Consider the following 144,179-nt stretch of genomic DNA (forward strand, 5'->3'; position numbering starts at 1 on the left):
ATCTGTTCTTAATTCGTGCTTCCTGCTTACGAAGTGCAGTAGTATTTGGATGCATTCACTTACGCTAACTTCTAGCACCCCCTTTTGGCCATAGGAGATATGTCATACATGTTATATTTCCCTGCATCGGAGCCCCAGTAAGTGATGTCTGTTAACAGCAGACTCAGCGTGATGAATGAAAGTGCCCTGGAATGCAAGGCAGGAAACTTGTTTTTCCAATTGTATTCCTAATATGCTTGGTGTTTTTAAGCAAGCGACTCCTCCTTGCAAGGCCCCCATTTCCCCAGCCTCAAAATGAGAGGAGAGGGTGATGTTTTTGGTCTCTTCCAATTCCAATAATTTGTGATTCTGAACTGAATTGACACTCCAGTTGTTGAAATAACAGGTGTGGCAGGATGCAAAAGATGAAATCTTATCATTTTGGTTTTGATGTAATAATAATGCATGTTGCTTGCTTCCTCTTGACAATAACTGCTCTAGAAAACTTTTATTCTGAGTAGGTTCCTTTGCAAAACCCCATTAATTCCTAAGTGTATTGTGAGGGTATATATAGCCACTGGCTTTGTTACCCAGCCTGACCACTACAGAAAGTACTTCCTCCAGCAAACTTGTCCCAAGCCGGCGCAAAGGAAATGCTCAAATATCGCACCTGGAAAAGATGCAAACGTTGAGGCACGGAGAGAGCCCAACGCGCTCACGCGCACGCACACACACACGTGCACACACAGGTATATGTACATGACACACGGGTATATGTACATGACTACAGTACATACCCAAAGCTGAATTATGCTGATTATCCTAGGTAATTGTTTCTGGCTCTGTTGAGGAACTAAGAGAGAAGACCTTCAGTAAACCTAAATATGCCTACAAAATAGAATTCTCTTGGGGATATTTAGAATTTGCCATCTGTCTGCACCACCCCCATGCTTCAAGTTTATTTATAATTTTAAAGTGTTGTAATGTTTCATGGTTTTTAAAAACCAAAAGGATTATCAACAACACACTCAGTATGCCTGTCTCTGAGGGACTTGGTAGTTGACTATGATTTGGAAAACATCTTGGCTAAAAACTAGATTCTCACACCTTCTCTCATTTTCATTTCACGGAGACCCCCAAAGGCTTGTGTCAGTACCTGACTCCAGTTTTTAAATGCAGAAGCATCCCCATTCTGGGTTTGCTTTAATTGTCTTGGAGGAGAACATTGCCTTGAAGGTGAGGTCAACTCCATGACTAGCGCACCATGGCCAGGTCCAGCCAGACATCCGTTGGTAGCCAGTGTACCTGAATTTTCCCTGAAGAAGGAAAAAGTTGGGTTGTCCACAACCACTGAAGAAAATGAACCAATTCCCCTTGGGTTAACCTGATCTTAATTTACCAGTTGAAACCATTCTTGAGATTGAGGGGAGATAGGTTGTCGACAATTAAGTCTCAAAGCTCAAATACGAGGTTTTGATGGCTTGTCCTGGAATTAGCATTCTCTGAGTTTCTCCATGGTATATATTTTCTGATTGCTTTTTGGGTTTTGGGTATTTTTTAACCTTCATTTTCATTTTTGTGTGTGTCATATTCTCAGTGTAGAGCACACTATCACCATTAATCTGTACCAGTCATGTTACATAGTTTTACGTATTTGTTATTTATTTTATTCTTTTTTCCCCTTCTTTCCCTATTCCAGTTCCTCCATAGATGCTCGATCTGTTATGTCCTTCAAGCTTATGTATCTGGGAAAACTAGAGTATCATTTGTGAAGAATGTGTTTTTGCGTTGATATAAATGGCACAGCAACCTTACCTGCCTGTGTCTGTACATCTGTCTGCTCACCTGGTTTACTGCTCTTCACAGCTCGCTGCATCCATCCCCCAGGGACCAGCACCTCACCTGCTGCCCGCTCCTGGACATCCCCAGGTATGCAGTGACTGACACCTCAGAGGATCTGTTCATGCCCAGAGTAAGCAATTCCCTGGGAAGGTAACCACAGGGTTGTAGGTCACAGGGACTACACATACACATGTTCACTAAATACCGTCAGTGCTATGTTAGCTGACACTTTAATTTTCACCAACCTGCTGGCTACCAAGCAGTATCTCACTAGTCTATGAGATTATTGGCACTGGTCTGATCATGAGGAAGCTGAAGGTCTCCTTTTATGCCTGGTATCCACTCAAGTGTCTCCTCCAGAGCCTTGCCTATTCAAGTTCTTAATACAGAGCAAAAAGAAGGGTGGATAGCAGAGGGGCAAACATATGTTAGAGCCAGGATGCCTAGGCTATAGCCTGGCCCTGCTGTTTATTGGCTGTGTGACCTGGAGGAAGTTCCTTCATGTCACTCACTGTACCTTAGCCTCATTTACAAAAGGGAAAAACAGCAACTACCTCACAGATTAATGAAGATTAATACTTGCAGAACACTTAGGTGAGTGTCTGGTAAATAATAGACATGTTAGTCTATAATAATGTTAGTTATTATATACTATATATTATATAATAATATACTATAATATATAATACTGTATATTATTACATAATATGTATATTATACTTACTATTACAAGTAATTTATTAATATTATAAATACAAAGATAAATAACAAACATAAGTGAATTATTAAAATTGTATTAAGATAATACTAATTTAGTTTTTTGTTGACTTGAATAAGTTTAAGATACTTATCTTAAAGATATAAGTATCTTAAACTTATAAGATACTTATCTTTTGTGACTTTCGGCTGTCATGAATATTCTCAGCAAATCTATCATCTCTCTACTGATTTTGTCTCAAGCATCATTCATTAGATAGAAATTCTCAATTTTGTAGTCAAACCATTTTTTGGCCATATACTTTGGGTACTTTCTTATAGTGAATTTCAGATTGGGGATTGGAGTTTCTGGGCTTGCCTGAATTAATCCATCACTCAGTACCTTGTTCCTTTGCTTGGTGCACTTGTGTATAAGGTCCTGGAGCAGACTCGGAATACTGAGAAGGTTGGTAGAGAGTTTTCAGTTAGTGGGGGAAACAAAGGGCTATCTGATATCCTTTTTACACTAAATTCAATGAGCCGAACAGGTGTGGACAGAGGAGTGAACTGGTGAGAAAGCTTTGTCCAGGAGATGGGACTTAATCTGTGCCTGGAGGGAGGGAGCATTGCAGAGGCAGACACGAGGGGCGGGCATTTCAGGAGGAGGTTGCAGTGCAGTGAGCAAAGGGTAGAGGTGCAGCGGGAGGGCAGGATGCACCAGTGAGGAAGGTCCTCTGACGGAAGCAGAAGACAAGCATCGGTAAAGACGTGCAGGGCTTTGAAAGCCAAGCAGAGGCATGGGGATTCCGCGTGTCATACAACAGTGTTCCTCATTAGTGTGTGTGTGTGTGTGTGTGTGTGAGAGAGAGAGAGAGAGAGCGGGAGGGAGGGAGACCAAGAGGGGAGTGCTAACCCTTTGACATCAGTGTAGGTAAATGGTCTGGGGAGTGGAGGATAAACTAGGAAGAAGGGAAGCAGGGAGATAGTGGGACGACAAGCACCAAGTCTTCCTTGGCAGGGATAAGGACCACTCCCAGATGCGGTAGCAGGGATTAAAGCACAAGATTGCCTGACATTTTGAGAAAAGAAACAAAGGCAGGTGATTGGAATCTGGAAAAGGAATGGCAGAGGCGAGACCTCACATTTCCAGGCCCAGAGCTCTGAAGAGGGGGACCCCTCAGTGGTGGGCTGCAGCGGGGTTTTGAGAGCAGTTCCTTGAGCGCAAGGTCTCAGTCCATGTGGTCCAGTGCACAGTAACTGACACTTAGCATGAGCCTTACAGATGTTTAATGAATGACCATGCAGACTTGGAAGCAGTAATGGGACCCTCCAGGGAAACATGCTCTGGACAGCGGGTGTACAGACCTAGAGAGAGGGAGACTGATGCTGCCCTGCCCCGCCACCCCACTCCAGCAGCCATTGGAAGAAGCAAGAAAACAAGGAAAATGAGTCTCTTGGAACCTTACAGAGAGTTTGGAGAAGTCTGGCGGCATCATCAGATGTCACAGAAATCACTTGGTGGTCACTGGCCGGTTTTTGGAGAGCAGAGCGTTAAGGACACTGAGTCTGATGCTATTTATTAACAGGGAGAGGGTGTAACGGTGTCAGCCGTGTGGCAATGTGCCGTAGACCAGGCGCTCCTGCACTGGCTTTCATGGCACTAAAAGGCATCAGGAGGTGTTTTCCCAGAGCAAATGAGGCAACCTCAGTGCTGGACCTGAGACCACAGGGGACTGGGAATTAACTGGATTTTAAGAAAGTGAGTTTAGATAGCCTTTGAAAGAGTTTCAAGGTACCTAGCCTGCCTCTCAATCTGCATAGAATTAAGGGGTGTGTCTCAATTACCCCTTCAATGGAAAAAGTCAGTATGTGTTCCCAGTAAGCAATCATAACAAAGGATAGCCAATGAGGCACTAACTCTTGGGTTGGCTGAAAAGCTCACTCGGGTTTTCCGTAAAACGAACTTTTTGACCCACCCAATATTTGGATGGACTATTAAGCTTATTTTAGCATATTTTATTGGTTATTATGAAAAAGTATCAAACCCACGCTCTATACCTCGAGGAAGGCTGCCCTGAACAGCTAAGGTTTGTCTAGTCGTGGTCCTGCTGTGGAGTCGAGGATGAGTAGAGAAGCACACGGCTCTCAGATCTCTAAGTTTGCGAAGAGAATACTGGTCAGCATCTCCTCCATGCAGCTACCAATGTCTGATGCCATTAATCCAAGTCCTAGGACTTGGATGCTATCATATATCATGCTGGGAAGACAGTAGCTACACCACCACCCAAGAAAACTGTGTGACCAGCACATGTCCGAGGTCTGGTACACAGCGTTCATAAAGTCTTTAGTTGGGTTCCAAGTAAAAACCCGAAGGCAGCTTGGGCTCCTTTGAAAAAAGCAGGAGAGTCCTAGCAAGGCAAATGAGTTATTTCTCAGGCTTTGAGGTGTTCATGCATTTTGTGTGAAATAAAGCACTGAGTCTCAGGCATCTTTAAACTCATTGATTTCTTAAAACTCCTGCAGTTTCCCAAAGGTTTTTTCTTGAATGCGCCATCAGAATGGACCATGGGGCCATGCTGGGTTTTTCTAGTAGATTGAGTTCGGGCTTTTTTAGGTAATGAGAGGGCTCAGAATTCTGAACCTGCATACTCTTTCCATGGAAGCCCATGGATGTGGTGTTCTGGCTCTCTCAAAAGCTGTCCTGGCTTGGTCAGAAAGAGCTGGCCCAGGTGGAAGCAGTGTGACAGCATGGTACATGGAACTTTTCCATCCCAGGTGGCACTGAGATATTAAAAATCCAAATTGTCTGAGGACTTTGCCCTGCAACTGTATACGTCACTCAGTCTATATGTGGAATTGGCAGGAATGCCAAGTAGGTGTATGTTTATAAGAACCATAAGCTTCCGTATCTGACTTTGTGAAGGTCCTCTGATCTATCTGAAGGTCTGAGTCCTACTAGATTTGTAAGAGAAATCTTAAAAGATGAAGAGGAGGCTAGGATAGGGCTTCCTGGGTCAAGGCCTTTCATGAGGATCCAGTTTCCCTGGAAATCAGCCACTGGAAAAATCTTGGGTCGATAATAGCTGTTTCTCTATCAACACTTAACCACCCACTAAGCGTCCAAGTGAGTAATCCACCAGGAGAAATGAAATCATGACTCACGAATACATACCAAATTTAAAATTCTAATAACACCCATTCTAGATCAGCTTATATCGAGTACAATTATACTAGCAGAAAAGAGTCTAAATCAACTGAAAGGGTTTTAAGAATTCTCTTCTATAAACAATGGTCCAGTGAATTGACTCTTCTATGTCATCTAATCTATTTTTTTGTATGTACCTCCAAACATAAACATGTCAGAAAGAAAAGTAACCCAAAAAAATGAGGCTGGTGTGAGAAGAAACTGCTGATTACGGACGTCGTCAGATTTCTGTGATACACAGACTAGGGCAGCGACAGTCGGCACCTCGGAGGGGCCTCCACTGAAAGCTGTTATTTGTGCTGTAGTGATTGCCAGGCAGCAGGGACCACCGAGTGACCAGCAATGACTGGGATGCAGGGGTTTGCGGAAGGGAGGCGGGCTGTGAAGCACAACCCGGAGGAACAAGCATATTTCTGCACAAATAACAACTCCAACATGGACTGTTTCAAGCAGTGTACCCGAATGAAACAAGCTTTCCATAACAAATGACTCATCGGAAGGAGTCAAGGTCATTGCTGGAGATTACCCAAGGTTTATTTGGAATGACACAGCACTGAAGACAGACTCGTTACAGATGACTTGTGGATACAGCATACATCATCTATATCTTATTTTCGGACGATCTGTGAAGATGAGTTGCATCAATAAAAAGAGGTGGAAATATATAGGAGCTTTTGGAAATAGTGTTCTTTGGGGGTGGATTGAAATGCCCCGATCATCAGCCAGCCAGTCTCAGAAAGGCAGAAATTAAGACAATTTAGCTGCTAATCCCTACTCGCCCACCTCCAGTCCTAGTGGCTGGACATCCAGATCATCAGACTCTGCTTTCTCCAAAGGGGCAGCAGCTCCGACGTGCCGTTAGTCATCGCATCCTGAAGAATGCACATTCCGAACACAGACACTGTCCACCGTTTTGGCAATGGGATGGCTGGTTTTGCCCAGAGGCAAAACTGCAACTGTGATTCCAGACGGAATGAGAGCAACGCATGTATCAATGACACATAAGAGGCTAAAAGCTACAATGGGAAGGAGAGAGCGCAACTATGTATATGTAGCCTTGTGCATACACATAGATCCAGGAGTGATGAGAAATAGCTCGTGTGACTCTGTGTCCATATATCTATAGAGAGAGAGGTGCTGGTAAAGAACAGTGACAACTTTTGCAGCAGTTTCGTTTTAAACACAGTAAATGTGAAAGGGAGAGAGAGAACACGTGCTCACACCTGCACAGGGGAATAGATAATCTCGTATTACAGGACAATTCATCACGTCTTCTGCAGGGAAGCCACTCAATACCATACACTTGGTGCAGAGAAATTAAGGTTCTGGTCTGCAGAAAGCTACTTTAGAACTGGTGGGAGGGGGTCGAGTATACAAGTCTCCACAGCTTGGACAAAGCACAGACAAACCTGTTAGCAAGAACGTGGGAACCAGTGAAGACTTTTTCCTTAATTTACTTGGTTTTTTTTCCTCTAAACATTTGTTTGCACACATGCTTCATTGACATAGCCTCCCAAACTTCGTCTGGCATTGGTCTGCAAATCACTGAGTATCATAGCAAAAGTGAACTCTTCAGGTTTTCACAAAGGTTTAAAAACCCAGTAATCAGGCTCTTTCTACAATACTTTTGGCCCTAATCCAGGCGCCGGGTGAAGTTCTCTGGAAAGAGGCCTTTGTACGTGGCGAGATCTCTGTACTGAAGCCAGTCTGATTCCTTCACGCCTACCAGCCAGCCTGCATCCTGCAAGACAAAGACAGGGCTTTCAGAGTCCAACAAACTACTGGAAAAATCTGCATTGCCAAAGATTAATAAAATGATGGGTTTAATGAGCATTGCGGTCCTGCACGAGGATGACGCATTACATGTAAACAGGTGTGCTGAGCTCAGGGGGAAGGCTTGTCCCAAGTAAGTTGTTAGTTAAAAAAAAAAAAAAGGAGTAAACATTTGAAATTATTTTATGTATATTGTTAATTGAAGGTTAATATTAATATTATAATTTTGTATAAAGTATAGTTAATTGATGCTAACTGGACTATGACGTAAGTCCTTAAGGAAGAGGAAAGAATTAGAATTATAGCCAGTGCAGGGAATTCCCTGGCAGTCCAGTGGTTAGGACTGCGTGCTCTCACTGCCAAGGGCCGGGGTTCAAACCCTGGTCAGGGAACTAAGATCCCACAAGCCGAGCAGTGTGGGAGGGAGGGAGGAAGGAAGGAAGGAAGGGTTATAGCCAGTGCAAAGAGAGGAACACCGGGTGAAAACATCATACACAGGACCATTTCCCGTCCTGTGGATCACAGTGAAAAAAAGGCTTGAGGACCAGTGGGCTGGAATATAGTGCTGACAAGGCCATGGAAGGTCTTTTATTTCATCCTCAACCACTTGCTTATAAGAAGGAACTCTGTCTGCCAGCTCGTATCATGTAACTGAAATAAAGCACCATATACAAGGCTTACCAAATACTAACAGCTCGATATGTGTTGCCTGATATCACTATCGTGTTTGTTGTTTTTCAAGTTTATATAAACTACAAAGCTGTTTGATGTCATGACATTCTTGCTGGCAACATTTGTAGAGTCTTTGTAAATTACTCCTCAAAAACATTTCTCTATCATATAGGCGTGCCCTCACAAAAATGAAGATAGTTAACCACGGAAAGTTTAAAGAACCCATCCGTGCATGGTCATACAGCACGGGAGACCAAACGTAAAACTGAGAAACAGAGGCTGCCATCTGCCCTTGGCCTTCTGGAGATAAGCAGAGTCTAGCTGGGAAAAGCAGAGTTGAAGGATCTATTTTAAACACACAGACCATATGAAGTGAAACGAGAGGGAAATGACTACCTTTATTATGTTAACCCATGCAGGAAAGAGATCTCACTTAAAATGAGGGAGAGCCGGATTTAATCTGAACCAATCCCCAGTATGGTTCAAGTACATCAGATAAAACAAGGTCTCAAAAATTAAATAAAGAAGCTGAATACATTCCCTTTGATATAATCTGAGACCATAAACTGATGCTGCTATATAGACAAGAAATATAAGCATTTAGATAGGCCAATATTTGAAGGCAGAAAAAAATAACACTGAGAAAAAAATGATTCAATAAAATAACTGATAAAATCTAGCTGACGAGGAAAAGTGTCCTCTATAAAATTATGATGTTATGTATGTGAAGGACAAAGTTATACTTAGAGTAAAAGATGATAACTAAATATTTTCTAAACCTCTAGTAGACATATAAAAGGTCACATTTTCCCCTCAAGTGTCTATATTTGACTTTATTTACAGCAGGTGAAAAATCTAATGCAGCCAAGTGGAGTCACGCATTTTAAAATAGTTTCAATAAAAATAAAAATAAAGGGCTGGCACAAACCCATAATCAACATATATTCCAACACATACATTCTGAAATGCAACTTATAAAGTGAAGAATCATAGTTAATATCAATTTTAGTGAGGAAAATATAGAAAATTAAACTTTAACTGCTTAAAACATGTGGTAGACTAAAGATTTCCAGTTTTGGTAGTGGCAAAATAGCTGGTATCAGACAAATGCTTTTGCATAGAACAGTTATAAACACTAGAACAACTATATATTTATATGTAGTTATATATACATATGCATACAGAAATGCAACTATTTATATTTAGAAATGACAGCTATAAAATATAAGTTTATATATTAGAATTTGACAAATAACGGAGTTGTGCATGTATAACAACTATTTGAAAGCACTGAGAATGACCCAAAGCAGGTAGAAACTGGGGGATATTTGACCCTTGAAACTGCATTGGGTGAGATCTGTTAATAGAGCTTTCTCCCTGAGGATCAGCCTCAGTCTGGGTGACGCAGGGCATTCAGAGAAGCACTTTTATGGAGAATATCTTGAAAGAGAGAACTACTATCTTCGGTACGCGGGCCTCTCACTGCTGTGGCCTCTCCTGTTGCAGAGCACAGGCTCCGGACGCGCAGGCTCAGCGGCCATGACTCACGGGCCCAGCCGCTCCGCGGCATGTGGAATCTTCCCGGACCGGGACACGAACCCGCGTCCCCTGCATCGGCAGGCAGACTCTCAACCACTGCGCCACCAGGGAAGCCCAGAACTACTATCTTGAAAGAGAGAAATACTAAGAAATTTAAAGCAGCTATTGTAACTCAGTTCAAGTACTTAAACTGAAAGATGGTAATAATGAGAACAGATGGGGAAACCTCAGCAAAAAACAGAAACTATATGAAAGAAAACATAGAAATTATAGGCCTGTGTAAGTAATATCTGAAGTTAAAAATTCCCAAGATCAGATTAACAACAAATTCAACACAGTGGAAGGATCAGTGTACTCAGAGAAGATCAATGGAAATTATCCAATGTGAGTTCAAAGAGGAGTAAATACTGAACAAAAAACCCAGAGTCTTAGACATCAAGAAGTCCAACATATATATAGTTGGAGACAGAGGAAAAAGAAGTGAAAGAGAGCGAAAAATTAGGAAATAATAGCCAAAAATCTTCCGAATGTAATAAAAAAAAATCAAGATACAAGTCTAAGGAGCTCATGAACCCCAAGCATGAAACCTATAAAAAAAATAACACCTAAGCACATTAGAGCTGAATTGATGAAAACCAAAGATACAGAGAAATTCTAAAAAGTACTCAGGAGTAAACTGAGTACACAGTGTATCCTGAGAAACAAGGTTAAACAAATTACAGCTGACTTCTAATATAAATAGGAGAGAACAGAAAACAATGGAGCAACATCTTTAACGAGTTGAAAGACAAAAAATCCAACTCAGAATTCTTCCTCTGGTGAAAAATCTTTAAAAATGAACATGAATAAAGGCAACAAATACACGTCATGTAAACAAATGCTGAGAGGATTTACTGCTAGATCAGCACTCTAGGACTCAGATCTATAGGAAGAAATCAGAGCACTGGAAATGGCAAACATGTTGTTAAATATAAAAGACTAGCTTTTTTCCTCTTTATTTCTTTAAAAGATATCTTATGGTTAATGCAAATATATATATAAATTTATATTTTATAATATATTTTATAAGTATAAAATATATTTGATATATATTTTACATATTTTCCTAAGTTTATAATGAGGTGTTTAATGATTTTCAGATACCTAGACACTTTTGCCTGATATTGGTAATTTATGCTTTGTCATCTATTTGTATTAAAAAAAAAAATATATATATATATATATAATAACATCCCAATGGCATCCCAAAAGAAGTGTCCTAAAAATCTAGTTAGTGATGCTGTGACCTTAAGCCCTTTTCAGAGCTGTCACACAGCATCTCAGAAGGTAGAGACGTCTTCAGGAAGTCACTGTGCCCAATTGACTCTCAGGAAAAACCAATACAGCCTGCAGTACTTTCCACTCTCATCCTTTACCTGGTCAGCTTCCGAATCTGAGGGCACCACTAACACCACGTCACCCCTTTGTAAGGTAAGCTCATCAGAATTTGCTGCCTCGAAGTCATGCAGTGTTTCCACCTGCAAAAGATTGTAAGAGAACCGATTCATTTTAGAAAGAAAAGGAGATGTAAAATTAAAGTGTCTCAGCCAGATTATCAGCAGGCTCTCTAAGAAGCATCTCCAAGCTGGATAAAATAGTATGAAGATGAGTCACACCCCAAGGAAGAAGGCTGCTGAAGACAGAAAAGAAATCCTAATCTCTGTTTACTTAAAATATCCGAGTCTTACAGACTGATACTGAGGCCACTTGAACGTATATTTAGTAAAGCAATGCCTTCTGCAAGAACTAAAATGTAGTGTATTAATGAAATTTTAATTCATCATATTTTTGTTAGAGATTTGTATTGTATTATCATCAATGTTTTGTTACTGTTTGTTTTTTAACCTGAAGTAAAGATACCTAGTGAAAAGTTCCTCTAACCCCAGCTTCTGTAAAATAATAATTGAGAGCTTGCATGTTATATAGGAATTACTAATTAAGCCTGTGATCAATTTCTTTATAAGCAAACTTCCTTCCCTATCTTACCCTTTAAACCATGACAATCTGTTTCTTTTCCTTCTCTCTTTCTCTGGTTTTTAATTGAAATATATTTGACATGTGACACTGTATAATTTAAGGTATACACCGTGTTAATTTGATACATTTATATATGGTAATATGATTGCCACTGTAGCCATAGCTAGCTCCCGATCAGGTTACATAATTATCATTTCTTTTTAGTGGTTGGGTTAATTAAGTTCTAGTCTTTTAGCAGGTTTGATGACTATAATACAACAGTGTCATCTATATTCACCATGGATTAGATCTCTAGGTCTACTTTACTACTTGCTGCAAGTTTGCATCTTTTAACAACATCTGTCTTAACCCACCACCCTTCTTTCCCTTTTTTTTTTTTTTGAAAGATTTCTTTAAAATTTGATTATAGAAAAATTTTAAAAGCAAAAGGAGAAAGAGTACTATAATGAATCCCCACGGACTCATCACCCAGCTTGGATAATGATTTAGTCATGGCCAGTTTTCTCTCTCCCATATCCCTCGGCTCAACCCCACTGCCAAGATTAAACACCTGGCTTTTAAGTTGTGTATTCTGCATACAGAATCATAACATGTCAGAGCTGGAAATGACTATCAAATTCATTTTTCTGATGAGAAAACTGAAGCCCAGAGAGAGGGTAAGTGCAATTCCCCAGCTCACACTGCGGCTAGTGGGCAAAGCCAGGGAGGGACCCAGCCAGGCCTGGCTTTGCATGGCACCTGCCCCCTTGATTTCATGTCCTCTTCTTAAAACAGAACCCAGTGGGACACATGTCGTCACTGGCCACAAGTCTAGCTTTTTTCTCCACATTAATTCATTCATCAATCCCACCTGGACCCACTGGAGGTGACAAGGTAGCAGTTACTTTCTAATGAGCAGAGAGAGAAGAAGAGGATTCTACTCAATCCCACCCCGACAAACACAGACGGAGTTAACACTTTTTAAAAGACAAAGAGCTGAATTAGGAAATGCAAAATCAAACATGCAAATTAACATTCCAACTATATTCTGTTAGGTAGGATTATCTGCTTTTAACCCCTGGCTTAAACTAGGGTATTAGGCTTAAGTATTATGTATTTACTGGGTTTTTGGTATGCACCCTTCCATTTATGAAGACTTTAGTAGCCATTTGATGGCCTCTCTGAGCAAAACCTTCTTGCCATTATTATTATCATTTATTTATTTTTTGCGGTATGCGGGCCTCTCACTGTTGTGGGCTCTCCCGTTGCGGAGCACAGGCTCCGGACGCGCAGGCTCAGCGGCCATGGCTCACGGGCCCAGCCGCTCAGTGGCACGTGGGATCTTCCCGGACCGGGGCACGAACCCGTGTCCCCTGCATCGGCAGGCGGACTCTCAACCACTGTGCCACCAGGGAAGCCCCTTTGCCATTATTTTTTATCCTTATCGTGGAAGCCCATTAAGATAGTTATTAACTTTCAAAATAGTTATTGACTCCCTACTCCGTGCCATGCACTACAAGGCGCCAGAGCTGACTGAACGATTCATGTATCCTGCCCTCCATGGGGGACCAGATGAGCACACGGGTGATTTCAAGCCCTGGGCTCTAGGGGGCGCTCGGGAGGGCACACCCATTCACTACCAAGAAGAAATCCACCCATTCACTACCAAGGGGCATATCATTTATCCAATGAACCTCAGTTAACTGCAAATCAAATGCAACACGGTTCTCAAGTAGGGCTAAATTTAATTACACTCTGTTCTCCATCCAAAGTGACAGATTTTTCTATTACATTTTCCTGACATTGAATAAAATAAGAAAAAGAAAGCAAAATAAAAAGAAGAAATGTTAAGACCTTGTAGAGGAAACCGGGAGGCCCTTCCTGGAGGGCCTCGCTTGCGGAGGGGGCGGCCGGCTGGGAGGCCTTGCCCTCCTTCTGCTCCTCCGAGGCCAGCGCTGGTGTCTCGCCAGTGGAGCCCGGGAGAGCCACGTCAACAGTTGCCTCCTTGGACTCTGCACCCATGGTGTCTTCGTGTTCTCCCTCCCCTTCATTGTTGGAGGCAGGCTCTATGACCACCGAAGGGATGACCTTCTCCTAAAGGAAGAAAAATGTAGTTGGCAGCGACTGGGAAAGAAGACTTCTATACCCTCCAAGAGTGGCCACTACCCCACCCCACGCTGCCCGGCTCCACTGTCCCCACCTCCCCCATCCAGCTAAATGCCTGCTGTTCCCTTATTCTGGCCTTTGGCCCTTCCACCTTGCGGCACCTTCCTCCCGACATGGCTTCCTTTCTATCTCTCCTGAGACAGAAGCCCTTAGTAGGACTAATTTCTGGATCCTTGAACAACCAGGCAGTTTGGTAAGAGTGAGGTTACTAGAGAAACTGGGAAGTGGGATAGGAGGTTTCGGGGAGAGAGGGCGAGTCACCACGGGAGTGGGGGGACGATCCTGAAAGGGAATGTAGTAGGACTCTAGGGATGCTGTCATTTTCGCAGTGGTCCGTTCTTGTCCCACTGAATAGTAACCCTCGCTTGAAACTGACATTTCACCTCCTGTGACCGCTTTTCTCCTTGAAATCCCATTGTCGATAAAGATCTGGTGACCTGTGTTTGGAGATAATCTGCCTGTCCTTTGCTTGTTGATTATCATCAGAGCCCACACTGCAGTGACAACTTGAGGGATGACAAGTCCCACCAAGCACTCTAAGTACTGTGTTGTCTGGGGGAAAAGCAGAACCAAAGGATCAGCATCTCTCTTTCATTTTTGAACAAAGATAAGCACTGAGGGGAATTCCGCTAGCATAATGGAAGCCTGGACATCAAGTTCGCTACATCCTCAGGTATCAGCGGACACAGGCACCTCCGTTCTTCAATTTGGAGAAAACAATACACTCTTTCAACAAGCACAGCAACACGTACAGGAATATGCCTGGCATTGTGACAAAGAAAATCGACGGAAAAAACGGCATATACGTTTGAGTTGTTTCTCTAAGTAGTACTGCTACCTGCTGTTTGAAGGGCTCATTCAATTTCAAGCTTTAAGTAACGCTGGAGAGGTTACTGGAAATTTATTATGAGTAAAATAATCAGGAAAAAGCAAAGCCTCACATTAAACCAACTCTTCTCTGTTTCTACTTAGAAGAGCAAAGAACTCGGGCTTGAGAAGAGCCGTCCTGCTTTGGCTCCTGGGTTTGAGGCTCCACATTAGGAATGTCTGCATTTGTTGCCTTTGAATGTTTCTCAAAAGAAAGGAAGAGCTTGGGTAACTCCAACCTCATGTACGTATCAATGACCCATTTTCTTTTGAAAGTGCAACACAGGGGTGGGCTTTTGGTGAAAGGAGCCTAATGGTGAGTTTGGGGCACTCTAATAAAAATAATGACCACAAAACAGTAATTACGGTAATATGACTCCTAATACGGGCTTCTCACCATGTGCCTGGTACCTGGCTAAGCACTTTCTGGCTCTTTTCTCACTGCATCCAACAACCCTGTAGTTGTTCTACCATATTCTCTTCCTCCTTCCCCCATTCTCATCCTTTTCACCGTGCTTCACTCCTTTTCTCCATCACGTTATTCCACGGTTTCCTTTGCCCCTACCTGTGCTTCAGTCCAGTCCGCCAGAGCAACAGGGGCCCATGTGGAGCCTCAAAATGCTGATACAGACAGAATGCTGAGGCCACTTTTCCTGAGAATTGAGTATTTCGTTTTGGTGGAGTGCGATGCCACAGAATGGCTACCAACTGTCCACAACTCCACATTCAAGAGAGGTACCACCATTAACCAACAGACAAAGGATTTCAATGGGCGTTATCTCCCTAGAACCTCCATTTACTAGGACATGTACCTGAGTTGCTGCTGCTTCTGTTTCTACCGGTTGAGGTCTGTCACCATCTACAGCCTCTGTGGCTTCGGTGTCAATCTTGGCCTCCTCTGAACTCGCTCCTTCTCCAGCAGGAAGAGTCACCTTCTCTGTCTCTGCTTCTCCCACGGGGGCCCCCTCGGCTGCCGGCACCAAGGTCCCAGCCGTCACATCAGCATCCGTTGCAGGGATGAGCTGTAAACCAGAAACCAAACAGGCTGTGTCTGTCTCCAGGGGCCTCAGGAAGAGTCAGACTCAGCCCTTTCACGTCTCTCCCCTCCTCTGAGGCCATCAGACTTCCAGGCTTTTTTTGTCATGTCCTGAAGCCCCGGATGCAGGTACACCAGAGTCTGCCATTTGCTCCACAAAACCCTGACTCCTCTCCCTCCTGGCCCCCAACAATGCTGCATTCCTCAGCTTTCCTTGCAGTTGGGTGTAGCACATGGAATTTGAATGGAAGTGACACATGCCACTCCTGAGACATGGCTTTTGAGGTGTGCGTGGTCCCCTCCTCAAGCTCTTTCTAGCTCTGTTGGCTGAAAGCAGAGGGCAGCAAGGCTGTAGAGGCTATCTGAGTGATGAAATGGAAGGGGTCTGGGCCCGATACTACCTGGGTCATGGAAGAAAGCCACTTAAAATTACCCTCATCACACAAAGTCAGAATTTAGAAAAACTGTATTTTAGTATGAACTTTCAAATCTTCATGGGGAAAGGTCCCAGAAGCTAAATCCCAGTCATGAAGAAAAAAAAAAAAAAAAGTAGGCACTTTCTCAATGAGACCTCTTGAGAATGAAGGGAAAATCATTTTTGTCATCAAATATGCAATATAATCCAAAAATCAAATCAGACTTTGGGTCCTTTACTGAGAAAAGCAAGACAGAAAAAAAGAGAATTTTGTTTCTAAGGTTGGAACGCAGTCAGAAGAGCTTTGAATAGTATTTAAAACTTGTAATAATGAAATAAAGTGCAATCAGAAGTTTTAGTTTTGCACAGATTGGCTATGGAGTCCAAGTCTTGAACCAGACTCTCACATCAGTTTGGCAGACGTGATTTGAGAGCTTCAAATCGGAAAGACTGAGACAGAAGGAGAATTGTAGCTTGATCTTATATAATACGCTCAGGACGCATCTTTCAAAAACTGATCTTGATAGCTGATGTGATTAGCATTAGCCATTCCTTTTCTTTATTGAATAAATTCTACCCAGTCTGTCCTACTAAGTTAGGAAAGCTCTGATGTTGCAGATATTAACTGTCAAACCCAGAATACTGAAAAGGGTGATGGAGAGTGCCTGCCAATCGGGCCTCAGAAATGGGACATGGAGATTCTGAGCTACACACCTACAGTCACAGCCGGGCATTTTTTAAAATAACAACTTTCTTCTGACTCAAATTTACTTTTATTTATAAAAATAACCCGTTGCAGTATACACATTACTAAATAGAAATTAGATAACCAACAAGGACCTACTGTATAGCACAGGGAACTATACTCAGTATCTTGTAATAATCTATAAAGGAGAAGAATCTGAAAAAGAATACACACATAAATATATGTATAACTGAATCACTTTGCTGTACACTGGAAACTAACACAACATTGTAAACTATACTTCAATTAAAAAAAAGAAAAACAAATAACCTGTTGCAGAATACATTTTTCTGCCACATTTTACTTTAGAAATGAAAAATAATGCTAACAGTGGAGTATTTGTTATAAGTATTACTCATATTCTTAGAAATTTACTTCCCTCTCTTGGGAGAATTTCCTATTATGAGAATTTGGCTCTCCACACGGTATGCAATGATCCAAAATGCAGCCACTGGCCATGACATGGCATTTATTTATTTTTTCTACTCTGGCATTAAAGCACATGACTTCAGAAAAGTAATCCTTCTACCTGAATTGTAATATACTTATTTATGATGAATTATAAACGTTGATAACTACTGAAGTGGGGTAACAGGTACAGGGGGATTTATATTTAGGTGAATAACTGAAAATTCCTATAATAAAAAGTTAATTTAAAAATTTAAGAGAATTGCATCTCTTGTTTTACATAAACGGGTCTTTTTATGTATATGTTTGTTACCATTGTTAAAAGAGTAATACTCAGAATATATATTAGGAGGGCATCTTAATTCTAAGAAGAGTAATGAACAACTGCTCTTAGCTTTACTGTTGGAGAAACCAACAAGCTCTCTCCAGGATCCTAAGGACCTAATGAATTTTCTTCCTCATCGGAAACTATACATAAAGACCATGTGCATGCAATGAACTTATGAGCTCAAATGTAGAAAACAAGTTGTATTGTCATCATTCTAAGTTATGTATGCTTTCTATCTGTCTGGAAAAATCACACCTATGGAGTGAAAATCCCCCTGGTTTCAACAGCTTCGAACCAGACGGGCTCTATACTATGCAGACAGCATGGGCAAGCGGTGAATACCATTACATACACACATACACGCAGACACAGTGTTACAGATCGAAAAGCAGCCATTATCGTATTGACAGGCTACTCTTCCAAGTTATCATACATAAACCTTTCCTTACATACATGTTCCAAGCACATACTATTAGTAATTGGATTTTACTCTCAACTGGATTGATGTATCTCCCGAAGAGAATATATTTTTGTGAAGTATCGATGGGGTTACCAAAAGTAATTTTTTAATTCGATACAAATAGAATGTTAATAATGAGTCCCCGATTTATCTCTATGGCTCTCTATAACCATCAGTTTGGTTGTATCCGATTTTACTAGTGCAAGATATACATGTTATCACCTCTCCTTTGTTAAATAATTTTAATAGGCATCCTCATCGGCTGGATCTGATTTACACCTGACAGGGTGGTTGCAGCGATGCCGGCCACCAGCAGGTGGAGACCAAGGGCTCTTGTCTGTCTGCTCTGAGGTTCGCTGACCTCAAAGGAACAAATAGCCCAGCTTTAGCATATCAGCAATTTACCTGATCCCTGTCACACACAAAAAAAGGGATGGAGCAGGTGGAATATTGTTGATAAGAATGACGGCAGATATAAATCACCAAAATATTGAAAGTAACAATGCTAATAAAGACAAGGTGCTAAGGAAATGGCACTGACTACAGACAGGAAAAGCCAAACACTTTGAATGACCTGCTTGGGAAAGGGAAGAAATGATCACTCCTCCATCCTTCTCTGAGTCCATTAGAAATGAATTCCTATTTCTCTAGCTGAAATTAACACTGTGATTTTACAGACCTTAAGAACATTATAGAAACAGAGAAGGACGTCGCCACTTGTACTCCCTTGTATCTTTCGGCCTCTGTCCGACACTCCTCTGAAAAATCAAGGATGCCCTGATCCTTGCCTTATGTCTGGAATCTGTGCCATATTTTCTTCTCTTACCAAAATATTTCCAGTGCATATTTACTGACTGTAATAATAGAACAACATAAAAATACAATGGAAAATAGAATCCATTTGCTCAGATTAGGTGTTAGCTCTAGATAAATCAAGAACAGATTAAAAAGGTTTTCAGTGACAGAGTTATCCCTCTATGATTATTTTTATGCATTCCAATCTGTTAGCTAATGTAGACTTCAACTTTAAATCTAGTCTTTCCTAGACTCTAGACACCTGCAACCACAATGACTAATGACTGTATTTTGTGTGTGTTTTTTTTTAAAGGGAGACCAGAGTATTGAAACTACTGAAAGTATTTCAAGCCTTTGATATTCAACGTTACTAAATTTTTCTCTTCAGTACACATTTTAAGAGAAACACTATTATCTTATCTTCTGCCAAAGCGGTACTGTCTGTTCGCCAAATAGATTTATGGTGGGAAATCATCTGATGCAAAAAGAGACTAAAAACAGTTCTCCCTACCCTCAGGTTGTTTACCGTATCCACAAGGTCCTGAATCACATGCACCCTATTGCCAATTTGCACATTAATCACACAGAAATCACAGGGATCTGCAGGGGACCTTCTTTGAGAAGGTGAGCGGTTCTCACTTTATCACAGTGTATAGATCTTACTGCCTTTTAATATTCTGCCTCAACAATCCCCTTGGTGGAAAGCAATATGATCATGGCGTGCATGGCAGAGTCTTTTCAAACACCTACGTGCCTTAGCGAGATTTCCTGCAAGCGGAATGAAATGAATGCAATGCAACAATGGCCCCCATATCCTGCACAGCAGGGGAACACAGTGGGTGACGGAAACTAACCGGTCCCTCTGGGCGGTGGTGCCCTAGAAGCAGGTCAACAAGGGCTGAGACCCCAGATAACAGCTGTGATTGGCTGCAGGAGAATTTGTAATCTGCAGGCTTTGTGTAATTTATTGATTTACTTTATTCATTCATGGTTTGTTTTCTTGGCAATATTAGCTCTGAGCAATGCCTGAAAAGCAGCTTGCCAACTGTGTAACTGATCTGGATGAGGAAAAGTGAAGAGATGCCCTAGTATGAAATTCCTATAGGGTAGGCCATCTGAAAATAGGTATTTTTCTGCATAAAAAAATAATAGATACCATTGTTTTCAAAATAATAAAGTAAATAACTTATGGTACCATTTTGATATATTTATTTTTATTCATTTTCTGTGCATATAGGGACTTTGTTTATTTTAGAACACATGGATTGTGTTTCTTGGAAAAATTGTATTAGTGGATATATAACACTTTGTTTTCTCTATTTAACAATTTATTTAACAGTTGTCCTATAATTGAACACTAGCTGGTTTCTAGTTTGTGTGTTAATACAATATAGTTTCTTTTTAAAAATTTAGTATTTTTATTAAATGGTGGTCATTAGAGAAAATTTGGAAAACATGGGAGCGTAAAAAAGAAAACAAAGTACCCATCATTTTATGACCAATGTTAACATTTTGATGTGTTTTCTCCCACACAGCTTTTTGCTATGGACACACGTGCTTGGACTTAACTGGGATTATCTAGCTACGGTTTCACCCTTGGTCCCAGCTAGTAGCAGAGGCATCACCTAGGAGCTTGTTAGAAATGCAGGGTCTCAGGCCCCACCCCAAACCTACTGAATTGGAATCTGCGTCTTAATGAAGTCCAGGGAATTCATGTATGTATAAAGGTAGCACTGCCTTTTGCACTCTGCATTACATTGTAAGCATTTCACAACCATCTGTCTTAAATCCCCCAAATGCATGCATCAAAGGATGTGTTGGTGTGAGAGCGACAGTAGGTCCCAGGTGACCTGGATGCTTCAGAGAGATGTGCCCGCACTCATGGTGGGCTGGGTACCAGTGTCTTCTATCTGGGGTGGGATGGATGACACATATTTTTCTATGCCAGGCTCAGTTACTGTGCTTTTAGGATTTGTTCATGCCTTGGTTTGTGGAAAATTCTCCAGAGCTTGGCTAATACTTTGAGTACTATTCATGCTTTGACTCACTTTGTATATTTAAGCGTAAAGAGCGTTAACATGAAAAAATACACTGGTAACAGTGAATCTAGTAAAATTTTGTGATTTTTTTTTTTTTCTGTTTCAGTCTTACAATCTTCAGTTATGTGCTCACCGGCTGCATTTGATTTTCATTAAAATATTCCTGGGGTAAATGACACAAATGATAAGTAAAGGATGTAAGAAATATATTTTTTTAATTTGGTTACCCTTGCGTCAGAGAGTAGCCATCTTCCTGACATTTGCTCTTGGCAGGAGGCACTTGGCTAAAAGATCACTGAATTCTAGGCTTTCCAATTTATCCCAAACATGGAGAGTAATAATTCTGATCCCCAGACAGGTTTCTGCTTCATAGTTTCAATATAGGCGCATTCTGTAGCCTGTCGGGGAAACTGACCATTACTGTGGCCCTACAATTTTCCAGGTGCTATCCCAGGTGTTTTACACTTACTGCATATTATTCACCCAACAGCCCTATTAGATATAGTCCCGCTTTCTACACAAGTCAACTCATACTTAGTGACTTGCCCAGTCCGTAAACCAGGATCGCAGCCGTCTAACTCTAAATTCTGTGTTTTTTCACACCAAACAGCAACCAAGAAAGCAACGCGCCTCTAAATCAGAGTTCCACAGTGATCCTGAGACCCGGAACCTCCACAGACCTGCCACGTCCTACTGACAACTCCCAAGCGAGCAGTGTTTGCTGAAGAATTCAAGCATGTTCTTATAGCCAATGCATTCACTTACACTCTTGGATTTGTAGATTATAAATAAAAATTTTTTTGAGATTTGTAGATTATAAATAAAATTTTTAAGCTGAGATTTTTTTTAAGTTGAGAATAGTAGATTATAAATAAAATTTTTATTTGTAGACATGATGTATCTGGGCACCTAAGCAAACATGTCGTAAAATCCCTCTTACTTGATACAAATTATATAATCGAAAGCTATCAAGAAGAGATTGGTTGAATAGAATTTCTCCCCATTATTTTTGTCAGTAGTCCTGTAAATTCCATTGTTTAGAAAGATATGTACAGAATGGGAAAGTGGAAAAGAAGATGAATCCATCTCCTGGTGTTATCCAGTGCACTGCAGAGTTACAACTGAAAACACTTAGAAACTGGGCACTTGGGCAGTCCTAGCTATGTTCCCAAGTTAGAGATTGATATGATTCCACATCTGGAAGGACCGGAGGCCTCATCTAACCCAGAGTTCTCATTTTACAAGGGAGGAAATAAGGTGGAGTGGCAGTAATCCTAGAGATGGAGCTGGCGACCTGGGTTTTGGTTCTGACTCTCCCACTAACAAGCATTGGAGCTGGAGTGACCCCTGAGTCCCTCTGGGAAGTAATGAAGGGAGATGAATCTCACAGTGTGAATCCTGGCTCCAGGCCATCCTGGCCTTTTCCTGCCCAGCCCTTGTTCTGGATCCAACATGAGCTCTTGACTTGTCCAAAGATCCAAGCATTTATATGAAAACACAGGATTCTCTTCAGGATCCATTTTAAAGAAAATCTTAAGAGGCAGCTAGAGAAGAGAAGGTTCCTATACTAAGACACAGTCTGGTGGACGGTACTCCTTCTCTCATAAACTACACTTAAAACATGGCGGGTCATAATTCCCCTTCAGCAAGACTGTACTGTGAGCTCTCCCATGGAACACCATGCCTCCAATGCTGTTCCCTTCAATGGTTGCTCCTGGTATTACAAACTTCATTTGATAATCTATACGTTTCCTTTCTAATAAAGGAATTCAGTGGGTTTTTCACCCCCTGACCTTCAGCTCAATCATCTTTTTCAATCTACTCTCCTAGTATCGCCTGCAGTCCCATCGTAAGCCTTAAGCAGCGTGGTCCCAGGGCAACTCAGCTGCTGGCAGCAGGGTTGCCATGGCAACATCTGTCCAATTTAGCTCCATACTTTCCTTAAAAATTAAGATCTCCTGCTGAAATGCCAAAGTTAAGGAATTTGGGGGTTAATCTGGCCTTTAAGGTCATAGCAGAATATCTAATAACCATACACATTAAATTCTTAAAGTTTTAATTAGAGATTCATTTGCAAAGTGTATGGGAGAAATGCACAGGAAAGGTGGATTTATCTTTATAAGCAAAGGTAAATATTGTGCGTTGTACACTCTCAGAGATTGGGACGTGAGCAAGTATTAGTTTCAGAAGTAGCCACAAAACACAGCTTCAATGGGGGTTGCAAAGAACTTGTTAGAGAGGCTCTTTAGAAAATGCCTTTACCCCACAAGAAACATTTCACCCTGCCTGGCTATGGTATCTTTGAGCATTTGCTGCCACTACTCAAACTGCCTTCTAGTGAGCAGGCTCAGGCTGGGGTTAGCAGACGGCAGAGGCAGGGCTGCCAGACACACCCAGAGACTAAACCAAAAAACGGAGATCTGCAAATCACCTAAATGTCATCATGCTCTGTTGGCAAAACTCCCAACCCTGACCCTGCCAAGAACCACAGGCATGTCCTTGGGCAACCTGTGACTCAGCCAGATGGCAGTCGGGGGCCTGAATCTTGAGGAAAGGTAAGCAGCTGACTGTCACATGTGGAAGACCCAACTGCCTACCCTCTGATATGACAGCCTTTGACTAGTCCTTGGACTTGGTAAGTAAAACACTCCATGCTGATCTGTCGCCCCATTTGCCTAGCAAATAGAAGCTGGAAAATAAGACATGATTCGAGGGCGCTCTCATTACAAAGGATTTGGAAATCCTTAACTGTTTAACGTAGTAAGTTGTAGACTGTTGAGAGTAGGAAGAGAACATATTGTGTATCAAACACAACTTGTAAAGGAGAGATGAGAAAACTGGTGGAGAACGGGAAAATGATTTCCCAAGGCCGCCTCGCGGTGAGCCATGGAGCTAAGAGTCTCTAGACTCTTGATTCAGGGGTCTTTCCAATACATCCCCTTAGACCCTCGCTTTGCAGCCGAAGTGGAGGATTAGGATACCCATTGTCTCTGCGAAGCTCAAGGTTGGGCCCTACAAGCATTTCTATTTCTTTTTGACCCGTCAGCTCCACATCAGGAATACGCAGCAAGTCGAAGCATTGGTTGGAGAAAGTCTTGGTCTCAGCGTGGAGGGATTTGAGCCCAGTTGTGACCCTGTTGGCTTTAGATTGGTCTGTAAATGTACTTTTATAAAAACCTGCTCTTTTGAAAAATATAGCATCTGGAGTAGTTATGAGATGAATACCTATGGATTAAAAATGTCAGGATTTGCATTTCATGTCATCACTTTCTGGGTGTGTGATCTTGGTTTAAACCACATAAACTCTCTGTGTCTCAGTTTCCTTAATCTGCAAAATGCGGTAATGATACCTAAAGAATGCTCCCTTCACGGGGCTTCCCCGGTGGCGCAGTGGTTGAGAGTCCACCTGCCAATGCAGGGGACACGGGTTCGTGCCCCGGTCCGGGAAGATTCCCACGTGCCGTGGAGCGGCTGGGCCCATGAGCCACGGCCACTGAGCCTGTGTGTCCAGAGCCTGTGCTCCGTAACGGGAGAGGCCACAACAGTGAGAGGCCCATGTACCGCAAAAAAAAAAAAATGCTTCCTTCACAGGACTGCTGTGAGATAATGTGTATGTCAAATATTAGCATACAATATGGTCCTGTTGCCTGTGCTTTAACTCTCTTGGTGTTTCAGTCATACTGCCTTTCACTGCAGGCCAAACACAGTAATTCTCAAAGGCAGCCCTTGGGTTGGTTGAGATTCAATATTGGCAACACTGACACTCAATTTGCCAGAGAAAAGGAAGGGATCTCTGATCCAAAATCAAGCACTTTTTCCTGATCACACTTACGGTTTCAGCTCATGTCCACTAATGAGGAGAGGTCCATGGAAAGGACCTTCTACCCTGGAGGTGCTGAGAGGATGAACAGAACAAGAAAGGGTAAGAACAGGTGCAGAACTATAAGACACACTGGTCTGAATGTTCAGTTCCACGTTATCCATGGACCAAATAAACCTTGATACTGGGACCCACAGAGTGAGAGACCTGAGCCCGTAGACACATCTGCAAGGCTCAGCCAAGTCGAAATCCTGTTTGGGGTAAGACTAGGATTGATGGAGGGTGGGGGTGGGTTTTATAATGAGCTGTCTTTTTAGCATTCCTGGCCATCAGCCCAATTGGGTCTGGTCTTACCCAACCGGGCTGATGGCCAGGAAATGTATCAACGTGGGCTTATGCACTGAGCTCAGTAAATACTGAGAGAGAATAAGGGAGTTTTTATCCCGAAGTTAATTACAACCAAAGCCATGTTGAAAACAGCAAGTTCAAACACGAGATTTAGTATGTGCCAAAAAGTATACACCAAGCCGGACACAAAAGGTCACATATTGTATGATTCTATGTATATGAAATCTCCAAGGTAGATAAATCCATAGAGACAGAAAGCAGATTGGCAGTTCCCAGGGGCTGGAGGGGGGGGACCCTGGGTATGGGGTTTTAACCTGGGGAGATGAAAATGTTTCGGAAGGAGATAGAGGTGGTGGTTGTACATTAGGAATGTACAAAAGCCACCGAATTTTTCACTTTAAATCGATTAATTTCACGTTATGTGAATTGCACCTCAATAAGAAAAAAAAGCACATGCCAAAAGTAGCACTTAAAAAATCACTAGGCACCCATCATCGACAAATGGCTGCTCGAAACTGGAAGAATAATCTGAGACCTCACGATCATGTTCACGTGTAATGAGAACACTGAAGAAATAATAACATTCCACAATCATCGCACGGGTCTGTGCAAGAAGGGGCTTTGGAATATGAGACCCCAGAAAGCAGGGAAGGTGGTTTGTGTATGCTGCCTAACAGCTGGCAGGTGGTTAATGAATACTTAATATCAGCCACACAGGGAAACACCCACGGCCCCATTCTCCAGAGACAGAAACTGACAACCCCAGGTCAACCTGCTCTGTGAGGTGTGAGGCGTGGGGAGTTTCCACCAGCTACCTTCACCTTAGCCCTGGCCAACTCCATCTCTTCCCCGTGATGTGCTGCAGGGGTAGAGAGAAAGAAAGGTCTCGGCCCGGCCACTTGGGTCAACTTTGAATACATCTCTGGAGCTCATCTGCCTGTGTGCTCCTTCTATCACCCCCCCTGAAGGAGGCTGCATGCCTCTGAATGCCCACATCTTCCTGGCAGTGAAGGTTGGAACATTCCCTATCAATGGACCCAATATGAAGGTCCCTAGGAGAGAAAAAGTCTTCTCAGAAAAGGCAAAGAATTTTGATGGGATGCAGCTTCTTTAGGAACCAGGAGGAAATTTGCGCCGATGGGGACCTAAATAAGATCAAGTCCCTTAATATCAACGTGCAACAAAAGGGAAAGGGGTGCTGTTATCTTCCACATCTGTGGACAGCTCCTTCCCAGAGTACAGCTTTCACCTACATCTGCTTATCTTGGAGGAAACCACTTATCAAGAAGATGATGACAATAATGATATTATCCAACTCTCACTGTCGGAGGAACATCTACGTGTCAGATGCTAAACTAGTGACCTGGATTATTTCCAAGCCCTTGCCAGACACTTTGAAGGTAATTATCATCAATCCCATTTTACATTTGTGGCAACTGGGGCTCAGCTGTCACAGGGCCACTGTGCAGCATGATGAGGAAGGTGGCCCTGCTTTTGATCACAATAAGCAGCTTCCTTTTCCTAAGTATAAAAATTCAATTATCTGAATGCAAACTGAAAGAAAGAAAATGACCATGTAACATCGGTATTTTAACAGCTTTGGCTCAGTAGATTACAGTGTCAATCAGTCAACAAATCAATGACTCAGAATGTACTGGGCATGTATTAGTCACCCAGTTCTGTGCTGGGTGCCATGGAACACAAAAGAAACAGCTATTTGTCCGGCCTGCAGGGCACTGAGAATGTAATTAGCTGCTAACAGGAATACAGTCAAACTCAGAGAAAATAACCATTCCTGTGATTTTTTTCTGAGAAAGGTAAAAAAGGTACATCTATCTCCAAGACATGCATATCTGTCTGTCTGTCTATCTATCTATCGCCATATATATCCATATCCATATATAATTATATACATTATAATTTGAAGCATGCTTCAGAGTGAGCACTTTGCGTGTGGACATGATTCTGTGATAATGAAGGGCAGGCAAGAAATTGCTGGCTTCCTCTGTTCCTCAGGTCTTCCTCTGACAGATCCGAGCTCACATCTAGAGGCACAGTGGAAGCCTGAGCTCCCATGTTCACTCTGCACAAGGAGAAAACTCAATGCTGTTGCCCACACACATGCCCATCACAGAAGGATGCCTGGACTACTGTGTAATGTACGCCTCACCCAGCACCAGTGTGTGTGAACCAGGACGGCAGGAGCCATATCTACTGCCTGCATCAGACCCAGAACAGAGCCAGACATCTAGAGAGGACTCAGCTATATCTACCAGCTGAATGAAGGAGGAAACTAGTACATGCATTCTACACACACAGATAGAAATATTCCTGGAAAGATGAAGTTCACAGACCATAGTGTATACCTCTATCTATGTATCTATCTATCATGTATCTGTTTACCTATCTATCTATCTATCTATCATCTATAAATCATCTATCTGTTTACCTATTATCTATCATCTATCTATATCTGTTTACCTATCAGTTATCTATCACCTGTCTACCTATCTATCATCTATCTGTTTATCTATCATCTATCTATCTAATCTATCTATATCTGTTTACCTATCAGTTAACTATCTACCATTTGTCTACCTATCTATCTATCATCATCTACCATCTATCTGTTTACCTATCAGCTATCATCTATGTATCTATCTATCTATCATCAATATATCTATAGTTGTCGGTTTAAATTGGTCCTGACAAGTCAACTTAACGAAACACAAAAGTAGTTCCTCAAATAATGGGTCAGTGTTTCACCTTCCAGGATTCTAAAATTATTCTAAAAATTCTAAAATAATCTACCTCGATCTTTTCCCCATTTATTTGTTTTGGAAACAATGTAACCCTAAATTTAATTACACTGCATTATTTCTTTAAAAATAATAGGGAAAAAAGACATTGGCCCACTTCACATCACTGGAGCAAAATACAGGAGCAGACAGAAATTTAGAGAAAGTTAGAAGGGATTCTCTGCAAGAAAATAAAATAAATGTAGGTAAAAATCATCTTTATCTGGTTTTGACCTAATTCTCTGATATATTTCTAAACAAATACTGATTTTTTTTTCTAAAGAAAAATTTCAGTACTTATATAACATGGAAACGTCTGGAGAAGAGGTAGCAAGTGTTGGTTTTTAAAATGTATCCTGCAGATATACTGGTAAAATTTGGTGCTGTAGGGAAAAACTAAAAACAATATAAGCTAGGTGGGGAATGAGACAACAAACAAAAATGTAATAATTAAACTTTTCTTGGGAGCCCGAGGTTTCTTTGTGAACCGCTGCTCAAATTTCCTGTTTTCGAAGTTACATTTGCCTCTTTTTTTTTTTTTAAAACAAAACACCACAAATTTCACCTCATACGAAATGCATTCTGTCAAGACTGGAAATAATAACCGTGTGGTGACATTTCGGCAGCAAAAATGATGACCTCAAAAGGTCACATCAACCCCATCGTGACCGATGACAGCCACAGCCAGCCTTCTAATTGATGCTCGGGACACGGTGTGGATTTCCATCTCAACTAAATATCACACATCTAGCAACAGAAGAGAGATTTCTTTAGGAAAAATAACCCTAATATTATCTCAATTATGAACAGAAAAAAGAAGCTATAAACCTACATTAAGAGAACAAAAACATTTTATCTGAGATTATTTTCTTAAGTAGAAGGGTGGACTTGGGGGAAGAACTGACTTTATCCAAGTGTGTCCATTTTAAAACATGAAAAGTAGCCACTTCTGATGAGTATTAGGCAAATCAAACTGCTGGAAACTGCCTTCTCTTACTATTATTTTTTAGTCCATTTGAGGGTGGAGACATCAACTGCTTGAACTTTTTCTTCTCAGAGAGGATGACTCACATAGTCAGCTCAGGACCTGCCGTTCTTAATCATCTCTGCATCTCAGCAGGTGCCTGAATCCTTCATAAGATTCTCCAAACTGCCTTGTATTTCACAAGGAATCTAAATTTTCTATTCTCTAAAGTTCACATAAGCTTTAGGAGACAAGCATTTTCAGAATGAAGAATTCTTCCAGGGACTTCCCTGGTGGTCCAGTGGTTAAGAATCTGCCTTCCAATGCAGGGGAAGCGGGTTTGATCCCTGGTCAGTGACCTAAGATCCCACATGTGGCGGGGCAACTACTGAGCCCGTGTGCTCTGGAGCCCATGCACCACAGCTAGAGAAAAGCCCGTGTGCCACAACAAAGATCCCACGTGCCACAACTAAGACCCGACGCAGCCAAATGAATAAATATTTTTTTTAAAAAAAGAATTCTTCCAAACATCTCCTTACCCAACATGAGGGAAGCCCGTTCTAGTAATGGTTGATGCTTATACCATACAGTTTGCTAAATATTTTTAACATCACCCTTGATTTAAAAGATTATAATTCTTTTATAAATCTTTATACATGTAGTAGGTACGACACAATAGGTACTTGATAATCGGTAGCTACTCAGATTGTTCATTGGAAAACCAATGAACTTAGACTTTGAGTAAACAAAACCTACTTATATAAGTTTGTTAAAGTAAGGATGGGTATGAGAGGTTATGTGGTCACGGCCATTAGAGGATCAATATTCGAGCCTGTATTTAACACATGAGCTTGTCTATTTCACATCTCCACCCTACTGTCAAACCCAGAATACCCTTGCTCACAACCATGGGCGTTGATGTCATTAAGCCTTACACTGAATAGTCTGGGGCACTGAATCAACTGGGTTTAAAAACACTGGTATACACTACTATATATAAAATAGAGTTTGCTATATAGCATAGGTAACTCTACTCAATACTCTGTAATGACCTATATGGGAACAGAATCTAAAAAAGAGTGGATACATGTGTATGTATAACTGATTCACTTTGCTGTACAGCAGAAAGTAACACAACATTGTAAATCAACTCTACTCCAATAAAAATTAATTTTAAAAAAAGCACTGGTAAAGATGGAGTCTGTGCTGCTCTTCAAAATAGAAATTTGATGACAACTTTTCAGAACTGAAGCCATTTCTAAAGCAATATCTGAACCTAATCAATATCTTTCTAACTCCCTGGCATGGTCCATATTCTTTTTAAAATCAATTTTCTTCTTAATTGTAACAGCATTCGAAGATTCAATTGTCTCTTTCCCTTCCTTTGTTATTTAAATCACCCTAAGCTGGGTGGAGAGATCTGACACCAAATGAAAATGCTCCATCTGCATTGAGTTACTAAGATCACCTGCCAATCTGGGAATGAGAGTTAAGAAGAAAAATCCCGGACACTGGAGCACAGCACCTCAGCACTTCCCAGTCTACAATCTGTGCAAACAGCCTTTTTAGGAGGGACTCAGTCTAGCAGAACACAGTCTTGTTTTCCTTACAAAACTTGGTCCAACTGTGTACCTTTACATGGAAAATACGATCATTTTTCTTGAGTAATTCTTAATTTGTATTTTGCGTCACTATCTTGCCCTATTATTTATTTTTTCTACTCTGTTAATAAATAATAAATTTGACAGATGACCTACCCTTCTCCCAGTAAAACAACCTAGGGCACTGACAGCAAAAATATAGCTTTTATTTCTCTAGTTATCTCACCTAGGCAATGTTATTTTGGGAATAGGGAGATTGGTCTACCTCTTCTTTTTTTTTTTGCGTTACGTGGGCCTCTCACTGTTGTGGCTTCTCCCGCTGCGGAGCACAGGCTCCGGACGCACAGGCTCAGCGGCCATGGCTCACGGGCCCAGCCGCTCCGCAGCATGTGGGATCTTCCTGGACAGGGGCACGAACCTGCGTCCCCTGCATCGGCAGGCGGACTCTCAACCACTGCGCCACCAGGGAAGCCTGGTCTCTCTCTTTGTACAGATTCTGGGAAGGCTGTAGGGTACCCTGATTGAAATTCTTGAGAGATATTTTAACTGCATTTCATAAGTAAACTATTGTTCACTCTCCCTGGGAAACTTTGGTACACTTCCCTGGTAAATTTTCCTTGGTATCATTCTACACTTTCACGTGTGTTAACTTATCCAATTCAATAGGGTGCATATAGAGCCCATCCCAGTTTTCAATGTGGTGTGGTGTGTGGCTGAAAGGAGCAGGTTAGAGAAGGGTTCCAGGCAGACAAATGAGTCTCCACTCTTGCACAAAATACATCCTCAAGCTCTCTTGTGCTATAACAGCCAGCACCAGACTTGATTTTGAGCAAATGGTTGTTCCCATAGAAGTCTTTATAGATTCAAGGATTTCTAATATAGGATTTCAGTCCCTCCTGGGGCCTTCACCAACCTACAAAACTAATATTGTAAGAAATCAACGTGTAGACACAACCAACAAGGTGATTACCCTTCTGTCTATCATCTGCAGGTTAGTCCCTAATGGAAGGCCCATCTCCAGCCATCACAGGTGGGGCGGAGCATTAACAAGTCTGGTTATCTGTGAGTTATTACAACCTATTGACCATGAATGGGAGAGTTATCAGAAAGAATCAAGGCACCCTTTTTTGAGAACCAAGCCTGTGGCTACATGAGAGCGTAAGAGCAGGTCTCTAGATATCTTCCTTAAAAAAAAAAAAACAATATGCAGTTTCCCTGTCAAAGGAGTAAAGGCCATTTGAACCTGGGGAGCCATGACAGATATGCAGGTGATTTGGTCCAAGTGAAGCATGAATGAGAAGGGAGAAATGGGATGATGAGATGAGCACAGCTAATGGCAGGGGAGGCGGGGGGAGGGTGGAAGGGAGGTGGCGCTCACCTCTGCCCCCTCCACTAGCTCCTCAGCCTGGGTGTCAAGTCCAAGGTCCAGCCCGGCAGCAGGTGGTACAGCAGCGGGCGGCTCCTCTGCTTTCGGCTCTGTGGGCGGAGCCTGTTCAGGTTCAGCCTTTGATGGTTTGAGGATTAGAGGAAAAAGATTCAACAAGTGAATAGATAACATGACGGAATACTGGACAATTACGATTTTCTTCGTCATCCTACAGGCAATTAGCTTCATTAAATCTGTGCTGGAAAAAACCCGCACATTAGGCATGATGGGTCTTTACACAACTGAAAAGTCTAGGAATAAACTCTTATTAAGCTTCACATTACCATCACCAAGCACTGTTATATCCCTTGAAGTTGGGCAGAAAGACTTACCATTTTGGCTACTCATTTTACTTACTTTCAACATTATGAGTATTCACTTCCTTAGGTCACCTATAAGAGATCCTGAAACGGTACTTTCCACTACTGAGCAGAGAGAGGAGAGATCCTAGGAGCTCCCACCTTTGGAAATGGGAAGGAGTAGGGAAGAGCTCACGGAAACACAATTCTGGAACCTCCCCCCTCTGTTGATATGCAATGCAACCAAAAAAATGAGGGGCCATCCCAATATTCAGATCAAAACGCATTAAGGTGCATGAAAAGGTCACTATGAAGTTACCTCGCAACTGCCCCGGCTGGGAGGAGTAGATCCAACCACCTGGCAAGGAGCCACCACAGTCGTAGAGACTTTGCTGCCTTACATTTTGTTCGTTCCCTTATTCCACTTTTCCCTCCAACAAAATCCTTAGCCATCAGTTTTTTGTGTTTTTTTTTCATATAATAAACTGATTCTTTAGGGAACCACAGGCAGTATTCTCTGTGGTACCAATTAGACTATTCTACTTGTGTGGATAAGAGTGAGGTCTTTTCTTCCCACTGTGACCCCTACACACAGACACCCTCCTGATTCCAATTATATGCTGAATCAAGCCTCTGGCCTCTCTTACCTCCAGATTTTTTGAGTTTTAAAATTAGCATGATTAAATAACAACAGGCTATGAAAAACAGCACAGCCAATGCAAGTTACCACGGCTACTGAAATTGTTTCCTCTCTTTTGATTTATAGATTAATGTAAACACACTATTTAGCATGACTATTTCACTAAATGGATGGCCACTGTAGGGCACTTTAAGATCATTTTCTATTAGGGCATTTAAACCATAAGAAAGTTTAAAAGCGTTTTCCTAGAGGAGTCCGGAGTCTCCAATAAATACTTCCTTTGGAGGAATCAGTAACTTCCGTCAGACATTCCGTCGCCATAAGACATCAAAAGCCATCTCTAGCTCTCCCATATGTCCAGCGAAGCTGGTGCACATGGCAAGACTGCATGGGGAAGTTATGCTGAGATTATAGAAAATAATGATAGCCTGTTGTTGGATAAATACGCAAAATATTTGTCTTGTGCCTCCACCAAAACCTCCACTGTGATGCATACCAAGGTCATACCACCCTTCTCTTGAAAGGGCTTCATAAAATGAAAGGACACTTAGGGAGATAAATGTACAGAGGTTTGATATTTTTATGGGCTTTTATAAACTTTAAGGGGTGATCAGACACAGTTTTTAAGAAAGAATGAGATAAAATTCACTCTCATCTACTCTCAGGAGTCCTTTACGGGGAAAGATTTCACTTGTATTGTTCAAAAGGAATTATCTTCATAATGCACTGAGTTTTCCTTGCAGCAAAGAGCTACTGTAAGCTCTCAGGGTATGATCTAACCATTTTGGAAGTCGAGGTGATTTGCTATGAGAGAATGGTATCAGATGACCTACACAACAAGGATAGGAAGGGTAATTTGACGAAGAGCAAGAAACCCATAGGCTGATGGCTGTCCCCCTGCGAGCTGAGTTTGCAATGGAGGATGAGGGGTCAAGAGAAGTTTCAAAACGTGTATCAAATAAATATATCTGTGCACATTAAGAAAAAACCCAGAAAACCAAACACAGAGATAACTTAAAATGAAAACATATTTGCATCAGAGGCTGGATTTCTTGGAAGTGCGAGGAAATTCTGAAGTTTTACATACGGCGAGAATAACTAGGGTGATTTCATGAATAAGTCCAATGGCGTCTCCTTGCTGAGGTCAGACAATGACTCAATGGAAGCAAACTATGAAGGGGAGGAGAGACGGGTTATGTCCCATGAGTCACAACATTTTTCTCTATTTATAATATCACACTGAATATTATAATATAGCATTACACACTTAACAACTTAAATTCTAGGGGGACAAATAGAACTCACTGAATGATGAGTAAGGCTGAAGCGTGACAGCATGTTTGCACATAAAATCAGCTACTCAACTCTGGAAACAGAAACCACTTTCCTAATTCTTCTAAGATAATGTAAAATTGAAAATGTTTTGTCAAGATAGAAAGAAAAACAAAGGTAACTTGTGAACAACATCTTGTAGAAAGATCTCAGAGTAGTCCTGTAGGAATTGTGCCCTGTTTCAACCACTTTTTTTTCTATAAGAAGCCTCCCTTGACAAGCATTGCAAGTGGGTTGATACCATGCCATATCCATCTGGGAGCGCTGGTAAGGACTTGCTATTGTTTGCTGGAGTAGAGACCATTACACATTCAGAGGAGAGGTATACTCTATATTTATTACTGACAGCAGGACGCCACAATGGTTTAACTCTGAGACTCAGAAATGGAATTCTTGTTTTAGAACAAAACGAGTACTGTAACTTTGGTGCACATTTTCCGGCATCCTCTGTGATAAGCTAGAAAGACGGTCAATGCAGAGGAAGAAGAGATGGGTTGGGAGAGTGGAGTTAAGGGTCTAGTCACATTCCAATATGGCGACTACCTTATGATCCTGCTTCTCCAAACTGGGGAGAGCTAATTTAGTGAGAACTTCAAAGGGTCATGAAGGCAACCCTGAGCCCAGGGCAGGGTCTGCAGATTCAAAAAGGTTTAAACTTGTACACAAGGGATGTCCCGTGGGGCCATAAGATGCAGACTGTGGAGATGTGCAGTTGACTACCAACTGCAGCCTCCACCTTGCTCAGATCAGTCAATGAACCCACGTTGGGACACCGCCCTGCTCCCGGGAAGATCCCATATAATCACAGCTCAGTGGGAGAGGGTCACTGTGACTCCTAGTTCCCCACAGGGCAACCCTAGCAGCATCTACAATGCTGGGAATGACGAAGCTAAGCTCCCCAATGGAAAGAAGGTGCAAGAAGTCTGCTTCAGAGAACACATATAAAGAGAAGGGGAGGGCAGGCAATGGAAGCTCCTAGAACCAGCTGTAGGTGGTAGAGAGATGTTCAGAGAAACTTAAAAACCACTGGATTCTGTGCCAGGAATTTGCAACAGTAATAGATGTGAATTTAATGATGACGCATTGCCTTTTCGTTTATACCAGGGTCCCTCCGTTTTTCTTAACCCATTCTCAACTGATAATTAAAAATCTCATCCTCCAGCACCAATATAACCTTTACTCCATCAGCACCCCAGACTGAAAACCACCAATGACCATGAAATGGAGGTCTCTCTGGCTCCGTTATTAACATCAATATAATCTGAATTTTAAACATTTAAATCTTTATTTGCAGGCCTCACAGGCTCCACCTTTTTATCTGGTTACCCAAAAGGCAAAAATACAACCACCTCTGGACAAGGTGCTAGAGAAACACTTGCCTTTGAAAAATATCAAATTAGTTTGGAAGCTCCAAACTTCCCGGAGCAGAAATCCTTACTTAGAAGTGAAATCATCTGGAGGGAAAAATTCCTTCTCCTTAAACCCAATTCTAAGTTTCCCAAATGAAAGCCAGAAGCTGGGATAATCCTGTTCCACTCCCATGGGAAAAGCAGTGTGCTACACATAACCATGAACTAATCCTCAAAGGGCCCAAATCCTCTGTAGTGTAGCACTGGGAAGCTCTCAGTGGTGTCACTCAAGGTCTCTTCATTCAACTTTACGAGTAAGCTGCTGCTAAAAACGTTTCCCATGATAACTGAGTTTGTAAGAATCTCCTCTAACCCCCAGAGTTACCCTTCTGCCTCCTCACTCCCCAGCTAAGCTATTCTCTCATCTCATTTGACAGCAAAGTAGGAATCCTACCTCTACTGTGCATTACTTCCTTTTACAACTCACAAAATGAAGGGAGGACATGAGAAATGAGGTAGCTTCAGGTTCAAGGAAAAGCAAGGATCTACTTTCAAGCATGAATTCTCGAGGCAATTTCATCGTCAGTCCCGAAGCATAAGGTACAGTCACTCAGAAACACCCATGTACAGGTTCGTTCCCTGGTCTGGGAAGATCCCACATGCTGGGAAGCAACTAAGCCTGTGCGCCACAACTACTGAGCCTGCGCTCTTTACCCGCGAGCCACAACTACTGAGCCCGCGTGCCTAGAGCCCGTGCTCCGCAACAAGAGAAGCCACCGCAATGAGAAGCCCGCATACCGCAACGAAGAGTAGCACCTGCTCACCGCAACTAGAGAAAGCCCGCACGCAGCAACGAAGACCCAACACAGCCAGATAAATAAATTTACTTTTATAATTAAAAAAAAAAAAAAGAAACACCCATGTCCTTGATGGATAGACTGTGTTCCACTGAAGCCCGTAATTAAGAGACTGATTTTTGCTGGGATCACTGTGCCTTTATAAATAGAAGTAACCACATTCAAAGTCACACTGAGATTTTTCAGAAGCTCTCCTTCTCATTTTCTAGAAAAGAGGGGGCTACAGAAACCACACTCTGGATTTCAAGCTCTAAATAACCTACAAAGATCAACCTTGGATCATTTGGTGGTAACTAACAACATCCCCAAAACACAAACCAAAATCAGCTTACCAAGTTACAGATCATATTCTGGTCTGTCTGCATTGTGAATAATGTAGTGTCCTGTGGCTGAAAATTGGGAATAAAGTAGAATATTCAAAATTATTAGGGTTTCAGGTAATTTGCCAAAAAAAAAACAACAAAGGTATCATATAAATTAGCTCGCATGAATTGTGTCAACAAATACATTATAAAGTTTTTTTAGTCTCTTTTTATTTTAAATCAGAAAAGCAAAACATGCAGAGATAATTTTTTGCCAGCAGTTATTCTAAATAGAAACCTGAGCTAGCAGAATTCAACGATCTGATGAGAGACATTATGTAAAGGGCAGTGTCTTCAGAGGCATCTTTGGTCTGCAGCTTCTCCTCTGGACATCAACATCAAGTTAGAATTTAATGGATCTAAGCTACAAATTTAAACGTTTTAAAATGTTGGAACCTTAATCTTACTATTTCACTGAAGTGTGACTTCTATGAGTTAATTATGAGCCATAACTTAAAAACTGTATACAGTATATTCATTCAAGATACGAATCCTAAAAAAATCAAGGTGGAGGAAATCTCAGGGAACAGTGATCTCTAGGAGAATCTTCATCAGGTAGCCAGACTTATACCCTCCAAACAGGAGACTGAAAGAATCTTTCCTGGGTAATCTGACCAAAGAAATCCCGAAAGAATTAAACATCAATGGTTCCCCAACAGAAAAGATGAGCCAGTGACATTAGGTTAAAGATGGTGGATTGAACACAGGCAATTACCTCCAGAATCCAAACTAAATAACAATAAGAAAATTAATTTTTAAAGGCATAAACCCATAAGGGTAAAAAGAATGGGAACAAAAACAACATCAACAAAATTCTGAAACTGAAAAGCAAATGAATGAACAGTAGGTAACTTGGGGAACCAAAAACATCTGTACCTTAAGTTGATGTAAGAAATGCCAAAAAGCAAGCCAATTTATTACTCATAAATCCCAATGGATCAAGAATTAGAAAGATGGGGACCACAGGAAATGGAAGTTAGGATGCTGCTAAAGACAGAGGAACTGGTTGGAAGTCTATTAAAAAGTACTTGGACCTGGAGACACTCTCATCTACCTGAAAACCAAGCAATACCCTTTCCACCCCCGACTTGAGATTTTCAGAGGCTGAAACAGAGGGTCTCTGGACTGGGGGACACACAGGCATGTTAGGAAAGCAGCAGAATTAAATGAAAATTTACATAATAAATATTTAGACATGGGCTCCTCCTCTCCCAACTTCTTCCCCATTCAACTCCCATTACACTGGCAGCCAGGCTTGTACCCCTGCACCCCTGCACATACCCAGACAGGAGACCAGAAGAGTCTTCCCAGGGAAATATGACCAGCTCAAGAAAAAAAAAAAAAGCCTAAAGAATCTGACACTAGGAATTCCTCAACAGGAAAGATAATCCTACAACAGAATCCTACAACAATACCCATAGTCAATGAGCTCTACCTACTTGTACAAGTCTCTCAGCTTTTCAGTGTCCCCCTCTTATTAAATATGAGAAGACAGCCAAGATTAACAAACATTTAAGAAAAGTTTCAAATATTAAAGGGAGACCGAATAGGTTTTAAAAAGTGGGAGAAACAAAGACTTTACAGGGGGGAAAAGACCTTTGACAATTATTATTATTAATACAGTTGGAAGTATAATGGAAGATGCTGTATTCATGACACAAGAAGAGGATGTTGTTATTAAAAACCAAATATTCAGTAAACAAAAAGAGCTCTTGGAAATTAAAAATATATATAGAAGTGAAAAATCTGTTGGAAGAGTCGGAAAGCAGAGAGAGAGAAAAGGGAAAAGCAAAGAAAAAGAATTAATTAGAAGACAAGCTCAAGAAGCCAGCATATGAAAAAGAGAAGGGTTACAGAATGAGAAAACAAAAGAAAGCAAAAGAAATCATCAGTAAGAAAAATTTCCCCAAACTGAAAGACACACAGTCGTTAGATTACAAGGGCCCAGTACAATGTATGAAAATAGACTCAGAACACAGTACATCATTGTAAAATCCTAGAATCACTGGGGTATAAAGATTACACAGACTTCCACAGAGAAAGAGAAAAAGAAGGTGGGAGGGGTACATAAGGGGGCAGAGAGAGAGAGAGAGAGAAAGAGAGAGGGTTTCTTACAAAAGATCAAGAATCAAAATGACAATTTCTCAGTGGCAAGGCTAGGAGGTAGAATCGGGTGGAGCAATGGCTCCAAAATTCTAAAGGATAACAGTTTACAACTTGTAATATAATATCCAAACTTACAGTCCATTATGTACATGGGAACAAAATTATTTTCAAACAGAGAAGGTCACAAATACATGCTGCTTGTGCACACCTTTCTCAGCAAGCTACTGGAGGATGTGCTCTACCCAAATGAGGAATTTAGCCCCAAATGAGGACAATTTGTGTCCTGAAAAGAGTGGATGGACAGAAGACAGGTAAGGCAATCCCCACAGTAGACGTGATGGGAGACCCTGTGATAATAGCCGTAGCAGCAAGTCGTAGCCATGGAATCCCCAGGTCAGACTGGAGCCATCCAGAAGGAGAGCTTCAACCTTCAGGAGGATGAAACTTAAAGAATGTTTAATGTTTTAAACAAAACGAGAGGAGATTTCTGTAACTACAGAGTATGGGGTTGAATCAGTAATAAGTACCTAGAAAACTAAGCAAACAAACCAACATGCTAACAAACAAGAGCCTACAATTATTTCCTCAAAGGAAAACAAAACGTTGGCATAAACGGAAATGTAAACTTCATGACTTGAGCACTAAGAGCGTCTATAGCATCGTGATAATACCACCACTGATTGGCTGGCTGGCTATGACATCAGTGGAAGGACGGGAAGCAGAGACAGATGTGAACTGTGGCCACAGCAGGTTGAAAGCGCTTTAAGTCCTCATCTTCCAGAGAGATCAGTCCATAGCTAATGCTTCGGAAATCAAGAAGGAGCATTAGAAGAAAGTCATGCACACATATGGGGGTGAAATCAGAGAATCTGCTACAAGGTGTGAAAGTATTTTCCTCTAAGAAGCAGGAAATCAGGGGATGTAAGATGGTCTGAAGTTTTTAAATTAAAAAAAAAAACCTTATAAAATGTTGTTACTCTTTAAACTATGTGCATTTATAAGTGATAAATACAAACTTAAAAAATAAGAAATGAATTCTCATGACCCGATCTTTCAAAGGAGTTCTTTTCTATCGAAGAGACATGTTACCATCTCTCTGTGCGTTTGTGTGTTATCTGTATTTGGGTGTAGGTGTGCGAGTCAGTGGGTTTTCTCTTTTTATAGGTAACATGGGGGAAAGCAGTCAAACTTTTAAATGGAGAAATTCTGAATGTTAAAATTCAAAATTGTTCATGTCTAATATTCTGAGACAAAGCACTCATCACAGACAAGCAGATATCTGAAGTCTCCCTTGAAGAGGTTTTCAGAACTTATTCCATGAACTTGACAGCCACGTGGCCTGCCTTTCACATGGGTTACACCGTCCATCTGTTGGGACATATACAGTGAATGGGACAGTCCACTGTGTGGCACGTCTTATTGGCCAGAGCCAACCTACAGTTTCTGATCTTCCAGTGGCTCCTTCCTGAAGAACCATTGAAGAAATAAGGTTCCGCGTAGTACGACTCTTAGATAAATATTTAGAAGGAGGCTCCTAAAAATCTCTTATATTGTCTAAAGATCCATCTCATTAGTTCAAAACAATCCTATCTCCTCTTTTCCAACAGCTGAACCTAGGAGATCTCTCAGATAAAGACAACTTCTAATTTCTAGTGGAGGCATCATCAGAATTCCGTGGTAGAGCTAATCATATTAACAATAGCTAACTAGAGTCAAGGAGCACTTAGTATGTGCTAGGCTGCTGGGCTAAAACTCTACGTTCACATTTCATTTAATCCTCACAACAGCCCTGCAACATTGCTCCTATTACTGTCTCCATTACTGAATTCACAAGAAGTGGGCTCAAATTTTATGCTGACGTACTTAAACATTATGCTATCCCAGCAAGCAGAGGTCTACATTTTCAGACCCGCATCATTCTCAACAGATGGATTTTGCCAGCAAATTGATTTCTTACCTGGGTGAATCCATTAAATGGACCTCCGGAAGCCTAAACAGAAATGGGAATCAGAGTACGTTATTTTTTTCATTACTTTTGTAGGATTGGTAAATGTCTATTAGACAAGTGGGAAAGTAAGGACCACTGCAAATTTTAAAATAATACAAAAGGCTTCTGTGCATGCAAAGGCTTAGGAAATGGAAAAGGCCACATTGTATTATTTTAAATAGGCTGACAAAAAAAAGAACAACATTATTTTTACAATTATTGCTGGTATATGGCTCAGGGTTAACCAAAGCCCACTTTCTCAATAATGAGAACATGATTCCAGACAAGAGCCATGAGTGGTTAAATAGCTCGTTTTTTTAGCCATCTATAGAATCTGGAAGCATTTCCAGTATTTCTCTAAATACATCATTTTGATGAACAGCTATTAGGAGATTTTATAGCTTCCATGGGCCTGGGTAGAAACATTTCATGTGTTTTTACGGGGGTGGTACCACTTTGGGAACAGTAAACCTGTCTGTTTTATATATTTTAGTGCTTGAACAATAAAAATGAAAGTAGAAAGAATAAATACAGTAAATAGGATGGTAAAGTAGACACTCATTAGTTTCCAACACCACCATTCTGCTTTTTGTGTTGTTGTTCCGGGGGATTTTTGTTTGTTTTGTCAACCTATTTTGTGTTTGGTTTGCACAGATTTCAGGAGGTACATGACAATCTGTCAAGGAGATGAGCAGATCTTGGAGAAGATAGTGATGGATGATGAAGTCGGTGAGAAACATTAGGAAAAACAGAACCTACAGAAGTCTTTGGCTAGTCTATACTACATACTGGGGTAAGTACCTCTTCTTTATCAGCCTCTATTTCTTGGTACAACAATCCATATCTCTGGTTAGCAATTTCATCTTCAGATAAATCTGAGTTGTTGGTGTCATTGTCTTGGGGACTAGTGGAACTCTCGGTGCTAACATTCTGGCAGGTTCCCACAACCAATGGTCTAGCTATCTCTTGAGTCTGTTCCCCACATACCTCTGCTAGTAAGTCCATCTCCAGCCCTTTCTTGCTCCCAACTGTGTCTAAATGTTCCCAGCAATTATCTAAGCCTCCCATATCTCTGATAGACCAGTGGTTAATAGAATCAAGGTAACTGGCAAATCCACTTGCTTGGCCAACTGGTATACCAGAGAATTCCAATATATCCGTATTATTCACTGCTGAATCCAAGTTTGGCTGCCAGATTTGACCTGGATCTGTCCCCCAAGAGTCTGGTTTTGCAATTTTTGGCAAGTTAATGGTATGGCTACAGTTCCCAGTCACTGTACTTTCAGGTTCCTCTATTAATGAATCTTCAGCCTTACACAAACACCAATCTCTTCTGTTTGCATTAGTTCCCAGAGCATAATTAAGATCTGTCCTAGACTGAGCTGCTGCTTCACGTTTTATCGATAAAACAACAGACTGATTTCCATCTCTGTTACTTCCAGGCGCATGTAACACAGCCTCACACTGCATCTCTTCAGCATATGCACTGCCCTGTGCTGAGTGATACATTTTATCATGGTTAAGAGGGTCGATTAAATTTCTCTTTATGTTTTTTCCAGCTAAGAACCATTCCTCTGTGCTGGCATCTTCAGGATTAGACACAGAGTCAGTATGGAGAGGCAGATTCAAAATATCTGTGTGATTGGCAGGGTTAGCTCCAGATCCCTCTATAATTTCACAATTATTTATTACTACTTGAATCCCTTCATCTAGCCCTTGGTCTCTGTCACTCAACTCATCTGCTCTGTCTACACTTTCCACGTCTTTTTCTAATATGTCAGTTTTCTCAAGATACTTTTCATTGGTCTTTACACTTTCCTTATACCCAGCACTTAGATCTTTCCTAGTTCCCTCTTCATTGCTTTTTAAGGTCTCCTGGTCTTGCTTTCCTACTGTCTTAAAAAGATCTACTACTCTGTTTCCCGTACATCCTCTCTCTTCAAATTCCTCCGTCCCTTCTAGGGCCTTGACACCAGTAGCTCCAGCCTCTACCTTTGCATATGTCTCCACACCTGCCCAGACAGAATCTTCTATCTTCTGTTTTCCTTCTTCTTCTTCTGACTTTTTAACATCTTCTTGACTTTCTTTGACCAGGCCACCAGTTTCCATGGCTGGTATCTCTGAGTCAGGTAGATCGCAAGGATGCTCCATCTCCAAACAAGCAGCACCAGGCATGGGATTTGGGGGCATTTGTTCTTCTTCACATGGAGCGGCTGGCCCCAGAACATGCTCACCCTGTCCAGCTACAGTGTGCCAGCCAGCAGCAGGAAGTATTCCGGTGGAAAATCTCAGTTCCTGCTCTGCTTTGGAGAGACATGCAGAGTCTTCCTGCGACCCACCCTGGGTAATTTCCTGGCTGACACTGTCTGTACTAGCATCAGGGCCCCAAATAATTGCACCTAAATCAATCTGAGATCTTTGAATTTCTTCGGTCAACCCACTGTCTGGGGGTTCCTCCATGATCAGGTTACACAGCGAAAGACTTTTTGAAGAATCAGTCTTTAGAGTGTGCAGAAAAGCAAAGGAAAAAAAAAAACATAAGATGAAATAGATCATGGTAAGATCTGATGAAAAACACAAAGCTCTTCAGTAGGGTAGCACCAGTTACACAAAGCTAGAAAGTATTTAAATTAAATGGTTTAAGGCTAAATCTGTGACTAACAATGCCATGAGAAAAAAAAAAAGCTCATTCTAGATAATATACCACATATACAATGCATACTAAATACCAAAATAATCCAGAATTTTCTGGATATTTACCTACCGGTTGTACCAGATCAGTGCTTGTCTATATGAGTAAAAAAAAAAAAGAAGAAGAAATAAGCATAATCATAAGGCAAGAGACGAAAATTCCGTAGCACATTAAAATCCCAGGCTGTCCAGAGTCAACATACTGCTGAAGACTTGGGCTTTTATTGGTTTGATATTAAGTTTTGCAACTTGTTTTATAATAGGAATGAGTTTTATTCCACTATTGCTAAGACTACACAACTGAAACATGAAAAATGCCTCTGTCATTTACAAGGACGTTTTATGGCTATTACATGACTTTTGCTTTAGCAGACTCTGAAATGAAAAGTTTCAAATGAAGAAGCAAGCCTGAGGACACCAGAGCAAGATCAAGGATGAGCAGCCACAGAATCACACAGCATCGTGTGCTCTGATACGGTGTCAGAATAAAATCTTTCCCAAACTCATCCTGCCCTTGGTTCTGCCTTTGAGGTGGTGTTTGCATGGAAGATGATCCGACAGACTAACCACTCTGCCTGCCTGGAGGATTTTCCTCTTGTTCTCCCCGCAACCTAGAAGACTTGTCTGCACACAAAGAAATAACACTGAGGAGATAAGATCAAGAAATGTCAGCTATTATGCCCAGGGAGCTTCCGTCTTACAATCTTGTCATCATTACCATTCCTAGCAGGTCTGTCCTCTGAATTAGTCAGTGTTCCTTCTAGATGGTACTTTTATCCTCTCTATACCCTTCCCAGCTAGGGAAGGTAAGGTGTGTAATAGCTCCAACTAAACATATGAAATATTGGAATAACCAAAATTAGCGATGTCCTCTTAATCTTTAAAAAAAATTAACACAAAGTTGAGGCTAGAATTTTCCAGTGTTCTGAATGTCAATCCATGTATCCCTTTTTGCGAATATCCAAGTAAAACCAGCTCCCTAGAAAAGATGTTTTCGTTCAACATTTTTTAGCTCTTCTCTTGAGAACTTTCCACGATGCTTTAAGCTCCTGTGGAAGGGAAGGGGACAGTCATCTTTCTCTTTTAAGGGAAGAAAGTAGCAATGTCACCTCAAAAGACCAGGCTCATGAATAGTTAAATCTACCCAACTTTCCTGTTGCTGTCCCACTAAAAAAGAAGAAAATGTGAACTCAAGTTGATTTCTTAAGACCATGTGACCAAGGGCTTCTCTAAGAAAGGGGCAGACCATGGCCCTACCCCAAGGGATGTGAGGCTCTATGTGGGTGCAGTCATTTTCTTAATTTCACAGATGTCACCACCACAACAGCCTGTTTGTGTTTTATTCTGAAGTCTAAATTCTGGAAGTATTCATCCTTGTACATCAGAGTAGCTGAATACATAACATGAGCAGTAATATCTACCTTGTATTGACACATGCTAGACATTGGGCTAAATATTCTACAAATACTATCTCTAATCCTCACACAACCCTCTGAGGTCAGTGTCATTACCCTTATTTTACAGATGAGAATAACTGAGGCTTAAAGAGTTTTAGTAGAAGTTGCTCAAAGTCATATTGTTGGAAGAACTAGAGTCTAGACTCAAATCCAGGACTGTGTGACTCTGAGGTTCAAATCCTCATTGACTAATAAGCTTCATTGAAAATAATAATGAAAAAATGGTTCCCTGTGTAGAGTAGCTCATCCTTCACATTTTCTCGTCCATACTTTTTGTGTATCCTATAAGCAATAACAAATAAGCACGCCTTCACTACAAACTTTCCTCTGGCCACCGATAATCACAGGAGGATGCATAAAAGGCAAAACACTGAATTACTGCTCACCCAGGAGTCTGGCACTGACATTCTTTTCCTCACCTTTGTTTCCATGTGCAGGTAAATGCTTAGAAATCATGAGGGAGCTGATGATTGTTCTAGGGGACTACATTGTCATCAAAAAACATCTGGGTCTTCTCTCCATCACAGATGAAATAAAATATAACAAGGTTCCCAAATGTCTAGCGATCCAGATACACCAAAATACAGAGTTCTTAGTTCTCTTACCGTCCATAGGTCCCAGGGCAATGTCTGAAAGCAAACAGAGAAACAAAAATACCATTAACAGACAAATCCCCAGCATGTAAAAAACACGGAGGTGACAAAAGTTCTTGAAATAAAATCATAAACATTTCAGAAACACTTAGTAAGGCACTGTCCAACAGAACTTTCTTTGGTGATGAAAATGTTCCATATCTGTGCTGTCCAATACAGCAGCCACTAGTCACATGTGCTACTGAACACTTGAAATGTGCAAGTGGAACAGAACCAAACTTTAAATTTTACATTCTTATATTTAATTTAGATTTAAAATGTCCACATGTGGCTAGTGGCTACCATATTGGATAGCATAGGTCTAGTCAATCTGCTTTTTGTTCTGTGAGTGAAAACTATATCTGAACTGTGATGAATGGGTTTACATTAACACACACACACACACACACACACACACACACACACACACACATTAAAATGAAGTAAACAAGATGTCCAGAAATTAGAGTTTATCACATCTTTGAGGAAATGCAGGTCCTAACCATCGCTAATGCTCTTTCCTCTCCCCACCCCGCCTTACCAAATTCAAGACGATGACCTGTTAATGGTAAATGAATTCCAGAAAAATAGTTCTTCAGTATGTTGAATTAGACGATAACACACAGCTCGATTAATTGGCAATCGTGCCAATTAGCAGGGTGCCCCCTAAGACATGGGTGAATTACACTTACTACTGGCATTTTAATTATGAAGCTTATTGATCCTGGGGAATGAATCCACATGGTTTAAATAACTTCCACTGTGTGGGGAAAGTGGGGAACACTTTCTTATTTCTTTTGTGACTCAGAATTACAGCTAAGACTACCTCCTTTTCTGCTCATGTCTTTGTGACTAGAATAGATCCATGTTTGAGCACTTATTTTGAATCTCTAAATGTGAACAGAAAATTAAGAGAGCCTGGTACTCACATCTGAAGAATAGGACACTTTCCAGACGGGATTATGGATGTCTGGTTTGGGTTCTGTACTACACAGAAGATGGGCCCTGTGGTTGCAGCTGAAACCCCCCCCCACCGCAGTTGGTCCAGACCTCCTCTAATGGTCCCACCCTGCAGCTCTGGGCAGCCTGGTCGGTCTCTGGGTTAGCACCCACTTGTAGAATGACTAAGTGTAGAACAGCTCCACTGAAAGCCAGTTATTGGTACTTGGACTCCTTCTGCACCTTATATGCATTTTCTGATTCTCCAAATGGTTGATGCTTTCTTGCTTCACAGCCCCTTAAGAATCACAGCTCCTAGAAGCTCCTACACATCCCCGCATAACGCAGACAGAACAGGTATTTTCTCCAAAGGAAGGCAGCAACGGGAAACGTGTTTATCACTCCTTCCGATCATGAAAGGATGTGTTAGCTCGTGTGGACACTGCAGAGATCACAAGGTGAGGTGTTCTGTGAGCAGCAAGAACACAAATTAAAACATGGGGTCAGATGGCTAAGATGAGTCCGGATTACAGAGCCTGCCCTACCCCTAGAATGCTATTTAGATCAAGTTTAGCTGTTAGAGTCCAGGTCTGGTTAACTGCATGCACCTATATAAATAGGAGTCAGAATGCATTATTAGTTGAAGATCGAATCACACATTGTAGAGATGAAGTAGCTGTGATTAAGCTGCATATTTATGCTGGGAAATGGCTGAAGTGGATGACTAGTATGAAAGCTGTTGGCCATAAACATCACATGTCTCATCTGCTTGGAATATGGAAATAGATTCTAAAATAACAGCCACTGGGGTCTTGTTCACTATAAATTCGAACTTCACAGAACTTGGCAGCAATTCACAATTTGACTGTATCTGCAAACTGTCTTCACAGATGTCTAATAAAGCAAAACTCTGGATCTCAAAATAAAATAAAATAAAATAAAAAACACGGGGTCAGGCGATGGGGAAGGGAGAGCATTTTGAGTGAAGGGGAGAGAAGGTAGCAGATTCTAACAGCTCTGTGCTTTTTGTTATCTCAGCCTAGACGTTTCTTCTCAGCCAAAGAGGAGAGATGTGGTTAGCGCTGGATCACAGGACAACTCTGCGGTGAGGTGACTCAATTACAGTCACTGGGAAGTCAGAGCAGTTAATCACCTGGCCCGAGGGAAGGATAGAGGGGCACACACAGCTTGCCCTGATGGCAGTAATACATTTCCTCCAGAAACTGAGACCTTTGAAGATATCACCAAGGTTATTTTTTGTTTGTTTGTTGAATTCTGAAAGAATCTCTTAGCCTTAATTTCCATGATTCATGGTTTCTTTTAATCATAAACTGATAGAGAAGAGGTTTCTCTCCTGAGTCAGACTTGCAGAGATCATCACAGCAGCCACTGTGGAAACTTTCTTCCTGCCACTGAAGTAATAAATGTTGGAGGGGAAGGCAGAAGAAGTCCCTTGAATTCTGCTGGCTTTCTATACAATGGGAAAGCTCTGGAAAGGAGCTGTTCTGAATGATACGTACATTCATTTTCCGCTTTGCTTGGCCACCAGGATAGAATCGTCAAACTTGCTGACAATGACTACATCAGCATTTTCCAAAGTGAGTTTTAGAGGCCATTCCCATGAATGTTAAGACCGTTTCATTAAAACAGATTTCTGGGGTCAAACAAAGTTGGGAAACCCTAAGTTAAACAAATCTAAGCAGTTTTTTTAAATTGTAGGACTTCTTGGAGCCCTTAATATTCTAAGGCACATCACGAATATCTTAAAAGGGAATTAATAGAACTTTCTGAAACATTCATCTAAGAGACCCTTTTTTTTTTTTTTTTTTGGCAAAGTACCTTTCCGACTAGTGTCTAATCTACTTAATTGCCTGCTTTATGGATGTCTCAGATTTTTATTTTATTCCAATAGCACAACCTGGAGGCCTGCAGAAATCCAATCACATTCTGGAACAAAATATGGATTAAAGAGGAGTTTTATTTATTGAGGGTCACAGTGAGCTGTCTGTGCCCCAGTGGTTTACTGTATCAGGAAGGCTTCATGACCAGGAAGTTGAGCTGGGTCTCACTTCCTAAGCTGAGTGTTGCAATACACCGTGATTCATTCATTTGAAGCACATTGTAGCATCCTTGGATTTTTCCCAAACTCAAATGTGAGGCCCCGACCACATCGAAACTACTGACATAAACAATTCCCGGGTAGCAAAAATTCTGAGTTAACTTCCTTCCATGAGCAGAGACAACTGTGAAGTAGCTATATTCCAGTGGAATCACCCACAGGTCATGACAGCATCCACCACCAGTATCCCCCTGATAGACAATGAGATCATAGTAACTACTGAAATGGGGAAAATGTTGAGGGGGAGGAAGTCATGAGCAGGGGTAAGCTTGGATAAGCAAGGCCAACTCTGCATCAAGCCATGATCAAGAACACATAGGCCATCATCACCATCATCAAGTTCAGAACTATCAATACTGAAAACGAATTCCTTTTGGGGCAAAATCTCATGGTGATTTGAAACATGCCTTAATTTGCAAAGTATGAGGAAGGAAAGTAGAGAAAACAGTAAGAAGATTAAACCCCAAGCCCAAAGAAACAGTCTTATCTTGGGAAGCCATAAAATGTATCATCCAACCCTGGACACTTCCGAGTACAAATGTGGTTCTGTGGATTACCATTCTGAGATGGATGATTCCTGGCAAACTGGAATGTATGTTATCCCAGCTCTGCGGGTAGAGAAAGCTAATGGTAGGGGAGGTTGAGAATAATTGACAGTGATCAAGTCCTCTTTCTACCCTTCCTTCCCATTAGGAAATATTCATCAACTGAAAAGAAAAGTCAATAGTCACGTGAAAGGGAGAGGGGTCAGCAGAATGCCTTACTGAGCTTGTTAAAGTTTATGAAATATCAGCCCCAAGCATCCAAAAATCCACTTGGTACCTGCGACATCGGTGAGTGGGTTACTCCAGCAGAACCCGCAGAGGGCATGTCGGGCTTGAAAGGATCAAAGTCCAGATCCAACAATGTCTCCTCTTTCTTCACCTCAGGGACTTCATTCTGTTAAAACAAAACAAAACATGCACGAGCTTAAATCTGATCAGACTTCATGATCTATTCCATGTATAACCCTCCAATTTCAGCTGATACCCCAAAGCACGCTTTGATAGTTTACCACTTAGCTGGCTCATCCATGGGCTCCCAGAGTCACTACTTATGTATGATGAGAGGTGAAATAACCACCTCCAGCCAAGTATCACCTAAGATGCTCAGGTACATGGCCCAGGCTCCAGTTCTTATCCTTTGTTCAGCTCCAAGTCCAGGCAACAAAGAGAATATCTGAGAAATGTATCCTAAAGCCACCAAGATCCAAGGAATCTCCTTCTCTGCCAGCTCAGAAAACTCAGGTCAAGATTTACAGAGGAACAAGTAGATAAGATGGGCTAAGGCTTGGACCCGTTACAGTTACCCACTGCTGTGATGCTCCCTAGGAAGCTAAGATTTAAAAAGTAAGGGGGACTTCCCTGGTGGCGCAATGGTTTAGAATCCGCCTGCCAACGCAAGGGACACAGGTTCGAGCCCTGGTCCGGGACGATGCCACATGCCGCAGAGCAACTAAGCCTGTGAGTCACAACTACTGAGCCTGTGCTCTAGAGCCTGTGAGCCACAACGACTGAAGCCCGTGTGCCTAGAGCCCGTGCTCCGCAACAAGAGAAGCCACCACAATGAGAAGCCCGTGCACCGCAACGAAGAGTAGCCCCCGCTGGCCGCAGCTAGAGAAAGCCCACGCGCAGCAACGAAGACCCAACGCAGCCAATAAATAAATAAATTTATTTAAAAAAAAAAAAAAAAGGCAGGGATTGTTGTCTACTGTGATCTCACCCCACCTGCCTCTTCCCCTCAGAGGTGCCCCACCCCTGGTTTCAGTTATCATGTGATCCACTCTTCATCCATAATGCTGTTTGTCCCAACTGTGTTTATGAGGGAGCGAAAGAGAGAAAAACACATCCCCCAGTTTTCAATGCAGAATGAGCTCCTACCCCAAGAACATTTTTAGATTAGAAAGAAAACCAAACAGAGAATGAAAGTACTGTTATAACAATAGCAAAAATAATTATAGGGCTTCCCTGGTGGTGCAGTGGTTGGGAGTCCGCCTGCCGATGCAGGGGACGCAGGTTCGTGTCCCGGTCCGGGAGGATCCCGCGTGCCGCGGAGCGGCTGGGCCCGTGAGCCATGGCCGCTGAGCCTGCGCGTCCGGAGCCTGTGCTCCGTGGCGGAAGAGGCCACAACAGTGAGAGGCCCGTGTACCGCAAAAAAAAAAAATTATAATACTGAGCACTAACATTAGTTCATTTACTGTGGAAGGCAGCTATGCTTACCACTGTACCAGCAATGCACATTTACTGTGAGATCATGACATAGCGTGGCCTTGAAGTTGGTCTAACCCAGACTCAGGTTACACAGTAAAGGTCAAAGCTGAAATAAGCCCTCAGAAACTGTACCACAGTGGAGAGAATTGGGGTCAGTTTTCAAGCAATTCAAGTTACATACGTTTGGTATTTGATATAAGCTTCAATTCTGACCATCTATTGCCTAGAACTTGAAAGGGCACAATGGATAAAGTATTATATAAAAATAGAGGTGTTTAGAGACAAAATTTAAACAGGAGTTATTTTAATTAATGTTGATCATAGACATAAAACTTAAAAATCTGGAAATGTATGAAAAGTCTGGGGGCAGAACAGATAATACATTTTTTTAGCATATCCACACTCCTTGTAGGAGGAAATCTGCTTATATATCCTGCTGTTGGTCTTGAATTATCTATTTTGCAGCACAGTTATTCCTCACATATACTTTTAAATTTGACAAGGATAATGATCTTCTGAGATCTCTCTTTCTTTAATAATGACGATCACAAAACTGTCAACAGGTTCCCTCAGCCCCTACTCAAAATCTGCATGAGTTGTTTTGCATCAATTGTACACTGGTACAAGTTATATTTTTAAGATTTTGCAAACACTTAAATTACATTTAGGATGCATACTGCTCTAACAACTTGACACATATGAACATTAACTCACAGGAACGCACTTTGTTGTCTTTAAAGAATTACTTTACTGTATTCCCCAAACTGCATTTAACCTGTGCTGCGAATCCTTAAAAAAAAAATCAAGAGGTAGATCATTTTCAAGAGGCATCATTTTCCCATTTGGAGATGAAGAGAATGGGCTGAACCAGGTTATCTACCGTCCTGTGACTCCAATGCTATTCCAGGCTGCTGCAGAGACCCCGTCCCACATCTTAGGGAACCCTGAGATGTGCAAAGGAATGCTTGACATTCTTCTTGTTCTCCAGAAAAATGGAGGCCACACAAACATGGCCATTGGTCCCTTAGGAGCCAAAGAGATCCCCTTAAGGAAGCTCAAATGGGAATTTAGAGATAAAGGATTTAAAAAATTAGTCAATTATGCTTTGACTTTCATTGAAATAAATCCGGGTTTGCACCCCAATTTTGCCACTTGCTTGCTGTCTCTCACTGGGCAGTTAATTCAGCTTCTTTGAGCCTCCATTTCTTCACACATAAAATGAGAATAATAATACCTAGTAAGACTACCATGAGTAATAAAGACAAGAAATGCACTGAATATAATATATTAGTGATACTCAAAATGGAAATGGAAGCCATATTGTTACTACTCTTAGTAATGATGTCTGTGTAAAATTACTGTCATCAAATATTCATCATACCAGTTTGCCTGCCTTCAAAATGTGTAACTGGCTTCTTCAGGCTCAATCTCTATTTGGTTTTTCTCCCTTAAACTTGACAGTTATCCCTTCAGGCACTCATAATCAAAGAGTAATTTAATAGAGCTACAAAAAGAGCAAAAAAGGGTTGCCTGTTTATGCAGTATTCCTTTATAAAAGGGCACGGAAGTACTCACAATGCTGTCATTCCATGTCTAAACATAGTGACATGTAACCTCCCTTAACATAACAAAAGAAAACCAGTCTTTTCTCATTCCTCACACCTGCATCACCACTGGAGTAGATCTGATGCGGTCCCAACATTCTTGAGCTTTTTGGGAGCTTGATCCCAACTACTGTTTTACCATCCAAAGTCTAGAAGAGATGACCTGGGATGTGTACCTAAGAAAGGAGACTAGATGTGAAACCACACTGAGGAGAAATATCCAATGGGAAATAACTACCAATTATAATAACCTTCTATGCTGTATTTCATGAAGTGTCTTCTGCTAAGGACATCTTAAGTTTACAATTAAGGTACTGGACTTCCTCCAATATAGTGTACAACTGAGCATAATCCTTATGCCTAGCCCTGCCCTGGCCTCATGACAGATGGAGTTCACTTCCTTATGCCTTGACTTGGGGGTGACCATGCGTCATGCTTTGGCCAAGGGATGTTAGTGAACATAATGCAAGCAAAGGCTTGAAATGTGCTTGCATGGTTGACTTGTTTTCTTTGGATTCCTGCCATTCACCATGAAAAGTACAAGCTTTGTGCAGCCACTGGCCAAAGAGGATGGGAGACACATGGAGCACACCTGGGCCCATCATAACTAATTTCTCAACACTAGCATTAAAAAGAAATTCTTAAAAGTGGCCAGGCAAAAAAAGACATGTCACTGGGGCTTCCCTGGTGGCGCAGTGGTTGAGAGTCCGCCTGCTGATGCAGGGGACACGGGTTCGTGCCCCTGTCTGGGAAGATCCCACATGCCGCGGAGCAGCTGGGCCCGTGAGCCATGGCCGCTGAGCCTGCGCGTCCGGAGCCTCTGCTCCGCAATGGGAGAGGCCACAACAGTGAGAGGCCCGCGTACCGCAAAAAAAAAAAAAAAAAAAAAAAAAAAAAAAAAGACATGTCACTTACAAGGAATGACATAAGAATAACAGAAGATTTACCACCAGAAATAATGCAAGCAAGAAGACAGAGAATCAATATCTTTGAAGTACCGAGAGGAAGAAACTGCCAACCTAGAATTCTGTGCCTCTTGAAACTATTTTTAAAACACAAAAATGAGATGGAGTTTTTTCAGACATACAAAAACAGAGAGAATTTATCACCATCAGATCTGCCCTAGAACTAATGTGAAAGAACATTTTTCAGGTGGAAGAAATGCTATCACATGGAAAGATGGATCCACATAAAGGAGTGAAGAGCATCAGAAATTGTAACTACATAGGTAAGAACATATGACTTTAGTCATTATTAAATCTCCTTAAAAGATAATTGATTGTTTAAAAAATAATAAAGTAATGTGAGGTTACTTCACATTAAAAAGTAAACTCCATGAAAAAAGAGCACAAAAACCAGAAGGGAAGAAATGTAAGTATAATATTGTGAGGTTTTTACACTATACCTGAAATGGTATACTACTGTTTGGAGGTAGACTGTGATAAGTTATTTAAGCCCTAAAGCAACCACTAAAGTAACAAAATAATAAGTTAAAGCTAATAAACAAAAGAAATAAAGGAGAGTAATAAAAATGATGGATTAATCCAAAAGAAAAATGAGGTGGAAGGGTTAAAACAGATGAGATAATAGAAGAAAAAAATCAAGGTGCTAGATTTAGACTTCACCATATGATAATCACCTTGAATGAAATTGGTCTATATAATATAATGAAAGGCAGAGATTGTCAGGTTGAATTTAAAAAGAGCAAGACTCAACTAGATACTGCCTACAAGAAACTAACGTTAAATATAGAGACACAAACAGTTAAAAGTAAAAGGATGGAAAAAGATATAGGATGCCAACTTAACAAAAAGAAAGCTAGAATAGTTATATTAACGTCAAACAAAGTATATTTCATATCAAAAAGTATTATCAGGGATAAAGAAGGTAATTTCCCGATATAAAAAGGAGTCAATTCCCAAACATTTGTACATTCAATTACAGAGCTTCAAAATACAGGAAGCAAGAACCAAGAAAGCAGCAAAACGAAAGAGAAAAATGCATAATTTTGTAGAAGAAATTTCAATAGTTAATTTTTAATAGTAGAACAAGTAGAGAGAAAATAAACAAGGTTACAGAAGACATAGGTAACACTATGACCCAATATGACCTAATTCACACTTAGCATTCCACACAATAACAGAGTACATCTTCTTTCTGTGTACACATGAAACATGGAACATGGTAGACGATATTCCAGAGGCATAAAACAGGTCTCAATATACTTAAAAATATTCAAGTCATATAAAGTATGTTCTCTGAGTTCATTGGAATTAAGTTAGAAATCAGTAACATAATTATCTCTGGAAAATCCTCCAATATGTGGACAAAATTAACACTTTATTAATAACCTGATGAGTTGAAGAAATCATAGTGGAAATTAGAAAATACTCTGAACTGAACAAAAATAAAAACAGCACAACAAAATTTGTGAGATGCTACTAAAGCAGTACTTGGGGGGAAATTTATAGCACTAAAGCCCTATTTAAGAAAAGAAGAAAGGTCTCAAATTAGTAAACCTCAGCCTCTACTCAGGTGAAAAAAATACACACAGCAAATAAAACCCTAAATAAAAATGGGGAAAATTATACAGATCAAAGTGGAAATTAATGAAATAGAAGACAAGAAAGAGAGAGAAAATATGAATATCAATAAAGTCAAAAAGATAGTTTTAATCTTTGAGAAGGCTAATAAAATTCTCTAGCCAGACTGATCAAGGGTAAAAAGAAGACAGAGAAAGTGCACAAATTATCGATATCAGAAATGACGGGGCTTCCCTGGTGGCACAGTGGTTAAGAATCCGCCTGCCAATGCACAGGACATGGGCTGGAGCCCTGGTCCAGGAAGATCCCACATGCCGTGGAGCAACTAAGCCTGTGCGCCACAACTACTGAGCCTACACACTAGAGCCTGCGAGCCACAATCACTGAAGCCTGTGCGCCTACAGCACAGGCTCCACAACAAGCGAAGCCACCGCAATGAGAAGCCCACGCACTGCAACGAAGAGTAGCCCCCGCTCACCACAACTAGAGAAAGCCCGCATGCAGCAACGAAGACCCAAGGAAGCCAAAAATAAATAAATAAATTTTTAAAAAAGAAAAAGAAATGAGAGTGGGGGCAGAGTCACAGACATTAGGAAGAATATTAAGGAAATATTATGAACCACTTTATTCCAATACATTTGACAACTAAGAAGAAACAGACAAATTTCTTAAGAAACACAAACTCCCAAGGCTTACTCAAAAAGAAATGACTTGAATTGCTCTATATCGATTAAAGGAATTACATTTGTAGTTTAAGACATTTGTCCATTAATAATAATAATAATAGTAATCACAACCCTTCAGGCCCAGATGGCTTCTCTGGTGAATTCAACCACATATTTACAGAAGAAAAAATACCAGTCCCATGTAATCTTTCCTGGAAAATCGAAGATGAGGGAATACTTCGCAAGTCATTCTATGAGGCAAGCATTACCCTGGTACTAAAATCAGACAAAGATGTTGTTTTAAAAAAACACCCTGCGAACTAATAAACCTCATGAATATAGACAGAAAAACTCTAGAAAAAGTTTTGGCAAATTGAATAGAACTATGTATACAAGTATAATGCATCATGACCAAATGGAATTTACCTGAGGAATGCATGATTGATTTACCATGTGAAAACCAATGAATATAATTCATCATATTAACAAATTAAAAAAGAAAACTCATATGATCATCTTCATAGTGTAGAGAAAGTATTTGAAAAAATCCACCTCCAGTCCTGTCCAAAACTCTGAACAAGGTAGGTAAAAAAGTCAACTTCCTCAACCTGATAAAGAGTATCTACAAAAACCTACAGCTATCATCATGCTTAATAACAAAAGACTGGATGCTTTTCCCCTAAGATCAAGGCAAGGACAACTTCTTCACCACTTCTTTTCGGCATTATACTAGCAGTACTAGACAGTGAAATAAGGCAGGAAAAAGAAATAAAGGGCATCCAATTTAGAAAGGAAGAAATAATACTATCTTTATTCACAGAAGATACAATCACCTATATAGAAAATCCAGTGAAATCTGCAAAAAAGCTAAGGAACTAATATTGAGTTTAACAAGGCTGCAGGATACAGCAGCAATATACAAAAATCAGTTATATTTACATATAACAGTATAAAAACCCAGAAACTGAAATTTTTAAAATATGATTTACAGTCACACTAAAAATACGAAATACTTAGGGGTAAACCACCCAACAAAAGATGTGAAATGCTTGTATACTGAATACTACAAAACAAAGCAAAGATAAATTAAAGATCTTAATAAAGGGAGAGATATACTGTGTTTATGGGTCAGACAACTCAATATTATTAAGATGTTAATGCTCCCCAAATTGATCTACAGAATCAATGCAATTCCAATCATCTGTATTGGGTTGAATACTGTGCCCACCCAGTCCCCTGTAAAATTCAGAAACCTTTGAATGTGACCTTATTTGGCAACAGGTTCTTTGCAGATGTAATAAAAATAACATGAGATCGTACTGGATTAGGATGGGCCTTAATGCAATAGCTGGTGTCCTTATAAGAAAAGGGAATTCTGGATATAAAGACACAAAGACAATGCCATGTGAAGATACAGAGCACACAGACACACAGGGAAAATGCAGTGTGATGACAGAGGCAGAGAGTGGAATGATGGGTCTACACACCAATGAACACCATGGATTGCCAGCAACCAAGAGAAATTAGAGGTGCAAGAAAGAATCCTCCCCCAGAGCCTTTCAGAGGGAACACGGCCCTGCTGACACCTTGATCTTGGACTTCTAGCCGCAGAACTGTGAGAGAATAAACGCCTGTTACTTTAAGCCACGCTATTTGTGGTGCTTTATTACGACAGCCCTAGAAATCTAATACAATGTCCCAAAAGTTTGTAGAAACTTACAAATTGATTCTAAAATTCATATGGAAACTCAAAGAACCTAGACTAGCGGAAACAACTCTGAAAAAGAATAACAAAGTTGAAGGACTAACCCTATCTAGTTTCAAGACAGTATAAAGGGACAGTCATCAAGATGGTGTGGTACTTGGCATAAACCTAAGCAAAAAGATCAATGGAAAACCAGTCCAGAAACAGAACTATACACATATGGACAACTAATTTTCCACAAAGGTACAAAGGCAATTAAGGAGAATAATGCTAGACTTTTCAACTATTGTATATCCATATGTAAAGAAATAAATTTCAACCCATACTGACTGACTCTGGGCTTGAAAAGCACTATTTTTTCCTCTTTCCGATTTTCATCTTATTAATTCTTTCTGTCTTCAAAGAATGTTAACATGTTTACTTTGAAAAAAAATATCAACTGAAAGTAGAAGCAGCTGGTCCAGAAATATGCTACATTGAAAAGAAAAGCCAGGGCGGTATTTAAAAGCAGGTTACAGACACCCAGGAAGCCAGTGACGCACATGTAAATAATCGCAGTCTGGCCCCATCAGGATTGAGGAGATGAAAAAGGGCTGTCTCGTGAACGTATTTTGCAAGTTGAAAAATCTATTTAAGTTTGATTGGCTAGGAAAAAGAGGTTTATTTCACGAACTTAAAAAGTAAGATGCAGCTTTAGGCTGGAGAACGGAGATCTAAGAGTAGCAAAGTAAATAGTGCTGACGTGATCCCGACGGTCACACGATTTAAAGGCTGTGCTGATGTCTTGCCTTCCCGCACATCAGGGTGACAGGAGGGCTTCGAGAAACAAGCTGGGCTGTTCAGAAGATAATCCCTTTGGATTCGTAAACAAGAAAGCTATATCAAAGAGAGAAAATATGTGACGTCATTGTTGGGAAAAGATTTAGACCAAATAGTTGGGGTATCTGCTATGAAAAAAAAAATCCAAAAACAAGCCATCTTTTCTTCCTCACTGCTATTTGACAGGAAGATAGGCAAGAAGGGACCCTGCCCCTAGCCCTGCCTCTCAAGGGGTCCTCACGCTTTTGAGCACCTTTCTTGGAATTTTTTAGATCACCCTCTGGTTGTGGGAATCAGCTACCACTAGCAGTGCCATCCAAGCAGGACACCCCTGGAACAGGAGCTGCATGGGCCCGGCCCCCATCTTTCCACTTTGGAGCATTCTCCCACCCTAACTCCACAGGGAGGGTCCATCTCATACCCCAGGAGTCTGGGGCTCATAAATCACCAGGTTGCCCTGGAACTTGGTGGCCAGGCCTGCTGCAAAGAGGCTGGCTGACAAGCAGACCTGTCCCACTGGCCGGCATTTCACTTACGGGGTCCCGTGAGACTGGCCACCAGGATGCTGCTGGCACGTTCACATCAAGTGACTCAGACTGCTTATACAGAGAGCTCCTGCACCAAAAAAAGTATTTGCCCAGGACCACAATCCCTAAGGAAAGGCCTGGTGGGAGGGGACGGTGAATATCTGAATTAAAGTTAAGTAACCAAGTCAGCATAGAAAACACTCCAGGACATTTTCTGAAGAAAAAAGGAGACAACCTTGCATGTACACATATATCTATGTGTATTTATACACATGATTTTTTTTTGGTCTTGATCTCTGGTAAAAATCTTATTTATTCCCCATATATTTGGCTTCCAGGGATGTAATACCTTTTTAAAATGTTTACCAAAAATCCATTTCCTAAGAATAGAGTATTTTGAGGGGAATGGGAGATTATTTGAGAAGCTCTTATTTAAAGAAAGTACACAGAGATTTTGTTGCAGAACTCCTCAGGGCCCCATACATGCTGAAAGGGACTATGAAAAATGCAAAAGGAGATGTAGCCCCCACCCTTCTATGATCAAAGATGCCCTTTTCACAGCATCTCATGGGACTAGATGGAAAATGCTGTTTTGAAAGAATAATGCAGGTGCGTGCATGCACACACACACACACACACACACACACACACACATAGGGTTTCTTCCTATTTAAGTTCCTGGGAGTTAAATACATGGAGGGATGGATTTGTCCTTTATCGGGTCCATATTTGTAAACACAGAACCAGAAAAGCAAAGTCAGCCCTGTGGTCTTGATAAGCAGGCATCTCCCTATAAGCAGATAAGGATATTTCCAGAGAAGATTCTGGGAAATATATATTTCCCAAATACACATGCTACATTTAAGGTTTGGGCCATTAGAGGGCTCTGTAGACCTGATGGATTTCTGTTTCCAATCCCAGGACATTCTCAAGGGAGAATTATCGCTGTGACGAAGCCTGGTGTATGAAACATACAAATCCATCAGAGATGAGGAATATTTCATTCATCACGTCTTGAGCTTCCAGGTGGGATTAATACAAATGCTTTTCTTCCCCATTATGCAAATGATAAAAATAGCAAACTGGGGGCATAAATCTATTTGTTAAATGTAAAATGACCCATTAAACATTTTGAAAACAGTAAAATAAAATTTATATATAAATATATATATGAATCACTTTGCTGTACGCCAGAAGCTAACACAACATTGTAAATCAACTATACTTCAATAAAGAAAAAATAAGTGAAATTAAATAAAGCTAGATTATATCACTCAATAAGGGAGAAAGCAGACTGAACTATAAATCCCTGATTCACTCCTGCTCTTATTGCGACATGAGACTCACAGCCATTGAATCGATGGAAATGCTTTGAGTTACATACTGGGGTCCACCTGCTAGAACCATGTTGCCACTTATATCCAGAAGAAACTGACAGAAAATCCTTTCTGCCTCCTTCCCAGAGTAAAAGAAAACAATCTATATGAAGTTGAACCCTCCCCAAATGCACCCCCGTAATGTCTCTGGGGGTTACTTCTTTCAGAGTCACCTGGCACACTGATGGACGTGACCCAGCCAGTAAGTTATAAGTGGCAGACAGACAGAGCTTGATGATTTCAGAGCAGATACAGGCCAGGAAACCATGGCATTGAGTGTGCTGAGCCCAGATATTTACACACACATCCAAATTGGAAGAGAAATTGTATTTCTTTAGGTTTCAGACACTGTAATAGATATAAAGCAAAATAAAAACGTGTTGCAAAGTTCTAAAAAGAAGAAATGATAAAAGGCGCAAACGTGTATTAATATATATTGCAAAATGGGAGATGCTTTTCCTTCCCTTTCCAACAGCCTTGGAGTCATGCATACAGACTATCGAAGCTGGGGCAAGGGGGCTCCATCAGCTATCTGTGTCACTGCAGTAGCCACACTGCTACAGCCACAGCTGGAGACGTTTCTGCTTTGAAAGGTGCTTCCTCTCCCTCTCCTCTCCCTAACTCTTGACTTTGCCCATCACTCTCAGTCAACAACACCAGCACACGTTAAGACTCTTAGGAGGACTTAGGCACCTCTTCTGGCGTCTGTAATTTTTAGAAGTGCTTTGATTCTTTTTTTTCCCCCACTGTAAAGGACCCTTATATGAGCCAGCAAACTGCAAGTAAAAAAAACATTTTCGAAGAAAGAACTCTTTTAAACCCCATCTTTACTTCAGAACCAGTCTATGTGTCACGTTTTCTCCACTCCAGTGGCCTCAGCTGCTACATGTCCTCAGCTAAATACACACGGCTTCTAGGTGGCTACACTCTCTATTGATGATGGAATTGAGAGGATGCTCTCGCGGGGTCCAGGTGAAAGCAACTTGAGTAAGGGTATTATCACCCTAAAACACTGTTGCTTTTAAAGTGATGTAGCTAAAAACAGAATGAGCTGTTAGAAATACAAAGGGACAGCACAACTTGGAAGTGAAAACTGCTCCAGTTTGGTGCCATGGCCATGGCGGATGCTGGGTAAGATCATTTGGCTCTAAGACCGCTATCCCTGGTGGCATCTGTGCATCCACAGATATAATTGGTCCACGCACTGATAAAAGTGCAGTTCCCCCTCCTCAAAGGAGCTACTAAATCACATTTCAAGTTCTAATTAGCTTACCAAATTCAGCACCTCATACAAACAACAGGAGAAGGAAAACAACAGCTAAAAGCATCGTGCTGATCCATAAATGCCCTCGAGAGAGATGAGAAATTAGGATGTGCCACTGCACTGCTTCTGAGTTTTCATTTTCTGAGCTCCCTGTTTTTAGCACATTATTTCCATTATTATCGACAGGATGCAATTGTAATTGGGATACAATATGCAGTGTTGTTATGGATGTACTCAGTAATTACAATGCTGTGTTTGCACCCCTTGCAAAATGTTAAAATGATTTCTGACCCTGAGAACACCAGGAGGAAATGATATTGGCATGACTTCTCTGGGGACATTCACTCTCAACAAAGAGATGGCTTTGAGGGCATTAGGAGCAACTGAGTCCTTGAGGCAATGGGACAACCAAACTGGGACAGGTGTAGGTATAACATTGAGAGTAGCTGTAGGTGGAGCACACACACAATCAGGCATCTTGAAAAGCAGGGGCAACGCTGGTGCCAAGTCATGGAAATGAATACATTTACTCCTGCTAAAGGTCAAAAGACTTAATATTCACCTCTTTGAATTTCATTTTCCTATTCTCTGCTAGGGAGCAATATGGAAGAAATGATAAAAGGCACAAACGTGTATTAATATATATTGATATCACCAAGGTGCTGGTGACGTAACAGAAAAAGTGGAAGTAACCTGTGACCACCATCAACGGTTGGTTCCATCCATCTGATAGAATACCCCGGTCAAACTCTTTTTGGAAAAGACAATATTATGACATGAAAAAATGCTCAGTAAGATGACGCAGAAAATTCAGGAATACCTAACAATACAATCCGAATTCTGTGCTGCAAAACTGATAAAACAAAAAAACTAAAAGAAAAAATAACTAAAAGAAAGTAAACCAAAATGCGTCAGCGGTTACGTTAGTGTTATGATTTAAGGGATTATTAAAATTCTTCACTTTACACTTAGTATTTTTCCCAACTTTCTATAGGAAGGATGTACAACTCTTAACAGTGGGAAAAATGAGTCTTTTCAAATACCGCACATCTCCCATTTGGGAACCCTTTAGACACACCAAGTATTGATAAAGCAAACCTAAATGACAACTGAAATTACATTGTTGGCTTGAACATCTGCCACCTTCTTTAGAGATGAGCTCTGAGAGTCCCTCTGCTGTGGTGCTTTAGTGAACATCCCAGCTCTGTATCAGGCACTCACCTGAGAAGGCGTCGTCACACTGATTTCCGGAACAAAGTTGTCCTCGAAGAAACTGATGATGTTCTCCTGCTGCAGCTCCTTTGTTGGGGTGACTTTAGGGAGAGGTGGGACAGGAGGCCCTTTCCTTGTCTAAGAAGCATCACACAAACCAACAGGGGTTAATTCAGGCAAAGATGGCATGGGAGACATGCAGAAATGTCACGTGAACAGAGCTAGGGGAACAGATGGATTGCTGATTGAAATGTAGGTCTGCTTAGAGAAATAAGCCCACCTGATTCGGGCAAAGAACGCCTTCCTGGGTAGCCCTCAGAGCTCTGACAACCAGTGGCCCAATGAGAAAAATTCAGGCTATGAGGCTCCATCCATCTCAACCCAAGCGCCATACACAGGGCTGCGGTGCCACGTGTACCTGTGCCTCTCAAGGTAAATTAAGGCAGTACCTTCTCTGAAGTCAACTGAAAATGATTTCTCACTTCAGCAGTGCATTAGCATTCTAGAACTAACATCCAGCAAGCTTTTCACTGGAGTTAGTGAGACCACCATAAGCACATCTCACTCGGCACTCCAGTATTTTGGAAAATAAGCGTTTTAGAGATCTATCCGTTATTCATACCTTCGTACAACGTTCCTTAGTTTCAACCATACACAAGAAAGCTTGAACTGGATTGGACACTTCAAGTTTCCCCACAGGAATTTCATTTTTGCCAAAAGCAGGGAAGCAAATTCCCTGTATTTATCTTTGCTTGGCCCTTTCTGCTTCCTTCAAACACTTGTTCCATCATTTTTGTTGAGCGCACGCACAATATACCGCGGGTGACGCAAAAAACGTGAAATGACATACACGTCGTGGCCTTTCTTGCTCCAGATGTTACCTAAAGCACTAACAGGAGGGAGGCTTCCTGGAAAAGGTAGGATTCAACAGAACCTTAAAGGACAGGACTCTGAGAAAAGGAGAGCATGCGAGCCTGAGGAAGCTGAGATTGTGGAAAGACGTGTCAACACACTCAAGCAGAGGGTATGTGAGGAAACATAAAAATCCAAGTAAGAGAAGGAAGCTGATTCCTTGGTGACGGTCACAATGCCCAAGGCTCCCACCTCAAAACCTGCCTGACTGGAAACTCTTGTCAATGTCCCCGCCCCGTAGAATTACCCCAGGTGTGGTCAACTGAGCACCAGTTTGCCCAGTCCCCCTAATATTATACACGTGATCTCTTCCTACCTGCGAGGGTGACCGAGGCCGGGCTGGTGCAGGAGACGCAGGTACCAGCGTGTGATTTGGACTAGCTGTCGGGCTCGGGATGGGTGAAGGCTCCTCGGGCGGCGACGGCGTCTTTGCGATACGGAGAGGACCCGAGTCGCTGGATGAACACAGAGAGTAAGCAGGGCTCTTTCTAAGGAACAGAACTTATTTCTCAGGGGCCCTCCTTCCCACAGAAAAACTGAGGCACTCCAGGTAATGTTGGTTATCTACTCCCTCTTCCTGTTAATTCTGCTTATTAGCAATGGTGATGTGGTAACTGGTACTATGTACTGTCCACTGTGTGCCAGATCCCGTTCATATATTATCTCCAATCATCACAAGACCCATGCACGACTGTCCCCACTTTACAGGTAAGTAAAGTAGGGCACAGAGAGGATAAAGATCCCTAAAGTCACTGGGCAACTTAGTGGATCTGAATTCTGGCCTTGGTAATGCAAACCCCTGTTCTTTCCACTGGGCCAGACAGACTCTGCAAGGATCTTCCAAACATAAGCTGAATTAATTGAACTAATTTTACTTTTGATTTTTAAGAGAATCTTGCTATGGCATAATCTATAGCAAAACCTACCCCCCAAATGATTCGTGGGGTATTAAAAAGCATCCTTAGGAGAGCACTCATTAAGATTTTGTAGGAGTGCTTTCTGATGACATTTAGAAATTAATTCATTATTTCTCTTTCTACACCTTATGGCACAGTGACTCAACTCAGACAGCTTGAAACAGCAAACATATTATGTGATGGATGAGAGTCTGTACTGTTTCCTGAGAGCCCACTACATTCCTGGCACCAGGCCAGATGCCTGTCGTCAGCCCAAATGCAACAGCTAAGACACTACTCGGGATACATCCTACTCTCTAAGAATTTCTAAACTCTACAGATTTGAGGGAACAAGGTCTGCACCCCCAAATAAATGAGCACGTACACAGCAGCAGGGTCTACATATTCAAGGGGCTGAGGGAATAGGTCCCGTGGACAAGACGCGGACACATGCATGATTGGGGCAGTGCCAGCAATCATGGCCTCTGCTGGGAAGCACAGCCCCCAAATCTATGCCAAATGGAGACCCCGCTGAGCTCACTCACCACCTTGTTCTGCGGAGGAACATGGAAAAAAATGAAGAACGTTTGTCAAGTGGTCGTGGCCCCGCTTTTTCTTCATTGTATCTGATTCAGCAACATTGCAACTTCCAGATGCCTTTGTCCCTTTCCTCTCTGTGTAAGGGAACAACCTTTTCCCATGCACTGCATCTCTAAATCACCCAAATGTCACTGTGATACTCTTATTACAATTCTTTCTTGGTTTCTAACCTCATATTGAAATAATTGTATTGGAAACAGCAGCTCTATCCCTTTCCTGTATTCTGTTAGGCAACATTCTTTCCCTTAGACAAAGAAAATATACTTAACGCTCACTTAGAATAGCAGCCAGAGTAGGGACTACAAGTACAGCTAGACCAAGGAGCATCAAATAAGAAAATTACCTATTTCTGGGGAGTTCCAAACACTGATATACGGAGGTGGATATATGGAAGTGGTGGTGCCTGTGTTAAGAGTATGTGTGTTTTTATAAATGCGTGTGTATCATGTATACATTGACTGATGTTAAAATCGTAAGTACAGAATGTCAGGACTGCATATTACCTTAGAAGCTGTTTAGTTCAATAGCACATTTTTATTTCTGTTGATTAAAAAAGAGCTCTTAAACCAGAGAGGTTATTGAACTTACTCAAGGAAGGCACAGCAAATTAACTGCAGAGTCAGAAACTTGAAATCCGAGTCTTCTGACTTCCAACCCAAGCCTCACTAGCTTGCACTACTTGAGTACATAATGTCTGAGAAGGATGGATAAAAGGGATTCCCAAATCACAGGAGAAAGCTGCTGTGAATCCAAACCCTGGCAGTGTAGACCATTTACTTACAGATCACTGAGCCTTTGGTATAACTGACTGGTGTACTCAAAATAAAACCAAACCAATGTTCAACAAAACAACGCAGTGCTTTCAAGGTCAAGTTTGGAGGTAAGATGAGGTCTCACCTACTTCCTTTCTCCTTTCCCAAAATGGATTCATTAAAGGTATAAGTACGAATAATAAGTATCAGGAATAACTGTTGTGAGTTTGGGGAATTCCCTTCTCCAAATAAAGTAACAAGTGCACAACTAGAAATTATATGTAAGGGACGTCCCTGGTGGCACAGTGGTTAAGAATCCGCCTGTCAATGCAGGGAACACAGGTTCAAGCCCTGGTCCGGGAAGATCCCACATGCTGCGGAGCAACTAAGGCCATGCGCCACAACTACTGACCCTGAGCTCTAGAGCCCGGGAGCCACAACTACTGAGCCCACGCGCCACAACTACTGAAGCCCATGCGCCTAGAGCCCGTGCTCCACAGCAAGAGAAGCCACCGCAATGAGAAGCCCACGCACTGCAACGAAGAGTAGCTCCCCGCTCGCCGCAACTAGAGAAAAGCCGGAGCACAGCAACGAAGACCCAACGCAGCCAAAAATAAAAAAATAAATTTATTAAAAAAAAAGAAATTATATGTAAAAAGCTGACACCACTGCTGGAAAGCAGAGAGAGGTAGATATCAACTCTATTGTGACAATGACAAAAGTCCATGGAGATACATCTGAAGGTTAAAAGTCAATGTAAAAGCACAGAACTAAGGCTGGCGTCAGCCTCCAGATGGAAGGGCTCCTTGGTTTTAGATCTTTGGAGGATGAGTAAAAGACCATAGGCTGATACAAACTGCAGAATTTGCAACAATCCTTGCTTTCAAGGTGTACAGACATGAACTTGGCTCTGATGAACATGGCCTACCTGGGAGCTCCTTGAATGGTGAAGGCCTTGTCAGCATGCTGGTCACCCAATTTCGTCATCACTTCATATAGTTTGTGGCAAAGCTAAGGGGACAGAGGCCACTGCTGTAAGTCATTCTGGTGCAAATTCAGGCTACTGACCCCAGAAAGGAATTGTTTATTGAAAAACTAAGAATCTTATGATAGTATGGATGGTCCCAGGATAATTTAACCTCTGAACAGGGTTCAACTTAAAATTCATGTCAAAACTGTCAGGCCACAAACACAAATAAACTAATATATATACAAACCAGAGCAGGAAAACTTATTGTTTACATTGATTCCATTAGAGATAAAGTCATACAACCTCCCTGCTGAACTAAGAAAACATTAGTCGACGACAGAGCTGCTGACTATGTGAATGTCTGGAGACCAATTTCTCCTGAGCCTAAAGACTTGGAAATCCAACTTTAAAAACTGATTGAAAGAAAAAAAATAACGACTGTAAGACTGTAACAAGCAGGCAGGGATTCATGAAAGCACAAACTAAAATCTTTACCAGCTATACAGAACCGTGTGGTCACTACAAAAAAATGTAGAAATATTATTGAGGGTCATGACACACTATTAAAAGAAACATGAAAGAGAGTGAATTCTTTGCACAATGCTGTGCCATTTCATTTGCTTCCAGAACATTCACTTACTTTATATTCCATAAGGAAAAACAATCTTCATTACTCACCACCGCAATTTCCTTATGAAACTTGGCCTCTAGGCTAGAGACATTTTTGAAAGTATTGACATAAAATCCAACTCGTCTACCATGTAGAGATACAAAGAGGAAAGAAGAGATGGGAAAGACCGGTCAGCAAAACTCTATTTTCAATGGCAATGACATATATTAAAAACAGATTTTCTTTACGTAATTTTGAATAACATTGGACTAAATAAAAATACGTAACCCAGAGTAGGCCCAACCCTTCCTGATTTGTTAATGAACAAAAACAGCTTCTTTTGGTATACAGCACAACCTTTCCTGGAGTGTTGGTAATAACCCCAACAAATGGTTCTCACACTTCAGTGTTCACCAGGGTCACTTGGAGGTTTGTTTCTGATTCAGTAGGTCTGAGGTGGGGACTGAGAATTTGAATTTCTAACAAGCTCTAGGTAGTACTGATGCTGCTGGCTCAGAGATAACGCTTTTGGAACCACTGCCCTAAGCATTTGTAGTTTAGATTTGTATCTTGTAAAAGTTTTCAGATACAGAAGTTTATTAATGTTTACAAAATATAAATGGTCTAGTTTTGGTATCATATATTTGGATTCTGAAATTTGTTTGATAGAGAGAAATAAAAAAATCTACAAATTAATTACAATTTTTCAGCTGAAGTGAGAGTGTACTTTCATTGAACAAATAAAAACACAAGCTACTCATCGCAATACCTCAAACACATTTGTGAAGTAAAGTCATGGTGGGGGGATTCTGTGAAATGAGCAAGGTCCCCTCAGTCTTCATGTGTAGGTCCCTAATAGTAAGCACACCAGTCAGCCCAGTGGATTCAGCCCAGTATCCCCAGTAAAAGTTCCCTCTGCTCTAAATGAAGGCTCTTTGGACTCTATATTTAATTCAGTCCTTCTGACTCCATCTGAGCAAATCACTACTTTGATTTAATTCATGTTCTTTTTTCAGTGACATTCTCAAAAATCATCCCAGAATCCTGATTGGTTTATGCCAATAAAGAGCAAGAAAGGACCAGAAATACTAAATAGGTCTAATATATGGAGTAAACATATATTCAGGGAGTTTATAATAAGAATACTTACTGGGGAATAAGAATGTGCCCATACACAGTAGGCACCCCTCTTATTTAAACAAAGAGTTGAAAGGGTAGAGAAAAGGGGGCTTCTAGTGGCTTAGCTGTGCCTTGTGGTGAGTCAAATTCCAAACAGTAGAGGTGGATGAATGTTGCGTCATCATTAAAGCCAATAAAAAGAAGAGTCATCTAAGCACTTTCTTATATTCCCTCACTTAACCCTCATAACAACCCCCTAGGCAGTGATTCTCATTTTATATCCCAAAAAAACTGAGGCACAGAGAGTTTTATTGTCCCAGGCCATGCAGTTAACAAGTAGAGAACCAGTATTTGGTTGCAAAAGGAGGAAAACGCAATAGAAAAGCATGGCATGTTTGCCAAGAAATTCTGCTGAAGCGTGAATGTTGTTATTTCCATGCTTTCTCATGAATTACGTGGATTGGAATTTTAATAAAATAAAAGCTAGAAGTTCAATTTAGACGTTCGGAAATGAAACAGTAGTTGAGTGCTAAAATCCATTCTACCAATAAGACTTACTTCTCCTATGGCTTAACCTGTACCTTAGATTCCTGCCATGTTTCACTTAATCTTTTTTTTTTTATAAGATTAGTTTCTGTGGGTTTTCTTCATCCTTTTTTTCAGCTTCATTAAGGTCTAATCGACAAATAAAATTGTACGATATTTAAAGTGACATGATGGTGACTTGATATATACATTGTGAAAGGATTCCCCCAACTAGTTAATGAACACACCCGTCACCTCACATATTTATCTTTTTCTTGTAGAACATTTAAGTTCTATTAGCAAATTTCAATTATATAACACAGTGTTATCAACTACAGTCACCATATTTTACATTAGGTCCTCAGTCCTTATTCATTAGAGCTGAAAGTTTGTACCTTTTACCAACCTCTCCCTACTTCCCCCACCACCAGCACCTGGCAACCACTTTTCTACACTGTTGCTATGAGTTTGCCTTTTTAAAAAAAAGATACCACATATAAGCGATACCATGCAATATAACCTCACACCTATTAGAATGGGTATCATCAGAATGACAAGAGAAAACAGATGTTGGCAAGGATGTGGAGAAAACGGAGCCCTTGAGCACTGTTGGTGGGAATGTAAATTGGTGCAGCTGCTATGGGAAACAGTATGGAGGTTCCTCAAAAAATTAAAAATAGAACTATCATACGATCCAGCAATTCCACTTCTGGGTATATATACATGAGGGAATGGAGACAGAATCTCAAAGAGGTATCTGCACTTCCATGTTCATTGCAGCCTTATTCACAATAGCCAAGATATAGAAACAATCCGAGTGTCCATCAACGGATGAGTGGATAAAGAAGATGTGATATATAGATACAATGAAACATTATTCAGCCATGAGAAGGAAGGAAATCCTGCCATTTGTGACAAGACGTATAGACCTTGAGGGTATTATGCTAAGTGAAATAAGCCAGACGGAGAAAGACACATGAATGTTTCACTCAATCTTAATATTCTTTATCTACAGTGATTGGCCCTGAATTCACCTTTTTCTTTTAATTGATTTAAAGTACAGTTGACCCTTGAACAACACAGGTTTGAACTGTGCAGATCCACTTACACATGGATTTTTTCAATAAAGATAGTACTTGTATTTTCATTTGACAGATCTTTAAATTAACTAAGTGTAGGGGAAAGCTTGTGTTCAATGAGAGATCGTGATAGGTGGAGTCAAAAGAACTAGGGTTTGAGTTCTGATTCTAGCTGAACTGTTTCAGTTTCCTGCCCTTGGACGAGTCATTTATCAATTCTTTTGTTTTTGAGGCAGAGCTAGCAGTACTCGGACTTTAGACTGTGTGAGGGTCAGCAACCCTGCGTTGTTCAAGAGTCAACTGTAATATACATAATCATGTGTATGTCTGTACACACACACACACATTAATAAAGAAAATCCTGGCGCAGTGTGTTTGGGAAATAGTTAGTACGTGGAGGGTCAGATCAGAAGCCTGGGAGGTGACGGCCTGGGGAGACGGAGGACCTTCCAGACCAGGAAGCACGCATTTATTTGCAGGCAACAGTTACTTACAACCCATGGCCCTGTTGGACCTGGGGGAAGGAGAGGACTTGGACCTGTATTTGAGGAAGCTAACTAAGGCAGAGGCTGGATGGGAGAGGAGAGACTGCACGTGTCCTGACAACATCGTGCAGAGGGACCCAGCTCTTGCATGGTTTGCAAAGGAGTCTTCCTGGGGCACTTGAACTGGCAGCCTAGGACCCCAATCACGCAGACAGTAGTTCCTCATTCAATTACTAGACAAAGAGACTATCTAACTCTGGCTGCACACCTGGTGGTGGGCTATGGTGGCTCCAGACACTAACAATCCAGTTGGAGGAGCACGTGAGGGCTGACTGATGAACATGTGCTCCATTCATACTGGTGAGAGAAAGAAGCAGATTTCAGAACAGCACGCGAGTGTTAAAGGTACCACAAAAGGCCATACGTGGTTACATAGCAAAAATTAGCAGATACGCCAGAAACAGCTGAAGGAACCAAGAGGAGAGGAGAGGGATGAGCCCTGTGCCAGCTGCAAACATCTGCTTGAGACGACAAAGAGGCTGCCCTGAAGAAGGGTCAGATTTAAATAGAGATGGGGGAGTGGGATGAAGTTGAAGTTGATGGTGGGTATCGTTTTCTTTGCATCGATTTTTCACTGTAATAAACAAAACCCTAATGAAGACCTATGACTTGAACTCCGGGTCCAGCTTTACTAGTTCCTTTGAATAAGCTTCTTGGCTGTAAATGCTGGGTGAAAGGCACGGAAAATAGAAGCTTCGATGGGCACTGCCGACCTGCTCCCCCTTCTGATCCCTCAACTTTGAATGTGACTTCACACAAAACCTTTGTAAATATGATGAGAAAGAGTTAGCATCTCACCCACTATTTAATTATGTATGTTCCTTTAATGAAAGGTGAGTTAACATTTTTTTGTTCATTTATTTATCGCCCATTTGAATTTCTCCTTTTGTGAGTCATCTATTCCTAGTTTGCTTATTTCTTGGTGTCGTTTTATTCTTATTTATTTATAAGGGATTTTCTATTAAACACATTGAACTTTGAATACATTGAGCAAAAACAAGAATCCCCTTTCTTCTATTCTTAAATTCTGTTTCCTGATACACAGTGTATCTTGTTTATATCAATGATTATTTAGAGAAATAACTGGCACTAGAGAGAAATACCTTATTTAGAATGACTAAAAAAACATCCACAATTTTCTAATATGTTTATTGTTTCCTTTTAAAACTGAGAAATTAAATCAACTAGATGTATTTAATTGAGAAAAAAGTTCAATATTTTTAATGCAACTTATCATATAGTGATTCTCTCCAGTTTATGAAATCAGAGATTCTTTCAAAGTAGGTACTGCCTTGGTCTAGCTCGTGAGTATAGGCCCAGCACCTAATATAGCAGAACAAGACAGAACAGGCATGCAGTAAATAGTCCATGAATAGGGCTTCCCTGGTGGCGCAGTGGTTGAGAGTCCGCCTGCCGGTGCAGGGGACACGGGTTCGTGCCCCGGTCTGGGAAGATCCCACATGCCGCGGAGCGGCTGGGCCCGTGAGCCATGGCCACTGAGCCTGCGTGTCCGGAGCCTGTGCTCCGCAACGGGAGAGGCCACAGCAGTGAGAGGCCTGCGAACACACACACACACGCACACACACACACACATACACACACAAAAAGTCCATGAATACATGAATAAATGAAAAAGCAAATGAACAAACCAATGAATGAACAAATTTGGCACTCATTCCACTGGAAGGGCACATTCTGACTACAACCTTGGCTTCTAAAAAACTAGCGTCACCAGCAGTAAGATATACACCCACAAAGAGTATCAGGCTCTGAATTCTGATATCATCTGCTTGGGAGGTTTCATTTCACAAGTTCTTCATAAACAAGAGACTCTGAGACATTACCATTTCCCCAAAGGACTTGTCTGAGGCCTTCTCAGGTCCCTCCTGGTCAGCTGTCAAGGCCAACTTAATTTCTTTATTAAGATGTTTCTTTGTTCTCGGAAATGGTGGAAAAGATTAAAAGCTCAGCTTACCACAGTCCCAGCTTGCCAGCCAGGACACTCGCACCTCAGCAGTGTCCTGAGGGAAGCCTGTCCCCCCGGGACCTGGTCACTGTTTCCCCCAGAGCCCCCTACAATGGAAGAATAATACTCTGCCTATAAGTCTGTTTCTGTGTCATAGATAGGTTCATTTGTGCCATATTTTAGATTCCACATGTAAGTGATATCATATGGGCTTTGTCTTTCTCTTTCTGACTTAACCTCACTTATGATCATGTCTAGTTGCATCCATGTTGCCGCAAATGGCATTATTTTGTTCTTTTTTATGGCTGAGTAGTATTCCATTGTATATACGTACCATATCTTCTTTATTCATTCATCTGTCAATGGACACTTAGGTTGCTTCCATGTTTTGGCTATTGTGAATGGTGCTGTTATGAATAGAGGGGCGCATATATCTTTTTCAATTAGAGTTTTCATCTTTTTCAGATATATGCCCAGGAGTAGGATTGCTGGATCATATGGTAATTCTATTTTTAGTTTTCTGAGGAACCTCCATACTGTTTTCCATAGTGGCCGCACCAATTTACATTCTCATCAACAGTGTACGAGGGTTCCCTTTTCTCCATATCCTCGCCAAGATTTAGGATTTGACTTAAAGCAGTGTTGCAATGACAAGCACAATTCTGTTTATTCAGGGTGGTAGCATGGGGGTGCTGATGGGAATTGAGAGATATAAGGCCCCACTTCACCCAACAACTTCTCGTTCAACCACTGAGTGGGAAAACTGCACTTATGGCATGAGAAATGCAGAATACCTATAAATAAGAACAGTTAACATCTAAAATAGGAATGAAGTTCGGGTTAACAGGTAAGGGCTGAAAGTAGAGGCTTCGTATCAAAGACAGAAGACTAGATGAGCTATTGGAATAAAGGAAGTTCTTCCAAAAGCTAAAAGAGTATCCTCATAAATTTCAAGGTTAAGGACAGTTCTCCTAATGCTTCTTGGCTGAGATTTGGGTCTCCACCTGGGAAATATACCAAGGTCTAAAACTGTGCCATCCAATGGAGTAGCTGCTAGCTACATCAGGTTATTTAAATTTAAAAGAGTTAAAGAGAAATCATTTTAATTTAAAATTCAGTTCCCCAGTCACACTAGTCATATTCCAAGTGCTCAACAGCTAGCCACGTGTGGCAAGTAGCTCCCATATTGGAAATTATAGATTACTGAACACTTCTATCGCACAGTGCTGAAGCCGCACACGGAATAAGACAAGAGAAGGAATATTCTCTGTTCGCGAACTTCTATAACCTGTACAGAAACATCTTTACCTTGACCATAATGATGGTAACTCTTCTTGTAAGTCAACGTTAAACTCTTCAAACACTTTCTGTGCTTTCTGAAATTCCTCTTCTGCCTAGAAGTGACACATAACATGTTTACACTAAAAAATATCACATAGACACAAGCCATTTCTAGACACAACATCACTTAATATAAAATAGGAATAGCTTTATGGCATCCCGGAAACATTTTGGGAAGGAAAGAATCTGGTAAAAATCCAAAAGATTTTTTTCAATAAAAGTGAAATACTGGGGACTTCCCTGGTGGCGCAGTGGTAAAGAATCCACCTGCCAATGCAGAGGACACAGGTTTGATTCCTGGCCCGGGAAGATCCCACATGCTGCAGAGCAACTAAGCCCGTGCGCCACAACTACTGAGCCTGCACTGTAGAGCCCGCGAGCCCCAGCTACTGAGCCCACGTGCCACAGCTACTGAAGCCTGAGTGCCCAAGTCCGTGCTCTGCAACAAGAGAAGCCACCACAATGAGAAGCCCACGCACTGCAACAAAGAGTAGCTCCTGCTCGCCGCAACTAGAGAAAGCCCGCGTGCAGCAACGAAAACCCAACACAGCCAAAAATAAATAAATTAATTAATTTTTTAAAAAGTGAAATACTGAATCTTATTTCAAAAGGAAAACGTGGTTGATTACAATGGTTGCTCTTGCATCTGTTACAGAGTCACTCACTCTACAAAAATGCATTAACAGCCTGTCACATACACTGCTCTGCTCGGGGTGCTGGACACGGAGGCTTCTCCAAGAAATTCCCTGTCTAGTGGTAAGTCCAAGTAATTACACTACAAGGAAGGGCTTATAAGCTGTTATGGAGCATGCTATTAAGGAAGATGGTGCAAGGAATAGAGAAGGTTCCATAGGGCAGGTGATGTTTTAACTTGACATCAAATCTTGAAGAATGAGCAAATGTTTGCTAACAAAGGGGATGGAGAATGGACTGCAATACATAAAAGGTGGACTTGCTGGACTGGGGATGCTAGCTCACTAGCCATGTGGACTGCTCCACCTTGGTGCACCTCAAATCCGTAAAATGGACATAGCAATGCCCACCTCACAGGTGTTGTGAGTATTGAAGAAAGAGGATGTAAATGAAGTGTTGAACCTGGTGCGTGGCACGTCAGGGGCCTCGCGTGAAGGGCAGCTCTTATCACAGCTGCTCAGCAGCTGGTATTGTAGGTCACAGAGGCTCCAGCTTAGGACATGTGTAGAGGGAGGAAAGGCGGGGAAAGAAGACTTGAAAGTTGACAAGGATGGAGAGGTGAGTCAGAACCAAGTTGCGAAGGTCGCATGGGCCATGGTAAGGAATCTAGAATTTTTTTTCTACAGGCAATGGGAGCCATTAAAAGACTTAAGCAGTGGAGAAACTCTATCTAAATATGTGCTGCAGAAAGGCCATCCAGGCACCTGTGTGTGTGTGCAGATGGGGGAAGGCAAGACTGGATGCCAAGTGAGAAGTCAGCAGGTGTCTCCCATGAGTTGTCAGCCAATGACTGACATACATGGTAAAAGCTCCGGAAATGGGTTTTCTAAAAGAAAAAGAACGTCATGCAATTGTAGTACACATCTGTACGCTCAAGCACAATTTATGTCTGAGAATTTCACACTCGATTTCCTAGTTGAATCTGCATTCTGGCATCAAGTATGGAGCACGACCACAGAAAGAATGTAAGGACGCGTTACTTTCTTATCAGGCAGTACTGTTGGGGGCGAACGTTTATGATGATGAAAATGTGAGTCAGTGTCACCCATGTGAACTCTACTATGACCTGAAAACCCTTAATGTTACTTGAAAATTATGAACGGCAGCCCACAAGCACCGTACTTCAGTTTCAATTCTGTCCTGATTCCAGTCTCCATGAGAAAGGGAAGATTTTATTTTCAAAAGCAAAGTTGCGATAGGTCACAGAACATAGAGAGTGGTGACAACAGTGGGATCGGCCCCTACCTTAGAGATGCGACTCTCGTCCTTCCTCTTGGAGCTCTGCAAAGCCTCCAGGTGGTGGCGGGCACTGTCGTAGTCCACCAGCTTCCTGCTGCGCTTTGCGATGCGGTTCTGCCAACAGGGAAACATATGCACTAAGAAAGAGACGCGGTCCCAGACTCTCTTCTTGACTGCCGAAATGCCTTCCTTGTCTGCAGTAGCTGGGGACCTTGACCGGAGATCGAGGTGAACCAGAATGTCACTAGACAAATGATCCCTGGAAAACAGACTACAGCCTCCGCTCCTTTGTGTGAAAACCATTAGGTAAAGGCCTCCCTTCTGAAAATAATTAGGACAATCGTGAGGAGGTGAAGGCTGAATTTGCAAAGACCAGAGAAATTCCGGAACTGGTTGAGGGAAGCACCTAAACCTATACTCTCTGTTAGTCTCTATTCTAGATCTTTAAATGTTCCATTTGGAAGATAGTACAAGACTATATTAGGATTTGGTTTTATAATTCTCATAGCACTCACACTAACAGTAGTTCTATAAATCAGATTTACTTCCTAAGAAACCCTTCTGCCTAGAAGTGTTTGTCAATCCTTTTGTTCATTCAGATCATCTGAGGAGATTTAAAAATATATTGATTTCTAGAGACTTTTGTTTCCAGTTAGGATATAGAGAGCTGCAAACAATGTTACGGTCACACTAGCAAGAAAAAAATCTGGATAATTTATAAAAGCATAAATTGTCTTGATTGTATCACACACATGAAGTCATAAGGCAATAAAGGAATCTCAATTCCAAAGAGGGATGAGTCTCTTCAAGGAGAGACGAGACATACCAACTCTTTCACCTTTGGCAGGTAAAAGCTGTGGCCACCATACAAGTGGACAAGAAGTAGTCAGCTAAAATTTTAACACATTGTTTAAGGTCTATTGTGGGCTAATGTGTCAGTTTGGAATAGGCGGGTGTCCAAGACACAAAGGGAAGTTGCACTTACGGGCAAGCTCTTTCCTTGGGCGGCCTCCATTGGATGCTATCAAGTCTGAGGACAAGACACTTCCTTGCAGTGCAAGTGAGAATGAGATGATCTCTGATGGCTATGGGGGTAGAAAGACAAAGCCCTGCCCATTCCCTTGGACATTTTTCTCTTTACAAAGCAAAAGCCTTAAGCCACTTGAGGAGGAAACAACAGATCCTCTGGTCCACAGAGACCAGGCAGAGATCCACTGATTCTGCGGGAAAGGTAGAAGAAAAATCGATCTGGCCCCAGTGATGGATAGGAATCCCTTGGGTCCCTAGATATATTCAAAAATAATTGTAACACACAGAAGAGTGGGAGAAAAAAAATCTCAACCCATAGGGGAGGAACATAAAACCCTCTTGGGCCCAAGATCTGATTCCTATAACAAGAAGAGGTTTGATCCCACTTTGGCAGGGTCAGGAAACTCCTGCTCAAGCTCAACCACAGATACGAGGCCGACTTTGCCTAAGACAGGCCAGGAAAGTATAACATAAGACAGCCTTGCCTCAACTCCAAGCCCAGCACTGAATAACGAGAAACAGCTGCCTACCACTGGAGAAAGGCCAAGTGTATGGAGAGAGACCCTCTCTGGAACACTGGCACACAAGGACACCTGAAATCTGAGGGAGGCAGGAACACGGAGAAAAACTCTCTGGCATCCAAGGGCCCAACCAATGTGGGTCAAAGTAGAGGCAAAAACTAGACTTCAACCCAAGAGCCTGAACATTTTATAGATGTTAGACTATACGTGCAAGGTATTAGCAGCCCAATTCCAGAGGAATTTGAAAGCGACAGGGCACCGAAAGTAACAATAGCAACAACAAAACACAAGTCCAGCTCAAGGTGCAAGCAGAGTAATTTGAACTGTCCCACTACTGGCTTGACAAAAAGGCGTGCCCATTTCCAGGCATAAATAGTACTCCAGTCTTCACTATTCTATACACAATGTCTGGCATTCAATCAAAAGTTCTGAAACACACACCTTAAAAAAAAGAAAAACGGCCCATGAGAAAAGACAGAGCAAGCAACAGAACAAGACATGACCCAAATGTTGGAAGTATTAGTAATTTTTTTTTTGGGGGGGCTGCACCCATGCAGCATGCGGGATCTTAGCTCCCCAACCAGGGATTGAACCTGTGCCCCCTGCAGTGGAAGTACAGAGCCTTAACCACTGGACCGCCAGAGAAGTCCCCAGTCAGTAATTTAAAAATAACTATGACTAATATGTTAAAGCATCTAGCTGGAAAAGGTAGACACAATACATAAACAGATAGGGAATGTCAACAGATACATGGAAATTCAGCTAAATGGAAATCAAATGGAAATGAAGGCCTTAACCACTGGACCGCCAGATAAGTCCCCAGTCAGTAATTTTAAAATAACTATGACTAATATGGTAAAGCATCTAGCTGGAAAAGGTAGACAAAATACATAAACAGATAGGGAATGTCAACAGATACATGGAAATTCAGCTAAATGGAAATCAAATGGAAATGATAAAATTTATCAGAGGAGAAATTTCTTCATTAGACTTAAAACAGCTGAGGAAAGAAACAGTACAGTTCAAGAGAAATGAAATGAAGAGAAAAATTTCTCATTAAAACACAAAGAGAGGGACTTCCCTGGTGGCACAGTGGTTAAGAATCCGCCTGCCAATGCAGGGGACACGTGTTCAAGCCCTGGTCCGGGAGGATCCCACATGCCGTGGAGCAACTAAGCCCGTGCGCCACAACTACTGAGCCTGCGCTCTAGAGCCCGCGAGCCACAACTACTGATGCTGCGTGCCACTACTACTGAAGCCTGCACACCTAGAGCCTGTGCTCCACAACAAGAGAAGTGACTGCAATGAGAAGACCACGCACCACAACGAAGAGTAGCCCTGCTTGCCGCAAGTAGAGAAAGCCCGCACCCAGCAATGAAGACCCAATGAAGCCAAAAATAAAAATTAATTAATTTTTAAAAATCACTAAAGAAACTGCCACAAAGTGAGCAAAAGTTTAAGAAAAAACAGAATCAAGCATACAAGACCAATACAATATCAAACAGTCTAACTGGAGTCTCAAAGAGAGGAGAGGGAGAGGCAGAGAAACATTTGAAGTGATAATGGCTGAGAATTTTATAAAATAAGGAAGGCATCAAAGTACACATCCAAGACATTCATAGAATCCCAAGAGGGATAAATACCAAACGAGACACAGACAGCTACACCAAAACCAAACTGCTTCAAATCAAGAATAAAGAAAAAAAATAAGTACAAAGGTAAGAATTACAGAAGACTAGTCTTCAGAAACTGTGCAAGCCAGAATACAATGGAGTAGCATCTCTTAAGCACTGAAAAATAAAAAATCAAGAGAGATTTTTAGAATTCGATTTCCAGTGAAAATACCTTCCAAAAGTAAAGGTGAAATACACGTTTTTTTAAAAGACAAACAAAAGTTGGGGGAACTCATTGGCATATACGAATTTTAATACCAACAGGAGCTGTACAAAGAAATGAGTACCAGAAATGGTGAAAATTAAGGTAAATAGACAAGATTTTGGTTTTTTACTTTGAATTGCTTGAAAAGGTCACTGAACTAGAGAAAAGCAGAAACAATAGATCGTGGGCTTTATAACCTATGTATAGGGAAAATATATGACAATAAGAGCACAGGGAATGGAGGGAGGAGCTGGAAATACACTGCTATAAGGTTCTTAGACGGAGTAGCATCTCTTAAGCACTGAAAAATAAAAATCAAGAGAGATTTTTAGAATTCGATTCCCAGTGAAAATACCTTCCAAAAGTAAACGTGAAATACACGTTTTTTTAAAAGACAAACAAAAGTTGGGGGAACTCATTGGCATATACGAATTTTAATACCAACAGGAGCTGTACAAAGAAATGAGTACCAGAAATGGTGAAAATTAAGGTAAATAGACAAGATTTTGGTTTTTTACTTTGAATTGCTTGAAAAGGTCACTGAACTAGAGAAAAGCAGAAACAATAGATCGTGGGCTTTATAACCTATGTATAGGGAAAATATATGACAATAAGAGCACAGGGAATGGAGGGAGGAGCTGGAAATACACTGCTATAAGGTTCTTAGACTGTACATAAAGTGCTGCAACGTTACCTGAAGTTAAAGATGTACACTGCAAACTGTAGGGCAGCCACTAAAAATTAAGTTAAAGAGGGACGACTAATAAGCAAGTAGTGTAAAATATACTGATTCCTGAGCCCCAGACTAAGAGATTCTGATTTAGTTAGTCTGAGGCAAAGTCCAGGCATCTGTCCTTTTTAAAAAAAATCCCCAGTGGTCTAGTTGTGCCCGGCTAGTCTAATACTGAGAACTGCAGAAGAGGACCCTTAAAAAACTTTAAATTTCATAGTGTATTTTTTAAACATGCCTTTGGGATAGTAGAAAAGCTTCCATAAAACATTGGTTGGTTGATTTGCACTTGTTTCTTATAAATTCAACTGTGTGAGAGGCCAGGAAAACCTTGCCACCAGTCCTAGCATCCTTGATGAAGCTGGAATAAACCTGCGCTTTCAGTAGGAAAAGAAAAAAAAAAAAAAAAAAACCAAAAAAACCCCAAACTTTAAATTTCATAGGGTAGGAAGAAGAAAAACAACAATAATATAAACGTTTATCGTTTACAAAACATGGTCCTCTGGGTCCTCACAGCAATGCCCAGTATGGGTGTTTCAGGGATTTTCCCATTTTACAGGTAGGGAATTTGCAGTTGCATGAGATTAACCTCTAACTTGTCCAGAATTACTCAGCAAGTCTGTGGCGAAAGATGAATTAGGTATCAGCCCCGGGACCAGTGCCAAGAGTAGGGTGACTCCAGTGAGACACCTAGGGCACAATGTTTAAGGAGGCTCTCACTCTTGGGGTAATGTTAGTGCAGGGTCAGCAGTCCACGTAGGACTTTGAACCCTCGTGCCCTCACCTGTCTCACTCAGTCCCTGCCCCTGATGCTTGGTTAGTACTCTTTCTAGCACTGTCCAGGTGTCTCTGACAGACTCTGTCATCCAGCTACCATCTGTCACTCTGTGCCACTCCTCTACACCCCCTTCAGGGGTGATGACAGGTGGGGCGGGGCAGTTACACTCATTTAGCTGCTTCCAATCCCTTTCACTTTATCCTCTGCACCGACCACTTCCGACTGGCATCAGTGGAAGGATGGCTGACATACCACGTTCACTCAAAATATGCGATGAATTAGCCCAGCAGAGTAGAGAGAAGGGTGCTAACAAGGTGACAAAGCTCATTACTTTCGGCAGACATCTGTTACCTTCCAAGGAGCACCGCCCCTTGAGGTAGTGGCCTTGTGTAACTCTGTGGAAAATTTTACAAAGCTCTGCTTTGTAAACTTGGTTGGGGGTGGGGAGGTTGTCCTTTAGTATCTTCCAAAAAGGCAAATCTTGATGCTTTGAAGGTAAACTTGGTCGGGGGTGGGGAGGTTGTCCTTTAGTATCTTCCAAAAAGGCAAATCTTGATGCTTTGAAGGTAAACTTGGTCGGGGGTGGGGAGGTTGTCCTTTAGTATCTTCCAAAAAGGCAAATCTTGATGCTTTGAAGGTAAACTTGATTTTCGAAAAGAGGCAAAATTCAATTACTTCCAAGCCTGGGAACAGTGCACTGGATCATCTTATTTTTTGTTCAAAAACAAGAAGTGAAGTAAATAATGTGAGTCATTTTCTTGTGTAACTGACAAGTTAATTACGGAGTACAGCTTACCATGGTAGAAGTGACATTTTGAAGGCCATCACTTATTTTGATGCATATATTTTTGTGTTGGCAAAACATATCAATCTTATTGCCTTACCTACCTGATATTTGGGAAACCTGAAAAAAGAACCACATCTCCTAAGAAAGGGTAGAGTTAATACACTATAGCTTTCACATGGAAAATGATCCGATTCTTATTTAATCATCCAATAGTAAACTTTATTAAATAAATTTACTAGCTTAATCGTAAATCGTTTAATTAAATATTTATTTATTTTAGTTATTTATTTATTTTTATTATTTTTGGCTGTGTCGGGTCTTAGTTGCAGAGCTTGGGCTTCTCTCTAGTTGTGGCGTGTGGGTTTTCTCTCTCTAGTTGTGGTGCTCGGGCATGTGGCTCTGGAGCTGTGGGATCTTAGTTCCCTGACCAGGGATTGAACTTGTGTTCCCTGCATTGGGAGGTGGATTCTTTACCTCCGGACCACAAGGGAAGTCTCAATTAAATGGTTCAATTAAAAGTTCTTCAGATTCCCCACTATTGATTGACCGTATGCAGTAAAGAAAATAATTTACTAAATTTTTTAAAAATTTCAACAATAACCCCGATTTGGAATTCATTTTGGCCCACTGCTGTAAATATACGCTTAATGGCTCATGCACAGATGCCAAGATAAAATCTAAACTTCATTTTACAATAACTGCTAACAGCTGTAAGCCTGTGTAGGTTGGGGACAAGCTGGCTCTTATTACAACATTGATTTTAGATATCAGTACTGCACAACAGAAACTGTAACACCAGGTGCCCTGCCAATCACAGCTGGAAAAGTCAAACACCATTCCCTCATGAATGGTACTGCACAGGCCTTGCTGATGGGCTGCAGTAAATATTTGGAAATTTGCCTAACCATGCACACCCTGTTGATGTTAATGTGTCAAGGAAGTCAACTGTGTTCCAGGCTTTGAAAATGCTCCACTGTATTTTTAATCATTAATCCTCCTTTTCATCAATAACCCATTCACTACATAATCTCTCAGCACTCACTTTACGAAGTGACAGAGTCTGTATTCACATCTAACTTCCGTCCATTGCGTAAAAAGCACAACATCTGTGTATGTTCACAGAAGAAAAGTCTTTCAACTATTAGAAACAGCTATCCCAACTGCTCTCCAACCCCAGATTGTTTCCTTTCCAAGTTAAACACTGCTATTTCCTTCACTGTTCACCATATGAAATGGTTTCACAACTGTCTATCTTGGTTGAAACCCTATGTGTATGCTCTAATATTCGAAATGTGACTTCAGAGAAACAGAGAGAGAGATTATGCAGGCTCTTTCCACGATGCAGGTAAGTGGTGCTCGGGCATGTGGCTCTGGAGCTGTGGGATCTTAGTTCCCTGACCAGGGATTGAACTTGTGTTCCCTGCATTGGGAGGTGGATTCTTTACCTCCGGACCACAAGGGAAGTCTCAATTAAATGGTTCAATTAAAAGTTCTTCAGATTCCCCACTATTGATTGACCGTATGCAGTAAAGAAAATAATTTACTAAATTTTTTAAAAATTTCAACAATAACCCCGATTTGGAATTCATTTTGGCCCACTGCTGTAAATATACGCTTAATGGCTCATGCACATGCACAGCTGCCAAGATAAAATCTAAACTTCATTTTCCAATAACTGCTAACAGCTGTAAGCCTGTGTAGGTTGGGGACAAGCTGGCTCTTATTACAACATTGATTTTAGATATCAGTACTGCACAACAGAAACTGTAACACCAGGTGCCCTGTCAATCACAGCTGGAAAAGTCAAACACCATTCCCTCATGAATGGTACTGCACAGGCCTTGCTGATGGGCTGCAGTAAATATTTGGAAATTTGCCTAACCATGCACACCCTGTTGATGTTAATGTGTCAAGGAAGTCAACTGTGTTCCAGGCTTTGAAAATGCTCCACTGTATTTTTAATCATTAATCCTCCTTTTCATCAATAACCCATTCACTACATAATCTCTCAGCACTCACTTTACGAAGTGACAGAGTCTGTATTCACATCTAACTTCCGTCCATTGCGTAAAAGGCACAACATCTGTGTATGTTCACTGAAGAAAAGTCTTTCAGCTATTAGAAACAGCTATCCCAACTGCTCTCCAACCCCAGATTGTTTCCTTTCCAAGTTAAACACTGCTATTTCCTTCACTGTTCACCATATGAAATGGTTTCACAACTGTCTATCTTGGTTGAAACCCTATGTGTATGCTCTAATATTCGAAATGTGACTTCAGAGAAACAGAGAGAGAGATTATGCAGGCTCTTTCCACGATGCAGGTAAAACCATGTTTCATTTATCTTCAGGGACTCCAGCTAGATAACATGATTCCAAATCTCTCATGTAAGATGTTTCAGTAACTGGAGGATCATCATTGGGTGTGACCTCAACCATGGACACCATGGACCACAGGAAAAGAACTGCTTAAACAGAATAAAAGGACTTCCCTGGTGGCGCAATGGTTAAGGATCCGCCTGCCAATGCAGGGGGCACGGGTTCGAGCCCTGGCCTAGGAAGATCCCATATGCCGCGGAGCAGCTAAGCCCTTTCACAACAACTACTAAGCCCACGTGCCACAGCTACTGAAGCCCGTGTGCCTAGAGCCTGTGCTCCGCGACAAAGAGAAGCCACTGCAATGAGAAGCCCACACTCAGCAACGCAGACCCAATGCAGCCAAAATTAAATTAATTAATTAAAAAATAGAATAAAAGTTCCACTGAGTGTTTCAACAAACTGAAAAGACTAACCAACATAAACCATCATGAGTTTATTTTAATCTCTCTGTTTCAACAAAGGTACTTCTGTATGTCTTCTGAAATTTTACGCTCCCAGAGAGAATGGTCAATTTCCAAATAGCTATTGCTGGGCAGTATCATGACAAATAACAGATAACAAACAGATCCTTCACACATTTTTGATGATACTACGTTTTTGTTCCTGAAGCTCAACAACTTTTCAAATGTATTCTCCTATAGTCAATCACAGCCTTTATTTGCTTATCTAAGTTGTACTATCAAATATTATATGACTAATTTAGACAACTTGCGAGGTCCTTTGAAATTTTCAAGTAGGAAGACAAACGTTTCTTTTACCTAATTTATTAGGAATTGATTTTTATGGAGACTGAATTACCACGCAATAAACAGTATTCTAAAGCGTGATAATAATTCTGAGACTGTTTGCTCCACAAACGCTGCAAATTCCAAGACAAAATGTCAATGCCCATCAAATTATCTGAAGATACCTCAGAACACATGCCCTGTGTACAGAATTTTAACTTTTTAAAAAATTGTTTAATTTCTCAGAAAATTTTTAAAACTGACTTAATACCTTTCCAAATTAAGATGTAGCTATACAATGACTCGGTAAAGCATTCTGCTGCCTATTATGATAACATCACCGAGAATTCGTCATTTGGATTTGTTCTCTGGGACAGCTTGCCAACAAGGCTAATGTGTCCAGTCTGATCCTCTTAGGTTTTTGTCTGGTGCCTCTGGTGTCCCAGAACACACTTCAGGTGTTGGCCATCTAGTGTTAGGCATTCTGTGTGGGACTGAGGAAACTAACGTCATTGATAGGAGTATAGATTTGGCCAAGAAGCTTCACTACGTTTCACGGCCAAAGGCGGTGCACATTATTGCAGATAGTTTCCTGGTGTCTGGCAATGGCTATAAAGAAGGCCAGGTAAAAATGGAACTTCACATCAGAGGTCACCTAGCAAGATATTGAAAATGCCCATGGACACTGGTTCATGGCCTCCTTGCTCTACAGGAAGGGCAGCACATGGCTGTCTTACCTAGCAGTCCTCTTTGAGCTGGGAGAACAACTAGGGAGCAGATCTATTAATGCTACCATTTGCTATATACAGTCCTGATGGTTTAAAGACCATCTATACCTTAAGAGTCAATTTCAAATCTGTGATATTCAATCCTTCACTTGTATATTTTCCTTTCAATGAATCCAAGTGTCGAATAAGACAAATGGTTTAGACAAGATATTTTTAGATCCAGATGCAAATGTATTTGAAATGCTTACATCTTAAGAATTCAATGTGAACCTGAAAATTTCAAGGAGAGAAAAAGTATGCAGGTGTACTATGAACATACACAAAATAAACAGTAAGGAAAAGATCAGATTTTGCTCTCACATGTGCAATGAAGTTTCTCCTTTCCTCATGACCTTTGTTTATTCTAATGGAAATTCTTGCCAAATGCCATATAACCAAAAGGTTTGAACATAAAGAAGACTGGAATTTTTTGGTATCTCTGATTTATGATTTTATATCTATAGGATTAAAAAGACTTCTGTAGAGAAATAAAAGCTGAAGCAGTTCATTAAAGGGGGAAATGTGATTTCTGGAACTGTATTTCATTTTAAACTGTTAGGAACAGGATAAAAATCTCATGCTTAAATAAATGAAAAGTTACCAACTGTTTCTGATGTCAGCTTGAGGACTTTTAATTCTACTTATCTCTTGCCCATGTTTTAATAAGAACATGGGACCATTCAATTCTTCCCTTTATAGACACAGAATAAAATACCTTTATGTCAGGAAATTGGCCCAGATAGGTGTCCAGTGTCAGCAAGGACCCATCCACTAGTTTTTGATGGAAGTCTTCCCACAGCACATCACATTTCTGAAAGAAAAAGAGAAATAAAGAGACAACTGCAGAATTATTTTAATTGGATAACTTTCACCAACTTCTAAAAAACCTGAGACTATAAAATTAAATAAGTTCTACTTCCCTGGCTAGTAAATGCTAGAAAAGTGTGGATTATTTAAGAATACAGTAATTTGGCTACCAGTTCTAATTTATGATATAGGCTACCTAAGGGCTCAGCTCATGTAAAAATGTGTTTCTGATTCCAAATTACTAAAGAATGTAGAAACTTCAAAAGGTCCCCCGATTCCTATAAATGGACTTTGGGGCTAGGAGTCCGTGAAGAATTCCACCAAGACAGTTTGCTTCTGAAGCAATCCATGAAATTAGAAACCACTCCAGACAAACAACAAACCACAGCTGAAGCCTCCACATGGAAAGCAGAAAATTTAGTCATACTGGGAAGGGCCCTACCATTTATGGAATATCAATTGTCATAAACACAACGAGTATTAGATATTATTATTATTATTACTCCTATTACTGTCAAGGCATTGGGTTAAAAGCTGTATGTGTCTCTGTGTGTACGTGTGTGTGTGTGATTTATTTCTCACAAGAGCCTTATGAAGAAAGTCTCATTGTTGCCATTATACAGAAGATGATGCTGAAATCCAGAGATGTTACATAGTTTGGCTAAGGTCATGCAGCTGGTATATGACAGACTCTGGTTTCAACCCTTGAATTGGAAGCCCATGATCTGTCGATGACACCAGGCTGCCTCACCAGAACAGAGTTCATATCCTAGCTGTGTGACTTTGGAAAACTGAACGTTCCTGAGTTTCGGTTTCTCCAGGTATGTGAGTTGACAACATAAACTTGCTTCACAGAATCCCAGGCACGTGTGCAACAACGTCATTCCATATTCCTCCCATTACTACATCTGGCGTCTCCTGACAATGTCTACCCTTCCTTTTTTCTTAGCAATAGAACGTCCAGTTTTAGCCGGGCACACGGCTGCCTAGGATACAGACCATACTTCCCAGCCTCCACTGCAGCCAAGTGCAGCCATGAGACTAAATTCTGCCAATGGGATGGACTTTCAGGAAGTGGCCCTAAAAGGAGGCTTGTCCTCCAAGCCTCCTCCTTCTTGCTGACTGGAAGACAAAAATGAGAGCTGATAGCCAGAGCTCAGAGTCATCTTGAACGTGGAGGTGGCAGCGGGGATGCAAAGACAGGCGCCTGATGCTCGTGGGTCCCCCATACCACACCTGGGCTGCCAACCTCCAAGGTCGGTTATGGGAGAGAAGCTTCTCTCTTGTTGAAAACCACTTTTTAATGGTTGATTTGCTTCTCTTTTTCACACATTAAAACCCAATTCTAATTGTCATAGATCCTTATTAAGAATTTTATGCAAACAGGGACTTCCCTGGTGGTGCAGTGGATAAGACTCCGTGCTCCCAATGCAGGGGGCCCGGGTTCGATCCCAGGTCGGGGAACTAGATCTCACATGCAAGCCACGACTAAGAGTTCGCATGTCACGACTAAGGAGCCCATGTGCTGCAACTAAGGAGCCCGCCTGCTGTATCTAAGACCCGGCGCAACCGAATAAATAAATAAATAAATACATTAATTAAAATAAAAGAAGTTTATGCAAACAAAAAAATTTAAGTCCACCGTACAAAGAGGCTTATCTTATGATCTGAGCAGACGCCCTGGACATGCAGTGTCAGGTGCTTCACTATTGAAAGATTCCCCAAATCCTGGCAGCCACAAGGATCAAGGCAGGACAGCAGCTGTCTCCTTAGGAATCAAGGTCAACAGTGGCATTTGCCACACACAGAATTGCAACGTGGTGTTCTGAAAAGCCATTCACACAAGTTTCTAACCATTCCCTTAAAAATTCTTCTTTTCACAATGAATTTTTAATTATACACCTCTAATTGGAAATTTACAAAATGAGTTAAGCCTTTAACAACACGCTGTTGAAACACAGTGTCTTTATATTTAAGAAATGTGAGAAGATGCCATTCCTCAAAACTGCATTGGAAAATGGCGTGTGGAGGCTAGTTTTGCCTAATTCACATACTGAAAGTTTTCGAAAGAGGTAACGGAGCTCACAATGAGCTTTCTTCATAAATAGATCTCAGTTTCTATCATAGTCATAACTGTGGGGATGTCAGAATTTTGGTGAAGCAGCCCAGGAAAGATGTTAACCCATCTTTCCAAAGGCTGCGTAGATGATCGGCATGTCATGTACCAGAGTCTTCCCTGAGTTGTGGCGGCCATGTCTTAACTCTCCGGTACCTCATGAGAAGCAAGGAGCTCCCATGAAGTGGGCATGATGACCAACCATTCTGTTTTAACAAAGAGCTTGGACGTAAGAAAACCCGACTGCAGGCTTCCTAAAGTCAGTAATAATCGCACACACTGTGCACTAGGTCGAGGATGTGAACACACTCGACTTTAAGTGTGTTTTTAGGAGATACAATTATTATTCTCACTTCGCCGATAAGGAAACTAAAGCCCAAGAAGATTAAAGAACTCATGTGATGTCACATCCCATTCCGCCTTCTTCAAAGCAACAATGACCACTTTCTCACTTCCCAGAGCCAGACAGCCCTGAGCTAGATGGAGCATTTCAGGTGTTAAGACATGTCTAAGGACGAAGCCTTTCGTTAGTTAAATTCCTATTAGCAGGCCCTGTCCTCGGCCCTGCAGACCAGCAAATGGACCATCTGGTGGTAAAGTGAATGGGATGCTCTTCCCAGATCCCGTGCCTGCTTTCAAGGAGGGATGGGGAAGAAGGTGCAGTACATAAAATCAGGCCATGAGCCAGTTCTCCTACTGGAATGGGCTAAGAAGTGTAGTAAAGGACAGACAGGTGCTATTCTTATGTTGAACAAAACCAATCTTTAAGCCACAGCTTTCTACTCAAGTGGCTTTATTGTCATGTTCACTCCTCACTGCAAGTTTGGGTTGATCTGGATGGTGGAACTGCACAGTGCCTTCTGGGTACACGGTGCCCCTTCATGATTAGGGCCATGAGGTGGTGAGAGGGGGTCAGGGGATAGGCTGAGTGAGCAGGACATGGTGGGAACCTCACAGAAGTCACCCTGGGGCCTCTCATGTGCTGTGACCAGCTCTCACCTCGCCAACCATTTTCACGTCTTCGCGCCCGTACCAGTCGGGCTCATAGACTTCATGCAGCGACTCGGTGAGCTTCATGGAAGCCTCTTGCATGCCTAGCATTGGAGAAAAACAACTCCTGTTAGAGAGAGGCAGGTGAGGAGTCTCTTCCTCCTTTCCCTACTTTTCAAAGTGAGAGGAAAAATCTTGAATACTTGCTAATTGTTTAAGGAAAACCTGGGCAGGCACAATTGCTCTTTGCACCTGTAGTCCTGATTCTGATCACAGTGTGCATTTTCTAGTATTTTTAGGATAAAGATACATGCTGGGTCTTGAAAAAATCAACAAGGTGTTCTAGTCTAAAAGCACCAATAATAATATGTCCTATTATGTGTGCTGTCACTTGCTAAATGGCATGAAACCGTAAATGTATGGGACACCTAGAATACTTACCTATAAAACTAAAGAGTTCTAAAACAACTAATACCAAATGACTTTAAATATTAGAAATAAAGCATTTGGCGGGGGGAAGCAGATAGAAGCAAAATCTATAGGATTTTCAGGCATCACTGAAAGGGCTTTAAGTGGCCTAAAAATTTTCAAAAGAAACAAGAAGTTGCTCTTTTTCCAATATTACTAAAAGCTTATACATACAGTTTTAAGTCAGAACTCTCAGAAAGCTTAGCGTTCTTAAGTCTATGGGTATTTTCAGAATTTTCGTTAAGGTACAATTTGGTATGTTACAGAAATATGGTTATTAATAATAGGAAAGATAAAAAGTTTCCCAGTGCAACACGGTGATACAAAGTATCATGAAGTCTTTTCCAGACTCCCTCTGCCCCTCCTTCAAAACACGGAGGGTAAAGTGTGGATTGCCATGGAGACAGTTCAGGGCTGGGGACAGAACAAGGTGGAGTCTTTGGCTGGTGACTTGGAGAAGCGCCTCTTTGGCACCAGACTCTCCCTCACAGCTGGAAGGTGAGACCTGACCGAGGTGGTGTCCTGGTCTTTGTCACTAGGGGATATGAAAAGGGGCTGGATAGAAGGAGAGGAGAGAAAAACCATAGCGCTGCCATTAAAAATAAAAGACATATAAACTTAATGCCAGTGAATCAAAGAGGGAAAGTTTTTTGTTAAACTGAAAGCTGCAACACTCTAGACTCACCCACATGCTTGCTGAATTTAAGACAGTCAGTCCTGGGTTCAACAATGAGAGACAAGGACAAAAGGACAAAGGAGTTTGAGGTTTTTGAGCACAAGATGCCTGTTCTCCTTGCTTGGCCCTTGCAATAAACCTTTCTCTGCTCTACAAAATAAAATAAAAAATGAAAGGAAGATGTCTGAAATGATCAAAGTATACCCTCAAAGAGTCACACAATGGACTCAGCCACAAAAAAGAATGAAATAACACCATTTGCAGCAACATGGATGGACTTAGAGATTATCATACTAAGTGAAGTAAGTCAGACAGAGAATTTCATATGGTATCACTTATAAAATGATACCAATGAATTTATTTACAAAACAGAAATAGACTCATAGACATAGAAAACAAACTTATGGTTACCAAAGGGGAAAAGGGTCGGGGAGGGATAAATTAGGAGTTTGGGATTAAAATACACACACTACTATATATAAAATAGGACCTACTGCAGAGCACAGGGAACTCTACTCAATATCTTATAATAACCTATAATGGAAAAGAATCTAAAGCAAGTACATTTATATATATTATATATATAAAGTATATATATATTTATATATATATCGCTTTGCTGTACCCCTGAAACTAACACATTGTAAATCAACTATATATCAATACCAATTTAAAAAAAATAAAGTAAAATACTAGTCCCACCCCACAAATCTCTCCCCACTAATCTCAAAATCTGCCTTATCATCCATCACATCCGTGGTTGCACTTGGATCGGACTCAGTGCAGGGGGCTGGACAGCGGCCAGCCGGCAGAGATGGAGCACACACCCCGATCACTCTCCCTGCCCTCCGTCACCAGCCTCATTTCTTTGCCTTGAATATCCCGAGACTAGAAACCAATGCCAGAGCCTCTCTGTCCCCCTACAGTGGCAGGGCTGCAGGTGCAGCTGGGCCCCACAAGTCACAGGCAGTCCAGGACCATGCTTCCTGCTAACCCTGCTACCATCCCTCACCCCCTCCAGCTAGAAGGCTTGTGTGTAAGTCTGTGAGCATCCAGCTCTTGGGACATACTCTCCCCTGGGATGAAATCAGCTGCAAGGTCTCAAGCTCACTCTGTCTAACAACTCTTCCTAGAAAGCTGTAGGACGTGGGAGGCACTTATTCCTAGTTTCCAGCATAAGGGCAGACACATTTGTTCCTTGTATATTCTGATTATCATTTCAATGGGAATTGGGGAGTGGGTGGAAAGGAACACCTGTGCTCGAGTACCCATCCTGCCAGAAAGCCAAATGGCTGTATAATTAACACTCAATCTTGTTACTCTTGAATTCCAAGAACAACCCGCGCTTGGTAACATGCAGTATACAACTCATACACGTTACCTTTGATAGCTGCTAAATATCCTCGGAGTTCTCGCTGAAGTCTGGTACCCTCTGCCTGAAAACACACAAACACAGAGATGCTAAGCATCTTGTCTGTATCTTGCATGCAAACATGTACAAAGCAATAAGTCTCGAGTTATTTTCGCCAGGAGCTCTTTCTTGAAAGAACATAAATATGTGGACACAGACTAAACAAGGTGCCCATCACTCTAGATATTTACAAAGGTTTTACTCAGCCTAAAAAGGAAAAGGAGAGGGACCTCCCTGGTGATCCAGTGGGTTAGACTCCACACTCCCAATGTAGGGGGCCCGGGTTTGATCCCTGGTCGGGTAACTAGATCCCGCAACTAAGACCCGGCACAGCCAAAAATAGATAAATAAATATTTTTAAAGAAAGAAAAGAAAAGGAGAAGGCAAGTAAGACTTTGCTTAGAAACTGTGACCCACCATACAGCAGTTCAATACATTCAAGAGCTACTAAGTCTCTAAATTTTGACATGTAGGTTACAATGGCTGGAAACTGATCACCACTGTTCACTGTTTAATATGGTAGCTACTAGCCCCAAGTGGACAGAGATTTAGTGCCCAAAAACATATATATCTCATTAATATATTCTACACTGACTGTATATTAATACAATATTTTGGATATACTGAGTTAGATAAACTATATTGACTCATTTCATCTCTTTCTTTTCATTTTTTAAAAATTAAAGTATAGGGCTTCCCTGGTGGCGCGGTGGTTGAGAGTCTGCCTGCCGATGCAGGGGACGTGAGTGTACAGCATCTTTCATTTTTTAAAATACATTAGAAAATTTTAAATTATGAATGTGGTTTGCATTGTGTTTCTATTGGACATCACCAAATTAGAGAAATTGTTCAATTGTAAATGTTGGCCCATGAACATTTGTTTTGGTTTGGATTGCACTTAGAAACTCTAAGACTCTGAGAGTAGGATTAGATTTTAGTCCGGAGTTACCCCAGGAAATGTTGATGGTAGCGTGGAGTGGTGAAGCAGTTAAGGAAAGAGAGCCAACGCAGGGTGCATTAGCAAGCAAGCTTCTGCAGTGGGCAGCCCCAGCTTAACCCCGCTGGGGAACTCTGGGAGACAGACTCAAACGCCCTACAGACATCCTAACCGAGGGGCAAGGGAGCTGGGGCATTTATGCATCAACTCCTGCCAATCGTTGGCTGAGGGCTGCTTCTGGGGGACATTAATTCTCCATTATGTCCATGTAGGGGCAGATAGGTCTCAGGAACCACAGAAAGCCCTCGGGCAAAGAGCTCTGATGCTGGAAGCTGTAAGTCAGTCTAGTGGGCTCAGAAAAGGTAGGTGCTAGGGGCATACAGCTGGGCACCTACAGTGTTGCCTATGATACTGCAACTGAACACATTAAAAATATATGCATTTTAATTGCACGATCATTTAACAAAAGTGAAGAGAGCTAGCATACAGAATGACTCCACCTTGAAGATTAATACTATAGCAACTGTTTTATAACTATAACTTGATAGTTAAGAATACACCCACTAATATAGCAACTATAATAGTCACATTCAATTCAACGAGCATTTGTTAGTATTTACCAAAAAGGGAGAGGGGATGAAGGCAAAAAAACTTATGTTCCTTCAGGGACTTCCCTGGTGGTCCAGTGGTAAAGAATCCACCCTGTAATGCAGGGAACGCAGGCTCGATCCCTGGTCAGGGAACTAAGATCTCACATGCTGCGGGGCAACTAAGTCTGCATGCCACAACTACTGAGCTTGCGCGCCTCAACTAGAGAGCCTGCGTGCCACAAACTACAGAGCCCACGTGCCCTGGAGACTGCACGCCACAACTACAGAGCGCACGTGCCCTGGAGCGTGTGTGCCACAACTAGAGAAGGGAAAACCTTCAGGCCACAACTAGAGAGAAGCCTGCACGCCACAATGAAAGATTCCGCGTGCCCCAACTAAGACCCGATGCAGCCAAAAACAAATAAATTAATTAAAAAAAAAAGAAAACAAACTGTTAAAAAAAAAGTCTTTCAATAAATTATAATCTAGTAGAGGAACTAAAATATCTATACGAAAAATTGCATTGCAAAGCAGATTATACTTAACTCTGAAACACCATCCAAACACAATGCAAAGCCAAAATGCCCAGCACATTTAAAATTAGATAGTGATTAATACAAATAAACTCTGGGGACTTCCCTGGTGGTCCAGTGGCTAAGGCTCCGCGCTCCCAATGCAGGGGGCCCAGGTTCGATCCCTCGCCAGGGACCTAGATCCCACATGCTGCAACTAAAGAGTTTGCATGCCGCAACTGAGAAGAGTCTGCATGCCACAACTACAGATCCCAAATGCCTCAACTAAGACCCGGCACAGCCAAATAAATAAAAATAAATATTAAAAAAAATACAAACAAACTTTGAAAAGAAGTGTTTAAGACTATGCTGGACTCCAAAATAAATTCTGGAAGAGAATAGTTTCCTATATCTTATAGTGCAGGTATAGTGACATTATTTCTATAAAGTCTATGTAAAGCTCAGGTGAGGTTTTCTTTACCTGCCTTAAGCTCAGGCTTTTTTTGCAACTCTGTAAATCCAGGTACCACCAGATGAAAGCTTAGGGTTAATTCATTTGTTGGCACATATGAACTTCAACCAGAACGGTGCTACACAGAATGGCAAAACAGAAATCATCAGAGTTCTAAACAACTGACTCCCTTTCTTGTGGCTCAGCATGGCTGAAAATCAAAACTAAGTTTCCTTTGCCTTGCTGAGCCATTCAGAAATGCAGTGTGAAAGCAAACTACTACAAGCTAGATTAAAATAAAACTAACCATAGTGGATTTCCAAAACATCAAAGTATAGTGTAAAACTGTAGGCAAAGAATGAGGAGGATGAAGAAAAATGCTAATGATAAACACTTGGGCACAGGTAGAAGATATGAAGGATCCAGAGAAGAAACAGGTAGAATCAGGCCAAGGTCCCCAACACGAACAGGAAAAGAATTTGGGGAAAAAGGAAGTCAGTCTTTCCCCTATTGATTATCTATTTTGGGACAGATACTGTGTAAGATTCTGAGTATATAAAAAGCTGAAAAGACATTGTTTGGGGAGATTTTATTATTGTCACATCTACACTGCATCTCCCTACCAGGTCTGTTTTGGGGGGAGGATTATACTTCCTGCCCCATCAACATCAAGCTTGGTTGTGGGACTTGGCTAATGAAATGTGAGTGGAAGACCCATGTGCTACTTCTGAGCAGAAGATGTAAGAGCCGTCACACACTCCGACCATTTCCTTTCCCTCTACCACGCGCCCCATAATGTTCCAGATAGGGGTTGCTTCTCCAGCCCGGATCTCAGAGCGAAGGGAAGATGAAATGGGCAGCTACCGTGCACATTTTCAGGAGTGAGAAACAAACCTGTTCTTAAAAGCCGCCAAGGTATTGCTCCCACAGCATGACCTACCCTAAACAGCCTAATACAATGGTTCACCATCAAGAGTAGAAATGCAGAAAGACAGAGTAGCCTGGAATCTAACAACAAGCCAGTGGAGTTACTGAGCAGAAGAGCATTAAAGGCACTTACAGAAACATTTCAGAAAGGAAATCAAATTGGAAAGATGAAGGACAAAGTGGGTGATTTAGCAAATGGGAGCCTGAGTGGTGGCCAAGTGATTGAGAGAGGTAGAATGGTACTGAGAGAGGACAGCAGGCCACAATCACTTGTCCCAACAGACGGCAGATAATTTAGAGAGAATAATATGTGAAATCAGACATGTGATTTACCCAGACAGATCTAGATCCAGACCGATCTAAAGCCTACAGCCCTGAAAGGGGTAATTAGGAGGGTTTGACTCCCCTAAGGCCACGTTTTTCAAAATAGGTAAGTGTAGACCTTAGAGGTACTTAATGATTTGTCTAGCACACTTACAGCCACAAAATAAACCTAAAACATCTCACTGGAATATCAATTTATCGAGATTGGAGGGGGACAAATGGAGAAACCATTATTTTACCACCACTAAGCCACCTGTTAGGATGTAAAATGAAAAGCTGCATAGAGATGAAACAGAACTTCACAGATGTCTCCTGTTTTCAGATGTCTGCTTTAAGACTCTGCTCTACTACTGTTCCTGCCCCTTCCCTGGAAAAGTGCAAGAAGCACTTAGCGCAGGCAGGGCTCACATCTCACCCAGAGGGATGCTTTGCCCTCAGGAAGTAATACAGAGCCAACCACAGTAACTGATGGTTTTGAGTTACCCCGATTGCCCAGAGTACCTGGAAACAACAAAAGAGTAAGGTGGAAAGGCATTCTTTTCCCAAATACTTACGAAATAAAGCACGTCAAATTAAGCCCACAATTAAGTCATTGCCTTTTCTTTCAAGAAAAGTACAAGAAAGAGAAGGAAATATTCGGGCTCTAATCTATACACTGCATTCATCTAGCCCAAGGGGAACAATAAACATTTTAAAAAATAAAATAAGCATCCCAGAAGAAATGTTTAGATATTATAAGAGTGACAGAAAATTCAAATTATATAATAATGGCTTAAATTCATGAGTTCAATTTAGCCAGATAAACTGGAGGCTAACTTAAATAAATTTATTCTTTTCCAATTATTAAAATTCTTAATTTTCCCCATGAGTATTAAGGTTCATAAAGCATTCAGTAATGACCATATTGAATTTCGTATAAAATTCTGCCTGAATCAAGCAAAAGCCTCTGGAAAGAAATTTTTCACCTATAATATGCCACACAGTAGCTCTGCACAAAACCTATTGCATAATAAAATTTACTTAACATCATTACTCTATGTGAATCACAAGTAAGTTTTAAATGAGAAATAACTTCTTATAGCACTGCTCGCATTTCACTGAATCTAAAGTTCTTTCCAAATTCCTCTGAAAATTACCATTTCAGTAATTCAGACTTGAATTGTGTATTGGGCATGTGCGTATGCAGAAAAAAGACTGAAAATTCCACAACGTTGAGAATCTTCCCTTCAATTTCTTAATGTCATTCTCTACAGTATAAAATTACTATTCCAACTCCTGGTCACACTCTCCTCAGGACTTATGGGCAAGTCAGTCTATTATAATTAAGTTATCTGCATTGCCTACTAATACTTCTCTTTGGAAAATATCTAAGAAGGATTCACTGCCCACAATATCCCTTGCCCTGGCATATAGTATAATAACATGCCCCTGGTGTTAGTCAGAGGTCCTTTATTTATTTTTTCAATTGCATCATTTATCAGTGTCAGGAGCCGCTGCCTCTCAAGCCTAGACGGTCCCCCAGGCCTGGCTTTCTTTCCACACAGCCCAAGGGAGTGGCTTGCTTCTCCTTCCTCATTAAAGCTACCCCCCAACACCCCCTCCCTTGTGTGTCATGCCCTTACAGGGCTGGGGAGAAGGAAACCGTCTCCCCAGTCTTCTGTTTCCTGGATGTTCTGGGAAACAAGCCAGGGTCATTTTGGGTTTCATCATGAAGATATCCAAAATGAATAGGCAAGATGGACCTAGAGATTGTCATACTGAGTGAAGTAAGTCAGACAAAGAGAAATACCGTAGGCGGAATCTAAAAGAAATGATACAAATGGAGAAATGATACAAATGAACGTATTTACAAGACAGAAACGGACTCACAGGCTTAGTGAATGAACTTACGGTTACCAGTGGGGGAAGGGTGGAGGGAAGGGATAGTTAGGGAGTTTGGGATTGACATGTACACACTGCTATATTTAAAAAGGATAATCAACAAGGACCTACTGTACAGCACAGGGAATTCTTCTCAATGTTATGTGGCAGCTTAGATGGGAGGGGAGCCCTGGGGGAGAATGGATACATGTATATGTATGGCTGAGTCTCTTTGCTGTGCACCTGAAACTACTGCAACATTGTTAACTGCCTATACTCCAATATGAAATTAAAAAAATTTTTTAATTAATAGGCAAGCAAAAAGTCTTCATAGTTTTAAAACCTTACAGAGGTCTGAGACTCGCTGCCTCTAATTAAAGAATCCCTTTATTCTCTTGCAGAGTGGTCTCTTGAAGCTGTTGCTTTCTTCCCCAAGTGCTGTGAGCACCTCTCCATGATACCTGCCTCTAAGGACTAGACTGAAGTTTAAAATCTAATTAAATAGCTGGAGAGAGAGTGAAACAGGCACACCACCATGGAAAGTTTCAAATATCTTTGTTACCCAATAGGAAGAAATCACATTCCATACCTAATTAAATGTGTTTCCAAATTGTTCTACATCAGATTGGTCCTCAGGAACACCAATTACTTAATTATTTGTTTATATGTCTTGGGGGGAGGGTGGGGCAGAGGAGGGGGTCGGTTCCCAGATAGGCCTGGCTCCTGGGCAGCTCTCGCTGCTTAAGTCTCTCTTCAGCACCTAGGACAGCTCCCAGACACATCTTTGGTTCTTGAACATTTAAAGATTTAATCTATGTAGTGTCAAAGGACTAGCTATAAATGCTACCACATCAAGGTTTCCTACTGCACTCTAGTAATAAGTGCAAGGAAGAGTTACAGACAGATTTCCTGCAAGGTGAGCCTGGTTCCTGATAAGAGCTACCACAGACTGACACACAAGAAGAGTGTCTCAAAGTTCTACGGCTATGGCAAACTGTATCTGGGCATTGGGCTTAAAAACAGGGTTGCACCAAACTATGATGAATAACACTTGAAGATTAATGAGTCAAGTTGTTTATTGTTTCGGTACACTGAATTCTGAAACACTAAAAAGATATTAATATTGGTAAATACTTATGTCTAGGACTGCAGGAGCCAATACAGAGGTACGATTTTGTTAGCTTACCTTAGACCCAGTTACGCCTGCCCAAAAGAAAGAAACTGTACTTGAGGCATTGATTTGAATTTGAGATACAATGCATAGAATGAATTGATAAATTTCTAAGGAACTAAACTCAGCACAGCAATCACTGCAAATTCAGAAGCACCATGCCCCATACTACCATGTGCATGACACCCGCGGTCAGGGGCATATACCAGTGTGGCCCTGACTGTACTTGTAAAACCAAATCCAGTGCATTTTATCTGCAAGGCTATGCAGGTCTAGCCAAACACCTTAAGGCAATATGTATTTAATACCTAGTAAACAAGCAATGGCTTGTTGAATTGACTTGTTAAAATATGGTGAATGTAATTTATATTTATAGGTAACTGATTTATATTTATAGGTAACTTTGTTTTTAAAAAATGAAAGCAATACCCACAAGACAGAAAATTTTTTTATTAAATATCCTCTTTAGCTAAGAAACTGGGTTGATGTTTTAAAAGGAGCCGAGATAGAAGGCCAACAGTATTAACGGATGTATGAAACTTGGATCTGAAGAGATGTAACTTCAAAAACTGTGATTTCACAAAGGTAAGTAATATCAGCTTGCCCGTGATCAGGAACCTATAGAAGTTTCCAGAGTTACATTATTATTTTTGGCCTTTACTGACATTCTTCTCTTGAAAAGGCTAAGTAACACATCAAAATTAAAATTGGCTCAATTTCTCAGAGTTCAGACAGGTTAACTCAATCTTGATGTTAGTATATTTTGTGATCATTTCTGAAGCTGAGAAGAAAATCAGATTATCAAGAAGATTAGATTTAATGGAGTTATTATCAGCAACTTGATGAACAGATGACTCGTAAGTCATAACGTCTGAATCCACTTATGATCAAAGACAACCTTAGGCTGCTCAACACTCCCGGCACTCTTGGTTTACTAAGAAATAGAGCTCTCCCTCTGATAAGCTCGGGTGCCGTTCAATTGGAAGATGAGAGTTTTTCAAAGGTAAAAGCAGCAGGGTCTTAGGCACATACATTTTTTGCTTCCTTGCTTTGAGCTCTTTGTCGTAATAGGAGCCGTCATTAAGAACCTAGCACTGATTTCATAACACCATTTCTTTATTTTTAAAAATTTCTTTTGGCATATCTTCGTGCAAAAGATAGAGAGGAGACTGGAGTGTATTTTGAAATCACATTTCTGGGCTGATGGCGGCAGCGAGTGGAACATGGAAGGGAGATAGACATCGAAGAGAACATCTCAGCTTCCACAGTTTTATCCAAGATTCATGGCCCAATTTCCAACTATCCTTGTCAGCAACTCCAAGCATACCTATGATCTGAAAACCAAGTCAAATACCTTCCGCCTTTCAACAAAACAAAATTAGAAAGCTAGCTGGTAATTACATGTACCATTTTCCCATATACTTCCCTTAAGCCAACTAACTTGTTTATAGGTGTCTATTCTGATCTTTTGGAAAAGCTAACCCATTGTGTGTGCAAGGGGATAGAACTACCTAATTAGAACTGTTAAACTCACCACCACAGGCAGGCTAGATATGACTTACAGATATGCTTTATGGCCTTTAGGCAATTGAGTTTGTGAGCCTTGAAAAGCCATCCCAGTTTTTTTTCATTTCGTGTGTGTGTATGAAGAGGCTTGACTTATAAGCTGCACCAGAGACACTATATACATATCTTTCCAAGCTTTGCTTTAATTCCTAGGGCATAGTAATGAATACAGCGGGGAAGGGGGAAATGACCCAAAAATTAAGAGAAACGCCACAGGAGCCCCCCCTCAACAATGACTCTTCCTGTGACTTACTGTTCAGTGTCCCTTTCTGTGGGTATGGATACAACACCATTTACAATATTCTATCATGGCCAAATTGGACAGGACTTAAAAGTATTAGAGAAACAACTGCTATGTCAAGTTACAGAGGTGCATTGATGAGTAGGAATGAAGTACGTACCTTGTCTATCATTATTCCAGACATAAAGTAACAACCAGGATGCTTCTGAAGCTGCCATTTATGATGTCTGTGTTAGTTCGTTAGGGCCACCGTAACAAAATACCAGAGACTGGGTGTCTTACACAACAGAAATGTATTTCCTCACAGTTGTGGAGGTTACAAGTCCAAGATCAAGGTGTTGGCAGGTTTGGTTTTTCCCCTGAGGCCTCTCTCCTTGCCTTGCAAACAAACAGCTGCTTTCTCGTGTCCTCACATGGCCTTTTTTCTGTATATGTGTGCATCCCAGTGTCTTTCTCTTTTCTTAGAAGGACAACAGTCATGCCGGATTAGGACTCACCAATATGACTTCATTTGACCTTAATTACCTCTTTAATGGCCCTATCTTCAAAAACAGTCACATTGGGCTTCCCTGGTGGCGCAGTGGTTGAGAGTCCGCCTGCCGATGCAGGGGACACGGCTTCGTGCCCCTGTCCAGGCAGATCCCACATGCCGCGGAGCGGCTGGGCCCGTGAGCCATGGCCGCTGAGCCTGCGCGTCCGGAGCCAGTGCTCCGCAACGGGACAGGCCACAGCAGTGAGAGGCCCGTGTACCACACACACACAAAAAAGTCACATTCTAATGTGTACCAGGGTTAGGACTTTAACATACAAACTTAGGAGGTACATAACTTCAGACCATAACAGTGTCCTCAAAGCAAGCCTTTAATATAGCAATAAGTAACAAAGTCAAACACTTACTGAGGGCTCCCTTTGCTCCAGACACTGTCCTATTAACTCATAATCCTCACAATACCTCTGAGGTCAGCACACATTTACAAATGAGAAGACTGAGGAACAGAGGCTGAAAAGCTTGGCCAGAGGTCACAGAGCTAACAGACGGCAAGACGGTACTGGAGCTGAGGTGGTCTGGATTATTTAGGCTCTGCAAACTGCCTCAAAAGCCCACGTGTTTCACTGCCCTCTCCCACCTCTATGCCCTCACACTGTAAAGGCACAGACGCCAGCAAATGACGGATGTGGCTACGTAAGAAAAATCAACTGTTAACCAATGAGGATGACTTAACTAAAGGAATCCTTTTTTCTGTGCTCTCATGATATGGTTCTAATCTGTAAATAACGATACTGGCTGTTTACTTGTTTTTCTCAAAAGCTCACGATTCCTGAGTATACTCCATAGGATTCATAGAGCATAGGGGTTACGTCGGTGGGCTCTGGGATCGCACTGTCTGGCTTTAAAATCTGAGCTCTGCCACTTTTAACTGTGTAACCTTGGGCAAGTCACTTAACCTCTCTAGGCCTCTGATTCATCATTGGTAAAATGAAGTGATAATGGTATTCACTTACTAGGGCTATCACCAGCGTCAAAGGAGACAGTCCACGTAAATTATCAGCAGAGAACCAGGCACACAGTATGCATTCAATAAATGTTGGATGCACTATTATTATTCTACCTGATACCTTTTCAATGATAAACTGTGCAAAGAGCAGGTGTTTCATAAATGCTCGACTGAACCAAGTTCTGCTACTTGTCATAGTATGAAGGAGTATCTTCATGAGAAATATACAAAACCTCCCCCAAACAAGCCACTTGGGAATTGTGACTGCTTCCTTCTTTTTAATTTGTATTTCTAAGTCTCAAACACACATTTATGTTTTTCAGAAAGTTTTTTTGTACCTTTAAGTGCTTCAGCAACAGAGGATCCTAGAACCCGTGGCGGTAATTTATGCAGATGTGTAAGAACCACTCAATAATGGATATGAGAAAAAAATCAAACTGACATGATAGATTACTGTGAGGAAACAAGAAAGCATGAATACCCATGACCAACAGAGTAATCAAGCCCATTCCACAAATGAAAGCTTTTGTGACATATACTCAATTTTCTCGTATATAAAGCGTAATTACAATTATGAGTTGCTATGGAAATCAAGTGAGACAATGTTCAGAACACTTTATAAGTGTTAAAGCCCTACTTATGGAAAGTCTTAATAATAAAAATACTTCATCAGTGCTTTTGCCTAAGCCAGTCAGGTGTGGCTTGGAAATTTGTAAATTTTTTAAGCTCCGTGAAAGAGTCTTATAATTATCTGGGTTTAGGAACACAGTCAAAAGAAGGTACAATTAAGGAATGATGTGTATTACTATTCCACATACATGGAAATATATGTATTATCTTCACTATATCAGTGAAATCTAAGGCTTGCATCCAAGTTGTTACTACCTTACGATGCTTCTTTAGAGATACAAGTCAAACGGGTGACCCGATTCAGAAGTCTGGAATGGGACCCAGGAATCAAAATTTTAAAAGGCATCCAGATGATTCTACTGGTTATTTGGGAACCTCTGCTTTAATTTCTCACTGGGTCTAGCATTTAATTGACACCGTGTGAATGGACACTCTCGTATGTGGCTCTAGTATGACATAGCCAAAAAGGCCCTTAAAAATACGTCCGGCTCCAGGTTTCATTCAGTTACCATCAGACATGCCTTCTAATGCACTTCCATCACTTAGACTATATCTTCAGCGCAAAGTTAGCAAGGGGCTTACAGGGTGACTTATGAGAGAGAATTGCAGGCAATTGCAGGGAATCAGTAATACTGACGTGAATCTGAAAATCAACTGCAGCTCATCTGTGCCGATGTTCACAACCATTCCACAGCCTCCTTAGGCTCGGATGAGAGAGATGCCTACTTCTCTGCATCACATTCTCAGAACAGTACAGTCAACCTGGGGATCATTTAGGGAGGGGCATCCAAACTAGATAATAAGTTGGTTTCACAAGGAGAAGTAGGAGATACATGGAATTGGTCTCTAAATGAATGCTGGGAAATGAGATACTAAATCTTCTCCAATTGGCATAGTTAACTAATGTAGTAAGGTAAAATACAATTAAAATAGGCAACAGAATAAGCTAGATGAAAGGAAACCTTTTGAGCAATAACATGACGAGATTCCTCTAAAAGTGATTTCTTAAGTGGGGAACAGGCTCCATAGGAAGTGGCCCAAACAGTGATGCCTAGAACATCTGTAGTTTGACTGGATCGAATTTTAGTTAGGTTAAGCTTTTGATTTATATAGGCCATAAATGAAAAGATATTCTTGTGGTTGGAATGAAAGAAATAAGAGCAAAGAGGATAAAAGATGGACAAGTTCTCCAACGAATATTTTTCTCTTTCTCCCATCCGGCACCATGGACAGCAACACCTGAATAGTCACAAGAAGTAGGCAGACTCATTTCCCTCCTTGAAAGCCAGTGAGCAAAAGAGAGGTTTAATGGGTGTGTCCGAAATGAACAAACAGAAGACCAAAGAGAAATGCAGGCACATTTGAAGGGCAAGGACCAATACATTCTTTTGACACCTGCAGGTTTCTTCTCTCTGCTCCCTTCCACAGAAGTCAATTGTATTGGCAATCAATGGGTGATACTTACCAAAAAAAGGACTCTTAAGTCAAGACTGTATATGCAAACCACATCTTTTCCACCAGAACAATGGTACAAAGAAGACTGAAAGTCTTAACTAGGGGCTTAGACCATTTTTCGTAAGAATACCAATTGGAGTGAGAGTATACTCATATGCTAATGTTAAAGATGAAACTAGGATACCAAAATGCATTCTAATGATGGAAATATAGTAACATTATCTCAAGATTCTGTGTCTTTTTTCTACTACTTTATTTTTTAAAAGAAAGAAGACTTTTGCACCCTAGACCACAAGCTTGACAAAGACAGAAACTATTCTGTCTGAACTATTTATCACTCTGTTTCCAATGCCTTATGCTTAGCAGACATTTAATTAGGTGTTGAGTCAGCCAAGAAATGCTTTTAATAGACACTTATTATTTGGCTTGTTATATATATATTGACCTGTTACCTTCGATGAAGTATCCAGCTCCTAGCTCAAGCCAATGTCTCCAGTTGTGTACTGGATCCCAACTCCTCTTTCTACTCAAGGACACAAGTCAGCTGTTCTCTCCCCTTTCTCTGGTGATTCATCATATTTTCCTTCTGTACTAAATGAGTCCCATTAGTATACACATATTTCTGCCACCTTAGGAAAATGCTCTCCTGACGCCACTTCCTTCCCCAGCTACAGTCCTATTTATTTGCTCCCCTTTGAAGCAAAACTTGAAACTTACTGTCTCCAAGCCTCCTGATATATTTTACCTCACTCTATATATTCTCTATCTATTCGGTTTTGTCCCCCATAGCTCTCATCATTTCTAGCAAACAGTATAATCTGCTTATTTTTATTAAAGTGTTTTATTTATTGTCTGTCCCCCTGTTCTGGAATGTAAGATCCACAGTGGTAGTAACCTTTGTCTGCTTGTTCTCTGAAGTTTCCCAAAGACCTAGAACCATTCCTGGAACATAGAAGACACTCAATAAATATAAAGAAAATGAATATTGAAATGGTTACATACTATTGTTCTAAACATGCACCCACATGCTATCATCAATCAAATAACCGTGAAACTTCCTTAAAAGTTGATACCAAGAAGAAATACTTTAAATTTTGGAAAACACTGGCACACTAAGATGGTTTTCAGTATTACAGAATTCTCACAGGAACGTATAGCTAGCCAGAAACAGGAGTAAACTTTATTTCCAGAGATGCAGACATATATGAATTCTCTTGTAGTATACTGTGCAATCATTGAGCTCAAACTTTAATGGAAACAAAGTATAAATGCAAGCAACAAGACTCAACAATTCTCTCAGAAGAAAGTAACCATATCAATTAAATATATTAGTGCTCTATGGTCAAAATATTATCCAATCAGAGAAGAGTAAGCTTACTCTAAAACGCAATTCATGAAAAAAAAAAACCCTACAAATTGAAGAATGTAACTGGGGTTCAAGGACTGAAAAACATCTTCTGCATTAATTAAAATTACTTATTACATTGTGAGTAAAAGTATGTAAAGCTCTCAGAAGATGGAAAATACCATACATGCCAGCTGATACATATGGAGTAGCATGGAACTAGGGCAGCTTCAGAACCCAGGGAGGGGACCAGAGCCTTGCTCTAGTCTCAATAACCCAGGTTAGAATCAAATCCAGGCCATGTGAGACACTCTCCAAAGGCTATTTTGCTGCCAAAAATTAGGATGAAAATGAGAAAGTAAACGACAATGAAGAGAAACACTGACAATGAATGAGTGAGGAGGCATGGAAAATCCAAGACAAAGAGGGAGTACAGAGATAAGTGTGACAAGGAGGGATATATTTACTAATAAGCACCTATCAGGTGCAGAGGGCAGAGATTTTTTTTGTTTTTTTGGGGGGCTGTGCTGGGTCTTTGCTGCTGTGCACGGGCTTTCTCTAGTTGCAGCAAGCGGGGGCTACTCTTCGTTGCGGTTTGCAGGCTTCGCATTGCAGTGGCTTCTCTTGTTGTGGAGCATGGGCTCTAGGCACGTGGGCTTCAGTAGTTGTGGTGCACGTGCTTAGTTGCTCCATGGCACGTGGGATCTTCCCAGCCAAACCCGTGTCCCCTGCATTGGCAGGCGGATTTTTTTAACGGCTGGGAAAGGATGCCTTCTTTTAAATATTTTATAACCTAATGAGGACATAGACGCACATCTAAAATAACTGTCATATAAGAAAACTGGAACAAGAGCTTTTGGATGAATTACAAAAAAATGTACACTGGAGGATACAGAGAAAGAGAGAGGCTGGCTGAGGGGACTGGAAAGACGTCAGGTAAGAAATATCTTGTAAGTTGACCTTAAGCAAAGGTAGGATTTCAACAGATGGAGATGGCAGGTCAGGCAAGGATAGTTCAATCATAAGGAAGCACCCGCAGTGGAGAAAGTGGAAGAAGAAATTGGAAGCAAGCAGTCCAGTCCCTAAATACCACCACCAGGCATAGGAACAACCAGCCATCCCCTTTCACATCATGGTTATCTGTGTTAAAAAGAAATAGTTCTAGGATATCTGTTAGGACTATCTGCTCAAGGAAATTACAAAATTTTTCAGAATGTAAATGTGATTTGCCATAAATAAAAATTTTATCCACACATTAACACACCGTGGGAATATATCCTGTATTTATGTTGTTTTTTCAAACTTCTATTCTGTAATTTTTAATTATTTATATACGTATGTCCTAAAAAGTGTCGTGAAACTGCTTACAAAAATTCAAGCGCTAGTCAACACCTCTTCCATCCCAGAAATAAAAACGTGCTGTAGGAACATGCTCCAAACGATCATTTCTGCCACTAGTTCAGCTTCAAGTTTAACAAATGTTTTAAAGTTTATGTTCAAAGCACTAGATTCTGTGCAGAGAAAAAGATGAAAGCGGCCACACGGGACCCCTGTGCAGAGGAGAGATCAGTATGAAGACATGACTCCAGCTTTCAGACGCTGGATTATCCTAATAATGAGAATCAGTGGCTCTGGATCCTCCCCACTGGAGAGCATTTCAAGGTCCCGATATTTCTTTTCTTCTTCATCTGTGTTATACCAATTAGGCCGTTACCTCGTGGTGGGCATGGAGAGAAGCAGCAGAGCTACACTGTATGGTATTTCAAGGGGGGACTAAAAAGCCGTGGAGACGTGAGCAGAAGTGAGGCTCCCTTCTCCTTCATATGAGAAGTTCTCAGACCACACCTCCATTAGGGTGCCCATATCTCTACTCGCTGAAATGTGATCAAAGCTGGTTATCTGAGCCCCACCAGCCCCTGGGTTATCCTGTTGTAATCTGCACACTGGCCATAAGCATGGCATCTTCGTGGGCAAGTTTATGAGCAGGAAGGAGAGGGAGAAGCCAAGGACCTTCCTTTTACTTTGGGACCTTCTCTGGGCTCATTAACAGACCCATCAGCAAGCACCCAGGTGAACTGAAGTGAAAGCAGCCGATGTTCACACCAGTCACTTCTGCTACTTGTTAGCAGCTCTGGTAAAAGAGGAAATATAGAAAGGGACAAAACAAACCCTCTGGGGAGGAAACGGTGAAGTCAGGTCTCATTCTTCTGGCTGGATGTCTCCAACCCTTGCTTTCCTTACCACTCGTCACCACGGAAAACCCTGAGCTCTTGGGGGAGGGGTCACTCTATCCTCCTTTGCTGGACCCTCCTCTCCCCCTCCTCCCTGTCCTGACTGGACCACAAAATCCACAGCAACGGGGAGTACAGGAGACAATGCAATGAGAGCATATGCACAGAGCCTGCATCCATGCTCTCCGGCTAATGCAAATCAAATAACTTTTAGGAAGAGGTCTGGGATCAAAAAGAGAATTTGGGGCTGGAACAAGATAAAAGCTAATCCTGAAGCTCAAGGGCAAACATAGACCCATCTGCTCCCTCTGTTTCCACCACGAAGAAGCAGGGAATATATCAATTACTATAAGGACTCTTCGAATTTTCTTAAAGGAAATTTAAAAGCAAGATCATCAGAGCCCCAGATGCTTGAATACTTTCTAGAACATTCTAGCGGTCTACTTTTCTTAACATTCTTTTTTTTTTGGCCGCACTGTGCAGCATGCAGGATCTTAGTTCCCTGACCAGGGATCGAACCCACGCCCCCTGCATTGGGAGCAGGGAGTCTTAACCAATGGACCGCCAGGGAAGTCCTAGTGGTCTACTTTTAGAATCTTTTGATTAAGTACTAATTTAGTATGGTCAGATGACTCTAATATACTGTACAAATCCAAATAAAGTTCATTTTATACTATAAATAGTATTTCTGTTGGATTTGAAATACATACACACGGAAAAAAATATGAAATCTAGATTTCCTAGGTCAATGTCTTTAGCGTATGTCACCTTAAGAGAATGCCTTCTGCCTTTAGAGTAATGATTCACATTAATACAAAAAATAATAAGCCTTTTAGAGGTCACCACAATCTTGGGAGATCCTTCATCCTTGGTTAATGTTTCTACATAGCATAAAAGCATACGCCACAAATGGGAATTGGTCACCAATACATACTGGGGGTTAAAAAGACACAGTTTTCCTTCTACAGAGTATTAATAAAGTCAGTCTGCAGCTATGCTTCCCAACCTTTAATATGTTTCTATAGAAGATTAGTAAACCTCTCTCCTCACCTTCCTCCCACCCCCTCCTTTTTTCCTTCTCTCCCTTTAATATACAGACAAGGTTAAAGTTCCCTCCCTCCTCATGGCAGTAAAATGACTATAAATTTACTCTTTCTGATTAAATCAAAAAAGTATCAAAATGAACATGTGCAAATGCAAGATGATTTTCATGTGAGAATATTTTCAAAGGGAACCAAAGAGGGTCAGGAGACTCCCTGAGAAATACTATTTTTACATTTCCGCTCTATTTGTTTTACCCTTATCAAGTAGAATTGCTTGTGCAAGTTTCCCCAAATGTTTAAGTTTTACCTGCATTATGAAATCTGCTAACGATCTTGACAGAACTAAGGTGTTGATCTTCAAGAATGACAGTATACTATTGGCTCCATAACATTTGAAAATGTATATAGTGAAAGGAATAAGCAGCAGAGCATGTAACTGATGATGATTTAGCCAACTGCACTTCTCTCTAATACCTTAGACGAAAAACAATCCTCACCTTGTTCAGTCAACAAAGTCCAAAAAAGAACAATAAAAATTCCCCATAAGGGACATCCCTGGTGGCGCACTGGTTAAGAATCCGCCTGCCAGTGCAGGGAACACAGTTTCGAGCCCTGGTCCGGGAAGATCCCACATGCCACAGAGCAACTAAGCCCGTGCGCCACAGCTACTGAGCCTGCGCTCTAGAGCCCGCGAGCCACAACTACTGAAGGCCGGGCACCACAACTAATGAAGCCCGCACACCTAGAGCCCGTGCTCCACAATAAGAGTAGCCACAGCAATGGGAAGCCCATGCATCACAACGACAAGTAGCCCCCGCTCGCCGCAACTAGAGAAAGCCCACGCACAGCAACCAAGACCCAACACGGCCAAAAATAAATAAATAAAATAAATAAATTTATATTAAAAAAAATTCCCCATAATTGGAAAATGCAAAGTACTACCTTATCATGAATGCATTCCTGAACTTGATGCTTCCCAAGGTTAGCCTTCTGGGGTGCTAAAATATCATAATGCCATAAAAGTGTCTGAGAAAAAAAATCTAACAGCAAAGAACTAATTAGCTCCACAGGGACACACCGGACTGGAAGACTAGGTTTCAAAGGATAGAGGGTAAATCCTCAAGTAGGGAAATCTGTAAACGTGAGTCACTTCTTCTATCCAAAGCCAATCCCTTCAAGCAGACACTGGGGACTGGCCTGCAAAGTAACAAGGGCCCTGATTAACAAGTTTCTCTGTGGGAAGTTGCTGCCATCCAAGTCAATGATCTGCACGAGTGCTATCCTAGTGTATGAGAAAGTGCAAGAGAACTCACCAAATGAGAACATCAGGAGATGTGGAGAATCTGATCTCCTGGAGGAGACAGGGGGGCAACTTAGTCTATGAGCCGACGTCCAACATTTCTCTAGGAATTCTCTTTTCTACCGTCATAAATCCAAAGCTCTCTATAATACTCAGTGATCGGGACATGATCTATTTTTCCCTCTATCACCGTTTTCTTCTCCAACTCCCCTCTCTCTTTTCTCATTTTCAGATAGAACGAGATCACTGTTATTCATAACGAATTGTGTTCCTATCTGTCCGACCCTTAGTCTTGGGATGAAATTGGAGACATTCAGCAATGTGTTTTGGTGGAGACTAGTCTACCGGGCTCTACCTGCTGGATTTTATATCCCCTGTTGGTGAGGAAAAGAAACAGCATGTTACGAAACAGCCAGAACACTGATACACAAATGGAAACAAGAAACCTCCAGGATCAGGGATCTGCAAACAGAAGCAAAGGCAGCGACATAAAACCTACGTTGGGGGCTTCCCTGGTGGCGCAGTGGTTGAGAGTCCGCCTGCCGATGCAGGGGACATGGGTTCGTGCCCCGGCCCGGGAAGCTCCTACATGCCGCGGAGCTGCTGGGCCCGTGAGCCATGGCCGCTGAGCCTGCGCGTCCGGAGCCTGTGCTCCGCAATGGGAGAGGCCACAATGGTGAGAGGCCCGCGTACCGCAAAAAAAAAAAAAAAATTGTGAAAACCTATGTTGATCTTCCATTGCTGGCTGTCATCCCTGAGGCCACAATTTCCTCTGTGGACACTTGTGGCTCCAATGACAACAGGAAAATAAACCCATGTCCTTACATTTTCCCTGTGTCCAAACCTTATTTTCCAGAGTTTGCTGGCCCAGCCTACCTCTAGAATGATCTCCAGATTTGAAGCTTCTAATCTAAGAGATCCCGGCATTTATCTTCCCTCTCCCTGACCCTCACGCATGGTCTCTAAAGATGATATGCCAGCCATTCATCAAGCCTTAGAAATATAAACAAATAATTTTAAAAAGTTTGTTTCTTTATTCATATGTCTGTTAAACACGTAGCACCCTATTAAAGGAACAAATATCACAAACTGTGTTCTTCAACCTTTTTTTTCATTATTGCCTCCCCTGAGGAAACTTTTTAGACATTTTTTTCCTAATTATACCCCCATGAAATGTTAATACCACAGATATACCATGTCTACTTATGTGAAGTATTCCCATAAAAAGAGTATGATATTTTTCATCCACCAACAACCAATTTTCTCCCTCTTGGGAGATATACTCTCTATTGAAAATGCGTGATCTTAAAGCTGCAGCAATTGAAATAATTTTGTCAGAAGTATTTAATTACTGCTAATACTCAGTGGAAGATAAATCACCAAAAAGATCGCCTTTCCTTTAGATCAGTAATCTGTATTGAAGAGCTCCAGAGAAGCAAAGTCTTCATCTCCTGAGATTCTAAAACACAAAACTTCTTCCCGCAGTGCCTACTACCTCTTTGCCTCGCACAGAAAAAGTCTAGAGAATTAACCGTTGTTCCCCTCAAGTTAATGCCAAGCCCAATGAAGAAGATCTTTCTTCAACCTCAAGGTATTTTATTTACGCACTAAAACACAAAGCCAACCCATTTCCCACTCCAGAAATGAGATAAATATACTTGCCTCTTGCCGTTTGAAGTTCTGCACATATTCTTCAAACTGTTCATCTTTTGTCTCATCAGCTTTCCCAAGCTTCTGAAGGACCTGGTTTGTGGATAAAACAAAATGGTTCAATTTAATAATGTTTTCAGGGTGGGATAGGGACGGTGGGAGGGAGACATAAGAGGGAGGAGATATGGGGATATATGTATAGGTATAGCTGATTCACTTTGTTATAAAGCAGAAACTAACACACCAATGTAAAGCAATTATACTCCAATAAAGATGTTAAAAAAATAATAATGTTTTCAAACGAAAAGCGGAGCAAGGCTGTTGTTTTGCTCTTCTGAGGAGTCGTCTCTCTTAGCACAGCTAGTTTTCTGTTCTGTAAGCATCTTGGCTTAGTGGCTTTGTAGTTGAACAGACCTGGATTTTAATCACAGTCCTACCACGCGCAGGCTGCATGACCTTGAGGAAGTGTCAAGTTATAGCATTCATTTATGCACATGTTTTTTCTCCAATAGGCTATAAGACTTAAAGACAAAAGCTATGCCTTGTCCTTTTGTCCAAAGCATGTGGCACAATGCTTGATGCGTAACAGTTGCTCAATTTTTTTGTTAAACGGTGAATCAAAGTTATTTGAGGAAAGTACTAGCCTACTTCATAGGGATGGATTTAGAATTACTGGAGCCACAGGCACATGGTAAATTCTCCCCCACCATCTCCTGACACTCTCTTCAATTCAATAAATGTTCAAAGAGGCCCTGGGATACACAAAGCCCATGCTAAGAACTGGTCATCCAGAAATAGATATATGAATAAAATAAGGTCCCAGGACTTAACCTTAAGCTTATGATCTAATGGGGTAGACAAGGCAAGTTCACAAATAACAAATCAAAGACAATCTGTAATAAGCAAGATGAGTGGATTGTAAGGCGTTAGAAGCAATATCCCCTTAGAGCTGAGCTCTTCAGGGAATCCTGGTGGGGATTCTTCAAAACATGCTGGAATCCAGCAATCCCACTCCTGGGCATATATTCAGAGAAAATTATAATTTGAAAGGATACATGCACCCCAATGTTCATAGCAGCACTATTTCCAATAGCCAAGACGTGGAAGCAACCTAAATGTCCATCGACAGATGGATGGATAAAAAGATGTGGTATAACATACCAGCAACTCACTTAACCTCTGAGTATATTTCATCATCAGTAAAATGAAGATAATAATAGTAAAAAAGAAAAAAAAAAGATGTGGTACATACATACAATGGAATACTACTCAGCCATAAAAAAGAATGAAATAATGCCATTTGCAGCAACATGGATGAACCTAGAGATTATCGTACTAAGTGAAGTCAGTCAGACAGAGAAAGACAAACACATATGGTATCACTTATATGGGGAATCTAAAATACGACACGAGTATGAAGTTATTTACGAAACAGACTCAGACACAGAAAACAAACTTATGGCTACTAAAGGGGAAAGGGGGTGGGGGAGGGATAAATTAGGAGTTTGGGATTAGCAGATACAAACTACTATATAAAAGAGATAAATAACAAGGTCCTACTGTATAGCACGGGAAATATATTCAATACCCTGTAATAAATCACAGTGGAAAAGAATATGTATATATATATACACACACACACACACACATATATACACACACACACGTATATAACTGAATCACCTTCCTGTACACCAGAAACTAACACAATGTTGTAAATCAACCATACTTCGAATTTAAAACTATCCTGGCAATTCCTGCAGACAGGAACGTGGCAGAGTACATTCCAGTTAAGGAAGCAGCCTAAGCAAAGACCACTGGAAGAATCATGATGGACTGTGAACTGGACATGAGTGGCTCTGTTTTCCTAGAGCACAGGACTGGGTATCAGAAGTAGTTCTTAGCGATACAGCAGAAAGTTACTTGGGACGGAGCAAAAGGACCCTGACAGTCATGATCGGGTACACTATTCAAGATTCCCATATCTAGTGTCTAAAACGCTAACTTATTTAAGAATTTATAAAAACTCCATAAATGTTGCCTTCTCAGAATACGTACACCCTATGGCATTACCAAATATGTTTTTCCAAAACATAACCATTTGGGCATTAAAACATACGCTCATACAAAGCACTTTCTATGGCTGGGTTTTACATCAGCTTGTGCTAATTTGTTTCCTTAAAGATATAATCTTGTACAAATTGATAACTTCCTTAGACTCAGTTTAGAATGTTTTAACTAAACCCAAGTATCAAAGTATTTACCCAACAAGTCAGAGTCCATGCAGATTCCTTCAAGAAATAAATTTTCTTTGGAGGTAAATAGTAATTATTCTAAGTATATAAGTAAAAAACGATTATTTTATTCTATTCTAAAACTAACTGTTTATAATATATGCTAGTATTCCTTCCTTTGGCATTACTAAACAAAGATTTTTTAAAACAATAAAACTGTATACAGACTCACATATATTACCAATTACTCAACTTCATTCAATTTCATGTCCCAAACCAACATCATATATGAATAATAGGAAAGATATATTATTTCTCATTGCAAATTTATTATTTAAACAAAGCTGGATGTATCCAGTAACGTAACTATTCAAAGGACAAATAATCACTCTATTAACTAATAATCTTTTCTCACTTAAGAGTCTCTGTGAAAGACAGAAGAGAAAACACTAATTTTTGAAAGAACTGGGCATTGTAACTAGGGAATAAGTTGATAAGCATAAGAAACATGATCAAATATCTATATGAACTATTTTAAAGTTGACAGAGGTTATTCCTGGATGGTAAGATTCAGAGTGATCATTATTTTTTTCTTTATAATTTGCTACATTTTCCATAATTTCCTCTATGGTTATATGTTACTAAAGTAATCAGGAGAAATCATAAAGGTAAGTAACAGGAGTTTATCATACTGATATCCGGTATATAAGAGATTTATGTATCAGATTCTAGTACAAGCAAGCAGCTTGTTAGTAACTAGTTGAAAGACTCTCCTCAAAAGATATAGATGAGTGAATTAATATCAACCGGAAGAAAGGTTTCCAGAGGCAGCCCTTGGGGACCTATACCTGATTCAGTGATTCATGTGTAAGGAGAGGGTATCAATGGTACTTACTTCACAGTATTGTGTGAAACTACCAAGGATACACATGGAAAGGCTGAGCTTTGATGCCTAGCATATAATTAATGCTCAATAAATATCTACTATTATTATAGATATTATCTAACACTATCGAATAATTTATCAATGGCCTAAACTTACACTGACAAAAAGTTGGGAAGGATATTGGATATGTTATATGATGAGAATGAGATTCACAAAAGAAAGCTTCCCTAACAAGCTGAAATTCAACAGGGATAAAATGTAGGTCAAAATATAATTGTCCAAGTGCCAGATTTATGTATTCAACTTTCAACTACAAGGAGACAGGATGGATGTTAAGAATACATGGTTCCTGGGGCTTCCCTGGTGGCGCAGTGGTTGAGAGTCCGCCTGCCGATGCAGGTTCGTGCCCCGGTCTGGGAAGATCCCATATGCCGCGGAGCGGCTGGGCCCGTGAGCCATGGCCGCTGAGCCTGCGCATCCGGAGCCTGTGCTCCGCAACGGGAGAGGCCACAACAGTGAGAGGCCCGCGTACTGCAAAAAAAAAAAAAAAAAAGAATACATGGTTCCTGCCCTTAAGTAGAAATAAGGAACCATTTTCGCCGACAGTCAGTATGAGCTGACAAAGTGATATTGCTGCCAAAGCATCTAATGTAATCTCAGGCTACACGAATAAGCATGAAAGGTACCCGGGGAGCAGTCCTGAATGATTCTATGTGGTGAACATGTTGATAAACACACAGATACGTAGACAACCTGGAGTCAGCTGAAGCGGAGAGAGCTGATACCATGAGGTAAGAGGTATAAATGATATAATCGGTATAGTAACAGGGAGAAGAGGAGACCGAAGGGAAAAGAGTACATCTGTCTTCAAATACCTGAAGGACCAACATCAGGAAGAAGGACTGGACTTTTCCCATCAGAAACCAAGATCAAGAACCAGCACGGGCAGGTAAAAGCTTTATCAAGAAAATGTTTGTGCCAGAAATTTCTATCATGGTTTTCTGGAAATTAAATAGTTTGTTGGTAGAGGTAATGAGCTCACTGTCCTAGGAGTTATTTAAGTTTAACCCAAAGTTAGAGGTGCTAGAGAAGAGATTTATTCATCACAATGGTGCATGGAATGAGTCATATTTCAAATATCTTCTCATTCTTGAATCCATAATCAATGTATCATGTTAGACATTTTCCCTAGAGAAGAATGCAAATCTCAATGAATAGAAGGCAGAGAAGAACGTCTGTTCGTTTCCATCTCCAGCTGATACTGACTTGCTGAAGACTGCTTGCCAAACCCTGTGCTAGGGGCTGCAGAACAGCAAGCTGCGTTCCAGGGACTGTGGTCACGTAACAGGTCTGAGCACGGGTGCAAGCTGTGGAACTAGGGTAGATGTGGCTAGCGTGCTAGGCAGAGGGCAGATTACGGAAAGGCTTCGTCTGCAAGACTAAAGACTTCAATCTGCTTGTAGAGACCACGGGAAGGCAATGAAGAGTCTCCCTTCCCTGGAGACAGCTACGTGATTAAATCTGTGCTCCCTGGTGACAGTGTTAAGGACAGGTTAGAAGAGAGAATGAGTGGAAAAGGGAGACCAGTTAAGAGATTATTTAAATAGTCCAGGCAATAAATGATAGCCGGAGCTAAGGAACAGATAAAACCAACCCTCAAGAAGTAAACATACAGGATTTCAAAGCTTATGAGACAAAAATGGTGAGGACAGAATGAGTCAAGGGTGACATCATTTCTTCTGTGGTGGCTGAATGGGTCGTCTGGTGACAATCAGGGTGCTGAGTTGTTGCAAAGTCTCCAGGGAGATGGGAATGGTTTAGATGTGGAATTGGAAAAGGTTAAGAACCAGAAACACAAAGCAGAAATCGTGGGTGGAACCAAAGGCCCAGCTGAGGCAGAAACCACCAATGTGCAGGTACCCACATTTAAGCAGTTTTGTGATTTTTCTCCAGCAGCCTTGATACAGGTGATAAGATTCATCTGCTACATAGAAAGACAGTATCTTAAGGCATCAAGGACACTGAAACCTAGAATTGAGATGACAAAAAAATGTATCTTTTACCTTGTTCTAATATTACAATATTTATCAGTGAGTTTATAATTTAGCTGGCCTCTCTCATTCACCTCTCTACCGGCTATGTTGACAATACCAATTAAGCCTGAACAGTTTGGCACCCCTGATATTACAGGAGGATTACTAACATATTCATGCATCTGATACTCAGATTTTGACAACATGACACATCTTCCTCCTCCCCAGGCAAAAGGAAGAGAAATCTGCGCCTGGTGCATCTTGGCTTAGGATTTAGGTCTTTTACTTCAAAGATAATTTCATGTACATTGACACTTTCCTGTTTTTTTGGGTTTTTTGCGGTTCGCGGGCCTCTCACTGCTGTGGCCTCTCCCGTTGCGGAGCACAGTCTCCGGACGCGCGGGCCCAGCGGCCATGACCCACGAGCCCAGCCGCTCTGTGGCATGTGGGATCTTCCCAGACCGGGGCACAAACCCGCGTCCCCTGCATCGGCAGGCGGACTCTCAACCACTGCGCCAGCAGGGAAGCCTGACACTTTACAAGAAGATTTCTGTTGTTACTTTTGTTGCTGTCAGTTTTCAAATGCAAAATAATATTCTCAACTGAAGAAGCTTTTTCAAACTGCTTTTCCTTTCTGTGAGATTCTGAAATATTCCTCTAGAGCTGGCTGGGTATTCATCTTCTCACTCTCAGCCCTGAGTTCAGAAGTTCTGATCTGATCCTAAAAGACATCATGACATAGGTAAAAAATTAAAAAAATTTAAAGCAGGAATATGGTAACTTGGAATATTTAAGCTAATAAATCTTTTTTTCAGTGTCTCCTAAAGCAGTTAAGCTTCTCAGCTTGGTTTACAAAGGCTGCTCCAATGATGTGAATCTCACATACTTTTCTAGAGCAACTGTTCGTGTACAAAGTGTCCAAGTCAAGTCCCTAAAAATTTAGAACTCGTTTTAATTTGGGCAGTTTCCCCACACTGTAAAGCCAAAATTCCAATCCAATTTCAAATCCTCAGAGTCCAGTGCAAATTAAATGCTGACTATTGTAGCAGTGAGAGAATAATTGCCTTCTCTCCATATGTTGAAATTAGGAATGGAACACTCTGTTCACAGCTCTCAAAAAAAGTAGTTGGCATTTGAAGTCAAAGAAAAAAATTCACAATCTTCCATTCCACATAGAAAGGACTTCAGTTAATTAGGGGAAAGATCAAAGCAAGGTCAAAAAATAGTGAGGTATGACCCCAAGCACGAAAAAAAGTCCTATGATCCGAAGTGGGAAACTGATAAGAGGCGGGGATGCAGACAACAAGGTAATTCAAGATGAAGGCCATTGGGGGTGTCTAAGAGACGTTTTTGTTTTTGTTTTTGTTTTTTGCGTACGTGGGCCTCTCACTTTTGTGGCCTCTCCCGTTGCGGAGCACAGGCTCCGGACGTGCAGGCTCAGCGGCCACGGCTCACGGGCCCAGCCGCTCCGCGGCATGTGGGATCTTCCCGGACCGGGGCACAAACCCGTGTCGCCTGCATCGGCAGGCGGACTCTCAACCACTGCGCCACCAGGGAAGCCCGAGAGACGTTTTTATATACTGCTTGATGCTGGGACAAGGGTGATGGTTAAAAGAATTCTGCAGCATTGGCCACTGGGATGCCCTAGAGAGATTCACACATTAGATGAGGGCTCAGACTAGACAAAGTTCTAACTCTGGGTGATTCATTCCTTCCTTAATTCATCCTTCCTTAAGCCAGACTCTAAAAGTCAAAGAAAGAATCCTACAATCTAATTAGTTTTCTCTAAACAAGGAGGTGCCCCTCTCTTCACGCTTTCTGTCTTTATAAAGAAAGAAGAGCACATCAAATTATGTAAACATGATTCACTGAATCCAGGAATCAAGTACATGGGAAGACCATGGCCTTTTCTGGACAGGAGGACACAGACAGATGGTCTTCTACCACTGCCCACACCCAGATGATTCATTCACTTATCTGTCTGTACACCCACCTATCCATTTATCAAGTGCTCACTCTGAAGTTGTGCAAAGATCCAAAACCTCAGACTGGAGGGAAACCATTGGGTGCCCGCGAGTGCAGGGTAGCTGCTCTTCTGAAGTGTCCTATGGGTACACACTGCACTGTTTCTCCAATTTCAGGGTACTAGTCCCTTAACCTCTTTCTGGATATGTTTCAAGACTTAAAGAAGTGGCTTTAATGCGGCCTGATTTGAGAAGAATAAGATGAGTCATCCTTTGGTGTGGCTCAGGTGCCCTTCAAGGTCCTGCACTTTGCCTTCCATCTGGTCCTCTGTGGGACCTATTTCTGCACCGCTATGACAGTCACTTCTTGCCCTGGCAGATCTCAACAGTACATTAGGCATCACATCATCAAAGCCTCTCGGAGGTTGGGATGAGCCTTCTTGCTGATTCTGGGAAACACTTTCAGGGAGGTACACGAGAACAAATGAGAGAGGGAAGGTTCACAGGCTTCCATCCCATTTGGGTGGCCTTCAGACTTTAAAAGTTTGAGAATAACGCATGGTAGAGAGAAAGTACAAGTCTCAGACATGAGCAGGTTTATCCTAAGTGGGACAGAAGCAACTGGGTATTAGAAAGCAGTGGAGGAAAGAAAGTTCAGGGGCCTGGAAAGGAAAGAGAAGTGAGGTGGGCCCCCAAAATGCAGATACAGTAAAGCACCAGCCAAAGTTGCTTTCAATCACGGGTCTACCTGGTGAGGTATCCTGCTGCAGAATTCTGCTCTCTTCTACCCTCCCCAACCCTTTAAAGTCGAGGGCATCTTACTCCTCTGACTTAAAAAAAATCTTGTTGGAAAAGATAGCTTGAGGAATACTGATGTAGGAAAGATGAATTGTGAGCCCTGGCATCTATCTGACCCCTTCTTCTTCTCCACGAAGCTGGGTGCCCCCTCTCTTCCTCTTGCTTGGGTCACCTCGTCTCAAGACTACTTTTCCATGAAAACTGATACTTCCAGTATCCAACCCAGAATACAACATTTACAGCAAAATTCAGGGACACGGTCAGCTAAAACCTTTGAGTCACCCTAAGGCTCTGAGAGGGACCATATTTTCCTTCTCCAGTGCCCCCCCCCTTCAAGGACAGAGCGCTATCTCATGCCAATATTGCACAGTGATCCTCCAACCTCATTAAATCGTTCGAATTAATCCTCACGCTGCTTAGCTAGGGAAAGATATTCCTCCATATACCACAAGAGGAAAGTTGTCTGCTAAACTGGTGGCAATCTACCTACAGAGGAGCTGTTAGAAAGGCATGTGGCCACAGCAAGCAGGGAGGGCTCTGTACCCAGGCGCTTCACTGGGGATCAGTCCTGTGCCTGATTTCTTCCTACAGACTCCTCAAGCCACCTTTGTGACCTCAGTTACCCACAGTACCAGCAGAAGGTGGATCAGCAATTTGAACACATGGAGCTGCAGTACAAACAGGAAGGAAGATGTTGACTTAGGTGGATCCAAAGTCCACAAAACCCGACTCAGGATTTCAATTGGGAACTGTAAATTGCCTAAGACAAGAGGGAGTTGATGGATAGGAATCAGATGTAAAGGAGAGTCCAGAGAAGAGAGTAAAGACATGTTTTTGCTTTTCTTCCTCTAGGGAAAATGCCCCATCTTAATAACTCCATATTCCTTAAATTATTAGCTATCATCTATGGAAATTTAAAATACATCAAGCACAGTTCCAAATGCATTGTACCTAAAAGTGAATTTAATCCTTCCAACAATCTTGTGAGTTAGGTTATGATGACTACCCTCATTTTACTGATGAGAACACTGAAAATTGGTGAAGTTAAACAATTGGCCACAGTCACAAACTAGTATGTAACTGAGCTGGGATTCAAAGCAAACAGTATGATTCCAGAGCCAGCTTCTAACTACAAGGCTATATAATGCCCTAAAGACAGCAGCAGGGAAAGAAACATGGCAGATAGCTTTTCCCTAGACAACTAAGTCATTTTCGTCCATTCTACATTCACTCTCACTGATGCCAATATAGCAACTGCTGGATCCATACTTTTGTTAAATGGAACCATCTGACACCACCTCCATCCAAAACAGGTCATTATATTCATTCAAATACCCTGGGTGAGGGGACATGGGTTATACAAAAGACGCATTCTCCCCACTCTACCCTTACTTAGAAAGAAGACTTCCAACTAGCCTCAGACTGGGAAAAGGAGGCCATCGCCTCGTTATAAGGACCTGAGAGATCAGGCCACAAAGAGTGCCTCAGCAACAAGTAGTTCAGAAAAACAAAACAAAAAACCTTAGATGCACGTCAGTACAATGTAGCTGCTTGTTCTGTAATGTCCTATGGGCAAGCATTGCACTGTTTCCCAAAGTTTTGGTGGAAAGAATGGCATGCACAGAGCCTCACAACGACGTCCCCACCGCAGTCCTGCCTGGGGCCACACTGAGTGATATCAGAAAGGACACTGTCCCTCTTCAGACTCCTTTTTTTATTAATGATGCCTTTGGTAACTTGACCCTTGCTGCCTCACAAGCACTTCGTGAATAAACACAAAGAGAAAGATATAGGGTGCTTAAAGAACTTTTGAAATCGCATTCTGGGTAATCTCACATTGAAGCAGGACCCCAATTCCACAGGTTCCTAAATGTGCAACAGACTCCAATCGCCAGGGCTCACCGTTACCAAGGATTTTACACAGACCCGACAGGATGTGACTCAAAGGCAGTTTCACTAGTGCTTTCTATCTTGAATGGTTATCGATCCCAAACTAAGAGTAATCTGATGTAAAAATTTTTATACAAATTGCAGGTTTGAATGGAAGTCAAAAAAAAAAAAAAAAGGAGATTGCTAATAGGTTGAAAACCAAATGGTACTTCCTCTGGAAATGAGTCCTGATATAGAGCTGGACATGGTATTTTCCATTCAGTTTGTTCCTGTGGCAGTTTTCTAAAGATCTGTGCACAAGAAGGAACTCTGAGTGCCTTCGTGACCTTTATTTAAAGAACACTGGAACAGAGGGGCAACATAAGGTCCTGGGAGACTTAGGTGAGATACAGGATGCTCGTTACGGCTGTGAGGGCTGCCTGTCAGAGCACACGGCCTTCTGCTCCTGGGCACTCAGGGCTGAAAATACTTCTCACCAACAAACATGCAATCGCCACAAACAAACAAATAAATAAACGAGCGAAGAAACAAGTAAATCCTGCAGCACTAATTATTTCTGCACACATTTCTGTATTTTGCTTTTACGCCTTGATTTTCAATTTTCTGCAGCTATTTTTAAAGTCTGATCTGCATGAAGTGAATTACTAAAGAAAAGAAACTATTAAATATAGTTTGGATGAGGCCCACTTTTCAGATTTAATTGGAGCTTCTGGAGCTGGATTCGCCACTTTCATATGGTTAATATGGAATATTTTATAAAGTTAAACGCAAACTTTGTGTGAATTTTTAAAATATCGAGCCTAACAGTATGCTGCTTTGGGCTATATCACCAGACTCTTGTCTGGACGGGAATACTTTAAGGGTATTTTTTTTTAAGAAGCACAGTTTGGTGTGTAAGAATTACCATGTGATAGAAGGGGTAGGAAGAACACAGCTGTTTTCTGGACACCCTGAGTGATACTTCCATGATACTTGCATAAGGGAAACATGCTTCTGGAACAGCCTTTTACTGGCTGTTCGGACCATCTGTAAACATGCAGACACTTCTGCGGGTCATACTCTGCACTGACGCCTACAGATCCACACTCCCCCCTCCTTGCCTGGTTCAGCACCTCTAGGGACTGCACCCGGCCCTGCCCCTCTGGCTTCTGTCTAGAGCTGATCATGAGAACTCAAGCCAGCAGAAGATGGAAAGGCAGGAGCAGAGACGTGCGGACAGTGGTTCCCCTGGTCTCCCTGCAGCCACCATGGCAGTAGCCTCAATCCTCTGGTGGCCTCTCCAACAACTACATCTCCTCTCCCTAAGTTCTGATAACAGCTTCCCCCCCTTCCCCTATAGGCCTGGAGATCAAAGACCCCCAGCACCCTCCTCTGCTGCTAGACCCAGCAGTGTCTCCATCCCTTGCTGGTTTGCTTTCCACAGGCCATTCTGGAATACAACAGGGGTCTCAAAATTCCTAGCTCATAATCTCCCACCGCCCTTTTTACATTCCAGCCATGAGCAATAATGAACTAAAGCAACCCAACACACTTCTAAAAAAGTACCACTGTTGTGTCACAGTGTACGAATGGGATAAAAACAAACCAGCACAATCCATCCTACCAGAAACAATTTGCAAGATAAGCAAGTCTAAAGATACTGATCCCACAACAATGGGGTTTTGCCAAGGAGGACGCTTTTCAGGAACATAAACCCTGCCTGCAGTTGGCAAAGGATAATTCTCATTAAAAAGTGTTTAGTAGGCTGTTTTCAGCCTTCATTTGAAGACATCTCAAAGAGAGATTGATTTTCCTTTTGAAAGGTTGTGGGACTTTGATCCCTGGCACTTGCACGGCATCTTTTCATGAATGTTGTTTAGATGTCGATGTTCCTCCGTTGAGAATTCAAGGTAATCACAACCAAAATCCTAGCAGGCTCATTGAGGAAATTGACAAGATAATTCTACAATTTATATGGAAATGTGAAAGACATAGAATAGTCAAAACAATTTTGAAAAAAAGGAGAATAAAGAAGGATGCTATATCCCACGCCAAAGCACTTTAAAGTCATAAAGTCGAACTTTCAGAATAGAAAACTAAAAATGGGATGACTTACTTTCGTCCTACTGAAAGGGTAGTCTCCTGCAAAATCTTTGACCTTGGCACCTAGTAAATCCTGAGCAGAGTAAAAAGTAAACAACACCTACAAACAACTAGCTTCTATATGTCTTATTCCATGTTTATGGGGAAATCAAATCCCATGCAGGGTCTCTGGTGTAAAAATCAAAATGTTTAAAAAGCTAGGACTGTGTTTCTAGAAAAATAACTGACCAAGATTCTAAGGCCAAACCTCTCTCCAACAGCCTGCATTCTCATGAGATCATTACTTTAGATTTCACTGGCTATACCAGTTCTGCACCTTATTATAGGCAATACTGCAGTAGTATTTCTCTGCCTTTTGTTTAAGAAGATCCAGATGTGAGATCACTTTATTTATTTTTTACAGTAGGTCCCTGTTGGTTATCTATTTTAAATACAGCAGTGTGTACATGTCAATCCCTAACTCCCAATCTATCCCTCCCCGCTGAGATCACTTCTTAAAAAGTTGTTTCTTTCCCTTCTGCTTCAATGTCGCTGTTAAAGCCATAATCTATAATATCTAATTTTTTTTTTTTTTTTGCGGTACGCGGGCCTCTCACTGCTGTGGCCTCTCCCGTTGCGGAGCACAGGCTCTGGACGCGCAGGCTCAGCGGCCATGGCTCACGGGCCCAGCCGCTCCGCGGCACGTGGGATCCTCCCGGATCGGGGCGCGAACCCACGTCCCCTGCATCGGCAGGCGGACTCTCAATCACTGCGCCACCAGGGAAGTCCTATAATATCTAATATTTGATTAGTCAGCAAATGGAAGGAATACTGCAGTCCAATCAACATAATGTCCAGGGTCATAGAAAGGAGTAACCCATGAACACTTTCAAATGTTCTTACTGTACAGCTTTCAAGAATTATTTAGTCATCCTGATGAATTTATTAAGCAATAAATGTAACTGACCGTTTATTCGATGGCATCCTTTCATCGTATTTACATTTCTGTCTCTAAATTCTTGCCACTCAAAGTGGGTCCTCACACCAACAGCATCAGCTTTCACCCGGCAGCTTGCTAGGTATGCAGAATTTCACGTCTATCCCAGACCCACTGAATTAGAATCTGCTGTCCAACAGTATCCCCAGGCAATCCATCTGTACGTTCAAGTTTGGGAAACCTGCTCCAAAAATTACAAACTCAATGTCACACCCCACAGGTAAATAAAAAAAAATAGTCATTTTTCTGGGCATTTGCTGTCAATGTAGAAAAAATCAAGCTTATCACACTGAAACTGCAATGATCACAGGATACACCTTGAACATTGGATATTAAAATGAATGCACAAGCTCTATTCAGCGTTTCCTCCATTCTCTTAAAGCAAAGGACTGAAAAATTTCCAAATGGTTAAATGCTCTGGACAGGTGAGTGGGTTCTGGTTGTTTGCAGTTTAATTTGCATTTTAATGACGTCATCGCCATCAAGTTTTTATAAAAACATGATTCTGCAGACTACTCCATAGGAAGCGGAATCATTCCAATCAGTCACGTTTTTGTCCACAATCTGTGAATTAAACGTGAGTTTCTGGCTCAGCGACAGTCAACAACGTCAGATAAATGAAACAGGAACATCTGTGACGGTTTTCCTGGCCATCCCCCCAAATGGTGTGTAAGGCACTCCTGCCCTTTCATGTGGAAACAACTGAAATCACATGGACCTCGGTCGGCATCAATGTTCCAAGCAACCTGGACTACAAACAGGGGACTTTAACATCAGACAATCATGGCTGCAAATAAGAGCAAATCTGTTTCTCTGGCAAATGTCCTATGATGGTTTTCTATATAAAATAAGAAAGAGGCTTTAACCTAGAGGTCTGCAGGCCATAATCATTTATACTGAACCAAACTTTGCTTCTTCCTCTAAAATCTAACGAACATCAGTGACCTAATGCCCAGCCAGCACCCGGCTGTGAACAAGACACCAGGCTTAGCCTTAGCCCTATGCCGTATCCGCAAACACAACAGTCACCTCCTCCTTTGAACATAATTGAGGCAAATGGGGTCTTCTCCTGTCATTGCTTCTTTCTCTTTTCCTTTTCCCTCCTCACCTCTTACTGGAAGCATCGTGACAGACTCTTTCAGCATAAAATATACTTAAATTAGCTGTGAAAAGTGTCCAATATTAGTGAGAGGAAGTTTCATTTTGTAGAACTGTCTCTCCAAAGAATGTGAAAAACCTTATTCACTTCCACAAATGCCCAGGCCTCAAAAACTCGAATTCCCCCTCCTCCCCAATGAGTCCAGGACCCTGCAGAAAGGGCCAAAGGCATCCTGAGATAGAGATGCATAGCTGCACATCCCAGGTAGGCTGCTTCTGAAACGTTAAGCTGCAAAGTTAGGAAATGGGAAAAGTAAAGAAACATCTTTACTGTACTTGGGTCTCAAAGTATGAACAGAAGCATCTAAAATGAGCCTTCCTTCTGAATATGGGCTGTACAGTTGCACTCTCCTAGGTGTTAAGGACCAAATGAAAGGGTTATATAACCAGCTGGAAAGACAAAAGACAAAAACTGAAATAAATGTAAATTTAAATAATAACTCACACTTAAACAAAACTTAGCCAGGAAACTAGATGACTTCATATGGTCTTAATATGCTAAGTGCATTTTGAATCACCACGAAGATGATGCAGAATGCAGTGTCGTCCAAACATTTTTTGACCAGAGAACTTTTTGGTCTAAGGAGTATCTTGCGAGACTGATGTGCTACCAAACACACCTGGGAAAGCCCTGAGCTACACCATCCCTACCAGGGATCTAGACCTGGGCAGCCCTGCACCTCTAAATCAGAGCTCCTCAACCTGGCTGTGGCATCAGGATCACCTGGCAGGCGTCTGTTGAAGCAGGTCTGCAAATATCATTCTGATGACCACACATTTGCTCTGATCTGTTAGCTGTGGGCAAAGCCTTAAGCTTATTCCTCAGGAGTAATTATTTTAATTTAATACCAAGTTTATATAACACTCAGAAGTGAGTCATCTCTCAGCAACAAAAACAAATAATGAGATGTCCCGGTTCAGCCAGGTGTAGTAAGCTCCATCACCCCGGATAAGCCGCTGAGGCTCCGTGAGTCTCCCTTCCTCGTTTCTGCCGCCCCAAGGCACCCACAAAGGATCCTGAAAAACAAACAGAATCCCTGTATTGTAATTCCTGCCAAGTGCAGCTCAGGTTACTGGGATACATACGGGCAGCATCATTAATTGCCCTGTATTCAATATAAACCAGGCTCAAATAGTTGGTGGGGAGGGGATCTGGTTCATGACCCAGCTCTGCCAAGTGTAAGTGAAAGCTTTCTCACTTCTTCCTCTTCTTCTCCACCATTCTTTCACCATTTAGGTGACAACTAACGAAAGAAAACCATCTGTGTAATACACATGATGACCTCAACATACGCCGGCCCCAAATTCATTTTCTACAGGTCTCTGTGCCCTGCAGGACTGAACCAATGGACGGACTTGCCCAAGCTCCCTTGACTCTAGCTTCCTGGACCAATGGAGGCACCAGCAGGAAATTAAAGTGTGGGGAAAGGAAGGTCAGGTCCTGCTCTGTCTCGGCTTTGAGCTGTTTCTGGCAATACGTATGTTCCCTTCACCCCTACGGCTCCCATCCGGAAACCCCTCCTTTATGACTGTCACTGGGTCTGGCTGCACCATCTTCTCCTCTTGCCCCTTGAGTCCTAGCAGTGGTTACAGTTTCTTGCTGTTGTTACTAGTCTTTGGTGATTCCGTTAACACTTCTGCCCTTCTATGCTCTATTCACTAAAGCATCTTTAAAATTTTTATTTATTTATTTATTTATCCATTTATTTGGCTGTGCCGGGTCTTACTTACGACATGCAGGATCTTTTAGTCGCGGCATGTGGGATCTAGTTCCCTACCCAGGGATTGAACCCGCGCCCCCTGCCCTGGGAGCACAGAGTCTTATCCACTGGACCGCCAGGGAAGTCCCCACTAAAGCATCTTGAACCATCTGAGCTGAATTCCGCCTCCTGCCAGGCCCTGGCTGATAGCCCAAGACCGTCTCTGGCCCTGGCGATCACTGTGCCCATCCTGAATCCACTGAGCGAGGGGTTGGAGGGCATATTTGCAGTTTTAAAGCACACATGCACATATACACCGTCACAAAAAAACCTGGTCTCTCAGAATAGATTGCTGAGGGTCCAAATAAACCATTTTAATATACACCAAGTAGCGTGTATTTAAATATATATTACATTGAGTCCAAGTTCTAAAGCCGTAATTGCAAAACAAGCCTGTGCCCTAGGAAGGGTAATATGTATTTACATAGATTAAGGCCCTTAATAATTGGCCTTGAGCGCTGCCAGAATTTGATTCCTATAAAATAAAATTTCAGGGCTTCCCTGGTGGAGCAGTGGTTGAGAGTCCACCTGCCGATGCAGGGGACACGGCTTCGTGCCCCGATCCGGGAAGATCCCACATGCCGCGGAGCGGCTGGGCCCGTGAGCCATGGCCGCTGAGCCTGTGCGTCCGGAGCCTGTGCTCCGCAGTGGGAGAGGCCACAACAGTGAGAGGCCCGTGTACCGCAAAAAAAAAAAAAAAAAAATTTCAAAAATCAAACTGATATAAAAGGAGCCTGGTGGTTTTCAAAGGCAAGGCCTTCTAGGAGGACCAGAAACACATGCTCGGATTCCCACCCTCCATCTCTGCAGCCTGGGAAGGGGTTTGCTCTCACTGCAGAAGACACAACAGGTCAGAAGACAGCTGACCTTAAGAATTCTTACCAGGGTCAGCTCTTCCAGATCTCTGCAATACCCGTAGAAAGAGGAAAATAAAATATCTCCTGCATCCTTTTGCGGGGAGGGAGGGTGTCTCTTGAGTCAAAGGGATTGTTCAATACTGCCAAAAATATTTACTGTTTGTCCCTGCTAAAAACTACGAAGTAGCTCTGTGGTCAGAAATTGGCCATATTGCAGAGCCTGATAGAAAAAAATTTTTAGGCCTTCTTCCCTAAGTTAAAATAAAATGATGTACCCAGAAGAAAGGAAAAAACCCCTAAAGCCCTTGTAAAAGGATTTATTGGGTGGATCAACCTATGATGTCATTTAGGCTGCAACCCGATTCTCTGAGGAATTAAGAGCAACTGTCTTTATCTTACCAATCTTTGCAAAACTAGAAATGTGAGTCTGGAGGCAATTCAAAGTTCACCTATTGTTTTTGATCAATCCCCAAACCTCCCCTATTTAGTCCATAAGGCTTGTAAAATGTGGGTCTTGGGCAACCAAAGTCCTTCTTGGAGAAACCTGCATGCTTTCCCTGTTCCTCTGAGTTGTCAATGTGAAAATACAATTTTCAGGACGGTAATTTTGATCAAAAGAAAAGCAATGGAGAAAGGTCATTTGGGACTTGGACAAATGAGAAATCTTAAGTGTATGGAAGCTATTCTCTGTGTCTGTTCACATGTGTCTATATGTATGTGTTGTAGATGTCTGGTATTTTCTACCTCTAGATGATACTGTCAGAATTAATTTGTATATGAGCTCTATTTAACTGGCCTGAAGAAAATTAAGCTCTTACATAAATTATGTATTCTAAAGTTCTTAAAAATGTAAGAAAAACTAACTCAAATGCTTTTCAGGTTCACACCATCTGAGATAATCTTTAGTAAATAAAAGCTAGTCTAAATGTGTTAGTTTAATTAAAGTAGACATGTCTTTAGGATTATCAACATTAAAAATAATGCAGACATACAACTTTTATTCTACCTAGGCTTACTAAAGGTCAAATAAGATCATGTAATCTCTTATAAAATCTGCCAGTAAGAAAAACTGTTTGGGTTGATGACTGACTTTGTTTAATGTCTCATAAAGTTTTTAATGGGTAATGTAAACATAATTGTTAAGAACAAATAAAGTAAATTGATGTAAGTAGGATAAAGTTTTTAGCTGAACTTTTCAAATCTCTTCAGTAACCTAAAACCTTAAAGTTTGCTAAATTAAATTAAATGACGGATAATCACTAAACATCTAGATCATTTCCAAGTAACATGGAATACTGAAAAATTAATTACTGAACACAGGTTTATCCACTTTGGCTTCCTTTTACAGAGAAACTAAAAGATGTTTGGGTTTATTAGCAAACATATTTTGTGCCACCCTAAAAAATTTACTATGAGAAAGCATATGTTTCTAGAACTTATAAAAAATATTTGTAAATTTGTCAAGCCACGGAATACTAATGTAAAGAAGAGTTCACAGTTGTTTACCTTTTCATTTTCACTAAAAATGTGGGTTTTTAGGGTTAAAATTTATAATATATGTAACTAAAGCTACTACAAATAATAAGAAAAATATCTCTGTCAACAAGGGAAGTAGAATATGTGTTTTCAGTAAGAGATGTTATGAGGAATAGAGATACTTTTTTTTAAGGGAAATGAAAGTTATTTTGTCCTAAACTGGTTATTTCAGAATGGAGGAAAAGAGAATTTAAATAAAAAGCTGGGAAAAGATAGATTCTTACCTTGTGTGGTCAAGTTGGCCAAAATCAAATAAACTTATTATAAGGGTTATAAAATTAAGCTTTAAAATCAGTAATGTACTTATGTAAAACTAAAACTTACTTTTCTTTCATCTGCTAACAAGACAAGTTTTCTTGCATTGTTGATCTGCTCTTAATGAGAAATTGTAAATAGAGGTTTTTCTCTACCTTTTGAGTGATCTGCCTAGAAAACAAACACTGAGTTTTATCAAAATCATTTTCTGTGTATGCTGTCTTTATAAGGTCTTTGATTACTTAAGTAAAACTAGTCTTCTCAATTAGAAGAGTTAAATTTTTCTTTTTATTACAATCATTTATCTTTCAAAGTCTCTAATTGCCACTATGGTTAAACAGATAACTAACTATTGTTTCACTGTGACCTATGATCCTATTTGACCAAGTGTTTTGAAAGCTTTTGATATTTTTGACAAACTTCCCCAAAGTCAAATTCTAAATGAAGTCTTTTTGACTTTGAACTAACTTGGGGATTTTACAGAGGGTCCCTGGAACATCTCAAGAGATTTGTTCTCTCTCCTTATAAAGGCTTATTTTAATATGTTGAATTACATGGGAAGCATTGTCAAATAAGTGATGATAAACCTTCTTAGGTTATATTGTATGGGTGCATGTTATTAATATAAGTGGTCTAGAAATTATATAAAATTCCTAAAATTCTGAAATGTCCTGGTATAATGCTATCAGTCATAATTATGAGTATTATATTAAAATGGTGTATGTCACAGAAATAACCAATTTCCTTGTCAATTGCACTTTAATAAATGCTAATCACATCTTTAACCATGCCATTTTTAAGTCTTTTATCATTTACAGACAGTTATTGCTTTACTCTAATGGTTTTGCAAAACTGTTTCAGCAGAGAGATTCACAGAAAGAACTCTGACAAGGACTCTGGAATACAGGTTTCTGATAACTTTAAGATCACAAAATTAAACTGCATAAAAATTTCCAGAACTACCAGAAAAACTGCATTCAAGGAGAACGAGTATTATTACGTAGGACTGAATGAAGTGAGAAGAATGATTATGATTCTTATAAAACATTCAGAAATTTGGAGTACTCTTTTCATGTAGCAATACGGTTAGCTATTTGCAAAAATTTAGTAAGAATCTGTTCTCCTTGCAACAGGGCTTAGGAAAACTGACCTGGTACATTGCTTAAAACGTTCCAGTCTTAAAAAAGGCTTATAAGGTTAATCACTATTCTTGCTACATTTCTGTAAGTAATCAGGCCAAGTACAATGTAAACAAATTAGTTTTACTGTGATTATTCTTTAAAGAAAAATGTGAGTAATTGTAGAAAGAAAAATTATGTTTGCACCTTTGTCTACATTAGAGTCTAATTCTGTTAATTGTCTTTGAGGTTTTTGCTATATATACCTGTAAACTGAACTAGATCCTGAGTTCTTCTAGTTTCCTCAAGTATCTGGCTACAACTTTCCAAACTAACATTTCCAATTTTCTCCCACCCTTCTGATTTGGAATCACTAAGCACAAACACTGCCCTTGAATCTCCTGGGAAGGTTATACACCAGGTCCTTCTCAAGACCCAGACACATTTTAAGGACTTGAACTGTGGATACACATCTCCCAGCCGAAGAAGGCTCCACCCGACATCTGGTCCTGTGCAGATGCTGGAACCCTCCATTCAAATGGACTAGGAAGGAAGAAGCCAACAGCAAGGTAAAGGTAGACTGCCCAGATGTTGGACTGAGACTTCATACTTTAACTAAACATGAAACCTTTTTATCTTCTCCTTCTTCCTTTACTCTGGCATGGCCTGGAAAAATAATACTATCATCCATATCCTTCAGCCCATTGTTAACCTTTCAGACCACTGGATTTGTCATCAAAAACTCTTATCTGGGGCTTCCCTGGTGGCGCAGTGGTTGAGAGTCCGCCTGCCGATGCAGGGGACACGGCTTCGTGCCCCGGTTCAGGAAGATCCCACATGCCGCGGAGTGGCTGGGCCCGTGAGCCATGGCCGCTGAGCCTGCGCGTCCAGAGCCTGTGCTCCGCAACGGGAGAGGCCACAACAGTGAGAGGCCCGCGTCCCGCAAAAACAAAAAACAAAACTCTTATCTGTTCATGATCCTAGAGACCCCCTGGCCCTCCCTGTGACCAATTTCTCTTCTATTCCCAGTGTCCCTGCAAACTACGATGGGCCCCTCCCCCTAGAAGTCTCCTATAGAGTTTAGCTTTTACAGCCACAACATTCTGTGCATTTTTCTTACCTTTCTCCAATTACAGCTGCACGAGACAATTAGATACCTATGTATGTCTCAGTACACTTGCACCCTCACGTTCTCATGACTATCTACACAAGATCTGCCCTTTTTCACTAAACGATCTCACCAACAGCACCCATCTTTGCAAGGTCATCAGGACAACTCTTTATTTTAGGCTGGGAGAAAACTAGCTGCTGACTTAAACAGGCACCATGAATAGCACCATCTTAAAGGAAATGCTTTGTGCCCCAATCAGGTTTGTGTTTGTGGTCATTATCGTTCTCCTTGGGTTTATGAATGCTTAGATGGCTGGCACATAGCCAGGCAATGCCTCTTAAATTACCTAACTGTGCCCCTAACTTTCCACAAACAAATGAAGACACCTCATTGGTTGACTCCCCTGGGTTTACATCATCGAGGGCCATACTTCCCTGGTTAGGAGTAAATGCAAATGAGAATACGATCAATAACCTCTCCTTAACTCTTGAAAGTATTGCACCATCGACCGTTCAAGCAATAGTTGCCTTGACAGAACATTCTTAGACTCTCTGGCCAAAGTTGTCCTTGATAATAGGAAAGCCCTTGATTTCTCTTTTGGCTGAGCTAAGAGGTGTCTGAAGTGTATTCCTGTTTAGAATAGTTTATCATAGTCATTGTAATAGTCTCCCTGGTGCACTATATGCTCTCAAAAGCTTTAAGTGGATGTTTGCAGCCACTAACCACCAAGCAAATAATCTCCCTAAGACCGGAACATCAGAAAAGGAACAAAGAGAATGGCCAACTTGAAAACTGTGAACCTGAAGTCATGGCCCATGAATATCACAGAGGTTAAGCAACAAAGTCATGGCCCATGAATATCACAGAGGTAAGGATCATCAGAAGCTTCAAGAACTATAAACAGCAGTAGCTGAGAACGCTGCTAATGCAATTATTTTTCTTTTTTTTTTTTTTTTAGTAGAACAAGAAGTTTATTACTCCCACTCAGTAGTTTCTGGGGGCTTTGATGTTAAGTCATACATAACTCAAGAAATACCAGGAATCTTCTTAATCTCAGTGACCATCTTTAACACCACCTCTACGGGGATCTCATTGCCAGGGGCTGCAGGTATACCAGTCATGAAATCACTAGTAATAAAAGTTCGAATAACCACAGATTTCTGGCGTGAAGGCTGCTTCTGAAGTGGGTCTGAAGTGGGTAAATTTTGACCACATCCCTGTTAGGCTGAGCATCTGATCCAAAGGGGGAATTGAGACAACAAGCCCAACATGGAGTCACTTGTGCTAAGCCCCACAGCAGCAAACCAAGACCTAATACCTAACCTAAATGCAGCTTCAATCGCCCACAAGAATGTAATCTCAACTGGTCAGCACTAGTGAAGTAATCTGTCCCACAGAACCCTTCTGCCTCCCTTCGGAGAGTGAGGTTCCTTGAAACAATGCATTCTTTGCGAGTAATTTACTTTTTCTGCCCCCTCTCCATCTTTAAAAACCTTTCCTTTTCTATAGCTCAGCAGAGCTCCTTTCTTCTTTTTTTTGTTTTTTGATTTGAGAAAAAATGTTTATTGATAAATCACTGAAACAGAGTATTGAGTAGATATCTTAAAAGGCCCGTGGATGTGTTTCTTTTTCTCTCTCTTTTTTTTTAATTGAAGTATAGTTGATTTACAATGTGCCAGTCTCTACTGTACAAAGTGACTCAGTTTTACACATATAGACATTCTTTTTTTAATATTCTTTTTCATTATGGTTTATCCCAGGAGGTTGGATATAGTTCCCCATGCTATACAGTAGGACCTTGTTGTTTATCCATTCTAAATGTAATAGTTTGCATCTACCAACGCCAAATTCCCGGTCCATCCCTCTCTCTCCCCCCTCCCCCTTGGTAACCACAAGTCTGATCTCTATGTGAGACCCTTTGAATTTTTAAACTGGATTGCATTTATGAAAAATTAAGTGTGTTCAAAAACAAATTTATTGACAATCAGAATATTTACATTAAGCTATATATAAATAAAAACTGGAAAATACAGGTAAGCAAAGACAAATAATCCCACCAATTAGAGAGAAACACTGCTAATCAATTGCTTTTGTGTGTAGATATAATGTACTTTATGTAACATTAATGACTGGGGACATTCAATTTCCATACTTTTTGAAAAGTGAATCTGGAGTGAACAAAATTCAACTGCAGCTTACTTTAGAAGCCAACATGAATTGCCAATACTATGAAAGTGCATAGTAGGAAGTACCTTAACAAGTACTACGCCCTGTGTAGGGACTTTAGAACTTTTGTTTTTCCTCAATCTCCAATGTTTATTATACTTTTCAAATCTGACTTGCACATGAAGCAACAATGAAGTGGTCTCTTCAGTAATCACAGTTTTTTTCAACTTGTCAAATTCAAATTCAGTCATGTATCCATAGCCCAGATAACTGATATATTGACACATAGGTCTGCACAAGTTCAGTGTCAGGATAAGATCTGATTTTTTCAAGGCCTAATAAATTTTAAATTGTTTCCTGTTATTTGAACATTCCCCTGGTATCTGTATACTATTGCTTTTAACTGTCAACTGTTGCCCAAAATAATTTACACATTACTTTCATGTATTTCAACCTGTTTTTCTAGGTTTCTTTTTCTGTTTCTTTTTCTTTTTTTTGCGGTACATGGGCCTCTCACTGTTGTGGCCTCTCCCATTGCGGAGCACAGGCTCTGGACGCGCAGGCTCAGCAGCCATGGCTCACGGGCCCAGCTGCTCCGCGGCATGTGGGATCTTCCCAGACCAGGGCACGAACCCGTGTCCCCTGCATCGGCAGGCGGACTCTCAACCACTGCACCACCAGGGAAGCCCTATTTTTCTAGTTTAACATTGTGAATTTTATCCAGGCCCAACTAAAATATATTTTCAATACTTGCCCTTGAATTATATATAATGTATTTCTTATGTTGATAAACTGTTAGTAAAGAAAAATATACCCAGAACAAAAGAATGTTTGTATACACGTATGTAATTTTTTCTTCCAGTTTGACAGCATTAAAAATATTTCAGCATCAGACACGAAGTTTGGCTTTACTAAAGAGGAGGAGTCTGAGTCCACCCCAAGTGGTGTGACTTAAAGTATGTTAGGGCTTCTTTGATGATACTGTGGTTAAGAGTCTGCCTGCCAATGCAGGGGACATGAGTTCGAACCCTGGTCCGGGAAGATCCCACATGCTGTGGAGCAGCTAAGCCCATGCGTCACAACTACTGAGCCTGCGCTCTAGAGCCTGCGAGCCACAACTACTGAAGCCCGTGCACCTAGAACCCTGTGTGCCTAGAACCCTGTGCTCTGCAACAAGAGAAGCCACCACAGTGAGAAGCCCGCACACTACAACAAAGAGTAGCACCCACTCGCTGCGACTAAAGAAATCCAGCGCACAGCAACAAAGACCCAACGCAGCCAATAAATAAATTTATTTTTTTAAAAAAGTATGTTATTTATCTTGTCTATGTTTTTTCTATTTCTTTTCTGTAAAATGAGGATGATGATACAATATCAGAGGGCTTATAACACTTTACAGGGCTGGCAGTACTCAAGAAAACAATTCCTATAAAGCACCAGCTTTTTGAAAAGGGTCATCATTCTCCAAATAGAGCTCCTTTCTTTTTGCTAGATGGGATGCCACCTGATTTATTCATTCAATAAAGCCAATTTGATCTTTAAACTTAGTTAAATTTTTGTTAGTTAACAGGAGAAAAGAGAAAGATTCATGAAACATTTGAGTCAAAACTTCAAGACAAGGTGACCACTAGGTTGCCTAGGGACATTCAGAATGCTCATTATTGACGTAATTGCTGAAGAAGCAAATAATGTATTTCTTGAAGCCTTTCTAAGCATAGGTCCTAGAGAAAGTCCATCCAAAAGAATTCATCTGACAGATGGCCCAGAGAAAGGCTTCCACAACACACAGCTCAAGGCCAGTGAGCAGACAGGTATGGGTATTGATGGTTTGGGCTGCCAAACGATAGCAAGGACTTTGCACCACCCAAAAGTGATAAATGCAGGTGGAGTACATCTGGTCATAAAACGCTGATTAGAACTCAAAAGACAGATTCCAGCATTTGACAATGTAGTCCTGCAATTAGAGCCTCATTTTAAATTTGCATCTTGGCTTATTCATAGAACTAAAACTTTTCTGCACCTAAAAAGTGGTCTCCATCGCCAAACACTCCTCAGATTAAATCCGAGAAATCATTTAAAACACTTTGATTAATGCTATTTTTAGTCCTCGGGATGGCAAGAAAGGCACAATGCCACGACGGAGGTGGGAAGCTGGTTAGTAACCATCAGGGTGAGAAAGATGTAAAGCATTTTCTTTTAAAGGAATGTTTGTAGGTTAAGAGATGCCGAACAACATGCTATATAACAATTTTCACATCTCAAGAAAGTTACCTTAAAAAGCTATTGGTGGGGCCATCATCAAAAAATCTAGAAACAATAAATGCTGGAGAGGGTGTGGAGAAAAGGGGCCACTCTTGCACTGCTGGTGGGAATGTGAATTGGTTCAGCCACTGTGGAGAACAGTATGGAGGTTCCTTAAAAAACTACAAATAGAATTACCATATGACCCAGCAATCCCACTACTTGGCATATACCCTGAGAAAACCAAAATTCAAAAAGAGTCATGTACCAAAATGTTCATTGCAGCTCTATTTACAATAGCCAGGACATGGAAACAACCTAAGCGCCCATCATCGGATGAATGGATAAAGAAGATGTGGCACATATACACAATGGAATATTACTCAGCCTTAAAAAGAAATGAAATTGAGCTATTTGTAATGAGATGGATAGAACTAGAGTCTGTCATACAGAGTGAAGTAAGTCAGAAAGAAAAAGACAAATACCGTATGCTAACACATATATATGGAATTTAAGGGAAAAAAATGTCATGAAGAACCTAGGGGTAAGATAGGAATAAAGACGCAGACCTACTGGAGAACGGACTTGAGGATATGGGGAGGGGGAAGGGGGAGTTTTGACAGGGCGAGAGAGAGTCATGGACATATACACACTAACAAACGTAGTAAGGTAGATAGCTGGGGGGAAGCAGCCGCAAGGCACAGGGATATTAGCTCGGTGCTTTGTGACAGCCTGGAAGGGTGGGATGGGGAGAGTGGGAGGGAGGGAGACGCAAGAGGGAAGACATATGGGATCATATGTATATGTATAGCTGATTCACTTTGTTATAAAGCAGAAACTAACACACCATTGTAAAGCAATTATACCCCAATAAAGATGTTTAAAAAAAAAAAAAAAAAAAAAGCTATTGGTGGGCTTCCCTGGTGGCACACTGGTTAAGAATCCGCCTGCCAATGCAGGGGACACGAGTTCAAGCCCTGGTCCTGGAAGATCCCACATGCCACGGAGCAACTAAGCCCCTGCGCCACAACTACTGAAGCCCGCGCTCTAGAGCCCACGAGCTGCAACCACTGAACCCACGTGCTACAAGTACTGAAGCCCGTGTGCCTAGAGCCCATGCTCTGCAACAAGAGAAGCCACCGCAATGAGAAGCCCACATACCACATGAAGAGAGTGGCCCCCGCTCACCACAACTAGAGAAAGCCCGCATGCAGCAACGAAGACCCAATGCAGCCAAAAAAAATTTGTTTTAAAAAAGGTATTGGTGAGTGATGGGTGTTAATCCTGGGACGCTCCACAGCCACGCTGGGCTCCAGTGACCCCAGTGGTTCAACCTGGGAGGAAAAGATGAAAGAAAACAACAATGCTCACTGCTTTTGTAATTGGCACTTATATGACGAACAGACCTCTGCGTTAAGAAGCTGATTTTGCATTCTTCCACTTGTAGTCACTCCACTTGATTTATCCTGGCAGCCACACACTGACTAGGAAACAGCAATCTATAAGGGAAGCATATAGATTTCGGAATCCAAGAACAGTTCGTTTAATGAAAAACTAAAGTCACAGAGGACATGCCCTTTGCATGTTCACATTGTCAAAATGTATAATTCACGTGTTTTCCAGCCTCCTCAAGTTCCTAGCAGGCACGGTATATGCAGCTCGCCAGCTGCCAGTATTTTGTGATCCGGCAAACCCAGCAGGCGTACTACTGAAATCACGATCAGGTACCCAACCATATTTCCTCAGCTCCTCTCTTGATCGTGACAACAGAAAGTGACAGAGCAGTCAAAACCCAGCCGAATTTACAGCCCACCCACACAAGGTGAATACAGATGGACAAAGAGATGCAAATCTAATTTTCAGGCTGAGGAACAGGGGACAGTGGCTTCTACACAATATTCTAGAAGAAAGCCAGACCTGTGGTTTCAGCTGCACTGGGTTTCCCGACGGGAGGGGGAGCCAGGGATTCCCAGGGAGATGCTCAGTGAACCATCACTGACAACAGGTTCGATGCCCAGTTGGAGCGAGCCCTGAGTCACATTAAACAGGAAGTAAGGGGCGTTCCATCTTGTCCCTCTGACAAGTGGGGATGTCTAATTCCAACAACTTCACGCACTGAATGCTTCTGCTGTGTCAAGAACTGTGCTACAAGCTTTATTTCATGTAACCCTCCTGAGTAGCCTGTAAGGTAGGTACCATTATTATCCCCAATTTACAAATGAGAAAACGGAGGCTTACTGGTATGAAATGGCCCCATGTCACATAGCTAGAAAGTGATAGAGCTAGTACCAGAAACCCTGGTCTGTGCTTTTAATAACCTGCTGTTTCATGATGCTGAGCTTGTGAGATTATTTCAAGTCAAGAGACCACACGTTCCTTGCACCGCTGCCATCTACGATATCTGTGCATATAGACAGGGGGCCAGGCTCTCTTAGCAAGGCCTTGCTTTATCATTAAGTCCACTCGTTAGGCTCACAGGGCAGGTGCGCAGTTATTTTTATGTGAGATCTCACACAAGTCATTGAAGCTCTCCTGCAGTCATCTTTGCCATACGGAAAGAGGTGTCAACTAAAAAATAAATGCACAACCTAAACGTCGAGAGTTATGTTTTATTCAGCAGAAATCTTTAGGACTTCAAGCCCGGGAGGCAGCATTTCAAGTAACCCTGAGAGAACTGCTCCCAGGAGGCAAGAGGGGTGCCAGGATATATAGGAGTTTTGCAACAAAGGGCAGGTAGTAGGAACAAAAGATTACTGTGAATTAAAGAAAACTAGAAATCTAAAAGTTAAGGAATTTAGAGCTTTGATACCTATGGGAAGATGGAAGAGTCTGACTCACTGAAATCAGTCCTTTGATAGGCACCTCAGCTATCTGGGGCCAGTATCCTGTATTTTCACATCCTGAGTTTCCTCAGGGCTCACCGTGGGGAGTGGCTGCAGTCCGATGGCTGCTAGATGTCAGGTATTCTTTGTTTCCTTCCTGAGTTTCCTCAGGGCTCACCGTGGGGAGTGGCTGCAGTCCGATGGCTGCTAGATGTCACCGCAGGCTGGTGGTTACAATTGCTGATGACTGTGACATCCTTTGTTACGGATATGGCGTGCTGCTACGTAACACGCTCATGGGTGTTGAATGATGAGCACTAAGTTCCCTTCCAGCTTTGAACGTGTGATTGTATAGTAGTTACCAACATTCAAGCTAAACAGCCAACACTCGGTTCCTCTCATGAAGTTGGACAGCAGGGCCTGTCTCACCCTCTGTAAAGTATCGTGCTTCCAGCCCAGGGAGGGGCCAGCACACGGGTCAAGATCCATCAGTGACTTGGTCAAGAAATGCTGAGTCCCAAGCCAGGGCCGAGTATTGTACTAGGCACTGCACAACAGAGGAGGGGGGCAAAATGCAGGGTTCCTGAGTTAATCATGTTTACAGGGAAGCAAAAGAGAGAAGAGAAACCTCCAGAGCCACGTGACGGGCCCATGAGTAGCCCTAAAGGAAGAAGGAAGGCAGGATTCCTCTGGCTCAAGGGGCAATGGACTTGGGAATGAAAAATGTTGCTGTCATATCAGTAAACAAAGGATGCTGCAGCCACCAAGCCACTACAGCCACTCCGACGGTGAGCCCTGAGGGAACTCAGAATGAAGACAAATGGGCTGCCAGCTGCCAAGCTCTCAGCCACTGCAGCCACCCCCGACGATGCACCCTGAGGGGACTCAGGATGGGAAAGCACAGGATACTGGCCCCAGACAGCTAAGGTGCATATCAAAGATATTATTTCAATGAGCCCAGTCTCTTGCATTTTCCCACACACAGAAAAGCGCTGAATTCCTTAACTTCAAAGATCTGGTTTTATTTATTTAACAGTAATCTTTTTGATGTTTCGACTACCTGGTCTTTGTTGCAAACCCCCCTGTGTATCCTGGTTCCTCGCTTACCTCTTTGGAGCAATCCCTCAGAGCTATCTGAGAGGCAGCATCCCAGGCTTAAGTTCTCAGTTTTGTCCTCCAAATAAAGCATAATTCTCAACTTTTAGGTTGTGTATTATTTTTTCAGTTGACAGACTGAATGCCCATGTTCCCTAAAATGCATATGTTAAAACCCTAACCCTCAAAATAATGGTACTTGGAGGTGGAGTCTTTGGGAGGTAATTACATTTAGATGAGGTTATGAGAGTAGAGCCCCCCCGATGGACTTAGTATCCTTATACGAAGAGGAAGAGACTGTAACCCCCTCTCTCTCCATGCACCTGCCCGAGGAAAGGCCATGTGAACACACGGAGAGAAGGCTGCTGCCTACAAGCCAGGAAGAGAGCCCTCACCAGACAGCAAAGAGAGCCCTCACCTGCACTTCCAGACTCCAGAACTGAGAGGAATAAATATCTGTTGTTTAAGCCCTCCATTCCATGATATTTTGTTATAGCAGGCCGAGATGACTAAGACAGAAGACTTTCCAGAAGAGACGGGACTTCAGCTGAAGGGCCAAGTAGAAAATAACATGAGAAAGTTAAATGGATGGAAACCGAGGTGGGGAGAAAAGAAGGAAGCCATTCCACAGATGGAAAGACAGGAAGAGAAAAATGAAAAAGTCAGGAAGGCAAGCAGGGGGCAACCTCACAATACAGGAGGAAAAAAAAATCCTGTTCAACCCTAAGCAAAACACATCGACAATTTCAATTCTTTACAAAAAACCCTGATAGTCAAAAGAGAAAGCCATCATTCCCCGGCAGCACCAGGCAGCTGTCTGACAGGGTGAGGACGTGCTAACTGCTCTGTGGTTTCCTTTTCTCTTTAAATCAATTAATTTTAAAACACGCCTCAAATTGGGGTGATGTCATTTATAGTACTGTGACAGCATCGAGATGAAATCACTAGTTCATAAATATTTATCACCTACTGGCAAAGCAGAAGAGAAGAAGGGGAAACTGAAGAAACACTTAAAAGCTTCCCGCATCATGAAAGTGACAGAAGCAAGGCAAAGGTATGGATTCTCAAATACATGAAGGGGTGCTGGGGGTGTTGAAACTCACAGCCTCTACTTCTGCAGCAGCATTGAAAATATTCAAAGCAACCATGATTTGATTACACAGAGTGAGAGAAGAGGAGGGAAAGAAGCAGAGAGGGGCATGGAGATAAAGGGGAGCAGAAGGATACGAGAAAGGGGTGAGCAACACAGAAGCATCTTCTATTTGTAATTTGCTATTGTAATACAGCAGCAAAAAGAAAAAACAACAATGCGAGGGGTATGTCGTCACACCTACTCTTCACCTTCTTTTAAGGGAAAAAGCTTCACTTGAAACAGAATTTAAAGTCATCACTAGTCTCAGAGGCATCTTCCTTGAACATTTCTGTAAGTTCTTCTTACCAAGCAACACCACCTATATCTGAATTCCATAGCGGTAACTTGAGGTCAACTACATTTGCACCCAGTTGGGAAATCAACTGCTAAGCATTTTATGCTTTCCTATTTGAATTAAAACGTATTTTCTGAGGAGAAGGCATTAGAAAGAGATATTTTTCATGCTTATCCTTTTATTTATTAGATGCTCACGAAGTACTGAATGAATGATTATATGAATGTATTGATCATATGAATGATGAATGAATGAATGAGTAGTGAGTGAATGAATGAATGGGCTCCATGGTTCATCCAGGGGCAGCTTGTTAATTGTACACATAAATGCCCCAGAAGAACCAAAAGATTTTTACTCTAGGGGAAAAGAGTTTCTAAGTCAATCCTTTTTCATTCGTTTATTTCAATCATTCATTCTCAAATCTTGTTTGAGAAATCAGTATGCCAGACACCAATAATAAGCACATCATGATCAAATTATTTCATTTCATGACATTTGGTAAGTAACCACACCACACTTTTCCCAGGAGGCTGTGAGCTCCACAAAAGAACAGGCCTGAGTTAAGTAACTTTCCCAAAATCATACAACCAAATGGTAATACAGGTGAGATCTGAATACAGGAATCTGATTCCCAGGACCTGAGCTTCCTATGCAGTCTCTCTCTTAGAGGCACTCAGTAAATATCTATTGAACAAAAGATTTACAGGAATACACGATCTGAGACTTTAAAACACCTTGAGGAGAGAAATAATACATGTATTTTTAAATGAATCATTATTTGAAAACAATAAAAATAATCCCCAAATAATTAAGAATAATTCTGATTTACCTAAAAATGCTCTGTTACAGAAAACATGGAAAGTCTAAAGAAAACAAAAAGCTCTGATAGTCTCAATAACCAGCAAAAAGCACTATTAGCACTTGGCATATCTTTTTCTTCTTTTTCCACTGCAACTGCTTGTTTATTTATTTATTTTCTTACATTACTGAAATCATTTTTTTTTTTGCGGTACGCGGGCCTCTCACTGTTGTGGCCTCTCCCGTTGCGGAGCACAGGCTCCGATCCGAATGCGCAGGCTCAGCGGCCATGGCTCATGGGCCCAGCCGCTCCACGGCATGTGGGATCTTCCCGGACAGAGACACGAACCCGTGTCCCCTGCATCGGCAGGCGGACTCCCAACCACTGCGCCACCAGGGAAGCCCTGAAATCATATACTTTTTTAATTAAAATGGCAATACAGTTTAATAATCCAACCCCCATCTATTTTGGCTAATATAATCTGCATAATATGATAACTGAGAAATAATTTATGGCACCTAAGGTAATGGTCTAAAACCCAGCAAAGACTTTATGCACATATATCCTCATCATCATGTTATCTGTAAAAAGAAAAAGAAATGCCCCCAAAATGGGGAGCTGCAAAATAAAGTATCAATACAATGCAACATTAGGCATTGTATTATCATATAAAGTAATTCTTTTAAGTCACCATACACTGAAACAATTTCTAATGCTAGTTAACATTTACATGTAAGTGGCTTACGTTTATGTGTACTTGTATCTATTTGTACTGCAATTACTGTATTTCTGTTCTTATACATTTGTCCTAAAGAAAATAAATACCAGGTAACATTATATGAAAAGCAGAATTGCCTGACAGAAGTACCTGTCATTTGCACAAAGCACAGTTGGACAGAAATTGGGGGGTGGAGGCAGGGGTGGGGGGCAAGTAACCTGAAGAATCACAATGCCTGGGAAAGAGTTTCTTCCACTTTCTAAAACATTGGTGTTGCTTATATATAAGAATACGGAAAATCTTTTTTTTTTTTTTTTTAATTTACAAGGAAATCAGAATATGGAAAGGCTTGGGATAAAAAGCCAATCGGGCCCAGCAGGGTTGTGCGAGGCTGGTTATGAGTGCCCATCTGAGTGCGGACCACAGCACTAAAGGTGATAGAAAAGTTGCCTGTGTATGTCTTTTGAGGTATTCTTTCTTTGTTCTTTTTTCATTAATATAGAGATGGAAGCAATTTCACTAACACAGAAAAACAAAATGTCCCAATTATGTTCCATTTGTAAGGC

The 144,179-nt window shown here is 41.3% G+C and overlaps 1 protein-coding gene across 1 annotated transcript; it reads right to left on the minus strand.

The window, feature by feature from the left end:
- Positions 1–7,160: 7,160 nt before the first annotated feature.
- AMPH (amphiphysin) lies at positions 7,161–111,776 on the minus strand. Its single transcript, XM_024742253.1, has 20 exons — positions 111,700–111,776; positions 91,929–91,983; positions 89,413–89,507; positions 86,206–86,301; positions 75,905–76,012; positions 73,934–74,019; positions 67,460–67,535; positions 66,740–66,822; positions 63,880–64,018; positions 62,661–62,789; positions 49,510–49,626; positions 45,603–45,626; positions 43,614–43,637; positions 40,820–40,852; positions 36,727–36,777; positions 31,870–31,995; positions 15,547–15,756; positions 13,556–13,795; positions 11,122–11,223; positions 7,161–7,463 (listed from the first exon to the last, which is right to left on the minus strand). Exons 3-20 carry the CDS (start codon positions 89,503–89,505, stop codon positions 7,356–7,358), a joined length of 1,845 nt encoding a protein of 614 aa, XP_024598021.1. The 5' UTR covers positions 89,506–89,507; positions 91,929–91,983; positions 111,700–111,776; the 3' UTR covers positions 7,161–7,355.
- Between the last annotated feature and the right edge of the window lie 32,403 nt (positions 111,777–144,179).

The sequence above is a fragment of the Neophocaena asiaeorientalis genome, unplaced genomic scaffold, assembly GCF_003031525.2.
Source record: "Neophocaena asiaeorientalis asiaeorientalis breed wild unplaced genomic scaffold, Neophocaena_asiaeorientalis_V1.1 scaffold373, whole genome shotgun sequence".
In the NCBI taxonomy this organism is placed as follows: Eukaryota; Metazoa; Chordata; class Mammalia; order Artiodactyla; family Phocoenidae; genus Neophocaena; species Neophocaena asiaeorientalis.

Bases quoted from the DNA above. Each gene is read 5' to 3' on its own strand.
- AMPH (XM_024742253.1), bottom strand. From the start codon at position 89,505: ATGCAAGAGGCTTCCATGAAGCTCACCGAGTCGCTGCATGAAGTCTAT. The intron at 36,778-40,819 runs GTAAGAAATCAA...TTTCAGCCACAG, and splicing joins CATTTAATGGATTCACCCAG to GACACTACATTATTCACAAT. The intron at 13,796-15,546 runs GTACATGTCCTA...TTCTTCCTTTAG, and splicing joins CAGAAGCAGCAGCAACTCAG to GAGAAGGTCATCCCTTCGGT.